The sequence below is a fragment of the Adelges cooleyi genome, unplaced genomic scaffold, assembly GCF_023614345.1.
Source record: "Adelges cooleyi isolate 19-005CV unplaced genomic scaffold, UGA_ACOO_1.1 ACOO_flye_CR_arks_rails_tigmint_CR_PRNA_23, whole genome shotgun sequence".
Taxonomy (NCBI): Eukaryota; Metazoa; Arthropoda; class Insecta; order Hemiptera; family Adelgidae; genus Adelges; species Adelges cooleyi.
In genome coordinates this window covers 17,834,105-17,945,546 of record NW_026095893.1, presented here as the reverse complement: position 1 = coordinate 17,945,546, position 111,442 = coordinate 17,834,105, and the positions used below count along the sequence as shown (strand labels likewise).

The 111,442-nt window shown below is 30.5% G+C and overlaps 12 protein-coding genes across 16 annotated transcripts; 3 read left to right on the top strand and 9 right to left on the bottom strand.

The window, feature by feature from the left end:
* Nucleotides 1-20,309: 20,309 nt before the first annotated feature.
* LOC126835760 (uncharacterized) lies at nt 20,310-22,228 on the bottom strand. Its single transcript, XM_050568555.1, has 2 exons — nt 20,604-22,228; nt 20,310-20,443 (listed from the first exon to the last, which is right to left on the bottom strand). Exons 1-2 carry the CDS (start codon nt 22,210-22,212, stop codon nt 20,382-20,384), a joined length of 1,671 nt encoding a protein of 556 aa, XP_050424512.1. The 5' UTR covers nt 22,213-22,228; the 3' UTR covers nt 20,310-20,381.
* An 8,048-nt stretch (nt 22,229-30,276) lies between these two features.
* Nucleotides 30,277-32,610, bottom strand: LOC126835478 (coiled-coil domain-containing protein 124). Of its 2 annotated transcripts, XM_050568103.1 has the most exons (6): nt 32,358-32,610; nt 32,129-32,298; nt 31,517-31,645; nt 31,298-31,434; nt 30,977-31,209; nt 30,277-30,617 (listed from the first exon to the last, which is right to left on the bottom strand). In XM_050568103.1, exons 2-5 carry the CDS (start codon nt 32,285-32,287, stop codon nt 31,014-31,016), a joined length of 621 nt encoding a protein of 206 aa, XP_050424060.1. In that variant the 5' UTR covers nt 32,288-32,298; nt 32,358-32,610; the 3' UTR covers nt 30,277-30,617; nt 30,977-31,013. The 2 variants fall into 2 exon arrangements, with proteins under 2 accessions (XP_050424060.1, XP_050424059.1); XM_050568102.1 differs by lacking the exon at nt 30,277-30,617 and having other exon boundaries at nt 30,799-31,209.
* A 142-nt stretch (nt 32,611-32,752) lies between these two features.
* Nucleotides 32,753-35,316, top strand: LOC126835477 (electron transfer flavoprotein subunit alpha, mitochondrial). The gene is made up of 6 exons (XM_050568100.1): nt 32,753-32,952; nt 33,042-33,188; nt 33,864-34,128; nt 34,353-34,571; nt 34,650-34,801; nt 34,959-35,316. The coding sequence occupies exons 1-6, from the start codon at nt 32,905-32,907 to the stop codon at nt 35,136-35,138; spliced, it is 1,011 nt and encodes a 336-aa protein (XP_050424057.1). The 5' UTR covers nt 32,753-32,904; the 3' UTR covers nt 35,139-35,316.
* A 1,084-nt stretch (nt 35,317-36,400) lies between these two features.
* Nucleotides 36,401-38,633, bottom strand: LOC126835479 (uncharacterized). The gene is made up of 2 exons (XM_050568104.1): nt 38,499-38,633; nt 36,401-37,074 (listed from the first exon to the last, which is right to left on the bottom strand). Exons 1-2 carry the CDS (start codon nt 38,505-38,507, stop codon nt 36,703-36,705), a joined length of 381 nt encoding a protein of 126 aa, XP_050424061.1. The 5' UTR covers nt 38,508-38,633; the 3' UTR covers nt 36,401-36,702.
* A 3,692-nt stretch (nt 38,634-42,325) lies between these two features.
* On the top strand, nt 42,326-70,074 carry LOC126835784 (kinesin-like protein KIF19). Of its 2 annotated transcripts, none has more exons than XM_050568599.1 (13): nt 42,326-42,553; nt 43,648-43,716; nt 62,904-63,014; nt 64,497-64,694; nt 65,495-65,839; nt 66,503-66,744; nt 66,874-67,098; nt 67,181-67,341; nt 67,702-67,850; nt 68,331-68,544; nt 68,911-69,040; nt 69,106-69,210; nt 69,686-70,074. In XM_050568599.1, the coding sequence occupies exons 1-13, from the start codon at nt 42,431-42,433 to the stop codon at nt 69,834-69,836; spliced, it is 2,223 nt and encodes a 740-aa protein (XP_050424556.1). In that variant the 5' UTR covers nt 42,326-42,430; the 3' UTR covers nt 69,837-70,074. The 2 variants fall into 2 exon arrangements, with proteins under 2 accessions (XP_050424556.1, XP_050424557.1); XM_050568600.1 differs by having other exon boundaries at nt 69,111-69,210; nt 69,686-69,870.
* On the bottom strand, nt 49,200-50,782 carry LOC126835785 (cuticle protein 16.5-like). Its single transcript, XM_050568601.1, has 2 exons — nt 50,694-50,782; nt 49,200-49,732 (listed from the first exon to the last, which is right to left on the bottom strand). Exons 1-2 carry the CDS (start codon nt 50,703-50,705, stop codon nt 49,373-49,375), a joined length of 372 nt encoding a protein of 123 aa, XP_050424558.1. The 5' UTR covers nt 50,706-50,782; the 3' UTR covers nt 49,200-49,372.
* Nucleotides 55,378-56,975, bottom strand: LOC126835786 (cuticle protein 16.5-like). Its single transcript, XM_050568602.1, has 2 exons — nt 56,867-56,975; nt 55,378-55,883 (listed from the first exon to the last, which is right to left on the bottom strand). The coding sequence occupies exons 1-2, from the start codon at nt 56,876-56,878 to the stop codon at nt 55,536-55,538; spliced, it is 360 nt and encodes a 119-aa protein (XP_050424559.1). The 5' UTR covers nt 56,879-56,975; the 3' UTR covers nt 55,378-55,535.
* Nucleotides 70,075-71,141: 1,067 nt separating the features above from the next.
* On the bottom strand, nt 71,142-74,706 carry LOC126835996 (mitochondrial dicarboxylate carrier). 2 transcript variants are annotated; one of them, XM_050568928.1, is made up of 8 exons: nt 74,460-74,706; nt 74,222-74,363; nt 74,005-74,160; nt 73,764-73,930; nt 73,419-73,626; nt 73,262-73,342; nt 72,927-72,983; nt 71,142-72,839 (listed from the first exon to the last, which is right to left on the bottom strand). In XM_050568928.1, exons 2-8 carry the CDS (start codon nt 74,321-74,323, stop codon nt 72,741-72,743), a joined length of 870 nt encoding a protein of 289 aa, XP_050424885.1. In that variant the 5' UTR covers nt 74,324-74,363; nt 74,460-74,706; the 3' UTR covers nt 71,142-72,740. The 2 variants fall into 2 exon arrangements, with proteins under 2 accessions (XP_050424885.1, XP_050424884.1); XM_050568927.1 differs by having other exon boundaries at nt 74,528-74,705.
* A 1,724-nt stretch (nt 74,707-76,430) lies between these two features.
* LOC126835794 (histone H2A, sperm-like) lies at nt 76,431-77,099 on the top strand. Its single transcript, XM_050568615.1, has one exon. It carries the CDS (start codon nt 76,509-76,511, stop codon nt 76,902-76,904), a length of 396 nt encoding a protein of 131 aa, XP_050424572.1. The 5' UTR covers nt 76,431-76,508; the 3' UTR covers nt 76,905-77,099.
* Nucleotides 77,100-79,345: 2,246 nt separating this feature from the next.
* On the bottom strand, nt 79,346-84,572 carry LOC126835408 (uncharacterized). Of its 2 annotated transcripts, XM_050567982.1 has the most exons (11): nt 84,397-84,572; nt 84,011-84,055; nt 83,841-83,885; nt 83,565-83,715; nt 81,750-81,862; nt 81,498-81,645; nt 81,277-81,410; nt 81,067-81,217; nt 79,879-80,003; nt 79,653-79,800; nt 79,346-79,573 (listed from the first exon to the last, which is right to left on the bottom strand). In XM_050567982.1, exons 1-11 carry the CDS (start codon nt 84,475-84,477, stop codon nt 79,419-79,421), a joined length of 1,296 nt encoding a protein of 431 aa, XP_050423939.1. In that variant the 5' UTR covers nt 84,478-84,572; the 3' UTR covers nt 79,346-79,418. The 2 variants fall into 2 exon arrangements, with proteins under 2 accessions (XP_050423939.1, XP_050423940.1); XM_050567983.1 differs by lacking the exon at nt 84,011-84,055.
* Nucleotides 84,573-86,469: 1,897 nt separating this feature from the next.
* On the bottom strand, nt 86,470-89,872 carry LOC126835412 (uncharacterized). Its single transcript, XM_050567988.1, has 5 exons — nt 89,702-89,872; nt 89,187-89,334; nt 88,060-88,190; nt 87,262-87,409; nt 86,470-86,618 (listed from the first exon to the last, which is right to left on the bottom strand). The coding sequence occupies exons 1-5, from the start codon at nt 89,780-89,782 to the stop codon at nt 86,545-86,547; spliced, it is 582 nt and encodes a 193-aa protein (XP_050423945.1). The 5' UTR covers nt 89,783-89,872; the 3' UTR covers nt 86,470-86,544.
* Nucleotides 89,873-92,315: 2,443 nt separating this feature from the next.
* Nucleotides 92,316-95,861, bottom strand: LOC126835411 (uncharacterized). Its single transcript, XM_050567987.1, has 5 exons — nt 95,734-95,861; nt 95,445-95,595; nt 92,953-93,080; nt 92,631-92,778; nt 92,316-92,554 (listed from the first exon to the last, which is right to left on the bottom strand). The coding sequence occupies exons 1-5, from the start codon at nt 95,812-95,814 to the stop codon at nt 92,421-92,423; spliced, it is 642 nt and encodes a 213-aa protein (XP_050423944.1). The 5' UTR covers nt 95,815-95,861; the 3' UTR covers nt 92,316-92,420.
* Nucleotides 95,862-111,442: the final 15,581 nt, after the last annotated feature.

Below are 111,442 nucleotides of genomic sequence, written 5' to 3'. Positions count from 1 at the left end.
ACATAAAAACCGTAGTCCGTCGCATTTTTCAATCATATAATTTTAACCCACTTAAGGTTGTAAATTGTTTGACTATTTTTTTTTAAATATATGATAATAAGTAATTTTAAAATGAAAACGAGTAAATGATTAGGATGATTTTCTTTAAATTTGAAATGGAAAGGGTGAATTTTAAAATTACAATATAATGTCGAATAAGTGTGTAATCCTTTAATTTACTTGCTATAAGAAGAAATCGGTTAAGGTATCGTTTTTAATACAAAAATACATCCTATGTGCCAAATTTACCATCCCAACGGTTTGGGACTACTGGATTTAAAAATATTAATTTTGGTATACTATGTTATATTTCTATGTCCTTTCTCTATTGTTGAATAAATCAAATACTAAAACCTTATATTATTACTTACGATGCGTAACTGAGAAGATTTTGTTTTTAAATGATGGTTTCTTATTTAATGTTTTTATTTATCCAATAAGAATTCGACCACAAACGTCTTTAGTCAGAAATGGAGGTTACAAGTTAAATTGTAGATATAAACTATAATGGTGTCTTATTGAATACATTAGGTACAGTTTTATTTTTTTTTTTTACATTTTTTTGAAGTCTCGCCCCGACCGCGATAGCGCTCACATGCCGCTCTTACAAAACGGTCTCACCGATAATAATAAAAAACAATAAAATTGTCAACACAACCTCTGCGCAATCAAATGCAAGCGATGCCATCTCACCAACTCATTCAGCCGTGATTGATGAGAAAGGATTCCCAACGCCAAAAACTCCACTAAAACGACTTAGAGTATCTTCGCCCAACTCACCTTCGTCGCACCTCCAAGTTAAAAAACCGATGTTTATATCGGTAAATAGATTTAGTAATATTTCTTTAGAAAATAACACTGAAACGAGTAACAATAATGGTAGTAATAATAATAATATTGGTACAAATACTAATAATGATACTAGTAAAAATAACAATAATATAAATCATATGGACAATCGAGTTCAAAATATTCCTAAGCCACCGCCAATATTTGTCCGAGAGGTTGGGAACATCAGTGCAGTGAGAAATGAACTGATCAAAACGATTGGTTCGGAGAACTTCATTTTCAGAGCCTCTCTCAGTAGCCTGAAAATTCAAACACTAACACTAGATTCTTACAGAAAAACCATTAATTTTTTAAAAGAACAAAACGCACAATTTCATACATACCAATTACGCGAGGAAAAAGCTTTTAGAATTGTAATAAAAAACTTACACCCGAATACCTCCGTCAATGAAAATAAAGAATAACTAGAATAAATTGGTTATACTGTCCGTCAAGTAGTAAATTTACTACACAGACAGTCGAAGGCCCCCTTGCCTATATTTTTTGTTGACCTTGAGCATACTTAATAATGATATTTTCTATATTAATCAGTTATTACACATTAGTGTAACAATAGAAGAGCCACATAAATGGCAAGACATTATACAATGTCAGAACTGCCAAGAGTATGGTCACTCAAGAACTTACTGTGCTTATAGTCCTCGCTAACATCACGCATTATCAGAATGTGAAAAACCAAGAGATACTCCCGCTAAATTTGCCTAATGCCAAAACGATCACTCAGCAAACTACAGGGGCTGTAGTATTTACAAGGACCTTCAACGTATCCGGATGTCAAGATCGAATCAAAAGCTTCAACATACAGCTCAACCTTCAAATGGATCTGAGTAAACTTAACTGGTCGCACCGCATTCTTGCCGAAATAATAAGTGTAAGCCAACGTCCTAAAACACTCCAGCCTCTACTCCATAAAAATACCAAAACTAACCTGCACACTAAACTCGTAATATACAAAAGCTTTATCAAACCAATGTGGTCGTATGGTATTGAGCTATGGGGAGCAGCAAAAAAATCAAACATTAAAAAAATTCAAGTTCTCTAATCAAAGTGCCTTGGCTGAATTCTAAACGCCCCACCTTATATTTCAAACGAAACAATTCACAATGATGATTTCTAAAAATGTAATTGTAATTTAGTTTAAGTACTCGTGTCAATAAGAGTTCCGCCACTAGGCGGTCTCTCCACAAGTTATTTTTTGGATCCGGAATAATGTTGACTAGTAGAATGATTATTTTCTAACCTGTAGAGAACTCTTTAAGCAGAGGCCCAAATTTTTGTTTCCAATTATTAGTAAAGTATTAGGTTTGATTTTGTATTCTGAATTTTTGTTTTACGAAATGCGCTTGTATATTATAATAACCGATAACCTGTGTAAACAAAACACAGTTAGTGCTATTTTTTTTGTGCGCCTTATTTACCTTAAATTCGTAACGATGTGAATAACACATGACTAATATCCCACAAAGTACACTTCTTTGAATCGATACACAACTACATAAACAATTGTTCAAGTTTTCAATTTAGCACACAACAATGTGCTGAATAATAATTTGAAATCAGCATGCTTTTCAATTTAAAATACGTAGAATAAATTTTTGTAACCCTTAATTGTCCTTATAAAAAAAATGTTTCAGCCAATCAGGCTATATCAGGTATAGCCAGGATATCTAAATCGATATCTAAATCTTAACACTTTTCTTCAGATGCTGTTTAGTTTCGACTTAAACATTTGTTAGCAATTATCATTCCAGTTCACAAGCCTGGAAAACCAAACAGTTCACCAGAAAGCTATAGACCTATTACTTTATTACCTACCCTCTCCAAACTATTAGAAATGATACCGCTACACAGATTGAAACCATACCTAAAAATTATTCCACTTCACCAATTCGGCTTCAAACCTCACCACTCCACTTGTCATCAACTACAGCGATTCTCAGAAATATTAGTAGATGGATTTGAAAATAAAAAAATACACAACCACTGCCCAACCATCATTGCACAGGCCTTCGACAAGGTCTGGCACCAATGCCTCATGTCCAAATTAACAAAACTAAAACTGCCAACCTATCTATATAATATAATATCATCATTTATCACAAACCGTACGTTTAAAGTAAGAATAGATACTGATACCTCTGAAGAACACCCGATAAAAGCAGGGGTCCCACAGGAGTCTGTCCTTGGCCCCACCTTATTTAATATTTATTGCTATGATATCCCAGTTCCACAAAAATGTCAAATAGCCATGTACGCAGACGATACTATTAAAATAACACAACATAAAAATCTTGAAAACTCTATATCAGATCTACAAATTTCTTTAGACCTAATTTCAGACTGGTTTACAAAATGGAAACTAGCTCTTAACCCAACTAAGAGCGAAGCGAAAATATTTACCTTAAAGAGATATACAAATCCACCTCAATTAAAAATCAAAAATCAGCCTATATTATGGAATAATAAAGATCAATCAATTAAATATCTCGGAGGTTACCTTGATGAAAAATTAACATGGAAAATGCACATAAATAAAAAAATAAACCAAGCCTACACACGATTGAAAATCTTATACCCCCTAATTAATTACAGCTCTACACTTCAGATCAAATGCTCACTTCTAATATACACATCAATAATAAGACCTTTAATAACATATGCATGCCCAATATGGGCAGCCGCATCCCAAACAAAAATTACAAAATTACAAACGATACAAAACAAATTTCTCAGAATAGCTCTTAAAGCCCCATGACATATGCGAAACACACAACTCCACGACGACACTGGAATACCATACCTAACCACATGGATAAATGAACAATTTAAAAAATTTCATTCGAAACTAAACACAATAGAAGGAGCCCTTCACTTCAAAATTGGGAAAAGAACCAAAAACCGCCGACTAAAGCCACGTCTCCCACAAGATATCTTACTACCTCCAGAATCATCATCGTCATCTTCATCGTCGGTATCATCAGATTAATGACCTAATTAAAACAACTCATAATTTATGTACAATTTGCTAAATTAAAGTATTTATAAATTATTTTATTACTCTATTATGCCTACCTAATTATGTAACTTATTAATTAATATATTGTAAAAACAAGATTATGTTGAAACAATTAAAATATAATAAATAATAAAAACATTTGTTGGTAAAAAAATATTTTATACATTTTCAGTCATCGCCCATTAGTGAGCTTTTGAGGGCAATATACGAGCCGGTGAAAATGAAAGTGACTCAAGTTAAATTTTTAAAAAATCCGTAATAACACTAAACAACTTGTTTAATGAGTTATTTCGAACACAATAATATTACTTCTGTTGATATTTAACAATTTTCTGTACATTACAAATGTAAACAAAGTTAAACATAAATATCATCTAGTTGAGGGTGTAAATCGATAGATTCGTGGTAATCAAGTAATTTGGTAGGTAGATATGAAACAGTTCTGACAAAATTGGATCGATATTTGTGTTAAGTACAATTTTTGCCTTTTGAAAAATACCATTAATACAATTTCGGATCACTTGATTTTTAATAAGGCGAAACGTCCATTTGGAACGTTATTTTCCATATAGAATTTTTACTTGATCATTTTCAAGTAAACGAATCTTTTTTTTTTTTATTTTAATAAAAAGAGAACATTTTGTTCAATTTGTCATTAGAGACAAATAATTTGGTTTTGTTTTGAAAAAGTATAATTTATTACCTGAACTATTATTTAAAAAAAAAAAAATATACTATAAAATAGAAATCATTGCCTAAATTGTCATTTAAAAATTTGTTGAAAGAAGTACTAATTGTATTCTCTTTTGGAGACACTATAAATTATAACAAAGCATCATAATATTGCTAGTGTATATATCATAACGTATATACGGAAGATATTATACGGTTCCAAACACTACCTAAAGGATCTATAGGATTTTTGTACATGTAATAGATAATAATGACCGGCGACTGCCGTTATACAACACACATAAACTACCCATTATGAAGAACGGTTCCAAACTTATTAAACAGTATTTGTACAGATAATTATACCGACAACCGCAAACCAACGCGTCATTTGTCTGCAATCACTATCAATGTTGTCATAAATATTATTATCATGTAGCTTAATCGGCCATTAAGGCAGAAGGCTCAACGCTGCCATCACGAGATGGTTTCTTGACGAATTCGCATTACCCACTCGGACAACTCCACCTCCTAATAAAATAATACTGCTGCCAAATAGTATGGCATCATCCATTTTTTGTTTGAAAAATCCTGGTTACCATAAAACGTGACAGGCTCTCAGATTTTGCTTTATAATTTTACATTTTTTATTTATTTTTATGTATTTTTTTCTCTTGCTTCACAGTAGGAACCGCGGTTGAAGCTGAGAAACTTACTACCACGACATCGAGGAACATATCCGTGAAATAACTTTGTGTTATTATTGGATGACTGTAAGACAAATTCTAGCCGATTGACCAGTCTTGCTCACCCTAACTAATTAAATCAAGGGAAAGCACACCTAACCTACCATCTTAGAACGTTAACATAGGATTATGTCATTTTCTTATAAAACAAAGAAAACCAATTTTTCCCGACAACGGTAGAAGCGAGGTGTATAAAGTATGTATGTTCGCTGTCCCCATATACCAGCCAACCTACTCCAACGATTTAAGTAAAATAAAAACTAAAAAAAATTGTAAATTACCAGGAGTGTTCTTAGCTAGGTTTATCCATAGTTAAGTTAACAGTTATGTAAGCAAAAATAGATTCAACCAAATAGATTCTCCGTCTACAATGAGATACAGCCTTAGAATAAAGCCTAATGGTTTCTACAAGCTCGGTTGCCAATAAAAAATAATAGTAAACTATTTTAACTTTTCGCATACCATATATGGATGTCGTCCATCCTCGGCCATTCACGTCATGTATATATTCATCAAATTTACATAACGTACAAACTGTGATACCTTGTAAATTAAAATTAAAATAATTATAAAAACTATTTTATAATGTGCATACATATTTTTCCACTAATATTGTGTTTGTTTTTATTATAATATTTAATCATATTTTAAGTGAACAATAGGTACATTTTTTAAAACATTGTTTTAACTTTTAATCAAGATAGAACATAAAATATAATGCATTAAAATCTATAAGTTTAATTATTGATAAGTTTGATTGTTAGAATTGCAATTTAGTAGATCTCGAGTAATTACAAAATTACAAATAATTTAAAAATAAAGAATGTCAATAATTTTAAGTAAACGCAGTGTCTTATCTTTTAAGAATTTTATATATCATAAAAACATATATACTTGATATGTTATACGACTAATATTTATTTATTGGATATTTACTTCAAACAGGATTTTCCACTTAAGGCATGACATATTTGTATGTTGGACATTTCGACATATACTGTTCAATAAATATCTGAAATATTCAAAAATTTTGGGCGAATATTATTTTCAACGCTGACCAAAATTGTTTGTTGTTAACGAAACCTTTTATCTGGGTCACACGTTTTTTTGGAAACATGTATCGTTTTGATATTTTACAAATAACAAAGACTTTTGCGCTATACATTTATAAAACTTTTTCTATATAGTCTCAATAACATATGCTAAATAATGTGTATTATATTCATCATATTGTTTTGAGAACATTTATGTTTTAAAATGTAGTGATTCTCGTGAATATACATAAATATAAATGGTTCTAAAAAGATAAACTAAAAATGAAAACTTTTTAAGGAAACATACTGTCTTATCCTTAATTACCAAACTGTATATTATATCCTAAAATCATAAACATTTTAAATAATGTATGATTAATTTGTATACCGCCCTTCCGCAGAGTGAACCCGGGTAATCTAATATTTCCGAGTTCTTCATATTTAAAGTAAACCCTAAATTAAGTTTCTTTTTTAAAATATGTACCCACTTTACTGGTTTGGATTTTTCTGGTCTTTACTTTGCTGAATTACTACTACTACTCCTTTGATTCGGAGCTTTTATTTGCGATGAAATCGCTTCAAACATTTTGTTTCAACCAAACTTTTTATTTTGTATTTATCGGTCAAACGCTTAATTGATATTCTATTCAAGAATTTATGTATCAGAAACTATTTTTTTGGCATTGTCGTTGGTAATAGAAACAATACTCCAAGTAATAGCTGTTGTACACAGATTTCCTACCACAAAAATATGAAACCCAAATTATAAATACAATAAAAAATTCATAAAAAAATGTTTAGGAAGTATTTACGTTATGATTTAAACAAAGCCAAATCAAATTATTTCTTTAAGCTCGGTCGCCTAATACAGATTAACCGTAAGCTATTTTAACTTGTCGGATGGCACCAATGGATAATTTCGCTCCTCCACGCATATAATCATTAAATTTACTTATTGTACAAAATATTTATAAATTATAAAAAAAGGTAAAATAATTTTAAAAATTCTATCTTACATGTGCGTATATTCTCTTCCAGTAAGAGTAATTTATTTGTAATAAAGTATTTAAATCATATTTAAAGTGCATAATATGTAAATCTTATAAAACATTGATTGTAACTTTTGGTCAATGTAGAACATAGAATAAAATACACCAATATCAATAATTAATATTAAATATTATCTAAAGAGGTTTGATTGTTAGATGTTTTTCTTCAATCTTGCCTTTAACAACATTATAACCTGAAAAAAAATTTATGTCTTTTATTAATTGCCCATACTTTTTTTCAATTATTTTAATTTTAATTTTTTAAGACAATGTGTACTAAAGCGTATAAAAACAGGTAGTTAAACAGCGGCTATTACGTTTTGCTAAAATTGAATAACGATAACTATTTTTCTAATAGATCCAAAATCGTATGCAGATGCTGGTGCTTTGGTGGATCAGAAGTATAATAAAAAAAAACCCCAATTAAAAACCACATGATACATTTTTAGTATACATGTATAAAATTCAAACGTTTTGGTATTAGCTAAGACGGTTCTACTGAACAACTTACCTAATTCTTGTGTATGTAGTACCTTCGACGATGCTGTTTCATCAAAAGGTTCTCGTTTCCGTGAAAGGTAGTCGAAATTTGTTGAGAATGACCTCCACCATAGTGCATCACTATAACGAGCGTCTTGCATCATCGTCACATGGCCGTAAACAGCGAGTACATTCTTGAATACAGATATGGATCCTACTAGACGTTTAACATAACTATCAAGCTCCATGATTTTGGTATTAGATCTAGTGAGCTTATTTATTATACTGGCATTATCATCAGTATTAAATCCCACGTCAATCGAAAACTTAAGGTTATATGATTTCATTACATTATAATTCGCTTGAATAACGAATTGTATACTCTTGTAAATCTCCACTCCGTCAGGTAAATTAGATTGCAGGTTATGGATACTGATTAAAACCGATTCTAAGTATTGTTGCACTTTCAAAGGAAACAATTTCATATTAATCAACAACTTTAAACTATTTTCTAAGTTCACGGCTAGCTTCATTAATTGGTCCCTATGAACATCATACATTTGATCTCGTTTTCTATCTTCGTCTGGTTTATATACATATAATTTCTTTTGGTTGTTAAACGGCATGTGTTCACTCTTTTCTAATTTTATGGCTTGGTCTCCTAATTTGTCTTTGCCTATGTTATAGGCTGGATGCAATTCCTTTAAGACCAAGAGATATGTACTACAGCAAACACAAACAGGATGTAAAACAGCGGCTATAACATGTTCCTGGAATAAAATAACATTGTTTTGGTGAAACATTGCCCTAACGAAGGTAAATAAGTCGTATATACTCATATCAGGTCCGTTGTTCAAATTATATTTTGTAATTACATTACGCGGTACTAACGAGTTGTACGCAGTATTAAAAAACTCGGAATTGTAATCCAGAAAAGACTCAAACAGTAAGTTACAGGGTTTAAATTGACTATATGTTCTTCTTTCGCTAACCCGGTTCAATTTAAAACGATTTTCCAGTTTTCGTTTGTTTTTATCTAGAGTGGACAAAACTAAATCGGCCTTTTCTAAATTGGTAGTATCTTTTGGCCAATTTAATGGCCACTGATCGGCCAACAAGTTGTTGATTTCCTCCAGCTGTATTCGATAATACCATTTGTCCCGAACTATAGCATCTTTTTTTGAATGACATTCACTATTTTGTATAAACGTTTCAAGCGCTTTTGTCATTGTTGCGTGTAAGATTTCGTATCCCTTTGCATAATTAGGCTTCATGTTTTCACTTTCATTTTCCTCGATGTTTACGCGAGTAGTCCCAGTCACATTGTTTAAGTACAAATTTACTTGCATTAGACCGGCCGGGGGTGTGAAGTCTGGCGTTTTAGTTGTGTGCCTGATTTCGTCGAGCATGAATAAAACGATATCTCCATGAGACCGAAGTTGTTCATCATATAATTCTGCAATACCCGGTTTGTCAAAACTTTCTTTAAATTTATTTTCAAAGACGATATGATTTAATTTTAAATAATATAACATATATCTTGAATACATGCAGGTTAAATTATTTATAGAATTCCTTTGTATTACTTCCTTAATTGCTCCATTAATCCCAAAATGACAACCCGATTTGACAATCGAGTCACTAACCAACAGCAATATAAGAACCACACACCAAGCCATTTTACGTGTATTTTCGATCAACAGACACATTAAACTGGCACATTATTGTACTATGGTTAAGCTTCGATGCGATATCTTGTTTTGTTTAACTTTAAAACCTGTAGTTTGTTTTTTTTTTCACAATAAACATGATTTCAATACAAATTATTTTGTTTTTGTTTACGCGTACCGTGTTTCACCTGGGTAAAACTACGTATTCGGCAAAAAAAACATTATTGTATACCAAAATATATAAACTATAAAATCTAATCAAAATTATGTTAATTCACTATAGATAAATAAAATAAGTAAAAATTGATTGAAAATTCAATAAACGCTTTAATAATATTTCAATACATTTTCCATAAAAATATATTTGACATAAAAACCGTAGTCCGTCGCATTTTTCAATCATATAATTTTAACCCACTTAAGGTTGTAAATTGTTTGACTATTTTTTTTTAAATATATGATAATAAGTAATTTTAAAATGAAAACGAGTAAATGATTAGGATGATTTTCTTTAAATTTGAAATGGAAAGGGTGAATTTTAAAATTATAATATAATGTCGAATAAGTGTGTAATCCTTTAATTTACTTGCTATAAGAAGAAATCGGTTAAGGTATCGTTTTTAATACAAAAATACATCCTATGTGCCAAATTTACCATTCCAACGGTTTGGGACTACTGGATTTAAAAATATTAATTTTGGTATACTATGTTATATTTCTATGTCCTTTCTCCATTGTTGAATAAATCAAATACTAAAACCTTATATTATTACTTACGATGCGTAACTGAGAAGATTTTGTTTTTAAATAATGGTTTCTTATTTAATGTTTTTATTTATCCAATAAGACTTCGACTACAAACGTCTTTAGTCAGAAATGGAGGTTACACGTTAATTTGCAGATATTAACTATAATGGTGTCTTATTGAATACATTAGGTACAGTTTTATTTTATTTTTTTTTACATTTTTTTTTGAAGTCTCGCCCCGACCGCGATAGCACTCACATGCCGCTCTTACAAAACGGTCTCACCGATAATAATAAAAAACAATAAAATTGTCAACACAACCTCTGCGCAATCAAATGCAAGCGATGCCATCTCACCAACTCATTCAGCCGTGATTGATGAGAAAGGATTCCCAACGCCAAAAACTCCACTAAAACGACTTAGAGTATCTTCGCCCAACTCACCTTCGTCGCACCTCCAAGTTAAAAAACCGATGTTTATATCGGTAAATAGATTTAGTAATATTTCTTTAGAAAATAACACTGAAACGAGTAATAATAATGGTAGTAATAATAATAATATTGGTACAAATACTAATAATGATACTAGTAAAAATAACAATGATATAAATCATATGGACAATCGAGTTCAAAATATTCCTAAGCCACCGCCAATATTTGTCCGAGAGGTTGGGAACATCAGTGCAGTGAGAAATGAACTGATCAAAACGATTGGTTCGGAGAACTTCCTTTTCAGAGCCTCTCTCAGTAGCCTGAAAATTCATACACTAACACTAGATTCTTACAGAAAAACCATTCATTTTTTAAAAGAACAAAATACACAATTTCATACATACCAATTACGCGAGGAAAAAGCTTTTAGAATTGTAATAAAAAACTTACACCCGAATACCTCCGTCAATGAAAATAAAGAAGAACTAGAATAAATTGGTTATACTGTCCGTCAAGTAGTAAATTTACTACACAGACAGTCGAAGGCCCCCTTGCCTATATTTTTTGTTGACCTTGAGCATACTTAATAATGATATTTTCTATATTAATCAGTTATTACACACTAGTGTAACAATAGAAGAGCCACATAAATGGCAAGACATTATACAATGTCAGAACTGCCAAGAGTATGGTCACTCAAGAACTTACTGTGCTTATAGTCCTCGCTAACATCACGCATTATCAAAATGTGAAAAACCAAGAGATACTCCCGCTAAATGTGCCTAATGCCAAAACGATCACTCAGCAAACTACAGGGGCTGTAGTATTTACAAGGACCTTCAACGTATCCGGATGTCAAGATCGAATCAAAAGCTTCAACATACAGCTCAACCTTCAAATGGATCTGAGTAAACTTAACTGGTCGCACCGCATTCTTGCCGAAATAATAAGTGTAAGCCAACGTCCTAAAACACTCCAGCCTCTACTCCATAAAAATACCAAAACTAACCTGCACACTAAACTCGTAATATACAAAAGCTTTATCAAACCAATGTGGTCGTATGGTATTGAGCTATGGGGGACAGCAAAAAAATCAAACATTAAAAAAATTCAAGTTCTCTAATCAAAGTGCCTTGGCTGAATTCTAAACGCCCCACCTTATATTTCAAACGAAACAATTCACAATGATGATTTCTAAAAATGTAATTGTAATTTAGTTTAAGTACTCATGTCAATATTCAAGTTATGTATATATTATTTTATCTCGAATACTTATTGTATATTTTTTATAGATTGTATTTTGTAGTTTTGATAAATTTTAGTCTGTCAAAAAAACTTGTTTATTGCTAACGAAATATTTTATTTGGGTCACAGGTTTTTTAGAAACATGTATCGTTTTGCTATTTCACAAATAGTATTATCTTTTGCGTCAGACTTTAATAAAACTGTTTCTATATAGTCTGAATAGCACTTGCCAAATAAAGTACCGGGTAACTCGTTGCTTATGGCCCAGTGAAAAAGTTATTAAAATTTAGCATTTATTCATATGTATATCACATATTCACATATGTAAGTTAGTCCGTTGCAGATGATTGACAGTTAATTGTCGAGGCATTCGGTTGGTTGGTATTTTGGAATCTCTTTGTTCTTCATCGAGTTTTTGACACTTTAATATGTGGTGTTTGACAGTGATTGAGATTCTACATGCGAAGCAAGCCTCTGGCTCTATTTTGTTCATGAGGTTTTCATGGGTGTGCGGTGTGCCAAGCGTTTAAACATGTTAGCAGTACATCTTACTCTCTAGTTTAATTAATCACGTTTAACCGTCCTTTTGTTGTCTGCTTTATTTCTCCCAACCTGTTCTCTCTAAGTGCAAACCATTCGTTGTGCCATTGATTTGAAAGTATTTTTATTTTAAAGTCATTTTTAGAAGGAATGTTTATCCTTTCGACATTATTATTTCTTGTTTGGCAGCTAAATCTACTCTTTTATGATATTATTCGTAATATTATTTATTGTTTTTTTATTTAAAATGCTTTTAAGTGTGCTAATTGAATTTTTCAGTATATTAAATGTATTGTTGGGCATTTCGTTAATTAATTTAATTGCTTTTTCGAAAGCTTAGTTCACCACGGTAAACATGCTATTTATTGATGTACAATACTTGAAAAATAGGTACAAAAAAATAAATTGGGTTTAATTTAACTAATTTTTAGAGAGTTATTAAGGACCGTATTTTTAAGTCAAAAACATTCCTATTTTTCAAAGGAAAGCGATGTTATGCTTTTAGACTTTTGTCTTAATAAAGTACCTTTCAGGTACGATCACTGATTAATGTATTTGCTATATACTGTTTTTTTATAGTTATACAATTATACTATTCACTTTTGAAATTAACCCTAGTTTAAACATATAATCGATTTTAACAATACTAATAATAAAATAGAATATATTTTCGGGTGGTTTAATAATTACTAAACGTGTTTAATTTTAATAATGTAAAACTTTTTGTTTTTTATGTTTTATTTAGGACAATTTAGTATAGTTGTTTTGTATGTAAATGTACAAAATAAGTTCGCTATAATTTATGCAATAATAACGTACTGCTGTGCAAGATAATCAAACAACAAAACAGAATACGTTTTGTACAAAACAAATTTGTTTTGGATAAACAACATACCGTAGAATATGTTCATGATAATAATTGTGTATTTTGTGGGTACGCACTATATAACAAAATAAAAAATGTTGTGTAAAGCTGTGAACATATTTTTTTTTTTGCAAAATATGGCTTCATAAAACTTTAAAATTAAACTTGACGATACTAACGAGTATTTGACTTTTGTTTGCATTGCAACAGTCACTTTGCTAATCACGTATTTAATGTCTGAAAATGTATTGTTAATCATTATACAATACAAAAATTAAAACTATAATGAAAAACTCAAGTTATATACGCATCGTTTTCCTCGATATCGATAGTTGTCTGTTACCACTATAGCGCATTTTCCCCGGTAGGCATCGTTAATTGCTTAAACAATTGTAAATTTTTTAAAAATCCTGGTTACCATAAAGCGTGCCAAGTTTACAGTTTTTTCTTTTTACAATTTAACATTTTTGATTTATTTTCATCTATTTTTTGTCTTGCTTCACAGTAAGCCGCACAGGTTCTACCCTTGAGTTGGACAAATGTTTCGGCGTATTGTAAGCATTAGATTTCCTCGATGGTTCGTCTTCTTACTCCTTCTTCTTTTGGTTCTCCAGTGACCTGTGATCCGACTGTGGATTTGTCTTGTTACACCCAATCCCATTGTCTGTCTCAATCACGGTTGAAGCCGAGAAACGTCCTACCACGACTCTGAGTGTCATTTCCGTGTAATAACTTTGCTTTTTAATTGGTTGATTGTAAGGAAAATTCTAGCCGATTGACTAAACTTGCTCACCCCACCTAATTAAAGCATGGGCAAGCCCACCTAATCTAACATCTTAGTATAGTAACACATGTTTATGTAATTGTGTTACAAAACAAAGAAAACTATTTTGGTAAAATAAAAACTAAATAAAGTTGTAAATTCCCAAGAGTGTTTTAGCTAGGTTTAACCATCGTTAAGTTGACAGTTATGCAAACCAAAACAGATTCAACCGATTAAGCGTGAACGGTTATCAGACGCAATAGAGTTAGAGTACCACATTGTGTTGTACCACATTCTCCTGCAGACTGACCGATTCGCTTCCGTGGGCGAAGGTTATATACCATACCCCCCACCGCATTCTCCGCTTCCTCTTGCCGCTGCCAGCTGTTTTCTATAGCCACGCCCCTTCGCCTTGGCCGGTTATCGCATGACTGATTTCCGCTGTCAATAGTGTCTTGCTGCCAGCTAGAACAACAGCTCTTTACATTATTTTAAGTACACATAAATAAAATATCGTGCTTGTAAAATTTGAATAAAAGATAGAGTAAGTATTTTAATTTATGTATAAATATTTTTAAGGAATTAATTATTTATTAGGATTGTCAGGTAACTTGGCTTTTTTTAATACAGTGGCGGAGACTTGAAATAGTTTATTTAACACTGTCATAACTAGAAAATAATACCTAAAATATGAAAAATATCTACAGAAAACCCATTAAAACCAGATTTGCAAATCATCAATTAACTATGTTCATTAGTCAATCTATACAACTAGAATAGTAAGTTGTGAAATTTTCTATTACGTAAAAATGAAATTTAATGGTTGTCGATATTATTACCTGTACAAATACTGTTGAATAAGTTTGGAACCGTTCTTTATAATGGGTAGTTTATGTTTGTTGTATAACGGCAGTCGCCGGTCATTATTATCTATTACATGTACAAATATCCTATAGAGTATATTAGGTAGTGTTTGGAACCGTATGATATCTTCCGTATACACGTTATGATATACAAAAGCAATATGATTCTTTGTTATGTTTTATGGTGTCTCCAAAAGAGAATACAATTAGTACTTTTTCTAACAAATTTTTAAATGACAATTTAGGCAATGAATTCTATTTTATAGTATATTTTATTTCTTTAAAATAATAGTTCAGGTAATATATTATACTTTTTTCAAAACAAAACCAAATTATTTGTCTCTAATATAGCAATAAATGCTTCATAATAGTGCACTTATTTGAAATTTAAATAGCTATAACTTTTGAACAGTTGAGTATAAAAATTGTAACAGTATAACAGTTTTGTCTTCAAATTATTAATTGCTAACAGAATATTTCGAAAAATATAGGGGTTCCCATTTGAATTTCAAAATTTGATAGTGCGCATATGCAAACTACATAAGGTTTAACTTCAGATGTGGACTTGAAATGTGCGTTAAACTTCACCTAATAACATTCAATAGTCAAAATTTTAAAAAAATCAAAAGCGGCTCTGAAAATCAAGGGGCTCCAAACTTTTTGAACACCCTGTATATACATCTATTTTTTTGGATCCGGAATAATGTTGACTAGTAGAATGATTATTTTCTAACCTGTAGAGAACTCTTTAAGCAGAGGCCCAAATTTTTGTTTTCAATTATTAGTAAAGTATTAGGTTTGATTTTGTATTCTGAATTTTTGTTTTACGAAATGCGCTAGTATATTATAATAACCGATAACCTGTGTAAACAAAACACAGTTAGTGCTATTTTTTTTGTGCGCCTTATTTACCTTAAATTCGTAACGATGTGAATAACACATGACTAATATCCCACAAAGTACACTTCTTTGAATCGATACACAACTACATAAACAATTGTTCAAGTTTTCAATTTAGCACACAACAATATGCTGAAAAATAATTTGAAATCAGCATGCTTTTCAATTTAAAATACGTAGAATAAATTTTTGTAACCCTTAATTGTCCTTATAAAAAAAATGTTTCAGCCAATCAGGCTATATCAGGTATAGCCAGGATATCTAAATCGATATCTAAATCTTAACACTTTTCTTCAGATGCTGTTTAGTTTCGACTTAAACATTTGTTAGCAATTATCATTCCAGTTCACAAGCCTGGAAAACCAAACAGTTCACCAGAAAGCTATAGACCTATTAGTTTATTACCTACCCTCTCCAAACTATTAGAAATGATACTGCTACACAGATTGAAACCATACCTAAAAATTATTCCACTTCACCAATTCGGCTTCAAACCTCACCACTCCACTTGTCATCAACTACAGCGATTCTCAGAAATAAAAGTAGATGGATTTGAAAATAAAAAAATACACAACCACTGCCCAACCATTGCACAGGCCTTCGACAAGGTCTGGCACCAAGGCCTCATGTCCAAATTAACAAAACTAAAACTGCCAAACTATCTATATAATATAATATCATCATTTATCACAAACCGTACATTTAAAGTAAGAATAGATACTGATACCTCTGAAGAACACCCGATAAAAGCAGGGGTCCCACAGGGGTCAGTCCTTGGCCCCACCTTATTTAATATTTATTGCTATGATATCCCAGTTCCACAAAAATGCCAATTAGCCATGTACGCAGACGATACTATTATGATAACACAACATAAAAATCTTGAAAACTCTATATCAGATCTACAAATTTCTTTAGACCTAATTTCAGACTGGTTTACAAAATGGAAACTAGCTCTTAACCCAACTAAGAGCGAAGCGAAAATATTTACCTTAAAGAGATATACAAATCCACCTCAATTAAAAATCAAAAATCAGCCTATATTATGGAATAATAAAGATCAATCAATTAAATATCTCGGAGGTTACCTTGATGAAAAATTAACATGGAAAATGCACATAAATAAAAAAATAAACCAAGCCTACACACGATTGAAAATCTTATACCCCCTAATTAATTACAGCTCTACACTTCAGATCAAATGCTCACTTCTAATATACACATCAATAATAAGACCTTTAAAAACATATGCATGCCCAATATGGGCAGCCGCATCCCAAACAAAAATTACAAAATTACAAACGATACAAAACAAATTTCTCAGAATAGCTCTTAAAGCCCCATGGCATATGCGAAACACACAACTCCACGACGACACTGGAATACCATACCTAACCACATGGATAAATGAACAATTTAAAAAATTTCATTCGAAACTAAACACAATAGAAGGAGCCCATCACTTCAAAATTGGGAAAAGAACCAAAAACCGCCGACTAAAGCCACGTCTCCCACAAGATATCTTACTACCCCCAGAATCATCATCGTCATCTTCATCGTCGGTATCATCAGATTAATGACCTAATTAAAACAACTCATAATTTATGTACAATTTGCTAAATTAAAGTAATTATAAATTATTTTATTACTCTATTATGCCTACCTAATTATGTAACTTATTAATTAATATATTGTAAAAACAAGATTATGTTGAAACAATTAAAATATAATAAATAAAAAAAACATTTGTTGGTAAAAAAATATTTTTTACATTTTCAGTCATCGCCCATTAGTGAGCTTTTGAGGGCAATATACGAGCCGGTGAGAATGAAAGTGACTCAAGTTAAATTTTTAAAAAATCCGTAATATCACTAAACAACTTGTTTAATGAGTTGTTTCGAACACAATAATATTACTTCTGTTGATATTTAACAATTTTCTGTACATTACAAATGTAAACAAAGTTAAACATAAATATCATCTAGTTGAGGGTGTAAATCGATAGATTCGTGGTAATCAAGTAATTTGGTAGGTAGATATGAAACAGTTCTGACAAAATTGGATCGATATTTGTGTTAAGTACAATTTTTGCCTTTTGAAAAATACCATTAATACAATTTCGGATCACTTGATTATCAATAAGGCGAAACGTCCATTTGGAATGTTATTTTCCATATAGAATTTTTACTTGATCATTTTCAAGTAAACGAATCTTTTTTTTTTATTTTAATAAAAAAAAACATTTTGTTCAAAAAATTTTTAAACAACGCATTATTCGTAACTAAATTGCTATTAGAAAATGAATATTTCTAACCGTCATTACAATATATAGAGACATTTAAGAGATTGAGAGAGTCCAACTACAATTTTTGGCGATGACTTTCTATATCTGTTATGATACTGTGTGATTATGTAAATTAATCCAGCAAATTCTGGATTTTCGGTAAACACATACCGAATTTTAAGCATTTTAAGTCATTTTAATTACTTATCTGCGCGAGTGCGTTTTCTTCTGTACCCCGCGAAGAAATTGTTCTTGTTTTTATTCGTGCGCTTTAAATCAAGCTATTCTAAAAAACGTCTAAAAAACGTAGTTTTGAAATCGTTGTATTTTGATCGATTTTATGATGTAGTTTGATTTTGATTTTAGTGTAGTTAGAAAATTTAAACCAATTTTATTTAAATATTGTAATTTTTACATTTTTGGTGCAATAGTTAGGAATCATCGCTTGAATATTATTTGCACTAGCATGGGAAAAACATGTTTTGTTAAACCTTATGTAGTTTGCACATGCGCAATATCAAATTTTAAAATTAAAATGGGAACCCCTATATTTTTCGAAATATTCTATTAGCAATTAATAGTTTGAAGACAAAACTGTTAAAAACAATTTTTTATACTCAACTTTTCAAAAGTTATAGCTATTTAAATTTTAAATCAATGCACCGTTAAGAAGCATTTATTGCTATATTAGAGACAAATAATTTGGTTTTATTTTGAAAAAGTATAATTTATTACCTGAACTATTATTTTAAAGAAATAAAATATACTATAAAATAGAATTCATTGCCTAAATTGTCATTTAAAAATTTGTTAGAAAAAGTACTAATTGTATTCTCTTTTGGAGACACTATAAATTATAACAAAGCATCATAATATTGCTAGTGTATATATCATAACGTATATACGGAAGATATTATACGGTTCCAAACACTACCTAAAGGATCTATAGGATTTTTGTACGTGTAATAGATAATAATGACCGGCGACTGCCGTTATACAACACACATAAACTACCCATTATAAAGAACGGTTCCAAACTTATTCAACAGTATTTGTACAGGTAATAATACCGACAACCGCAAACCAACGCGTCATTTGTCTGCAATCACTATCAATGTTGTCATAAATATTATTATCATGTAGCTTAATCGGCCATTAAGGCAGAAGGCTCAACGCTGCCATCACGAGATGGTTTCTTGACGAATTCGCATTACCCACTCGGACAACTCCACCTCCTAATAAAATAATACTGCTGCCAAATAGTATGGCATCATCCATTTTTTGTTTGAAAAATCCTGGTTACCATAAAACGTGACAGGCTCTCAGATTTTGCTTTATAATTTTACATTTTTTATTTATTTTTATGTATTTTTTTCTCTTGCTTCACAGTAGGAACCGCGGTCGAAGCCGAGAAACTTACTACCACGACATCGGGGAACATATCCGTGAAATAACTTTGTGTTATTATTGGATGACTGTAAGACAAATTCTAGCCGATTGACCAGTCTTGCTCACCCTAACTAATTAAATCAAGGGAAAGCACACCTAACCTACCATCTTAGAACGATAACATAGGATTATGTCATTTTGTTATAAAACAAAGAAAACCAATTTTTCCCGACAACGGTAGAAGCGAGGTGTTTAAAGTATCTAAGTTCGCTGTCCCCATATACCAGCTAACCTACTCCAACGATTTTAGTAAAATAAAAACTAAAAAAAATTGTAAATTACCAGGAGTGTTCTTAGCTAGGTTTATCCATCGTTAAGTTAACAGTTATGTAAGCAAAAATAGATTCAACCAAATTGATTCTCCGTCTACAATGAGATACAGCCTTAGAATAAAGCCTAATGGTTTCTACAAGCTCGGTTGCCAATAAAGAATAATAGTAAACTATTTTAACTTTTCGCATACCATATATGGATGTCGTCCATCCTCGGCCATTCACGTCATGTATATAATCATCAAATTTACATAACGTACAAACTGTGATACCTTGTAAATTAAAATTAAAATAATTTAAAAAAACTATTTTATAATGTGCATACATATTTTTCCACTAATATTGTGTTTGTTTTTATTATAATATTAAATCATATTTTAAGTGAACAGTAGGTACATTTTTTAAAACATTGTTTTAACTTTTAATCAAGATAGAACATAAAATATAATGCATTTAAATCTATAAGTTTAAGTATTGATAAGTTTGATTGTTAGACGTTCGATAATCTCGTTAATAACAACAACATAACCTGAAAAATAAATTCGTTTTTTAGTAAATAAGCCCATTTTTTTAAAAATAATCTGGTAAAAAAACTCAATCCAAAACATCATGATAAATTTCCAATTTATGTACTGTAAATTCAAACGTTTTGGTATCACCTAAGGTTCTGGTTATACTGAACAACTTACCTAATGGACGCGTATTTACTATCCTCGACGAGGAGTATCTTGGACCATCAAACACAGTGTCAGGCATTATCATTTTTGCATGGTCGTAAATTGCGAATGCTTTCTGGAATACATATTCGTATCCTTTTAGATTTTGAACATAATCACAGGCATCATTGATATTTGTATCAAGGTTATCGAGCTCATTTATTATACTGGCATCATCATTAATATCGAATTCAACGTTAATCGAATATTGAAGGTTATATAATTTCATTAGACCATAGATCTTATCATAAATAAAATTTATAAGCGTGTAGAACTCTCCAGGGTTTATATGTTCCCGTTCTTTAAGTGTTTCCAATTGTAGTTCAGCGGTTTTGTTTGAAACCATTTGAAGGTATTCTTGCACGATCGTGGGAAAAAATTTCATATTAATTAACGACTCGAAACTATATCTTAATTTTAAGATTTGATTCGTTAATTTTTCTTTATGCTTATCGTAGCTTTGAAATCCTTCTTCGTCTTCATGTAACTTATTTTCTGGATCTGATTTCTCTTGGTTCTCCAGCGTCTTGAGGTCATTATTTTCTACTTTCATGACTTGGTCACTTAAATTTTCTTCACCTATTTTATAGGCTGGATGCAATTTCTTTAAGACCATGAGATATGTACCATAGTATAAAAAAACAGGATGTAAAACAGCGGCTATTACATGTTCCTGGAATAAAATAACGTAATCTTGATGAAAGATTCCTCGCACGAGTGTCAATAAGTCATATGTACTCGCAAAACCTCTTTGGTATAATTTATAACTTGTCATTACATTACGCGGTATAATCGGTCTGCCCTCCTTAAATTCAATATCGCTTAATTCCATGGGATCGTTTACCAGCAATGGCTTAAATAGTAGATGTTCGGGATTAAAGTCATTATAAGTTACGCCATTCATCGTCGTCTGAAAAAAAATTTCCAATTCTTTTTTATTATGCTCTAGTGTCGACAAAATCTCGCTTAAGACTTCCGTATTTAATGGCCATTGTTTGGCTAACAATAGGTTAATTTTTCTCAATTTTTCCGGCATTTCTGTATTATCCTGAACAATAGGATTTGTTTGATAATAGCATTGACGATTTCGTATAAACGTCGTAAGCGCTTCTGTCATTTTTGTGTAAAAGAACGCGTATCCCCAAGCATAATTAGGTGTGTTGCCGTTTTCTTTGATGTTCACGCAAGTAGTTCCCGACAAATTATTTAAGTACAAATTTACTTGCATTAGAACGTCCGGTGGTTTGAAATTTGGCGCTCCCACTTGTTTTCTGAGGTCATCGAGCATGAACAAAACAATTTTTCCCTGAGAAAGAAGATATTCATCATATAGTTCTGCGAGGCCCAGCGGTATATTAAGTTTCTTGAAATCATAATTCAGATTGTCTAAGCTTACTCCGAATTTCTTTTTAAAAACAATATTGTTTAAGTTGAAATAATATAACATATATCTTGAATACATGCAGAGTGTATTATTCGGAGAATTTCTTGGTTTTATTTGCTTCATTGATGAGCTAGGAAAATTTGATGTGCCAAATGAGTCACTAACCAACAGCAATATAAGAACCACACGCCAAGCCATTTTACGTGTATTTTCAATCAACGGACACATTAAACTAGCACAATAACATAATATGTTTTAGCTTCGATGCGATATTTTGTTATTTGTTGTTTAACTTTACAACCCATGTTTTTTTTTTTGTTGACACAATAAACATGATAATGTACAAAATAGATATTCACTAGAATTAATATAGGTATACTGTCATGCAAAAAAATTGTTCAAACATCTAAAGCCACAAACAACAAAACAAAATACGATTGGATAAATAAAAAACCATATGGGGTTAGTCATTTTTTAGTACACTTTGCACGTACGAAACTCATACCAAATTAATCATAAGAAGTATAATGTTAAACTATGAAAATATTTTTTGCAAAATATGATGACTTTTATAATGTTTGTACTTTACGTTATGAATGTATTTGTAATTTATATACATTTGTAATGGTCATAAGTGACATGCCAAGTCATGTTAAAAAATACTGCATTTAGGTTTTAGGTTTCCTAGCATATAATCATGATGTATCTTAGCTTTGACACGATATGTTGTTATTTTTTGTTTATACCACCCGTGTTTTTTTGTTGACACAATAAACATGAGCTCGAAGTATAATATTCTTTTTTTGTTTACGCTTACCGTGTTTCACTTGAGTAAAACTATGTATTCGATAAAAAAACATTATTGTATACCTCAAAATATATCCTAAAAAATCGAATTTAAATTAAATTTATTCACTTTAAATAAATTAAACCCATAAAAATCGATTTCAAAATCAATAATCGTTTTAATAATATTTCAGTATATTAATTTCAATATATTTTTCAGATTTAAAAATCGTGAAGTCTATCGCATTTTTGTAAATACAATAATTTTAACTTATTTGACTGCTAATTTTTTTAAAGTATACAATTTATTTAGAATGAAAATGGGTAAACGATTAGGGTAATTTTTGTTATTTTGAAAGGGAAAGGGTGACTCTTTAAATTATAATATATTACCATTTAAGTCTGTAACTATAGTTAAGTCATTTCTTGAGACATAATAAATAAAACAACAGAGCCCTACTCGACGGCCCGTCCTCATTCATCTTACTCTCCTTCACCGTCTTCTTATGTAGTCATCCAGCGGCTTGTGGTCATAATTTTCTAATTTTATGACTTGTTATCTTAATTTTTTGTCACCTATATTATCAGCTAGATGCAATTTCTCCAAGACCATGAGATATGTACCGTAGAATGTAAAACAGCGGCTATCACATGTTGCTTGATTAAAAAAAACGATAACATCTTATCCTGTGTACCGAATTACTCGAGTAACCCTTTCAGACCCAAGGTACACTTTTGAACACTTTTTTTTTTTCAAAAGTTGGGTTTGAAAGGGGTACCTTAGTTGACAGTACTTGGTTTGAATTATGCTTGTTTTTGTGTACCTACCTTTAATTGCTGACAGCATAACTTAAAACATTGCTGTTTAAAATAAAAAGATGGCTTTAAAAATCATATATGAATATCCTTTAAAGATTTTTCAAACGGAACTAATGAAATTTTAAGATTAAAAGTTAAATACCAATGAAGTTTTGGTAAGGCTACATTATAAACCCAAAAATGTTATGGTTAACTTTACAATATAAACAAGTTAAAGCAAATATCTGATGATATAACATGTAAAACACCCAATAGTTATTTGATTTTATCGAAAATACATTTTTTTTTTACATTTTCGATACACCCTTATAGCTCATTTATGATAAAAAATTCTCACTTGGAGTACTTGAATATTTTGTAATATTGTTATAATCTTTATTCGCAGTATTGTAAAATATTTAAGTACTTTACGAATTGTAAATACTTGTTAATATTTTTATTAACAATATCAATTTTATACTTTTTCGTTCAGTCTATTTCTCAAAATACAAATAACTCCATAAATATGAGTCAATTTTTTTTGTAACCGGGTATTCATAGTATAATAAATATATTATAAAACAAATAAATATATATTTTTTTTTGTATCTCGAATAATGTTGACGAGTAGAACTATTATTTTCTAAACTGTACTGAACTCTTTAACCAGAGGCACAGATTTGGTTTGAATAACATATGAGTAATATCGCACACAATACACTTCTCTGCATCGATACACAACCACATAAACAATTGTTCAAATTTTCAGTTTAGCACATAACAATGTGCTGAAAAATATTTTGAAAACAGCATGCTTTTCAATTTAAATTACGTAGAATAAATTTTTGTAACCCTGAATTGTCTTTATAAAAAAGTGTTTTAGCTAATCAGGCTATATTAGGTGTATCCAGAATATCTATATCGATTTCTAAATCTTAACACTTTTTTCGGATCCTGTTTAATTTCGACTTAAAAATTTGTTGATAAAAAAGTATTTAATAAATTATCAGTCATCACTCATTTGTGACCTTTCTAGGGCAATATATAATATGTAGTATATAAAACCTTATGTTAACTCTACCTTCTGTATTTTATGAAACACCCTTTAAGTTTAAAAGTCTTGATTTGGAGTTTTTTTTTTGTATAGCTAAAAAATTGTTTTTTTACTATAAGGGTGGCTTCTTAATCAATAGAGCTTCAATAGAAGTTGGAAATCTGAATAAATGTATTGTCGTTATTATCTATATTATATATGAGATGCAAAGCGCCGAAAAGCTTAACCAATAAATCCATTATTTAAAGAAAAATTATCGATTTTTAAGGGATATATGAATTTTTTTTTAATTCTCTTTCAGATGTAGTCTGATTTTGAGTTTAATGTAGTTAGAAAATTTAAACCAATTTTATTTAAATATTATATTTTTGGTGCAATTGTTAGCACCTAGCGCTTGTGGGAAAAACATGTTTTTTAAACCTATGTGTTGCCTAAATTCAACAATAATTCCATACATTTAATATTACTCATATTATTTAGGCCAATAAAAAACGAAGGCACCAGATTTTATTAATAAATTGATTCAAATCTAACCTAACCTTATTATAAGTAGTTAACATTTTTGAAGAGATACCGTCACATAGTCTGTGATTTTCTAATCTAGTGAATTCATTCCTAGTGAAATCAAATACCCCTCCTTGTTTTCCTCGATACTTATAGATGTCTGTCGTTCAATAATTTTTGGTTTTGCAATCCTCTTGTCCGGGATTTCCTCGATGGTTCGTATTCCTTCTTAAGCCAAGTGGTAATATATGTAAGTTCGCTGTTCCCATTTTCCATTTAACCTACTCCAACTATTTTGGTAAAATGAAAACTAAAATAATATTCCCAGGTGTGTTCTTAACTAGGTTTAACTAGCGTTATATTGACATGTATACAAACAAAAAAAGATTCAACCAATAAAGCGTGATCAGTTATCAGATGCAATAGAGTTGTAGTGGCTATGCCAAAATAAATCTATCATCCTCCGTCGACAATGAGATACAGCCTCAGAATAAAGCCTAATCAAATGCTTTCTGTAACCTCTGTCACCTAATATAGATTAACCGTAAGCTATTATAACTTGTCGCATACCATATATGGATGTCTTTCCTCCTCTGCGATTATAGTCGCGTACATAATCGTCAAATTTACTTATTATACAAAAATTGTACATTGTAAACAAATTTAAACAAAAAAAGAATCTATTTTATAATGTGCGTATATTCTCTTTCAGTATTAATACTTTTTGTTTAATTACAATAATAAATCATATTTTAAGTGAATAAAAGGTAAATCTTATAAAACATCGTTGTAACCTATGGTCTAGGTAGAACATAAAATATGCATGGTCGAAATTTATTTAAACCAATTTTTTCTTAAATATTGCCTACACAAAACTCCTTAAAAATGGTCTGTATGGAGCCCCCTTAACCCAAATGGTCAAATGGCGGTGGCAATGCGATTTAAATACAAATCTTGTGATTACAATTTTTTTTTAAATCTCAATAATGTTAGTATTGAATGCTAAAAGTATGGAACAAGTATCTAAGCCAAGATAGGCCACAGTGTTACACTACATACGTCAGCACATACTCTACCTACACCGGTGGATTTCGAATTCGATGCCAAGTATTTGACAAAATATTAGATCCGAAAATGGCTTTAGATTAAAAGTATTATATACGTTTGTTATTATTGAAGTGGAAATACGATAAAGGTATCATAGGACGGTTGTAGATTAGGTGCCCACTAAGCAGAACACATTAACAGGTTAACGTATATAGGAAAGTATATTGGTGATTTTTTCCAGTGAGCAAGTGAGCGATTAATGTATTAAAATGTTATGTAGGCAACGGATTTTTTTTCTGTTTTTTTTTTTTATGTAAGCGAATTGGATTTTAATATTGAAAAAATTGCAAATTTAGTTTGTTTAATTAAAAGAAACTGAAATTTTTAAATGAAAAACGGCTTCCTGCATAACATATAGTAAAGTAGCCAAAGAACTCGAATCTCTTTACAGAATTTTTAATCGGACCATCCTAAGAAGTCGGAATTTCGTCTGGCAAGAAGTCACTTACTTAAGTGTCTACTGAACCGATTTGAAAAAAAATATCGTTTTTTATAAAGTTCAACACCTCTATGGGGCTTAAAGACCGATTGATTTTTATTTCTGTTTGTAAAATGTTATCGCACAAACGTTTATATTTGATACTTTTTATGGTTTTCGATAATAAATCTAACTAGTTTTCCTTTGCCCCTTAATAAATAGCGCTTTTCGTTCACGTGGATCGAACCTACCGGGCAACGTTGTTTCCTGCATCGACAAAACCCAAAACGTGTTGACTACACCCCCAGAAGGGTTGCTCGCCAATTAGAGTGCCTACAGGAGTACCTTGGGTATACTTACCTACCAACGAAAATAGTGTACTGTTACCTTTCGGCGGAATAACATACCCAATATCATATTATACAGACGACGGGATGGAAAACAAACGCTTGAAATTCGTTGCGCCCTCGGATCGACAAAACGTAGCCGGGCGTAAATAATTCCAACCGTCGACACAGTTTATCATAATAATAAATAATATATAAGGTAACATGTGAATTTATTTTCCTAAAGGAAACAATATTGCCTCGGGGTTAGCCGGATAACGCGGGATCAATAGCCAGACCTACACCATTGGTTTGCCATTGGTTTCGATGGGCTGTCTATATTTTAGTGTCACGCCAACGCGACGGCATAACTTATCTCGCACTTAGGAACGTTTTTTTTTTCTTTTAGCTTGGATGCTTCGCAGCTGAGAAGATCATATTAGATTTACAATGATGTGTGTGTGTGTTTTTTTTCCATACATATATACATGACCGTATCATGAAACGTTATTCGTTTCACAATAGGTTCGTCAATATTGACTTGTGCACACCGCACATCTCCGTTGTGGCAACTTTATTCTGTGACAAATGATCAACGCTTAACCCAAACCCCTTTATTTGTAGATAAATGTATATTTAAATGTAAAGCTATAATAACATCTGCAAAGGCGGGTCAATGGTCGTTCGATGGTGTTCGACATAACAGAGTTGTGCATCAACCGAATAATTTTCAAACGTATGATTACTTATACAGTATGTAAGTACTTATTTTTTTAAACTTTATCCTGAATAAATATATCTAAAAAATATACAAGCCTGTATATATTATTAATATTTAATATATTTCGGTAATAATAGGAAAACTATTATCATCGGAATATATTTGTATTCAAGTTTAGGTCGAATACAAACTTGTACAACTCTGAATATGTTGTATACAACACAATATCTGACTTAGCAGGTTGTTGCTTCGGCTTGGATGGTGAAGAAAAAAACACAAAAATCGTTTACCCTACTGTTAAGAGGGCGTCGCATCGCCCATTTTTAAGAAGTAAAGTATAGGCAATTTTTTACAAAATCTTAATTCAAAGGTTAAACTGTGATGTGTAATTATTAGTTCAATAACTAGGACTCTATTTTGGTAGTTAATTTATTTTTTGCACTATCACAGCATCCTTGAAAGCGATTTAAAAATGTTTTTTTCATCTCTACATGTTTTAGCAGACTGAAAATAACTCACTTAATTTTGGTTTTAGAGTAAAAGCCCCATTATAAAATTAAAAGAGAACAATATTCCGGAGGGCAAGACGGTGCGTTTTTTAATTATTCCAAGTATAATGCTCAATACAGAGTTTAGAAATAACGACTATTTTAACATTTTTAAATTACTGTAACTTTTCAAAAAATGATTTTTTTTTTTTAAAAAACGCACTGCCTTGCCCTCCGGAATATTGCTCTCTTTTAATTTTATATTGAGTGCTTTTACTCTAAAACCAAAATTAAGCGTGTTATTTTCAGTTGGCGTAAACATGTTTTTACCACTGAAAATCACCGGTGCGACGCCCTCTCAAGGTAGTGCATGGTTTAAAACCATTTATTTGATGTAAAAAAATAAAATATCAATACCTAAGCTTCAAATTTACATTCCCTGCAAATGACGAAAAAAAAAAATACTTTAGATACAATTTTAATTTCGTACTCCGAGTATCGCGGATAAACCCTCGTTTGTTTATTTTAAGGCTTTGTCAATAGTTTTTTTTTTAGTAATTTTTCAAGTACTTAAAATATAATGTACATAAAGTATATATCCCACGAGGACTTTTTTTTAGGGTGGCAAGCCCTTATATATTTTGTCGGATTCCTAGATTGTGTTTTTCATTGGCTTAAACCGACCAAGTAGGTATGTTTGTTTGAATAAAAAAAGACTGTTTACCGATTTTTTTTCCCTGTACCCACCGTGCAGACTTGTCCCATTTGTTAAGCGAACTAAAAAAAGTTACAATAGTACTTCCATTGCGTTTAAATGTTTATGGACGTTGTTTTTGATCGAATTAAAAAAGATACCATCAGCTCAATTATGTAAAATATTAATTCATACGTGAAGCTGTTCCACTCGAAACAGTTAATACAATTAAATATAATATGTTACCGTGTATATAGGTATACACTTGTCGTTACTTCTAACCCATTTCCTGGTTACATTCAAATTGAAACCCAGTTGAAGCACACCTACTTAATTATGCACGTCCATTTACTGGCTCACCGGTTTCATGTTCACAAAAACGGCCCTGTATAATAATAATATTAATACGACACCGCATTAGCCATGATAATTATCACTTTTCCCTGTACAATAAAAATAATAAAAATAATATTCTTTCTTCGTCAAACCGGGGAACGTTCAACGTGAAATAAAGTTTTTATATGTTCATACGGATTTTACTTTAAAAAAAAAAAAAAGTTTCTGACTTTTTAAGTAGGTCTGCTAATTTAATTAATATAACCACCGATGTCATCAACAGCATTACTGCGTAAAGGAATTATGGGCGTTTGGCAATTTTGACTAAAACACTTTTTTGAGCGGTAAATTAGCATAATATATATATATATATATATATATTACTTCACAGTTTTTTTTTTTTATGATATCTGTCAAAACTCAAAAGTAATCGAGCCAAATAAAAACGAGCTTAATTTAGGCTACACCGTTGTTAGGACTTGAACACAAAGCCTACTGGGCTTGCCAAAATTTCCTTTGGAATTCACTAACAAAAATCACAAAAAAAAAACTTAAATACATATAAATTAAAAACCAAATTGAAATGATAAATATAAAACCTAAAGTAAGCTAGTTTCTTAAACGGTTAAAGGGGTTGAAAGAGGGTTGAAAAATAGGCATTTAAAACAATTTGTTTTAAACTGTTGTACACGGTATAATGTTTTTTGACATATTAATACCAATATATTTATACACTATATTCCAAGAAAACTTTATATAAATTTCCAATCAAAATATGAAAACATAGTTTTGAGAAAAACGCTTTTAAAGTTTCACACTTTAAGTCTAACAAAATGCATTCAACGTTTTTTTTTTTTGGAATAAAATAAATACAATTTTTAAATCCTAAAATAAATATACTTTAAGAAAATGCAAAAAACATTAATCGAATTTTTGAAAACCTGAGTACCCTTAACCTCTTAAGTTTAGGCAAATAAATTGACTCGAGTTTTTCGCAAAAATATCCATTAATTACATTAATATTATTATACCAATTATAGTTTAATATTGTAGCTGTTATTGTAAATTAAAACGTTTACAGAGTTATGATAAATTTGTTGTAATCTATATTAAATTATCGGTTTACTCAAGTAAACTTAGTATGCATACCTGACCAGAACTATTCATGGCTTACACCATAAGCATTCTAGACCCTTTTGAAGTATGCCAAGATAATAAGTCAAGTTAGGCATGTACAATTTTTTGTTTAGTAAAGCATGTCATGGGAGATGATCGTTTGATGAAAAGAACTGAGCAAATGAACATGACGTTCTTGTTAAAAATCACGTATACCTTTTCAAGACTCTTTAGCAAAGAAATAGCATGGCATTCCTTTTAATGTTCAATAACCTCATTAAATTCTAAACTAGTATGTACAAAAACCTTTTTTTTTAATTATATAATTAAAAGAACAACTTACCAAAATATACTTGATAGAAAAGAAAGTACTTTTAATACTTTGGTACTTATTAATCAAACATTAATGTGTTTTACTTATACAACAATATTGCACTATTTTTTCAATAAATTTATTCCACTAATAATAATCAAAATTAACTTAAATTATTTAGTTTTGAACAAAATCGTATAAAACGTAATTAAACTTTTACAATAGAATCACTAATGAGTAAGTGCATATTTTTTAGAGAACATTTTACCAATAACTTGCGTTTACAATGATTATTCTTTACGTAAGAAGATTTTCTTGTTTAGCAAACAAGTTTTTAATTATTGGTTGATATACTTTTGGTTTATAGGATTTGTTGGCGATTTCATCCATTCTCTGTTTAGGAGCTGTTTCACTTGAGATAAACGCATGGATGGATTTTCAGCTCTTAATCGAGGAAGATTTTCGGCTTCGAAAGCCGTGTACGCGGCTTTCAGTCTTTTTTCCGGATGTTTATCCAAAAACTTTTGAGTAGGGCTAAAAAAAACAATAAAAATATAAATATCTATGTAAATTTAATTAAATGTAATACAATTTCTATTTTTATTATTAATTAAGTATGTACTTAAGCATATGAAGGGCTTCATCAACCGTCCTCGCTTCTTCGTCGTGCATGGATAAACGATTGAGATTTTCTTCAATAGGCGTTTCATATTCATCCGTATCGATTGATTTCGGACTCGAAGGCTTCTCAAGCTCTTTCTAAAAATTGATTGTAATTTTATCTATCTGAACTATAAAATCTACTTTTAATTTCCTACACATATTTAGCTTATACTATTACCATAAGTTGATGACGAGTAACTTTTTGATTTTCCTGTTTGGTTTTAATATCTTGAAGTTCTGCCTCTAATATCAATTGTGCTTCACGTTTTTTTTCCATGTGATCAATTTTTTTCTTCTCTTTTTCCTCCTGAAAAATCATACTGTAAAATGTACTTACCAATTGAAATACAAATTAATAATAATTGACAGTGGAAAATTCTATAATCCGCATCCATTTTAAAGGTAATGAAATCAGTTGAGAAAAATTAATTATTGTAACTCAATGGACCCATTGAGTCGGTTGCATTAAAAATATTTTAACTGAAAGGGTAAGTTTTGAAAAATGGATATCGGGTCTGCAGTGTTGATAAATCGAAGAAGAATAAAAATTGATTAAATTGAAAACGATAGGAAGAAAATATTCTGCAAAAGGTTCGGACGGACAAAATTATTAAGTCGGCCGAATTTGTTTGTGTACCGAATGGATAAATCACGAATGACCTGTTCAACAATGAATGTTATAGAACATATTATAGTGATGATAATGATGATGATTACTGTATGTTGCCGTTTAAGTTACAAAAGTTGATAAAGCTCTTAAAAATATAAAAATGTAAATATTTTCTTATACTTTTCTCTTTAGTTTTCTGGCAACATTTTTGTCGTCGTCTTTCCACAGTTCATCTTCGATAGCCTTTTTTCTATTAGCATCGGCTTCTTGTTTCAAAGCGTCTTTCCGAGCTTTGGCTTCCATAGCTTTGGAGTTCATTCCGACGAATTTTTTAGGCATTTTGGGAAAATCTGCGAGATATTCATTACAGTATAACGTCTACGGTAAAATGGTTACAACGTTTACTTACGGTTTATTTATCGATCGATACAATTAACAAATATTTTCTTTATCCTTCCCAAATAACAAAACGATACGAACAACCGGAATTGGATTTTTTAGATTATCTAAAAAAAAAAATTACTAACGTCCTCGTTTTAATTTTTTATTTTATTAGCGGAAATTCGTTTAAGAAAATACAAAAGTTAATACTGGAAATATTTTGTCGTCTCACGTTTGTGAAAAATTAAATAACATTATAATATACAACATTATATTAAAGTGATTGACCGATTGATAAATAAAAAAAAAAGTAACAAAACATGATAACCCATAGATTTATAATTTATGATAACAGGATCATATGATTGTAGTTTGATAACCACCACCACTGCTACTACTATGATAACGTTATCGGTTATACCCTTTGACCAGGTATTTTTAATTTATTATTACTCAATACTCATTACAATTGGTGAAGGCCTATATTCGTTTCCTGGTCGCCAACAACGTCGCAACTGTTAATTGATTTCCTAGTGTAAATCTTTTTATTTCGTCGAAATTTATCGCTTCACAAAATGTTTCTTGGCACCATTTTGAAAAACTCCAGAAACCTTAGCTCTAAGGTAAGTTTTGTGGCAAGTGTTTATTTACATTTAAACATTATCCGAGGGACAACACATACTAATAGTGCACTTATATTTCGTTTAATAAGGTCAATGGACATCGGCTGCAAAGCACGCTAATAATTGCCGAACACGACAATGAAAAACTAGCGGCCGTAACGCGTAACGCTCTCACTGCCGCCAAAAAACTCGGCGGAGACATATCTGTACTTGTCGCCGGTACTAAAATTGTATCGGTATGTATACTTGGGACTGTTTAAACTTGGACGTAAAAAAAATCCTAATGTGTTCGTAAAATTAATATATTCAAGCATATTGTTAAAATGTTGTTGATCAAAATTTATATTTTAGACTTTTGTTTAAGTAATCAATGTTGGTTACGTAATCAGATTGAGCTAATTTCTGTTAGGTTGAATAATATATTTAGCCTGAAAACCGGGCGCAATGTTTTCTTATCAATACCTTATATATGGAAATTTTTTACATTATCAAACAACTTTGTTAATTCCCCTGGTAAAGTATATTTAAAGTAATAAAACAAATATTTATCATTTTTTTGTTCAATAATTAAATGCTATGTAACGACTATGGTTAACAAAATCGTATTAATTCTTAATTGTTTATAATTATATTTTTATTTTTTTATGTTACGAGTTATAAGTAACAAATAGTTCTTTCTTAAATTAGCTATTTATAATAAAAATTATATAAAAATGTTTAACGACATTTCTTCATTAAAGTCCCAAAGACTCAAATTAAATAATTAAAAGATGATATTAAATCTCACAGCAATCTCTCTAAAATGTCTGTATTAATCCCTTAATAATAAACCATATGTGTTTACTATCGTTATTAGAATAAGTTACTCGAATTATCTTGACTAAAATTAGATTTTATATTTCTTTTTAAAGGTAGTAGAGCAAGTCTCCAAGGTGGCAGGTGTGACTAAAGTTTTGAAGGCCGAAAGCGAAGATTTCAAAGGATTTTTACCTGAAAATTTAGCGCCACTAGTATTGGCTACACAAAAAAGAATTAACGCAACACATATCGTAGCGGGTTCCAGTGCACAAAGCAAATCCCTTTTACCCAGAGTAGCTGCACTATTAGACGTCTCTCCTGTGACCGATGTAATCGACATTAAAGCGCCAGATACATTTGTGCGTACCATTTATGCAGGTAAAACATGAAAGATATCAGTTGTATATTATGTTATTAATAAAAACCGTTCGTGGGAGTAAACCTAGGCAAGTAATCGTCAACGTGACAATTACCGTAGCGACGTCTTAATGATATATCCGCCGGAAAACGGGAAATAAATAGTAACGGTTATAGTTCAACAATTATTATAGCGTTTACGTATTTTATTCTCCTATCTACCTGTGTGCTTCTTATTTTTTTAGGAAACGCCATAATGACTTTGAAGTCGTTGGATCCAGTCAAAATAATTACCGTGAGGAGTACTAGTTTCGAAGCGGCTGGCGACGGTGGTTCCGGAAGTGTTGAAGACGCTGTTCCTGCCGGTAGCTATGAAAAAGGCAGTGGCTCAGAATGGATTAGCCAAGAATTAAGTAAATCCGATAGACCCGACTTGGCGTCTGCAAAAATAGTCGTATCTGGAGGTAACGATAATTGTATACTCAATTACCGATAAATTTGTATATATTTAAACATTGTATTTTTTTTTTTTTTTTTTGTAGGCCGAGGTCTCAAGTCTGCCGAAAATTTCAAAATTATTTACGATCTAGCCGACAAAATGGGCGCTGGTGTTGGTGCTTCGAGAGCAGCCGTCGACGCTGGCTTTGTTCCAAACGACATGCAAATCGGTCAAACAGGAAAAATTGTTGCGCCTGTGAGTTAACTGTTCCTAATTGTTCGTTGTTTAATATTAATATTGTGACGGAAGCCCAAAATAAAGTTTTTCGTTAAAGCTATTGTTACAACGCCACGCTCTTTCTCGTTTCGATTTAATTAAATTCTACCTATATGTATATATTTTTTTTTTTCAGGAATTGTACTTAGCAGTGGGCATATCTGGTGCCATTCAACATTTAGCTGGCATGAAAGACTCCAAAACGATTGCCGCCATAAACAAAGACCCCGACGCACCAATCTTTCAAGTAGCCGACTATGGAATAGTGGCCGACCTATTCAAAGCTGTTCCTGAATTAATCGAAAAAGTAAAATAAATAAATTGTACACAGCTACGTTAAAATACAAAACGTATGTTTATTTCGATGAACTGAATCGAGTTCGGTACGACTATTCATATGTTCATAATATCTTAAACGACTGGTGAAATGATCATTTAGTAAAATATTATGTAATGTACAAAAATGTATGAATATATTTTTATTATTATACGTATATATTTTTTTTTTTTGTAAATCAGAATTATATATATATATTAGTTTTTCAATTTTCAATTATTATTTACACAATAAAAAACTTATGATTATAATATTTTTTATCAATCGCCAAATAATTTTGTTCTTCCTATTGAAAAGTTATTAATTAAATTTTTACTTTTTGTACTGTAAAATGTAACTAAAAAACAAATAATAACTAACAACGTATTTATACATACATTTATTTTTTCGATGTTAAATGGCAATACGATTTAGACGCCTAATGTTTGCTAATTGTTCAGCTTATTGCCAATATTTAACAATTTAACAACTTCAAAGATTGTTTTTAACAATTTATATGGGTATTACATTTACACTAATCCTTAAAAACCAACAATTTTACTTAACTAATATTTTTTATGGGCATTGTTTTTTTTTTTACATGAAAGCGATATCAAGTTTTTAATCTGTTCTTAAAATTTAGTAAACCTTTAAATAATGTAGTAGATGAATAATTTTTAATTTTAACTGACATTTTTAACCCTGAGACTAACATGTTGAAATTAAATAAAACTGTTTTAACCAGTCCAACCGTTTCTTGCTAAAGCGAAGAGTCTGTGTTCGTTTTCACCATGTAAACTAAATTCAAACATGCCAAAACGTTTGATTTGGTAATTTGGAACAAATAAGAACTCGGACAGATTATATACAAACATATTATTTAGGTTTAATGAATATTTGCATATGCCAGCAAAACCAAATATTATTATTTCGTGCGATTGCTGTTTACACACAAAACTGAATTTTTTAACAAGGTTGAATATAATGTAGACGCCTGTCGGCTGCTTATTAAGTCGACTATTTCATTATTTTACAGTTCCGACAATGGTCTAATATGAATATACTTAAGTAGGTTTCAAACATGAGATATGTTTTCCCCATCGAGCGAGTGTTAAAAAAAAACATATACATTAAATCAATACCTCAACAGTTGATAATTGCGTTCCCTTACCTGCTTTTTTCCACCAATTAATTCGGGTAGCACTCGATCATTTTTTGGGTTTTTTCTTTCTTTTTTTATAGAATAAAATAGGTCATATGAAGTCATTTATATAAATATATATTTTTCAATTTCAACTGGAGTACAAAAAATTGAACTATTTTCCCAAAAAGGAAAAAAATCTACAAATTATTTTGTCACTTGTACAAGTCATTGTATCATATTAACTTAAAAGTACACATTATAAAGTTATATAATATATTTTAAATTTAAAAATAAATAAATAAGACAATACCTAACATTATTAATAGCGAATTAACATTACCTTATTGTAAACATATTGTGTAAAAATAATATATTATAAGGAATTACAAACAACTAGAATGAACACAGCCGACGAGCGGTTCAATGAGCATAGTAGAGGGTCTTGGCGGGCGCGTACACAGCCGGCAGTGGCACGGGGTGCGCGGCGGCCACCAGCGGCACCGGGGCGACCACCGGTTGCGCCTTGTACGTGATGGCCACGGGCGAGCTGATGTGCTGGATGACGGGGTTGTACGCCGTGTAAGCGTGGCCCTCGACCGTGCTGTAAGCGAAGTTGCCACCCACCCTCTCGGACTGGACCACGGCGCTGTCCAAGCTAGGGGTGCGCACGAGCGTGGGCGCGGGGGCGATGACGGCCGCCGGGGCGGCAGCCAAGTAGGTGGGCGCGTGGTAGGATATCACGCCGGCGTTGGCGACAGCGAGAGCGGCCAGCAAGAGCTTTACGATAACTACCTGTAAATGATATCGCACCGCGTACGTATTAATAAAGTACGCTTATTACAAAAGTAAGCGCAAGAATTTACAGTGATTTATATAAAGCAAATGATAAAAAAAAAAACAGTGTTTTAAAGCGGTATACAATTTCGTACTGGTATTTAACTACTTAATGTAAATTATAGCTGTTATTTTGTTTGAAAACCGCAAAAAAAATCAAAAAAGAGTAGTTTAGCACTAAGTTTTAAGATGATCTCAAGTCAAGAAAATTTTAGCAATAAGTACAAAAGTTGTTTAAAAAAAACGACTTATTTAAAACGGATCGGGTAAAATATGTAAACGAAATTTGTTTTAAATAAAATATTCGACAATTTTCACTTAGAAATAAAATAATTTAGTTATACGATGTTAAATAATATGTATATTTCAATTCCGGTCAACGACCCTTTGTGGTCGAGGCCTTTTCTTTGTAAAATAAAAATATAATATACATGTACAATAGTGTATATATTTTGCTTCATTCGCTTATAGTTACCTACTCATTATGACCCTACATTTTAACAGACAGATGATTGACATTAAATATTTGATGTATATTCGAGGTACTAAGACAGCACCTATTGGTTTTACAATGAATGTACTCATTTTTATTTTAGTCAATATAGATATTAATTAATTTACCTTTCAAATCAATAAAGTAATATTACTCGTATTGTCAAGTGAAATATAAAAAGCATACAAACATCAGCAGCAATATTGGATTCTATTATTTCCTATTATATCCGATTATAAATTAATCAATCAAACCACAAAACAGAATATCGTTTCGCAACAGTTGCAAAATGCAAAACTACTCTCAAAAAGTTGAAACGAACGAAAAACCATCGTCCCTTCTTAGGGTAAAGGGATTAAAATATTGTATTTGTTCATGCAAATTGGTGAGGTACTACTTAAAAAATAGCCCATTCAGATTGGGAACATTTTCCATAAGTTGTAGTATATATGAACCATTTGCTTATAACTAGATACTCCATCTTAATCTACCAATTTGGCCTTATTGTTTTAAGTTGTTATTATGTTAAGTGTACATGAATAATATCTTATGAACGGGTTAGAGCTTTCATGGAATTATATTATGTTGTTTTTTCTAAACATTACAATTTAAATTATAATGACCACATGGCCATAAAGAGCTGTTAACACATTTTTTAATTCTTTCAAACGATAATAATAAAGCTTCTTTTTTAAACAACAAAATTACATTTATTTTTTCTTAAAATGTTAAATTGTCAAATATTTTTAGTTTAAAATATGTTTTAAGTGAAAATATTCAGTAAATGGGTAAATTAATGTTATCAAATAAAATACATTAAATGTAATAATATATTAAGTACACCTTAATTTTTTTGGTCGGTATTTTAATATTGAAAAACATGACTTACCTTCATCATGTTTTGGCGGTTTTTTGTAGTTTTGAGAGTAATTATATTATGAACGAATATAGGTATAGGGAAACGCACTGCAACGACCGTCTGTAAGTCTGTGATGCTGCTGCTCGTCAATCCTTAATGTCTTATATAGACGACCAAAACAATTCCCTCCCTCCCCCCCAAAATCAGGGGTTTGTGCACAGGCAAAATAACTCCGGAGGACTCCACCCATAAGAGACCGCACTCGCATAAGTCGCCTCGACCTTGATTCAAGTCGTCATGACAATAATATATCTTTTAATCTATATCATAGAGTAGGTATATATTGTATATATATATATATATATATATATGTATATTGTACAATATAATATACTCAATGTCTATATCTACGATACGCTTACCACATACTAACAGTATTATAACACAATCAAAATATAAAACATACATTATCCATAACTGCCTACATTCAATTTTGAATTAGTAGGTATGTCGTCAAATACATATTGTACTATAGGTAGCTCCGTTTCAGCTGTTTTATCCTACCTAAGAAATAATTGAAAATTAAATAAACACATAACACTTAATCAGATAAAATAATATTATCATTGTTTTTCACCAATTCAGACCGCAAATGCCAAATACACAAGAGAAAAAACCAAAATATTATTATTCATACAACTTGTAAAAAATAAATCCAAGCTTATCCAATTATTGACAACTCGGTTTTTAATTTTTTGTTTGAAAATATTTAAATAAATGTCGAAAACCACATTTTGTTCCACTTCAAAATACAATAACGATTAATTAACAAAAAAAAAAAAAATTAATTTTATTTAAGCAATGTTATTCATTATTGAACGATAGTTTTATTTTTGTATTAAATTTGTCGATTAATGGCAAAATCTGAGTGTAGACATATTAATACTCATCTTTTTTTCTCGGTTTTCCCTTTTCCAGATAAAAAGACTGAACAGCTCAGTATCGCTTTGTTTTATTTGAGTTCAGCATCTGGTCGATTCGTTGAATTCCATCCCAAGTTGTTTTTCTCCTCCACACCGGTCGTCCATGTTTTGTTGTTTGCTTATTTTTTTTTTTATTATGTTTCTAGACAATAATATTATTATTTTGCTGGCGTCGACACCACAGCAGTATAAGTTATCTCTACATTCCAAGTATATATAAATAAATAATATAAAACATTTAAAACTGTATAATGTAATTTTTTCAACGCGAGAAGGCTGCAATGATGAGGTCTGGACAGGATAATGCAGTTATTTATTTTAGTCTTTTTTGGATTTTTATGAAGACCAAATAGAATAAAAAATTGGGCGACTGATTAAATTTGTATTATAAAAAAAGGTATACATTGTTATTAACGAGGCGGATCGGTACTACATTAACTCAATAGTACTAATACTATTAATTATAGTACCTAGTAAGCAACCAATATTTATTATTATCATTATGGAAAATAAAAAGTAACCGAATTGCCAATTTTTTCTAAAAATAAAATCGTCCATTTTTTAATTAAATAAGAATACTGTTTAGAAAAAACTTACAAACAGAATTAAAAATTGTCAAACCGCCCTGAAAGAAAGTTGTGGATATAGACTGAGAAAAACTTTAAGTAAATATTCCATCACTTTAGTTGACCTTCTAAACTCGACTAACTGACTCCAAATTTGGGTCGACTACACTGACTAATTTTATTGGGCGAAAAAAACAAAATATAGTTTTTCTATTCCAAATTAATTAAAACTGTATAGTTGTTAATATATGATATATTCTAAAGGTTATTGCAGTAAGAAGGGTTAACCGGACTCGCTGGTGTTCCATTGTACAATTTTAACGAATTTTGCAGCTTACCTAACCCTATATTTCCCCTATTAACAATTTGGGAAGTATAAAATTTAAGCAACGGCTTGGGAAATAGGGATAAATACAAATTACTGTTAATAAGTCTGTCCCACTCTCCATAATAATATTATTATTTGAAAAACAATTTACCTTCCGAGTACGCCTGCAACACTGTCGAACGTTTCGACTGCGTTTTTCACGGTTCGTACGTATGCTATGTATAATATTATGTGCACATATTGATGATAGTAATTATGATAATAATAATAATTATTATTATAGTGGTACAATATAAGAATAACATATAGGTATAATGATTGGAAAACACTGGAAGGCGACGGGATACAAACAAAACGGACCCCGGCCGGGTGCGTCGCGGTTGAACGACCGGCAAGCACAATTTCGCCGCCAAAACTTGACCGGAGGCAGCGTTCACCGCGGCGGTTTCTTTCTTCTCGTGTTCTCGTCGGCTAAGAAGTCTTAAATTCACGTGTAGGTACGACGATGAGTGTATGTTTTTTTTTATTTTTATCTTTTTTTTTTCCTTCAAATATATATATATATATATATATATATATATATATATATATATACATACATGTATGTAATATAAGAAAAGCTCTGCGGGCGGACGACGCGACAAAACACAAACCGGTTTTGGGTGGAGACCAGAAGACATTAACCTTGGCGGCGCTCTAAGAAGGTTGTGCATGTTTTTATTTTTTTACAACAACTTGTTGTGTGTACGACCCGAGAAACGCCCGACTTGGTAATAGTATCAGCTGGAACTGCAGTTGTAGGTACACTGTGTCCGTGTAACAAAAATGGATTTGTTTTATTTTGTTGGACATCTTTTGCCAATAGAAAAACTTACACAGTCCAAACGAACCGAGTTTTTGTGTTGGGGTACTTGGACGGCGTCGACTTTGCCTCAAAAAATATTATCATGTTAAAAGTTATAAATTATAACCGTTGACATAATGTATACATTAGGAGACGTATTATTGTGAAGTGTACAAACAATCGCGTTATGCGTTTGACGTTAATTGAAAAACAGCTAAATGGTCTTCGTTGCTGTTGAAAAAAAAAGCCTCGTGCCTTTTCCTTAGTACAAATGTTAACAAGTCAACGTTGCTTGAATTGACACTTATGAACTTACAAGTGCACGGTTTATTTTTGACTAACGAAATGCGAGTCTTAACGAATATTTGACGTTAATTAAATAGGTTGTTTTTTAGTAAACGTGGCAATTTTTTTTAAATGTAATATATAGGTAATGTAATGTAATGTATACTCAGGCAAAGCCAGGCGGGTAGTCGTTCCTCTCCTGACGGTTTCCTATCGCCTCCCTTAACGTTGTTTATGAAATAATAATAAAAAAAATGTTATAATAGTATGTCAAAATAACAACAAAATTAACGTCTCCCGAGTTTTGTATTTAAAGAATGTCCGTCAACATCTGATAAAATATGCAATATTGTATTTTCCAAAAGGGCGGTAGAAGGTTGTATTTAACCAGCTATAGTGTAATTAATTTTTGCTTTGGGGGTGCTCGGCCGATGGCACCCCGTGTGTACTAGCACTGCTACCCCGCCTCGTTAATCAACGCCACTGTCATTGGGCGGTATAGGTATTATTATACTATGCGAATGTCTGAAAAGTACACAATATACCATAGTGTTGCAAATATTGTTATCCTGTCCGAATGAAGACGTCGCATGCATAAGTAATGCAATCTATTCGTCGATTTCATCTACGCCGTCTGTGTAAAAAAGTCTTAAGGTTGAATGGACTCGTCGGACGGACATAACGCGCGAATTATACATAATAATAATAATAATAATAACAAAAACAAAATATCGCAGGCATTATGTGTGGCGCTCAGTTGCCAGTAGCTACGGCCGACGTTGGCGAATATTTCCGGCCTTTGTGGCGGTGGCGGTGGCGGCGACGACGACGGTGGCGTTTCGATATCATAGTTCGGACACTGGCGCAGAGTGCTCAAGTCGATAGATGGAAGGTCGACGGTTTTCGTCCACGGACCGCCGGCGAAGTGCTGATATCCGAAAGGCATTCCCACAGCTATGTCTCCGTCTCTCAACCCGAACCAGGACATGACCGCCTACGGCAGCAACGTGTCTTCCATGCCGGAGTTCGTGACGCGAGACGAGCAACAAGAGTCGACGGCCATCGAAGAAAAACTCATGGTAAAACTAGAAATTACACGTGCGAGGCATATAACACATGGCTATTAGTAATAATTAGGAGACTAGTGGCCAAAAAAAAAAAAAAATCCGGCCCGAAGGACCAAAAACCAACCGTATGCTTTCTCTTAATAACTGTTGGTAAAAAAACGTACAACTATTCGAAACCCCTGTGGGAATATAAGAATCACAAACAAAAGGGTCTAACTGAGATTGGTTATTTTAAAAAAAAATCCGGCCCGAAGGACCAAAATCGGTTTTACGCTTTTTTTCTCAAAAACTATTAAACACGCTTTAACACCACAGCTCACCTTGTAGGGAAAAAGTTTCCTCATAACCCACCTTTGAATATGCGACTGATTTTGTCGGTAATTGTTTTTTTCAGTTATGATAATAATTGAGCCTTATTCTAAAATTTAATGACATTCTGTGGAATATTTTTAAAAATTAATAAGTTAATTCACTGGCTAAATTGTTTAAGTATTTGTATTTTATTATTATTATTATTACAAATTATTAAAACGCATTTCTTTGCTGAATAGGCCACTGTTTGACACCGTAAGCACCTACATACTATTTTGTTTACCTATAAAACCTATAAAGATTGGATTATTCTGTAACGGTATTGGACATTAGATAATGACACAGATCTAAAATATTGACACAAAGGTTTTGTCTATAACCGTCAATAGAATTCTCAGCGGCACTCGTCGGCTTGTATTGTGTTCATATTCTAATGGCAGACAAAACTTTAAAGGTGCTAACGGTAATAATAATGATACATTGAAATTAGATACGAATCATGAAACGGCACAAGTACTGGATGCAGAGTGCATGCCGGATGATGACATTATTTTCATATGCAAATAACACAAAAAGTTTTACTAAACGACTAAGTGCACAACTGTTTAAATTACACAATCTTAATTCGTCCTATCTGCCACAGCTAATCTGCACGTTATAAGTGATACATTATGTCCCGTTAGTTCTTTCTTACAGTTGACGAAGGCGTTAAATACAACATAAAAATTTGACTTTATTGCACCTTCTCGGTATTGCATCTATTTAGGGAATAAAATTATACTTGTGGCTTTTAGGTGGCTGTTAGAATACGACCGTTACCTGCGAACGAAATGGACAGAAGCTTATACGTGGTCGATTCTAAGGTAAGCTTAACACAAAATATCCAACTTTCAACATGAACTTAAATATTAAAATACTAAAGTGTCCGGTAATAATGGCGTGGCACAAAAAAAACTAGAGTGCATTATTAAATTTAAATAATGACGGTTAAATAATTTGCATTGTTTTTTTTTTCACCAAATATTAATTACACTTTTTTTTTCAAACTCGATTGCAAAAAAAAAATAAAAACAATGCAACGATAAAGCATGCATTGTCATTTAAAAAATTTTACCATTTTGGACACGCTATAATATTATGTTACTCGATTGTGCACATCAAACTGAATTGTAGATACAAATCAATAATGGCGGTGCATATTGCATAAACAGTAATTGCAAATATTTAATAAATAGTAAACCATATATTATTATGATCATGACATATCGTGTTGGAACACTTAGAACATATCGATTTAGGTGTTATACATACATATAGTGATACTTGATTGATTTACACAAATTGGTCATGTACCAATAATTATTATCGTACACTAAGGGACACAGAACATAATATTTGTAAATTATTATGTAAATAGACAAAACAATTGATGATAATGAAACACTTACAATAATAATATGTTATTCTGTTTAGGAAAATGGTTGATTTTATCTATATTATTAATCCAATAATAATTTTAGGTTTGATTTAAATAAACCAAACGGTTGCTAGTAGCAAATACATTTGTTATCGATAAAGTATTAAAATAAAACAAATAAAGTTATTTTTAATAATTGCGCCTGGAATCCAATTAAATACCGACTATAATACACCAAATATTCTATTTGTTTGATCCAAGTCCGTTACTGAGAACTAAACAATATGGCACTTACTATCGACACAATAGACAATTTTCAAAACTTATTGTTTTAGTTGTTGCTAAGGTTTGATTGATTTCTTTTTATTATTTAACTAAATAATATTACTTGTTCTCTTATATCATTTTTACATTTTATTTCTCATAAAATAAAGACTGATAGGTAAGTAGTTGATACGTCGTACCTTTTACACGTGATTATAATTATTATGAATATTTAATGCGGATATTCCCTTTTTTTTTTATACAGGTACATTATAATATTGATTAGGTATATTATAATATATATTATGTACATATAACCTTGAATAATAGGGTGGACAAAGTGAAAACATACACAAACTAATATTCAATATCGACAACAGAACGTCAATTATTATGTTGACGGCAATCATTTTCGAAGTGATTAAACAAACAAGTGTTCGGTGGTTCACGGTTGACCGGAAAGAGAGCTCTTTACAAATACCCTCACTCTTCAACATACCTATTATATTATGACCATGTTCATGAAGTATAAAATACTTAAATGATTACAAAATTGATTCCCTTGTGTTTTTACAGGATCGAGTTAAATTATTATAAAAGAATAGCCATTACGAGCCTAATGCTTAAATATATCACGCACATATTCATTGAAACAACTTATTCCTTTTAATTTGTACACAATCTCTATTGTTTATTATGATACAAATTGTGTAATATATACATAGCTATTGTATATGGTTATTATCATGTGTAATAAGACAATTTAACAACAAAATTTACATAACTAAATCATATTATAAACATGAATAATATAATAAGGTGCAATCTTTTATACTTCATTAACAATATATCAACATTTTGAGTTTTTTTGTTTTCAATATTTTATATTGATGAATTGGTACGAAATTCAATGGTCAAATATTTTATTTACAAACTATTTCACAAACAATTTTTGCAATTTTATGTCAAACCTTTTCACAATTTTGCTGCATTATTAAAAGAAAATAATTAAAACGTTGCTTTTTTTACAGTATTTTAATCTAGTAGATACCTACAATATATTAATGCATTATAGTTATTAATACATAGGTATTATAAAAATATTTTCATATAATTTGAAATATTTCCATATTACACAACACTTAAAATTCGAATAGAAATGGACTAAACGTTTTTTTTTTCAAATATACTTGTCAGCTGGTATAAGACCTCGCAATATATACAAAAATTGTACATTCTACCCTTGTCTTGTCAACACTTGACAGCCGTCTATTGTTGTTCTAAACACGTTAATAGTTTTACCCTTTATAAGACCAAGGACACGTCACAAAGGCCAAAAATTATTTACACAGACTTTTAAAACCTAACCTAGATTGGGTAATTTCCGTCTGATTAGTCGAGTAATTATATAAAAACAATATTGATTACACTGAACTAGAAAATTGTCGCTCATTAGATACACTTAAACGATACTTATTGGATAATTTTAATCGATTAACACAAATTACATAAACTTATAACATTCCATTAACGTTTTATGGTATTATTAATAACATTATTCGGAGTTTCGTCAAAAACAAATGGGGGCAATGACAGAAATTCATTGATTATATTTTGATAATTAATTTTATCTAATGTTGGCGACACTGTCATAGTTAAGATACCGTGATTGACCTTAATGATAACCAGGTTTTCAGCGCCCATTTAAATTAATTATATTGATATATCTTACTCGATCTTAAAAATTCGTCTCATCTTTTAAGTTGTAATTACTACAAGTAAGTCAATTTATTTTGATTCATTTAAGTATAATTATTTAGTAAATTTAATCAGGAAGATTATTCGACTCAAGTGTAATTTTTTTATTTGTTATGAATTAAAATCGTTTAATTTATAATAATTATTTAACCATTATTGGCATAATAAACAATTTGAGAAATTTAAATTAATGGTTTAAACGGTTTGTCTAAATTATTTATTTAGTTTTGCATACAAAAAAAAAATACTAATTTGTAATTAAATATTTTGGCGTTTTGGGTTTGCTTATTTATAAACCGCAAATACTCTGGCCCACGTCTAATAGACAGTTAACGCTTTTTAGTTTATTTAATTCGAAATTGAATAGTCGCAGATTTTAGACTAATGTTTAATTTTAATTTCTGTAGAAGCTAAGTATAATATTATAATGTTTCAACCCATTCAAACTTATTATTCTTACTGGAAAAGTTCCAACTTTTAAAAAAATATAAAATATTTTTTTTTATACCTAGGCTTTTGATAATAATTTATGTTTAAATTGTTTTAGGCCAACGTTAACTTAAAATGTTGACTCTACTTGATAGTGTTTTTTAAATGAATTCACATTTTTTTTGATAAATAATATTTAACGAAACGTTTACATTTATGTAACGTACCTACTTTGCTGAAATAGTATATATATATATATATATATATATATTATTTAGAATATAATTAACGGATTTTTTCGGTAAATACAATATGCTAATGTGTTAAATAAAAAGTTTTAAACTAAGAAAATATTATACTGTACTATGGTTCAGCACTACAGTGAGTTGTTTGTGAGGACCGCGTTACACTTAGCATTCAAAAGTAATTTATATTATACAATAAGACCCGCAACTCCTTTGAACCTCTTGTGGTAGGTATTAAATTTCATTCGGACATGCGACCCTTAAGGCTGACCTGGATCCATTTTTATTAGCAGCCAAAGTTAAAGAGTTAATATTACCCGTTATCTTGATCGAAAACACCAAGTGACCTGTTTAATTTTTAGGTAATTTGCATTCTGTGTTATTATAAGCAAAACGTCGCCAGTCACATACATAATAATATTATATCATAATTATTTACAATAACTTTATTGTTCAATTGAAAATACCAGTTGAAAAATGAACCAAGCCGAATATATTAATAATATCATTCAATCAACCGTTTGTATCCACAGAAGCATAAAATTATGTACAACAATTTTAATTGGTATAATAATAAGGTCAAATAATTATAATATATTTCAAGACTTGGTTCATATTATATTTTTAATAACACATTTTTTTTGAGAAATTCAATTATGTTACACTTTATTATCGGAAATGTTTATTGCACAGTTATAAGTTTAAAAAAAAATGTCTTAAAGAGTAATTCCTCATCAAAATGACATTGCCCGACTTAAATGCGATAAATTAATCGTTTGGTGACATTGCTGTGTTAATAAATAGTACTGTTTTACGATTATTACTGTAAACAAAAAGATTAATAGGAAAATTTTAAAAAAAATCCTTTTTATCGTCAATTTTTTTTTTTGTATTTAAATAAGTACTTACAAATACCTACCAAAAACTATTTTATAGTCAGATGTTTATCAACAATTATTGACAAATCGGCTTTAGTGGTTTAATCTGATTACCTCTTTACGAATAATAATAGTACTAGTAATGTTTTAATATTATGAAACATATTATAATGTAGTTAGGGGTACCAAAATTGAGTCATACATTTTTTAACAACCAGAGGTAAAATATTGATTTATTGTCCGGTATATTTCGTCAATGTCATAACACTATGACATTCGTGCCCGTTAAGTAGTGTTTATTGTAAGCTGATATCAAAAAAAAAATGTATATATATAGATATATTATGTGTACTCACGATTAGTATAAGTATACTTTTTTATGGGATGTAAAAATCAAATAGCTGTAATAAATGAATAACCAACTAATATACCACAAAACCTCTTTCTTAAAATGTAATACCTACTATAAACATTAGGTTATGGTTTAGTTCTAAAAAAATCTAGCTGATTTAAATTTAATATTCATTTATTTTTATGCTTACCTATAAAATAAAAGCTGTCATGCGTTTATATTTCAAAATATGAATATATTTGTTTATGAATGATAAGAATAATACATTAATACCGTATTCTCATGACAACCCTCATTTTTTTTGGCATAAAAAACAATTCAAAAGAGAAAAAAACCACTGATTTAATGTACGAATTTACACGACATAATAATAGCTTACTTACCATTACCGTTAAAACTACCACCTCCAATTCTTCACTTGCACATGTTTTTACCGTGTCCGCTTGAAACATCAGATTGAACAATAAATAATATAGTTTTCCGTCAAAACAAAGATTATAATCTCAGATGTGCTGTATTGAATAAAGTACTTGAACTTTACATATAAACACATTTATTCAGAATTAATTAACTTTTATGTTATCTCATGAGTGTAATTTATACCAATTTTCTACTAAGATCTATAACTATCATGGAAAATAAAAAAAATTAATCAAAAGTTTTAACTTTTTATTTTTTTATTTTTGGTTGCAGATTGGTAGGGTTACATTTAAAGAATACCTCAATCCAATTGAAAACCTTTTGGAGTATTTTTTCGAAAAATTACCGCTTATCGTATTTTGTAGTATTTTTGTTACATTTTTATAACACAAAAAGAGTTTAAAGTTTGAATTATACCAAGCCGCATACGACCTATAACTCTACCTTTTCATCGTACCTGTGTATTTATTTTAACATTGTAGTGTTTAATCACAACTGAGAATGAGTACATTTGTATTGTATTAAACAAATTTTACCAATTGTTTCATAAATAATGATAATGAACAAACACACAACATGGAAATACGATAAAATATATCTGTCTATTTATATAATTACACGGCTTGAAAGTATATTTTTACAACACATAAAGAGTTTAAAGTTAGAATTATATTGATTTTGGTGGTGAAGAAATCGGTTTTTCGTACAAATCTTTTGGGCAGACTAAGATGGTCCGGTAATTTTCTATTGCTCCTTTCACGGGTAGTATGCGTACGGAGAAGCGAAAGTCTTGGCTACGTAAGGGTAAGCGCCGTAGGAAGAGACGTAAGAGGCAGTGTAAGGGGAAGCAACGGCCACCGGAGCGGCGGCGTAAGGGGCGGCGGCGTAGGGTGCAGCAACGTAGGGTGCAGCATACGGAGCAGCGTACGGAGCAGCGTATGGAGCTGCGTATGGCGCAGCGTAGGCGGCAGCGTAGGGGGATGCGACCAACGGGGCTGCGAGCAGGCCTCGTTTGCTTCGGTCGGCGGCGGCGGCAGCTGGCTGAGCTGAAGACGGTTTTGCTTCTTCGGCGGCGGCAGCGAAGCACATGGCGATGGCGAGCACAACGAAAGATACCTGAAAAACAAAAACAAGTAATTTTAAAACATTATCATACTTCACATAGGAATTAAAAACCAAAAAAATGTACAAGAAAAACAAATAAATTGAAAAAAAAACCGAAGTTAATCCTGATTTGGAAGCACTTGTTAAATGAACATAATATGACACATAATGTTCTTTTGTATTTGATAGTGTCGTTTTGAACTAACACAATCAAGTATGAGTACATGGATAAACACTTAAGCTAAATACTAGGTATATGTTCGTTTCTAGTACAAACAAAAGATAGTTGAAACGCAAAATTCAACATTGAAATATTTATAACTAATTTAATTTTCCGCATATTTATCAAACGACAGTAAAGAAACACCATACTCTAAGTTTTATAATAGACAAAAATTTAGCTAAGTGATATTGTTGTCTTATTAAATTGACTGCCATCAGATTAAAATGAAAACAATTTTACATAATATCTTATCTGTAATTGTGTAATTGGTCGCACACCAATTTTTAACACCCTAACAATAAAATTATACTACTAAACTTTGGGAAATATTATTAAAACGCTACATGTCTGACTAATAAATGGATATTAAATATTTTTCAACCGTCTTTATCGAAATTTTACCTAACGTCCTTAAAAGAATATAAACATAATATGTTTGATGTAGGTGAAATAACAATTTACCTTATGCAAAAAAAATATGTTATACAATAAATTTAAAAAATATATATGTGGTTGAAATATTGTCAAAATGATTTTTAACATTTAAGATATTATAAACATGAATAGTATTTTTAGGTAAAACCAACTTTAATAAAACGTTACTGGTCGAATATTTTATCTTAATCCGTTGAAAGCATTTAAAACAATCGTTATTATTAAAATTGTTTTCTTAACGAATAATTGGTACCGTATGAATTAAAATGTACCCATATAGACATATCCGGTGAATGGTATAGTTAAAAATCTTACTTGGAATTTCATGTTGATTGGTTTGTTTTGTTGTCTTGGTGTTTGCGACGAATGTAACGATTGTTGACAAGTTGAAGACTGATACTCTCCATCGGTCTCGTGGTGCTTTATATACTGTACATTTGACCATGCAACGCCCAATTATTATTCTGTACACCCTCAACACAATTACAGCATAGGATAGCTGATGCCAAAACGGTAGGTAGTTCATGTAATATACGATACGGTTCAGTAAGTTCCATATTAGCTGTTCCCTTCCCAGACAAAAATAAAATAATTTAAATTAATAAAAATAACAATAACTTAATGTCAATAACAGTTTAAAAAATGTTCAAAATATTTAAAACAACGAAAACACACAAAAAAAACAATAATATCGTAACAAATAATAATATACACACAAACAATGTTAGTTAGAATCATTTATATATTCTTTATGAAAATCAAATTTAGTATATTTATATTCTAATTAGTGTAAACAGTTTGTATCTATTAGTTCTATGAAGGATATAATATATTTCGATTTATAAATGCAGCTCATCGATTCAGCCCAAATCTCCACAACAAGTCAATGTAAACCTAAAAAACTTAAAATATGCAATGCTTTCACAACTTCTTAAACCATCGAAACTATATTAGTCATAGTTTTTAGTTGAAGCTTTTATGTTTAAAAAATGTACTGTTAAAATATTATGGAAAATATGGGTATTTTCAATAAAATAACAAGTAGCAAATCATTATTTTTAAATAATTACTTGCCAGAAATATATTTGTATTTAGTGAACCAAACAATTTATTATTTAAAATACTATTAAATAATATTTAGTTTTTATATTAACTGTATCAAATTATTTCTTTTTACTTGAAATACATTTTAATTTGATTGTTTCAGGTAAACTGTTATATTTAATGATTTTTTAAATAAATATTTAAGTAACTAATATTTAAAACTTTATTTTAGTTTGTTCCACTTCTTACGGACAAAATCATTCCATACATGAAATTATTTCTCTTCGCTAACAATAATTTTGCACTATATTTGTATTGTACATTACTAATAAGTATTAATGAACGCATTCCGACCTAATATGATAATTTTTTTTTATTATTTGTCCCTCTCGTAGCAGTATGTGGTAAAAACACATTTCTTTTTTTTTGTTAATATTTTAATATTTATTTTTAATGGTCGCGAGCAACAGTTTTCAAGAAAATGTCTAAGTTTTAGTTTTAATTTTTTTTAGGAACAAAAAATTAATTTTAAACAAATGTTCAATTTATCAGTAGAAAAATAAAAATGGATTAGTATGTTTTTAATATCAAAAAATGACTTTTGACACGAATTTAGGACTTAGAAAATAAAATTATTGAAACTTATATGTATTAATCCTGAAATACTATCCTTATGTAATTTGTTTAAGGGTTGAACATATTTTAAACTTATTCCTCATTAATTTTCAAAGAAAACTAGGATACTTAAATGATACATTTTTTCTACGTTAGACAAAAACAATTATTTTAAGAACTGACAGAAAAAACAAGATTTTAATAACCTTGACTACATTTTTTACAAATGGTTTTTTTTATTATAGATTTTGTCTTGACTACTCGAAGCAAGTACTGTGTTTGTAAAAAATTCTTCTTGTTTGGTCAAAACAGGGTTGAAGTCTTGGGCTAGGGCAACGCCTCTTTCTGCTAAATCATTGGCAACTATCCAATTGTTAACAATGCCATAAATGTTTAAAACTTGTTTCTTTCTTTATGTCTACCCTAATACATATACATATATACTTATTTATAAGGGTCAAAACGCTAAATACGAGCCAACCCTGCCGCAGGTGCTTCCGTCGAAAAACGGTAAAAAACGACTACATTAATAAAAAATAGTTGAAATAATTATGTGTAAAAATAAATTATTTTTCTGTTTTTCGACTTTTCTATGAAATTTAACCTCTCTTTTTTTTTAAGCGTTTTTGATGGTGAAAATAGATTGATATTTATACTTTTAAATTTCTGAAAAAAATACTCAAATTTTGGGCAACACAAAAAAAACCACTTTTTAAATTATAAACACAATTTTAATGACTTTATGTTACCCGAAAAAATAAATAAATATGTTTAGCTTTAAAAATCTGAGATTATTTTACATTAGAAACTGATTTTTAATCTTTTTTTTTGTTTTTGATGGCCGAAGATACTATAAAAAAACAATAATAAAAATAAGCCTGAAGAAAAATATTAAAAATTCTTCAAACGACCATAGTCAAAACAACATAGGCAGAATAGGTTTTAAAAAAATTCCCCGGGGGGAGGGGGCATGCTCTAAACGTTTCTTTTTATATGGCGTTTTGACCCTTTTACACATAGTATATACTTGCCCTGGAATATTATGTTATGCATATTGATTAATATAACATGGTAACTTTATTAAAAATATCTATTTTAAATTTGATGAAAAATTACAAAGTCCTATTATTAGTAAAATTATGTTATTCTAGCAATTAATATTTGAAAATTTTAAGTAGGTTATAATTTTTTTTTTTTAATGAGACGTTGGTATTAGATAAGTTGAGCCAGTAGTTTCCATGAAAGCATTTGTATAATAGGTTTTTTTTTCTGTTAAAATTTGTGTAGGATGTATTATTTCTATTATTGACAAAATTGTTGTTGACACCTATACTTATATGTTGGCCTTAAGAACGTTTATTTTTATAACGAAAACTATGTAATCAAAAATGTATCAGTGATATATTTTGTGTACACATTTATGAACTATATCGTAGACAATTTTTGTTGAGTATCTGTCACTTATATAATATAATATCGACTAATGCCAATAGCAAAAATATTCATTTCTTATAGTTTTTCTATACTAATATTAAAGTCTAAATTTAGACAAATCATCTCAAACTACATTAACAGATTGTTGTAATTCTATTAAATTGCTTATCTTTTTAATTATAATTGTTTGGCATCCATAATATATCACCTATAAAAGGAATATGCAATACGCTTGACGCAGTCATACTTTTTGAAGAACAGCAGTTGAAGCTTAATAAGTACAAAAATACACATAATATATAAATATTTACAATATTTTATTGCTTCCATTCTTTACGTTTTTTGTTCTGTATTTATAACTTATACATTTTCAAAAACCATGTTTAAATAATTTTAATTTTTCAAAAAAAAAAAATTTTTATTTTAAAAAGTGTATAAATAAGTATTATGTGTTTAAATAATAAGTTCAAACATTTTCTACTAAAAAAAAAAATATTTAAACTCAAATATTAATCTGTTTTAGTGAATATTTACATAAGTAATTTTTAACGCATAGTTAGTCGTTTTGAGAGCATAACTTCCGTGCTTTAAATTCAAGAAGTATTTTTGATAATTTAATCATTTCATTTGTTAATAAATGTACATAGTCAGCAAACAGTCTCGAACGTTGTCATGTACGCTAATCTCATAAATAAAACATAAAAAATCTGGTTTGATATTGTTTTGATTTAAATAAACCCCCTTACTAAAAGTTTCTCCTGCATTCTAATAGACACTAAAATCAAATTAAAATTAGGTAATAATTATTAAATATACACAAAATACTTAGAAACATGACATTTATTTACAGTACTTTTCAAACATATTTTTTTAAATGGTCTTGTTTTCTGTTCATATTATGTATCCACAATTATATTATCAGATTATGGACTTTGCTTGGATCCCAACAATCGTAGTGGTATTAGTGATGGGATTCCAAAAATCCGGATTTAAAAAAAAAAACTATTCAAGCCACTTAACATATTTTAAGTATTAAATATTATTACTACTACAATATAAATGTGTGTACCTAAATAAAATATTTTTGATGAAAATATAAAAAAAAAACACAGAACAAAAAGATAGTTTCCTTTTCAAATTCGGCTTTGTTGAAATCTGAAAATCGAGAATCCGAAATCCAAAAACAATTTATTGTCAAAGATAAGCATTTAAAAAAAATATTTTACTTAATTGCACAGTTTTTTATTGCAATAATATTTAATATTTATAAGATTTTTAAGTAGCTTAAAAAACATTTTTTTTAAAAAATCCGAATTTTCGGATTCCTATTACTAAGTAATATACAGAGTTGTTCAAATTTCATGCTGCAGTAATTTTTTCTATAAAATAATTTTTTTTAACTATAAAAGTTCCACATAAATATATTATTTTATATTTAAATAATAAAAATAATTATAATTTTAAATTTAATTTTAAAATATTGTTTGGGTGGATAATATTAAAGGCTAAATTTTAAAAGTCGAAGAACAACCAATTTATTATATTTACCTATGAAAAGCAGATTTATATAAGGAGAATAATGACTGTTCGATAACCAGTTTTCGATTCATACTTCTCGAGTTATTAGCTTATTATGAACTTAAATGTTCAAAAACTGAGATGAAGTTGATTATAATGAATTTATATAAGCACCCGTACTTCTCTCCATATCTAAACTTTAAATGATAATAACTCAAAAGTATTTATTTATATTAATAGATATTTAAATTATATATATTTTGTTATTTGAATTTTATAAATTGATTTTTAAAAATACATTTATAAAAACAATTTTTTGTATTAAAACAATTTTTGCCAATTGTTTAGTAAATAATAATAATAATGAACAAAACATACAACATCAAAATACGATAAAATATATCTGTCTATTTATATAATTACACGACTTGAAAGTACATTTTTACAACACATAAAGAGATTAAAGTTAGAACTGTATTGGTTTTGGCGGTGAAGAAATCGGTTTTGGGCAGACTAAGATGGTCCGGTTATTTTCTATTGCTCCTTTCACGGGTAGTATGCGTACGGAGAAGCGAAAGTCTTGGCTACGTACGGGTAAGCGCTGTACGAAGAAACGTACGGGGCAGCGTATGGGGAAGCCACTGCGTAAGGGGTGGCGGCGTAAGGGGCGGCGGCGTAGGGTGCAGCAACGTAGGGTGCAGCGTACGGAGCAGCGTATGAAGCTGCGTATGGCGCAGCGTAGGCGGCAGCGTAGGGGGATGCGACCAACGGGGCTGCGAGCAGGCCTCGTTTGCTTCGGTCGGCGGTGGCGGCAGCTGGCTGAGCTGAAGACGGTTTTGCTTCTTCGGCGGCGGCAGCGAAGCACATGGCGATGGCGAGCACAACGAAAGATACCTGAAAAACAAAAAACAAGTCATTTTAAAACATTATCATACTTCACATAGGAATTAAAATCCAAAAAAATGCACACGAAAAACCTAAAGAAAATATAAGTAAATTTCTTAGTTAAAAATAATATTAAACTAACACAACTGGTTTGACAATTTTCAAGTCACAAAAAAATTGGGGAAAAACTATGTCCATTCTGATTTAGAATCACTTGTTAAATGAATATTATGATATATATATATATGTATATATATGACATCATTAGTATGCCTAGTACTACTCGGGATTTAAAGGATAAAAACGTATTAAAAAAAATAGGTTAAGTTTTTAATTTACTAAAAATATCAGACCTATTTGTTAAGGCTACATAATATAATAACAATTAAACAATAATATGTAAGTTACTTATTGTAAGTGCGACATTTCACCTTATGAATTATGTCCGTTTTTTTAAATTATTTGATTAATTTTTAAGTGGAACAAAAATTTAAAAAAAAAACTGAAAACTTTTAACTCAACTATAAATTACCATTTTATCTTTTTTCTAGAAAATTCGACTTTAATTTAATAAAATAGTTTTTTTTTAAAAAACAATGTTTGGCCTTGCTGGCTGATTTTTCATTTCAATACTAACAATGTGTATAAACTATTTTTTAAAGATTGTACAAATATTAAAAAGTTGATACGATTAAAATATTATTTTGTAAAGAGGGTTTTTTTATTTAAATAAAAACCATTTCAACATTTTTTTTAAACATAAAACAAAGTTATAGTTTTCAAATAGAAATAAACTTATTTTAAAATTGTTTTTATTAATTTTTTTTTGGAAGGTATGTTTAGTAATTATTATTTTACATTTAAATGGAGATATATATATATATATATATACATTTTTTTCTTGTGATTTTAAAATGTTTTAAATGCCACAAGATGTTACTAATATATATATTTTATCGACTCTGAAGAAGAACGAAAAAAAAAATACTTACTTGGAATTTCATGGTGATGTTTTTGTTTGTCGATTGAACTGAGATAAACGCTGATGAGACAAGTCTGAATTCAAACAGTGAACTGATACTGACGGTTGGTCTTCCAGCCCTTTATATATCATTCGATTATCCTGGTGGCACCCGTTTGTAATTATTATATTTGGCATACAATGGACACGTTCGATTACAAAACAGGTGGCGATGCCAAAACAATAATAATGAGAGCTTCTCCCAGATTGCTTATACAGCTATATGGGTTTTTTTTTTAATAAAACATGCAAGTTGCGCCTTAACTCAAACGCGGATATGACTTACAATTAAAATAATGAAATTGAACGTTATGTAAATCAATTTGTACGATGTAGAGCTGCTAATATATTAATGGTCTACACTAAATAATATGCAAAAAATAATACCGATTATAATCCAATTTAATTTCTTTGAAATATTATTAATTGATTAAAACGCCTCACTGTCATGAGCTTGTTGTTTTTAGAACTGTTTTATAAAACATTGACGTTAGATACACCTTTTATTTCTTCAAAAGAAACCAAAAAAGTATATATAATATATTATACATTTTAAAGGTTAATTTAGAAAGTTAATTAAGAAAAGTTTATTTAAAAGCTATAGTCGAATAAAAATATAAGACTTTAGAATAGTTTTTAAACGCAAGAGAATATTCAAAAAATTTAAATATTTGATTTGTAAGTCAATAAAAACGTTGGATGCAGCTTTAAAAAAAAAGTGTACTTGTTAAAGAAAATGTTGAGACTCGATTCAGAATAAGAGATCAAATTCATATAGGTTAATACATTTTGGTTTTTGTTCCAAAGAAAAAACGCTTGCCAAGTCGGGGTTGGCAAGTAGGCTTTCTGGATTTTTAATTTTTGGAGGATTATTTAAAATATATTTTTTATAATTATTAAGCAATGAATTCAAAATGTATGAACATTTAGAAGGAAAATGTGTTTTGATGATGTACAACTTTAAACTTTAAGTTCTTTCTCCATAGAGATCAATTTTTAAAACTCTTCACTGCACTTTTACATGCTAAGGTGATTTTAATAAGACCCTAAATAACAAAATCCTTTTATCGGTTTCAGAAATGTGCGTGGCTAAAGAAAAATGTAGCTAAAATGGACAAGTTTTTTAATTGTAAAAAACTTAAATAGTTAATTTGTAATATTTATTATATTATAAGTATGTATTATGTTTATATTTATTAATATTTTTTACCTTCTCGACAAGCTCATTCTGATGAGATTAGAATTAACTTTCTATACCTTATTATAGTTGGAAATTAAGTTTTTATAAGATGTAAAACATAGGCTTTTTTCAAATTCAAATCATTGTACCGCACAGGTATGTTATCCGATCTACCTTATTATTATCTTATACGTATATTAAAGCAAAGACAAATGTCTATCTTTTGGTTTTTAGTGTGAAGCATTTTTTTTTGCTATTCACAACAAACTCTTAAAGATACAGAGTCATTTGGATGTAATTAAAATCAAATTTGTTTAATCAGGTACAAAAGCGAAGTCATTTGTTTTATGTCAAAAAATGAAACAAATGGTTTATATTATGTTTTTTAAATTTTATTATCGCGTTAAAATGTGAGGGTACATTTTAGATATTGATAATATTGTCTACAACTATATTTTCTTACGTTTATTTGGAAAGTTTGTTCGTTTATTTGGATTAAACCTTTGCCTAAAGCCTAAAGTTATGCAATATTTGTTTTACATTTTAATTTGCCTTTCAATAATTTAAATAAAATCTCGAGGTTAATCGACCGCCATCCAACCAGTCCTGTGTTTTTTTATTTATTGAAACCCGAATGCAAAAGTAAAAAATAACTTTATTAGGTTTTTACGTAGGTAAGCTCATATAATTAATGCTTAAACATACAACTAGAGTATGTCAACATTTAATTAAATAACAACTCCCAAACTTTACTTATAACTTTCTCAGGTACACATTGTTATAGGGTAGTAAAGTTGTACAGTAAGTAAAGGCAATCGATCACTTACATAAATTAACTTAAACACTATTAATACACGATTTGTGGGGAAATCCACTATTTCATCTGGTTTGGATAAAAATCAATTAAATACTGATAGTGTCTTATTTCAGCATAGGACTGATACACTTTTATTCAAACTTATGGTCAGACCTCACAGTTTCAAAGTTCTTAACGGCTACTTATGTTCTCATTTTGTTAATTTTGCCAATGTTCAATTCTGTCATAGCCATACATCATTACCGGCCTTAGTCCTTAAGTTGTTTGTAAAAATCTAAAGCCAATGCTATATCAATATTAACTCATTTAGCATGTCTATGTTATAATGTTCCAAACGACCCTTGCAATAACCATTTAACACGACAAGAATAATATACATTAGATTAAAATATCAATAGTTAATACGTGGTTTCTCAATAAGCACCAACAACATTATAATATTTTATTTTATCCACTGTATAATACTTAATATGTAATAGTTCAATAACAATACAATAACTCACTCGAGTTCATCAAGGGAAATCGTCCTTCTTTTATAGGCACGTATGATCCTTCAAGGATGATACTGTAGTCTAGTAAATATGATTTACAAATACAATTAGTTACCATAATATATACTATATATATATATATATATATATATATATATATATATATATTTATTTGTAGAATGGATACTGACATCTTCCTACTAGGTCTTATTTCCATTGAAATATAACTCAAAAACAGAGTTTTAAGGCAAAACAAAACTATTTTTTACATTTCTCAATATTCTACATTAATACAATATTAATATTCACATATTTTATACGTACAACTTTTGTTCGTCATATATTTTTTCTTATCAATAATAAACTCGGTTTGTACATAACGTGCCGTTATCTATCATAGCTATAAACGTCATTCGTAAATTATTTTACACAATTATTATTATTATTATTAATATGATATACTTGGACAGGTGCATCATAGAAGTAGATGTGGTACCACCTATTTGGTAGGTAAACCGGACACCAGGACAATAATTGTGTTGGACAGTTCCAAATTAAAACGATTGCAAGTTGGCTGTGATAACTACGTGTAATATTACTATTACTATTATAATATGGGCGACCTTTCTCGGTTATTGGATATATTTTGTCCTACTAACGAAACGAATTCAATTGCCTAGCCAAACCGAACCGAACAATGGCTCTGTCCGCGGTGTGTGTGTGGGAGGAATAGCACGTAGACGGCACGAAGGGCAAAACCGGCCCGCACGGTCCCCACATAATAATGAAATCGGGCATCTGAAATCCGATTGAGTCACCAAAGCGTTATCTAAGATTAGAAAATAAATCGTAATTTATACATTATTCATTACAAAATGCACGTTGAATCGCAAAGATTACCGAGATCATATTACTATAGCTGTTGTGTTGTACACCGCTATGATAGTAGTACATACTTCAACAGTAGGTACATATTATATGAGTTGGTGGCGAACGGGGAATTAATCAAAAGTCCATTATAAACAAGCCAACAGCGCACGGTAGCCACGGTAGGTTAACGCCTATTGAAATAGTTTGTTATTCAAGGATACAGGATATCTTATGTTGCTTGAATTATGTGTTTACCGCAGTTGTTTTAAGGGTAAACCTTATAATTTACACACAAATCCGCTCAGACTTTGAAAAACCGGCTATTTCCCAGCTTTGATTAAAAAAAAAACAAGTGACAGATTGATCATGTTAGAATACTATATTAAAATGTATAAGTGTATTTTGTATTTATAAATTTTCTTAGCAAAAATAACTGGTGTAATTTTAAATAAATTAATAGTTATACCAAATGAAAAGTGAAAGTGTCAAACGTTCCTAGTGCCAAAGTATAAAAATTGAACTTTATAATTTGATTTGTATTTTATTCATTATCGGAAACACTTTAACATATTTTTGAGTTTTAAATATGATTGTTTTTTTTTTATAAATAACTATCCTTTACTTGAAAAATTTACAAAATTGTTTCCGGTAATGAATAAAATACAAATCAAATTATAAAGTACAATTTTTATACTTTGACACTTGGAACGTTTGACACTTTCACTCTTCAAATATCCACAAATGGGATCTAAAAATGTTAATGTCACACTTAGGTCTTAGGCATACATAGGTTAGACCTTAAGCATGTGGAATTGATTAAACCGCTCATAAAAGCAATATTTTGTTTGGAATCGCGTTTTTTTAGTTTTATCTTTGATATTACAAAACATTTTTGGAAAAACTCTAGGTAAACGTCCTAATTCAAAAACTACCTACTACTTGCCTAACTAACTTACTAGTTTATTTTGTGTAAAGAAACATACCTACATTTATTCGGAGACCAGTTCTGAATTGAGCGAGGGAAATGAAATAAAAAGTTCTATTCGAATAAGACATTCAAAAACTGTATTCAAATAATTTTTGTTTTAATTATACAAAAGTATCAAATCAAAATATAGCTGTAAGTATTTTTTTTTTTTTTATCTTCTTAAATTTTAGAGTTGTGAGGCGTCTAAAATATATAATATTTAGTCACGCACTTTGGCCCGCAATTAATTGCGCTACAGTTGAAAACATGACTAATTTATCGCTGCCCAAACCTTATAAATACCGCAGTAAAGTACCTAAGTATGACCTCTTAAACCCCAGTGAAGGAACTTGACCTAAAAAACAAAAACGTACGTTTTGGGTTTCGCGTTTCACTACCCAAACACTTGATGAAACTTTTATTATGTACCGACCCTTTTTCTTATTTTACCTGAAAACTAAACAAATCACGCAAATAGAACAGGTAATTTTTTTTTCTTGATTTGGCATTTTTAATCTATAACGGACAATAATTGTTGTACACTTTATTTAATTTAATAAAGAATTAAATTGTAATACTGTTTATTATTTTAATTTTTTTTACCTTCCAATTACCAGTTACAATTTTACCAAAAATACACCTCTATGTATATAATTCGTATTTAGGCCACACCATTCGTTACTATACTTTTTAATATGTATACTTAATACTTATGTATATTTTTTAGTTAATTTGTGTATTTCAAATGTCACTTTACTGTTTGAAACACAATTATTATAAAAAGCCGTTTGGCGTATATTACTAAAATAAAATATTTTGTATATTTTATATTAAAATATTGTATTTTTCACTGTGACAAAAATTACACAAATTATAAGCCGTACATAGCCGTATAAGTCGTACGACTCAAAACAATAAAATATTATATTTATTTTTAGCTTCTACGCGTAGGTAAGAAGGTATTGTTTTCACAACGATGTGAATTTATGAATTTTTTTTTCTGTCTGGACACACGGTATCTTCTTAACCGGTTTCTTTGTGTAGCAAATCTATAGATCACAAATCGTACCCCGAAAGGTACTTAATTTGGAAAAGAGTTCACCGCTTCCCATTCAAAACCGTGAAAAACAACGAAAAAATTTATATATTTTTCAACTTAAATATAAGGCGTAAATTTGTGTATAATTCTTAAGCATAGTACTACCCATAAACGTTGACAAACCAAACAAATATCAACAACCATTTCCCCTAGGAAGGTGATGTGTTAGGGATTAAGGTATGAAAAATATATCAAAGGTAAATCTAGAATAGGGCTATAACCAAAAAAAAAAGGGCGAAAAATTACACTTTGATCGTTGTGAATTTCTAGGTTGCCGTGTGTGAGTGAACCATCAGTCAATCAAGATATTTGAAAATATTTTCATTATATTGTTAAATATGGCATTATATGGGCAAGAACGGCAATAAATTATTATAATATTTATTTTCAAGCACATTATTGTCATTAGGTACAATGCTCTTATCGGTATACTTTGTACTTTCCTACCGTTACGGATTCTCATCAAGTGATTTTATCACTTTCAGTCGTAATATTTTGTGTAGCCCTATGACCTCCCACGCCCCAATATGCTCCGTCCACATTATTTAATTATTATTATTATTATTATTACATTTTTGTTTTAGACAATAGTCGTGGAAGAAACGGACAAAGAAAGAGACGACGTACTGCGACAAAAGCGAACTGGCAAAAAACAGTATGTGTTCGACGCTGTTTTCGGCGAAGATTCATCGCAGGTAAAATATAACACCTACCAGCTATATTGTAATATTCATATATTGTCTATATTGTAAATAGTAGATTTGATCCGTATATAGAGAGGATATTATTGTTTAATAAACCACAACCTCACAACTCTGACAGCATTTGTTTGTCAAATGTCGCAATTTGAAATCTTTTTGAATAGACCAAAAACTATAAAGTAAAATTGTAAAAATGGTATAGAAATTTACAGGACTTTGAAAATTTCATGTTACACTTGATTTTTTGATGACATACAATAATTTTGAAAAATGTAAGACATTTTTTATTTTTATCAATCTATAATGAGTTTTTTTTCAGTCAGAAGCTAGAATTAGGGAGGGTAACTTTTGAAACTTTTGTGTGTGTTACGATTTAAGTTCCCTTCTGAATATTTAGCTTCTGACTGAAAACATTCTGTAAATCCCAATTTTATCCAACTGTTAATAAGTGGCTTAATACAAAAAAAAAAACATACTATTGACTTTCCCAGTATTGTCGTTTTATTGCGTTGGCTAAATAAATAAGTAATTGCGAAAATGTTTTCAGAAATTCATCGTCGCGAGCCAACCTAGTCACTCGCTGTGAACTTGCCAATTAAATATCCATTAAAACAATTTACACGTTTCTATTTAGACCTTACGACTGCGGTCCGACCTAAGTCACGTGTATTGTCTTGGGTGGTCTTTCACGGATATCTGTGCTTTTTTTTGATCAATGCATTTTCGTTTTGTTTCTTCTAAATTCCTATCGAAAATATCATTAAAATTCCTAATTTGAAATGTTTAAAAACACACTAACAGTAACGAAGAAAGTATTATTGTAGGACGTACTATACAAATCTAAATAGACAGTTAGGTATACTATGCTGCCTCTTTAAGTGCCAGGAATCCAAATAATATCCAAAAGGCTTCATAATAATGATTTCCTCGAGGGCCTAAAAAGGCAAAAAAGTGTAATTTTCCCCTTTTTTGGGGTCTTTCTTAAAAATATAAAAAATAGTTTGAAAAGTGTCCTATTTTAAATATAGCTCCGGTCTAATTTCCAGGCCTTAAATCTTAAAACTACAAGTGAAGCTAAAAGAAAAGTTCTTACCCACCTTGAGGGAAAGGATTAAATTAATAATGTCTCATGCTATAGGTATCGGTTTTAGGCACTACGATTTACTTTACTACAATTTTAATTTTCCAGTATTCCCATTTATTTTATACGTTAAAAAATAATAACAGAAAAGAATATTAAGTCAACTATATTCTTAGGTACAACGATATGAATGTGTTTATGCTTTCGTGGATTTAAGTTGGATCATTTTCGATGAATGTATCCATTTCTTGTCAATGTGCTGACGTTTCGGGCCCATTGCAGAGTTCATCTCTCTGAAGATGGACTCTGTGTGGATATATCCGAAAACTACCATGTCAACAACGTATAGTACTATATATGTACTTGCTATAGTTTAGTTAACTATTATTGTTTAGGACGACGTGTACGAAAGAACCACTAGAAATTTAGTCAAAGATATTTTGGTCGGGTACAACGCCACTGTGTTTGCGTACGGAGCGACGGGCAGTGGTAAGACCCACACGATGGTCGGACACGGTGGAGAGACGGGTATCATGGTCAGAGCAGTCAGTGATTTATTTGACACGGTGGCCAAAAACGCTTGTCGATATACAGTGAGTAAACGCATAACACATCCTTTGAGCATTATCCAGACATTAGCAGACCACCGCAGTTTGCATCAATCTTGAAGAAAAAAGTATTGCATTCAATTCTCACACAATGCCAAAGTATTGCATTGGTCCCTCGCCTCGATTAAGCACAAGCCCTTACTCAATTTGAGAGGAAGGCGCTAGACGGTTAAAATTTAATACAAGATATTAAACATGCGTATTTGTCCTCAGCCTTCCCCTAGCACGAGTTGGCAAATCTTTCACCCACAGATTAGCTGTCCACTTATCAATCCCAAATGCTTCCAGTCATCTCTTCTCTAGCCATTTTCTGCCTTAATTTCTTATTCACTGGCCGTCAACCTAAATCACCCGTCCTTGTAGCGTTGCCTGATCATCTGATTTCTTTCCCAGTCACTCTCTCCCTTCCCTTCAAGTGCGTTACTCGACTATGAAGTCTATTATAAAGCCATAAACGCCACAATACCTAATCCTCGGTATCCTTTGTAATATCGTCCGTTACGCTTAGTTCTACCGAATTTAAAACCATTTGTCTCTCTATGCATAAGCTATTTGTCGCATAAAAGTATTTTTTAGAAAATCCCTCTGGGTTACAGCTCAATATAAGTCAATATGACTTAAATCTTGATTTTTTTAGGGAAAAGACGTCGCTTTATTGTGATAATGTATGTACAAATTGTTAAATGGTCAAATTTCTTGTCCTGACCTAATTATGAATTAACATTTTAAGAACTTATACTATTATTGTAACATATCTAACTGAAAGTACGTTGTTTTGAAAATAGGTAAAGTTGTCATATTTAGAAATATACAACGAAAACATACGAGACCTTTTGAATCCGTCGTCGGGATTCTTGGAGCTTCGCGAGGACTCGTCTAGAAGCCGCAACATTCAAGTCGCGGGCCTTTCCGAAGTCGTCGTGGAAACCGTCGATGAAGTGATGGGACTGTTGAACCAAGGCAACCGACAGAGGACTGTAGAACCGACGGGAGCCAATAAAACGTCTTCCAGGAGTCACGCTCTTCTCAGCGTGACGGTGAGCAAGTCGTCCAGAGCGTCGACTGCCGTGCGACAAGGCAGATTGTTCATGATAGACTTGGCTGGTTCGGAAAGAGCCAGTCAAACAAAGGTAGGTGACTAACTCGGAGGCCTCTACATTTTTCCTGACACTTCTGACAATAAGCAAACGATACACGAGAACAATGGTAGAGTTGACACGGCGATGCAGAGACTACCGATGGTGTATTTGTGGTCACAGAACCAACCTCGCAATCTATTTAAACTAACCCCTTTATAAATTTATCTCTACCTAACTAAAACATGCAGGGCCTGATTTAAGGGCCCGGACAAGTGCACTGCCTCGAATGTATTGCACATCCTTGTCGCAATTAATTTCATTCCAATGCCTCCCTTGATTAGTCACCAAAGCATAGACACACTGGCCAGTGGAGTTGGGAAACGGCATTTCCTCTGGCCATCACAAAACATGATAAGAATATGAACTGTTGACTTGAATGCAGTGTTTCATGCCCAGTAAATCCCTTATAAGTTCATCCGTTACCAAAGCCAAGTAAGTATGAGCTTAACTCAGACCTCGTTGATGAATTTTCGTTGGCCCTGGGAATAGAACTTGTTCTCACTCCTCCTTAGACATCTTCTATTATTACATTAACCTATTGGCAGAAACTCGAAAAATGTTTGAACCTAAATGAACTCCAACGTGACAAATTGTGCTTATTGTAAAAGTCAGGTTGTACGTTTTCAATTTGTCATGATGAATATTTGACTTTAGAACCGTGGCAAGCGACTCAAAGAAGGAGCGCACATCAACAGATCCCTGTTGGCTCTGGGCAACTGTATAAATGCGTTGAGCGGAGGCACGAACCCGCGATTCGTCAACTACAGAGACAGTAAGCTCACCCGGTTGCTGCGGGAATCGTTAAGCGGCAACTGTCGCACAGTCATGATTGCTCATGTTAATCCGGCCGCTTCGCACAAGGACGAAACGCGAAACACGTTGATTTATGCCGCAAGGTAATCTCGTATACAAGCTCCGGGTTCGATGGGGAAAAAAACCTAGTTACTTTCTTCGCGTGCTATTTCTTGTATCCAGTCAATAACAAATCCGTGTTAAAAGTGTTTCTTCAACGCTGGACGTTACAGGGCCAATGGCATTTCGCACAAAGTGGAACGCAACGTTTTGAACGTGTCTTTCCAAGTCAACCAGTACAGGTCGGTCATAGCGGACCTGCGCAACGAGATATCGAGACTGAGGACCAAGTTGGACGAAGGCCGGACCAAATCGTCGAACGGTCATCCAAGTGATACGCCCGTCAATAAAATCCGAGATCAAATAGTCACTACGTTCCGCGAGCAAATGAAACTCAGGTCGGTATGCGTGTATGCTTGTTAGGTAACGGCAACATAATGTTGCACCAACGATCAACAGACCGACCGTGTAATGTTACAGACGAAAATTAATGGATATCGACGGGCATTTGTTGTCGCTGGGTGTGGAGGCCGAAAGACAGCACCAGATCATCAGCCAGTGGGAATCTAGGAACAACAAACTCTACTGCCGGAGGACGAGCAGTCAACGCAGGCCCGACACGAGAACTTCGAGCAATACATGTGAGTAGAATGCAGTTTAAGTTAATTTACACACAAACATCCATCTCCTTCTGTCTAACCACTACATCTAGCTATCGGCCATCCAAGTGCTGAATCTGATATGATCCATTGCCAATCACCTATAATCATTATTTCGGGGCATTCCTTAACCTCAGATTTATTTCTATTAATTAGCCTTACTGTTTTGTTGTTTTCCTATTCAATCAATTTCATTTTGTTTCCTCTGCCGTTGAAGTCGAGCCAAGCTTTCGTACTCATTCCTCATTCTATACACTCCCTTGTCACACCGCACACCAATATGATATTCTATCCTTCCAGGCCCCTGATATAATAATATAACTAAATAATTTGACACATAAGGTTCCTCGGATAACGATCAGCTGAACATGCATCAAGCGTGGACGGATCTCAGTTACATTGAACACGAACAAGAAAGGTACGTTGCCTTGAGGTCAAAGACGGTGAGCGAGCTCGACGAGGTCCGACAACACGCGGTGGCTTTGGAAAACGTAAGTCTGCTCAAAATAGCCACATGCAAGTTAGATGACTAGCGACCTTATATAAGTTATATAGTGATGGTTGATACTTTGCTAAAATAATACACGTGACCCTAAGGAATTGTCATATTTTTTAAAACTCAGGGAAGCTTTGTGTGAGTCATGAGAATTCCAAAACTGCCATTTCAAAGAACATTCCTAGTATGTTCCTCAAAATCCAACGATTCCTAGTGCTACTACAACGACCCTGATGACGTGTCCCCTCTAAATCTCAGACCAAACTGATTAATTTCATTCGATAACTATTCTCTTAAGCCTTTAAATTGTTCATTTAATCTGTGTGTGTGCCAGTGTCTTTAAATTTAGATTAAAGGGTCGATTCCATGGCACGGTTGGCCAATTTTTGTTTTGTAAATAAACAGACACCTGCGCTGACCTTAACGGGTCATAATCGCCTGCGGTTCTAATTGTTAACCGGTAAACACTTTACAGAACCTTCCCAAGCGACTGGATTCGGAGACGGAGCGGGAGCTATTGTCGCTGATCTGTCGCGTACACGAGTTGGAAGCCGACAAAATGGCTTTGCAAGGAGAACGACTGGTCGAATCGTACGAGCTGCGCCGGAGGGGTGACCTGCTGCACAAGATGCACCGTCAACAGCGCATTACCGACGACATCATAACCAAACAGCGTCAAATCATCGAAGGTTGTACGAAATCTTGTTAATTAATTTTTTTTAAGTCGGATAAGATGCTAAGATGGACGAGTAGTGTGTGACGAGGGAGGATAGAATGAGAAATGAATACACAAGAGGAAGTCTAGGAATTGGGGAAAACGAGAGAATAGTGTTATGTTATGAGAAGAGACGAGGCAGAGGCAGTGAGAGTTGTTATGAAGATGAATGTAAAGGGAAAGAGAGGAACATATGAGCATAACTGGTGTGATTGAACGTGATGGAGCTCTATGGAGGCGTAGGGCTAGGGTGGCCAACACCATAATATAGTTGGGAGTGTAAGGCGAAGATGAAGAAGTAGATAGTTTATTATGTTTTCATGTGCTTATTTTTCGACAGGCGAAAACATGCCACTGCCGTCCGACTTGAAAGAACTGTACAGATCTTACCAACAGGAAATCCACGCCAACTCGTACAACGCCGACGTCAACACCATACCGCTGTCTTCGCTGCAGTCTATCGACAAAAGGTTGGTGGTCATTTTTTACGGCCTTTGCGCCTACCACCACTGACACGGCCCGACCGTTGTTTCAGTTTAGAAAAAACCACCTTGGACGACAAAAGGGTCACGGCGAGAGCAAACCCGTTCGCGACGGTCGACACGTTAACGCCGGAATCGAGACTAGGAACGACGTCGAGGTGAGTAAAACGTTACCCTAGGAACCACCTGATTAGAGTGTTCTTCTTCTCTATCTTCGCCTTACAATACCAACTACACGGTCCTACACCTCCACAGAGCTCGAATATTTTACATCTCAATCGGCCCAGCTGTTCTCATATCACTTACTATTCCGTCTATCCATCTTTTCTCCAGTGTCTTCCTTTTCCTCTACATTCATCTTCATAACACCTCTCACTGCCTCTGCCATCTCGACTTATTCTCTCTCATTTTCCCCACGATAGGTGCAACTCCTAGACTCCTCCTCGTGTAGTCCACTCTACTCATCCGTCTTAGCATTCTTATCTCCGCTACTCATCTCATTCTCTGTTCCAGTTTTCTTGTCTACTGTCTACCGACCCATATAACATTGCTGGTCTCACTAGAGTCCTCCTCATACCCACTATTTTTTTTTTTTTTTTTTTTCTAATTAGTGTCCCATTACTCCTGTTACAGCAACGAAAGCCTGGCCGGTCTGGATTGGGAAAAGGATCCGGGAAGTCTGCCACCGATTAACCCGCCAGCATCATCGCATTACAGGAACGAAGCACCTTCTCCCGTGCCGGCGTCTGTGTTGTTCCCGCCTATTTCCACTAGGTTTCGGTAGAGCCTGTCAAATCAAAACTAAATTGTAAGCAGAGCCGGGGGGGGTCGGGAATTCGACATTTTGAAAATATCCCAAAATTCGAAAAAAAAAAAACGTTCAATCCAAAAGTTCTGTTTAAAAGCGTTTTCGGTTTGGGATTGTACCCGAAGTTGAAGTGAAAATACGGATACCTACTTCGACTCTGATTATATAAGTTTAATCAAATCAAAATATTTTTGTTAACCGTGCCAATTTGCATATAATATATAATAATAATAATATGTTTGTGCGTAACGTCGTGTTGGATCAAATTTAAACAAGTACCTCGCGTTGTGTTTATTACACGTCGTGTCCATTAATTATTTTAATTACAAGTTTTCAATGATATGTTTTAAACAATAGATAATTTATTGGAAAACGTGTCTTATTGATGTTTAAGCATAGTAAGATTACACGCTTCGTAGTAGCCACGCAGTGATAGACTTGAGAAAAAGTAAAACAACAATGTTGTTGACGAAAGCTATTTAAAAGTCTAATAAAATATCAAATCTAAGACAATCAGAAATGGCTAAAATATTGAATACATCTGTATAATAAATATAAGCATAAAATATCATAATACATCATTGATGGACCCAAAATTAAAGGCGTTAACACCAAAACTCGGTCAACGTTTAAACGTTATTTGCAGATGTCTAGTGACAAAATGGAAAACATAACAAATAAAAGAATAGACTTTAAGAAAACAATTTTATACTGTTGACAAAGTTCTATTGAAAATGGAAAAAGTTCAACGAGATAATAAAATAACATTTTGTCCTTAAAGTTCTTCTAAACTGAGTTTCAGAATAAAATACATAGATTCTAATTAATTATTAATATGTCATAATTTATAAGAAAAACTGAAGGCGTATACTACACAGGCCAAAATAGGGTTATTACTAAATTTTATTACAAAACAAAACAGATTTTATTGCACTGGTTTCAAATAACATAAACTATTTGATATAACTTATTTGAATTTTCAAACTACATTCTATTTAAACACAATTTGTTTTTGATAATGCATCTCTAATATTTGAATAGTTCAACTAATTTTGTGTTTCAAACCGTTTTTAATGTATACAAAATTAATTTTTTAAAGAAAAATATTCAACTATTTTTATTATTTGAACTTTTATTTAATAATAATTTTTTTCACTTCAACTAGTCTTTCAATTTTTATGTGAATAAAAACAATTCGTGTTATAAAGGGAAAAAAACATAATATAAAAAATCTTAGTCTTATGACTTCTCGATAACGAAAGAAATTGTTTCGAGTACATCCTTGTTAACTTCTTCGGCCTTTTATTTTTTCACACCAAATATTATTTTACACTACAAAACACTGTCCGTTACAAATTATTTTTTACATTTCTAAATTATACTTACTAAATAAATGTTACGCATACGACAGTACGTCGGATACAAAAACCGTCGATAACATAATATTACCATAACAATTACAAACATCACAGTAAAAAACAAAACATAAATTGGCATAATTTACAAACTGTTACAATAAAAAAAAAAAATTGTTATTGGTGTTCTCGAATGACCGTAATTAAATTTGATTTGTGAATTTTGTAATCGTAAAACTATCAAACGTTTTTCTTTTAATTATTTAACAATGACCGAAAAAATTTAAAAAAACAATTTAATGGATTAGACATTTAAAAGAAAAGATTCATATAAGTTTAACAAGTTTTTATATAAAATATATATTTTTAACTAGTAAATAAAAATAATATGGTTATACAACTATGTTGTTTGATAAAACAAAATAAAAACGGTTTATAACAAAAACAAAAATTGATATTTAACGCGAATAGAGTATATAAAAAAAAATATTTGTTCCGTTACAACCGATCAAAGTTAAAACAAAAAAAAATACACATCCGTTATTACTCGTTATTGCTTCAATAATAATATATTTATTGCACAAATTTTGTTACAAAAAAAAAGAAAAGAATAAAAGATGTCACATAATAATTATATTGGCATGGCACATATAAAAAAAAATGGTTTAAATTTTATTAAAAAACAAATTTAATACATTTTTGCAAAAAAAAAAAATGTCATGGAATGGTACAAATATGTTTTTTTCGCCTTTTCATTGTGAACATTTTTAAGCTTTAAAATCTCAAACAATAATTATAGATTTAGAACCAAACAAATAAGGTTAGGTAACATAGAAATTAAAGATACGCTAGAAAAAAAAGTATAGCATACTATTACGTTCTTTTTTCAAAGACTAGAGTAACACGTCATGCGTTAAACAATTCTAATAATATATAATTTGATTTTTGTCATTTATAGTTTTGGCATCGAGTTTTGAAAGAGAAAACATTGATTTAAATACGTACAAACAAATGCCAACTCGTTGGCTTGTTCGATAAAGAGTACGCTTTTTCTCTTTTGTACGACACATAGTAATAATAACGATAATGATTACGAGTTAATAAATTTGATTATAATACCCATACAACTAAAATAATTGAACACGGCTGTTAAATAACATTTAGTAATATTGCTCATAATAAATGCAATCTAGTTTTGTTTTTCAATAGAGGAAGCTCATAAACGATATTGGAAAAATTTAAATATATAATATATACATAAAAGTCGGTAGTAGGTTGTCCACAGTTAATTTAAATTATAAAACCACCCATAAACCACGATACCGTTTGATTGAACGCTAAATTTATAACTAATAATAATAATATTTTGAAAATTAAAGAATTCGAAGACAACCGATTTTCGTACGTCAAAACATACAAAATTGGGAACGAACCAATAGAAACTATTCATGATCTCATTAATCTTTAAAGCGTTGAGTGGAACAAATTTCCCTGTGACTAGTTTGGTTGCCAAAATGTCATGAACTTAGGTCTTGTTGTAGCCAAAGTTCATTCGCAGTTGTTCGAGGAATACAAATGTCAATATCGTCTGCGGAGCCAACCGGACGAAAGCCGGAACGTAGCCCTGTTGAAAACAAATATTATCAATTACGTACTTTTATCAATATAACGTGGATCGATAAAATAATTGAGTAATCGTAATTTGTCTTACTTTGAAGAATCCCATTGGACCAAGCCTAGCTGTATACCTTACCAAGTCGAGCGTACCCTAAAAACAAAATGAACGTTATCACAAACGTGTAATGACATATAAGAAGGGACATTTTGAACTTTGTGTTTAACAGAACATTTCTATGTAATTAAAAATAAAAGTGTAGTGCTCACAACAATACTTTTTACAGTATTCCAACCAAAACAAATATTAAAATTCCAATTAGTTTTGATTCTGCAAACTTTCATGCGATAAATTCAGTTAACTTAAGTTTAAATTATTAATATTTGTTTTAGCGTTATAACCAATTTACAATGTTTGTCTCGATTACGTACCGAGTATTCTCCGGGCTTGGCGTTCATCGCACGTGTTTTTAACACGTCCAGAGGTTGAGTGAGTGTTGTGGCGACGGCGCCCTGTTGCGATAAACCAAATAATAAAAAAAATGTAAAAATTGAATGGTAAAAGTGTGCAATTTTATACAACACTTACGGCAGTAAGACTCGACAAGAAATGTGTGGTAGAATTGTCACCGAAATAGCCTGAAGCCAACAACATTTGTTTTACTTGATCGTAGAACGATAGTTGACCTACGGTCATGAGAACAGCACGCATGGTGGCGGTCGAAGCGCCCGAAAACAGTCGAGGGAATCCTTCTTCCTTCCATACACGTATGAATCCATCCAGAGCGTGTTTATAGCTAAAAAAAAAAAAATGTTTTCCTTTAATTTTATACCAAGCAATTAATACACGAGTCCAACCACCAAGCAAGATAAGGGAGAGATAAAATTTGACATAACTATTATGTCAATAATTTAAAAACAAAATGTCTATTACTTTCTACGACTCTCTGCCGGCAACTTAACGTCATTCTGCATTCTCACGTTAACCATATCAGCAGGTGTACCGACAAAACCGCCTGCAGCACCCGCTGCGGATGCCAATAGTACAGTTTTGTAGAACGGAACATTTTCGCCCGGTTTTGTCATGGATTGCTTTCCAACCTAAAAAAAAAAAAAGACTTAAAATGAGGAAAAAAGGTTTTTTAAAAATAATTGACTTCATTTATTTAACAAACCTCATAGATTCCAAATCGTACAGTTGAATACGACAATTGGCGACACAACGAGGCCGATATGCCCGTGTACAGCGACAACACTCCTTGGTCTTTGACGATTTTTAAGGCCAAACGACTGACGGACAGTTTTCCTTCTTGTTGCGTTTGCAGATGAACCTGCGTAAGAGGTGTACGATAAATGATAACAACGTTTCGACGCAACAAGGACGTAATTTACCTTTAAAAGGTCTAGCGGATGAGTACAGCATGCCGCACCGGCCGATCCTAGGCCGCCAAAATACCACCTTGCCAACCTTTTGCTCTTGTCGTCAGTCGCCATTTCCCAAAACCGTCTGTCCTTTGTATCGGCCGTTCGTGCCCTGTGAAAACAAGATACGTTGCAGGTTTTTATTCTATTCGGTTAAGAGGTTTTGATGTTATATATTTTTTTAAATTTTATAATGAATTGTTTTTACTTGAAAAGTATAATGAAAACTACTACAGCTAAGTAATAAAATAAAAACTGGTGGTAGGTAATACTCACTGCCTATAGTCGTATCCCGATGTCCTTACATGAACGACTACTGACTCTTCAACATTCCCCTTCCAACATAACGATTAATATACATACATAATACAAGTATGTATAAATTGGCTGGGTTATAAAAAATTTCATTAGAACAACATTATGCGGTTTTTTGAACAGCTAATATTCAAAGCCTGAAGGGCGAATACTGTGATAACACAAGGTCAAAGCAATTAATAATATAACACTGTTATTGATAAGTGATAACAGACTCGGCGGCAGACGGTGTCGACTTGCAATTAAACTATTAATATTTAAGTGTACAAGGAAACTATTATGTGAATATTATACTGAAATATAGAATAATATACTGTTTTAACTTTATAATAATTAACAAGTAAACAACAATCTATATATATATTAAGTACCCATAGAAACTCCGTGTTAGACAATATTATCACTATCATAATTGCCCATTAATTATTATATTATTATTAATAAACCACTAAATCGACGACGGTCAATATACTTAATTTAACGATAAAAATTCGCCGAATTTAATAACAGTGAGTTAATAACAGCATGTCTAACTTGAAATAATATTATGCATATAGTATGTTGTTTATTATTTGTTTTAAACACTAATATTGACTAAACTTAATATTTATAAATTCCATTATCAATATTAATTGGTAAACTATAAATTAATACCAAACAACCTTATAACATTTATGGTTATATTTGGTTAATTTAAAAAAAAAAAATAGTTATAGGTACCTACAAAATATCTTTACAGTTAAAAAAAAAAAATGTAAAACTATATCTGTTTGGCATCTTTGAATTTAAAAATACCAGTAAGGATAATGTTAATGAATTATTCAAAGCGTTGATGTTTACTTTAACAAAACATGATAAATAATAAATTTTTTTTTCTATTTATTACTATAATTATTATATTTTATTAGTAGGTGTGTTGATTTGTATTCACGAACTGACTAAGAATATACCTACTTAATTAATGAGTCGTTTGGATTTATTTGAGAAACATTGAAAATCACAAAAACCTTTTCGCTTTTGCATTGAAAGGTTGGAAATAACACTGCAATGGCAGTTATGGATTTTTGGCAATATTTTTTTTATTTAAGGGGGCTTCATACAGACCATTTTTTCAGCCAAAACACATCATTTTCATTCCATCGCACAGGCCTAACCAGTGATCCGATAAGCAATCTAAAAACAGATTTGAATTCGTCATGAAGTTTACATAGGATCGGTCGAGGTACTTTTTTCAATTTTAAATTTTAACCCTTTTTTAATTTAATTTTAAAATGTTGAAATTTTGTAAAATGTTCAAACGTGTTTTATACATAGTAGGAATAAGATATCAGAAAAGTACGTCGACCGATCTCAAGTAAATTTCATGACGAATTCCAATCTGTTTTCATATTACTTATCGGATCACTGGTTGAGCCCGTGCGATGGAACAAAAAATGTATGTTATATTAACTAAAATGGCTTTTACTCATAGACAAAATGATTTAAATTAAAAATAATACCTTGAAGCTTTTACAAATTAACCGGTAAATTTATTTAAACCAATTTTCTCTTAAATATTGCCTATACAAAACTCCTTAAAAATGGCCTGTACGGAGCCCCCTTAAGAATCATACTTAGGTATGATGACGTGAATGCATTATGATTGTGATCATCATATTATGCATTTGAAACGGGTACAAAAATGTTTAGGCGTTTGTTTTGTCACCGTAGAACATCACCCGCTGCGCGGCGTTCGCAAGGCGCCGCGCGTCGTTTTGCGATGTCCACGCGCGCCGCTGCCGGCCAATCCGGTTGACGGTGGACGCCGCGAAATATCCGATAAATATTCAGCGGCGGCCGCTCGAGCGGTCACATCAACGGCAAGCCGGCGAACGTCCGGCTTCGTTTTCGGGACGACGCACACGAGCCACACGCGACCGCAGCACGTTTGGACGCAGCCGTCATGTCGAGCAGCGGCAAGAGCAAGAAAAACAACAATAACATTATGGAAAAGTCGGCGAACAAGACGCGTTCTTCGCGCGCGGGCTTGCAGTTTCCGGTGGGCCGCATACTGCGGATGCTGAAAAAAGGCAATTACGCGGTCCGGACGGGCCCCGGCGCGTCCGTGTACATGGCGGCCGTGTTGGAGTACCTGGTGGCCGAGATACTCGAGTTGGCCGGCAACGCGGCCCGGGACAACAAGAAGTCCCGGATCACACCCAGGCACGTGCAGTTGGCCGTCCGCAACGACGAGGAGCTCAGCACGCTTTTGGCCGGCGTCACCATCGCCGAGGGCGGCGTGCTGCCCAAAATCGAGAGCGAACTGTTGCCAAAAAAAACCGCAAAACAAAGCAGCTGAGTGGTTTTTGTTTTATTATTATTATTTTTGCCCGAGTTGGTTTTTTTGAAATTTTATCAAGTTAAATAATTTTATTATATTTTAAGTATGTTTTTTTTTTTAATCTAAATCACTAACCGTTTAAGAGTTTTTTTTTTTTTTGAACATTTTTATATAGTAAAAAAACGGTTGTCTTACCTACCTATCGATTGCGATACCTACTAAAACGGCCCTTCTCAGGGCCAACAAAATATTATATACAATATTATCCGCAATCGATAATTATATTATGCGAAAGTCTTACCTACAAAAATAAACACATACTATTTAAACTGTCACATTAGTTTAGTCAACACATTTCTCGTCAATGCGAGATAGCTGCTGTTAATGATATTGCGTTTTGTTTAAAAATACAATAATAATAATAATATTATGATGCGATAGGCGTGTATTTTATGTATTATTTTCTAATAATTTACACCACAAAACGGGTCGGCGTTAAGTGTTTTAGAATGTCAAAAACATATTATTATTATTATTAAGTTTTCCAGTTAATATAAGGGGAAAATGATTAAGGAATTATTAGGTTTATTATTTTTTTAAATATTTTAAAACTACATAAAAACGAATATTAACGGCAAAACCGTAAACACATAGAAAATTATACAGGTATAAATTATATCGAAATGACAATATTTTTAGAGTAATACTTTGCATTAGTACTCTGTGATCAATTTAACAATAGAAAAAGTCCAACGTAAAGTGATTTCTGTAGATAAGACGACCCGTTTGTGAATTTATACCAATCGGTGGGTATTACATAATATTACTATTCATATACAGGGTGAGTTTTTTTTAAAGTGGTCCGCTCAATATCATAGGGTTGTAATTCATTTTTTTTTTTGTAGTGTTTTATCCTACACAGTTTCACAAAAACTCTTTAAACGTTTTGAACCCGAATTAATTATTTAATAATACAACATCCCAACCTTTCCTACCGTCGTAAACTGTATTTTTTAATAACTTTGGTAAATAATAATATGTTCTAATAAGTTGATATAAAAGTAATTAATTTGCGAGGGGTTGTTTAAAAAAATATTAAAATCTGTGCTAATTCGAAACTGTACAATTGTGGTATAATAAAACGCTAAGGAAATAAAAAGTAAATTACTAAATGAACCCTATAAAACATAGAGTGGATCACCCTGTACATTATAGGTATCTATTTTTAGTACCCGTGTGTTTAACCAGAACGGTAGGTCCAACTTGAATGTAAACTTCTGAAAACGGCTATTTATCTGTTGTAAATTTACAATAAAGTTCTCCTTTGTACATTGTGAACATTCGGTAAATCTACTGTTAACACTTGAGAGCTGTTTTGATGGGGAAAAAATTGTAATTTACCATGTAGAAACGACAAAAAGTAGTATTCATGTAGTCTGACAAAAAAAAAAATTGCTATCAATAAAGTATCCTCATTGCTGTATTAATAAGTTACACTTTAGCTGTTCAAGCTCTAAATTAAGATTTCGTGAAAAATTGCCTATACTACTACTCCTTCTACTCCTTAGAAATGGGCTGAGTAATCTCTTAATACCAATATATAGGATAGTAGTCACTAGTATAGAAGTATTGTAAAGGTATTAGGTATAGCCGCTCAATGTAATATACATTTAATTTAAGTGTATAAACGAAATGTCAAATAGTGTTATAAATTAGAATAACCTAGAATTTTACAAGCAACAAGTTTTTATACAGGAAATAAATATATTATTTAATATAATAATTTTTTAATTTTATAGTAATCATTTTTTAAAAGCGAGTAAAATATTTTAATTTTAAACTGGGTTTTAATATATTTTAATATTCCGAATGAGCTGTTTCACTTGTTGAACCCCTTTTGAGTTTTTTTGTTCAAATTTTGGTATCAAATATACTATTAAATGTACATTACTTTTTCATAGCATGTCTACCAATAAAAACAATACTCACCACTATAATTATACATTTGTAGTTAATTATCTAGTCTTTACCGACTATTTGTTTCTACTTCTGATTCGTTTTCTTTCTTTATTTTAAAACGTCTATTGTAATGCGGGTGACCCTATTTTTTTTTAATTTAATCGAATTAAAAAAAAAAATGAAATCCAGATTTAGCCCAACAATTGTTGTAAAATCATATATTCTCAAGTACATATTATACTTGCAGCAGTTCGCTCTATAACTATTATATATTTTAAAGATTGCTAAATTCGAAAATGTATTTGATTATTGGACAAACGATAAAACCATACAAGATTAGAAGCTTGATGAAAAGAAAATTAGATTATAATATAGAGATTGACTTGATATCTAATAAAAAAAAAGTGGAAGAAATAGAAAAACAATTAATTTTATTAGGAAATTCTAAAAAAAAAAAAAAAACGAAGAGCTCAAGTTATTCTTTTAATATTTCAGCTGTATATTTATGAATTATATTTTAGTACAATATGGTCCAGGTTTTAAATTGTAACAAAGCGAAACTATTTATTGGAGCTACAGTTGACTGGATTCGTCAGCTTGTTCTTCAGGCGAAGGACTATTGGATAGTTCATCTTCTAGCTCTTTTTCGAGAACCATTGAGGAAACATCAAAGTTTTTGCAAATCTCCTTCGTAAGCAACATAAACTTTTCCAAATTTATATTATCGTCTGAAAAACAGCGGTAAATTATCAAAAATACTAAGAAAATATCATTAAACGATTAATGGAAAAAATATTTAGTGGTTACCCAGGTTATCTAGTCCAATCGAACTCGCTATCTTTTTAAGTTCCAATACATCAACGACTGCCATAAAATTTGCCATTTCGTACTCAGTAAGACCTCTGTCAATAGCACCGAATTCTTTTCTGGCCAAACAGTATATTTTTACTAAAACCTAAAAGTTTGTTTTACCAAGTTATTGTATTTTAATACACACAAAAAAATGTATCAAAACAATTTTTTAAAGACTTACAAGATCATCAACTAAAGTAGCCATATTGGATGGGCCAGCTATTAGATTTTTTCTGGGACCACTCAATATGGGAACACCTAGCATCTTTTTCATAAGCTTTTTAAATGTCTCCAAATTTATATTGTCTGAAAAACGGCAAAAAAATTATTATAAATTTCAAATCTCAATGTATACCTAATTTTTTAGAATAACAACAGGTATTGGACAGAATTATGAAAAAAAACTTCAATGTTAAAAATTCCTAAAAGTGTTGTTCAAACATCTGATGTCCTTTAGGTTATGTTATTATGATATTATGTTGCTTCTTTCTTGTGCGAAATACATATTTTTCTTTTACTTAATTTTATATAGTTTGTTTCTTTTATATTCATTTACATTTAAAAATACAAAATCATAATAAGTCACTGGACTATTAAAACATTTAGTTTAATATAATTGGTGATAATTATATTTCACGACATCAAGTGAACAGTTAAAAAAATTTTAAAAAATTATTTAATAATGAATAATATATATATATACAAATGGTTACCTATGCTATTTATTGTTTTTTTTAATAATGTTATTGAGCTTATTGGGATGGTCAATAAGTATTATCATATAGTTATAATATAAGAACCTTAAGACATTTTCTTTGAGTTTTATTTGTAAAAGGACCTTTATCAAACGACCATTTGTACATCTAAGCTAAATTTTAAATCTAGTTAAACCTTAAAACCATAAACAATAAGCAATTAATTTCCTAAAAATAGAAAAAAAAACGAATTATTAAACACAATTGTTGTGTGTGTTTAATAAAATCTCACATCTGTCCATAGTTTATAAATAAAAATTAGAGAATACCATAAAGAATGATGTAAATTTTTGTGTTTTAAAAAAATAATGTTGTTGTATTTTGTTACAGCTTAAGTATTTGTGATACTTAAGTTCTGTATGATAAACATAAATATACACTATTATCGTTTTGCAAATATATTTTATGAAATATAAATTTTATTTTTTAGGAATATTCAACAGATTAGAAGCGTTCCAAATACACCTATGTAAAGCTATTGCGCCGAGTCCTCATAAAACAACGTATAAAACAATATTTTTAACTTTGACGATAAAGATTATTATTTATATTAATAAAATATACCTAAAAATTATTATTATATGAAAAATAGAATAATATATGCTAGTGATTACCCAGGCTGTCTATTCCAATCTTATTTGCTATCTCTCTAAGTTCCAATACATCATCGAACCCCGCATAGTTTGCCATTTGGGACTCATTAAGACCACTTCCGTCAGGAACATCATTAGCCATTTTTATGTTATCGAATTCTCGTTCTAAATACTAAGAAAAAAAACTAACAGTCTTTAGAATAACGGTCAAAACCATTTTTAAAAACTTACAACGTCTTCGTCTAAAGTAGGCTTATTGGATAGGTCGTCAGCTTCTGACTCGCTATTGGGATCCAATTCGGCAATATCAGTTTTTTCAAACATCTCTTTCGTTAGCAACTCAAACGTCTCCAAACTTATATCGTCTGACAAACAGTAGTAAATAGTCAATAACATCGAAAAATATTATTAAATAATAAATAAAAAAAAATATATATATATAGTAAATATACCTAGATTTTCTATTCCATGCAAATTCGCTATCTTCTTAAGTTCCAATACATCAATGACTTCCATATATCTTGCCAATTCGTACACGGTAAGACCTCTATCAGTAGCATCGAAATCTCTTTTGGCGAAACTGTATATTGTTTTTAAGACCTAAAAGTTAAAAAAAAAAAGGACTGAGAATGATTAACGATCTAGCAAACAAAAAAAAACTAACAGTTTTAGTGTAACAGTGAAAACAAATTAGCAAGACTTACATTATCATCTTCTAGGCTAGATTCCGTATCTCCTTCGGAACCCAATATGGGAACATTTAGTCTTTTGGTAATCTCTTTCACAAGCGACATGAATATCTCCAAATCTATATTGTCTAAAAAACAGCAATAAAATGATATTCAATTTCAACATTTAGTATACTTATACCTAATTATTTAGAATAACGTCATCAAGTAAACAGTCGCCAATACATTTTAGTTAGGTATTGGACAAAATTATAAAAAAAAAAAAACTTAATTGAATGAAAATTCCTAAAAGTGTTTGATCATTCAATTTCCTTTTAAATACGATATTACAATATGTTGCACATAACTTTCTTGTGTGAATTAGATATTTGTCCGTTACTTGATTTTACATACTTGGTTTCTTCTATATTTTATTTACATTAAAAAATACAAATTTGTAAGTCACCGACTACAAAAACATTGAACTTGATATTTATATTCTATCCCCCTTTTTTTAAAATAATAAAATCGTAGAATATACAATATTTAATGAACAATATATATTTGAATTACATATATTATTATAATATATTATTTAAAAATAATGTTTACAAGCGCATTAGGATAGCCAATATTTGTTATCATATTTTTTTAAAAATTTTTGAATTTCATTAAGTTTTGAAAAAATATTTGAGTTCTTCAAAACATATCTAAGGCATCGGTCGCGGCATAATTTTAAAATTATTTTCAGTTAATTAGTTATTTCAGTTGAAAAAATTAAAAAAATTGCATTTTTTTTTTATATGGAAATAATTAATTAACTGAAAACAGTTTTAAAATTGTGCCACGACCGATGCCTTGAAAATGTTGTGAAGAATTCAAATAGTTTTAAAAACTTAAATCGATGTATTCTTAAAGACAGTACGTTTGAAGTAGAAACATGTGTTTTTGTACAAAAATAGATCCTATATGCGTTATAAAAGTTGAATAAAAGAAATAATTATCAAAATAATTATTTCTTTCCTGTGGTAATATGTATGTTTAAAAATTTTAGCTTAATGTTAAGTTTTAGTGAAAAATTGCCTATACAACGCGCCTTAATAAATGCTAGTGTAGACTGTACAGGCCCCTTGAGAATTTTGGTAGACTAGTCATTTTTTTTTGCTATAAAAATTCTAAAAAAAAATGCTAAGCAATACACTTAAGGTGTTCTGTGTTATTCGAATATCAAACGTACTCTCAAAGTATTTATTACATACTTTGAGAGTACTTAGGTGAACACGAGTTACATATTTTGCCTTTTATTTGAACGGTTTGCTTTAACAAGAAACTTTATCAACAATGATTTTCTGACTTGTGGCTCGGTATAATAGTATATAATGTAATAACATTGGCTTTTGCGTCATACTTTATTAAAAATGTGTCTATACAGTCTAAGAAACACTTGCTAAACAATGAACATTAAGTATATTCATTTACATTTGTTTTTCAAAATATTTAAATTTTTCAAATTTAATTAGCTCTCAAGAAACTACACGAATAAAAATGATAAAAATCATATACATTTAATATATTATACAACATGAGGGTATATCATAAACCGGGTGATTTAATAATAGGTAAAAAAACGATTATTTTGACTGTGACGTTAAGGATTGTTATTAAAACTAATAAAATATACCCAAACATTATTATTATTATTATAATAGTTATTTTTTTAAAATGTTTTTAGTATGTTTTAAATTCCCTAAAATTGCAGACGTTTAAAAAATAATTAGCCAAAATAATTATTTCATTAAAAGCTTACTGACAAATTTAATGATAAATGAAAAAAATATTAGCAGTGGTTACCTAGGTGTTTTATTTCAATTGAATTCGCTATTTTTCTAAGTTCCAGTACATCATCAATTCCTGCATACTTTGCCATTTGGGACTCATCAAGACCTCTATCATTAGGAACATTGAGTTTTATTTTACAGACATTGTAGATTGCTTTCAAAACCTAAAATTTGGTTTTATTAATACTTTTACACTTTATTTCATACGAAAAATGTACAATAACTGATCTGGCAAACAATAAAACTAATAGCTTCAGAATAACAGTGAAAACAAATTTTGAACACTTACATCTTCTTCACTTATTTTGATTGAAACCAATTCAGTTTTCAAAACCTAAAATTTGGTTTTATTAATACTTTTACACTTTATTTCATACGAAAAATGTACAATAACTGATCTGGCAAACAATAAAACTAATAGTTTCAGAATAACAGTGAAAACAAATTGTGAACACTTACATCTTCTTCACTTACTTTGATTGGATCCAATTCAGTTTTCAAAACCTAAAATTATGTTTTATTAATTGTTTTATATTTGATTTCTTACAAAAAATGTATCATGAAATTAAATTTTATATATACCAGGGAACAGTATTGAACGAACACTTATTAATAATAAATAGATAATAAAGATATCATTGAAAGTATTATTTAAATATTTTTATTAGATACGGAATACCGAAAACTTGTTTCGATCATTGTCAAGTCATGACAAAAAATCTATTGCAACTCCTAAAGCTTGAATAAAAAACAATCCAAAAGAAAAAATGGCTGTATTATAAATTATCAAGCAAACAAAAAAACTAATAGTTTTAGAATAACAGTGAAAACAGATGGGGACTTACATCACCTTCATCAGTATCGGTTGGAGCGGTTTTAGCAGATATCAAACAAGTTAGTAGCAAAATTGATATTTTGAAGTACATTATTGCTATTGACTATAAAGTATAAACTGATGCTTTACTGAGTGAGAAAACTAATAACCTCTGTTTGTAAAATATGTAGAATAACCGTACTTTGGGCATATATTATTTCCAATGCTAACCGAAATAGTTTATTGCTAACGAAATATTTTATGTGGTTCACATGTTTTTTAGAAACATGTTTTGTTATTATACAAATAACACGGTAGTCTTTTGCGTCATAATGGTAAATACGCGGCAAAAATGTGTTTTTTGGACACTATATCGTTTAATATAATACACTTGTGCAGTTTATACAGAGATTAAAAAATAAAACCTTATACATTATCCATTGGAAACCCAAACTTGGGCCTCTGCTAAAAAATATCTGTACACCTTTGAAAAAACCCGTCCTACTTGTAAAAATTGTTCCAGATACAAAAAACAAAAAATAATATTATTAATCAAACATTAACACCATTTGGCTAAAACTGTTTTGGTAGATATTTTTCTTATGAGTAGTTTAGGTAGTTAGGAAACGACGATAAATTGAGATCATTTTAAAGGCGTCTTGTAGCTTTGAAAACAAGAAATACTAAATAAAAGCGCTGTGTTAAATTTCAAGTAACATCTTGAAAATGAGAAAAATTGGCCGAGGTTTTGTTAGTTTAGATACGAATCATGTTTATATAAATCATTATAAAACTTCACTAGTATAATAAATCAAAACGTAGGTATGTTTGAGAGTTCATAATGATAAGTTAACCCTTTCAGTTAAATTCTTAGAGGTACACAAATTTCGAAATTTAACTTTTTTTAAAATAAATAACAACAATGTCCATAAAGTAAAAGCAAACAAATATTGTACAGCGAGGCATAAAATCACTTACAAATAAACGATTTGATGCCAATTTGTGGTTATTATTGTGCTGCTTCGGACTGTACTGGTGACCACTCCGTTTTCTGTGTGCCCCAGGCTTGTTGTATTTTTTTTTTTTTAATATAGTGACAAACCATACACCTTATGAATGCCTTATTAAATTCCGTTGAAATGACCGATGATTTTTAGTTACAATCGCTTGTACTCGATAAATATATATTATTCTATTACAATAAACCGTTGTTGTACCCTTAACATAATGTACCACCGTAACAGTCAACTACTGTTTTAAATTGTAAATAATTGAAATTATAAAAGTACAGTTTTTATACACTTTTCACAACAAACGTCAAGTAAGGTATCTGAATCCTCTATAGTACCATACAGTTACTGAATGCGTTATAATAAATATTTTTCTATTAAGGTTGGATCGAGCAGAAATCCAAGAATATTACACTTAAAAGGGTTAAAAAGCGAAAACATTGTGGTGATATATCTTAACGAGGCACTACATTGTTTCATATAGATAAATTGCATACTCTTAACCACGTTTTTTAATCAGAGCGAATGAAATCCACAAAAAAAAAATTGTGGTAAAAATAGAAAAGAGGCCTAGCAAGCTTTTGCAGAAAAGATAGATGGAAACTGTGAAAGATGTGTGAATTAGTAAACCACCTAAGAGGTCAAAAAAAATACTAGATTGCGGTAAACATGAAAGGTGAGACAAACTTTGCGTAGTTAATTAATCAATACTAGTAACACTCAATCTATGGATATAAGTTTAACCACATATCAATCGCTGCGTTTTCGGCTTGTGTTTTTTATGTATAATATATATATATATATATATATATATATATATATATATAAGAGCTGTAAGGAACGACACGCTTTTCGGATACCGATAATAATTCTGAAATTCTATTAATAATTCGATAAACGATAGAAGCTTAATGAAAAGTAAAATTGGATTTTCTAGTAGAGATTTCTTTGACTAACAGCTATTTGAAAAAAATGTCAATAGAATATGTCTAATAAGAAAATTGAGCAAATAAGACAATTCAATTATTTAGGTCATTCTCAAAAAAAAAAAAAAAACAATGAAGGTACTCTTTTAATATTTCAGTTGTATATTTATGAGTTATAATGGATTACAATTCGGTTCAGGGTTTAAATCGTAACAAACCGATAATATTTATGAAGTTTGCGGCTTATTGGATGGGAACTTTATATATTGAGGAAATCTTCTTCGAGATCAATACATAACTCCACAAATCTATATTGTCTAAAAAAAAGCAAAAAAAAAAAAGCAAAAAAAAAAAATTAAAATCTAATTTCAAATTTCAGTGTATAACTAATTTTTGAGAATAGCCATATTAACAAGTAAATAGTCGTCAATAATATTTAATTAGAAATAGACAAAATTATACAGTCAAAAATTAAATATAAAAGAGTGTTATTTAAACATTTCATTTCTTTTAGAATAAGTTATTTTAATAGGTTGCTTCATTCTTGTGCTAATTAGATGATTTTTTTTTTTACTTAAGTTTATATATTTTATTATATTAGCAATTTATACAACATATTTAACAAATTATGTTTACATAATATATTTATGTGTAAATGTAAGATATATTTATAGTTTAATTATTTGTTTGTAAAATTTGTTTGAAAGTCATTAACAATTAGGAATTCATTTCTTAAATAAGATAAAAAACAATTATTTTAACTTTGACGTTGAAGATTGATACCTAAAGTATACCTAAAATCAATTATTATTCATTAATTATCATTTTTTTTATTGTTTTAATTTTAAACTCTATATTAATACAGGTGTTTAAAAAATAATTAGCCGAAATTAATATTTCATTAAAAATTTACCATACTATTTTATATTAAATGATTAATGAAAAATATTTAATGGTTACCTAGGTTGTCTATTGCAATTGAATTTGCTATTTCTGTTAGTTCGGTTACTTTAAGTCCCGTACTGTGTGCCATTTGAGCCGCATTAAGACCTACTCCGGCAGGAACACCGTGATCAGTTTTCGCGATGGCGTAAGCCACTAGTAATACCTAAAAGTTGGTGTTACAAAACTTTTTAATTTATTTCATACCTAATGTTTGGAAAATGGAAGTGGAAAATGGGAATCAGGATTCCATAGGACCTAGTATCATGGAAGAAGAAATTGAGTTCTAACAAAAATAGTTCATAATAGTATAAAAAATAAAATACAGAAAAACTTACCAAAGAAGTAATTTGGGTTAAGGAGGAATAGAGGAACGAGGGAAGCAATCCTTTGTCTTAGACTTATAATAGAAACAATTTTCAGAATTAGTAAATCTATAGATACAGCCTATGTGGCCCTAGAAAAGGCTTTTCAGAATTTAACAAACAATCATTAATAATAAAACTAAATAGAAACAATTTTTTTATTACAGATTTACAGATATCATTACCTAATGAAGCAATCCTTTGTCTTAACCTTATAATAGAAACAATTTTCAGAATTAGTAAATCTATAGATACAGCCTATGTGGCCCTAGAAAAGGCTTTTCAGAATTTAACAAATAATCATTAATAATAAAACTAAATAGAAACAATTTTTTTATTACAGATTTACAGATATCATTACCTAATGATAGTGTTGTTAAAATATTTTTATTATGTAAGACCGATGCTAATAGTGTCAGAATAACTGTCAAAATACATTTTAAAAACTTACTTCAACATCATCTACTATAGGTATATTGGATATATCACCTTCAATCACTCCTTCGGGTGTCCTTATAATAAAATTGTTAATATTGGCAATCTCTTTTGCAAGCGATATAAACCTCTCCAAGTTTATATTGTCTGAAAACCGAAATAAAAATTCAGTGTACACTTAATTTTTTAGAATAACAACATCAAATAAACAGTCGTTAATACTTTTTTAAATATGTATTGCGCTAAGGTATACAAAATAACCCAAGTGTAAAAAATTCCCAAAACGTATTGTTTAAAACATCTAATTTTCTTTGGTATAAGTTATGTTGCTTCTTGCTTGCATTAACTAGATATTTTTCTTTTACTTAATTTTATAAATTTTATTACATTTAAATTTAAATATAGACTTATAAATGAGCCCTATTCAACAAAATCTAAATTCGTTCAGTTAATTATTATGAAATGTGTGTGTCACACACTAATATTGAACCACATTAAAATTATAAAAAAACTTACAATATAAAACATTATCTGATAGATTTATTAGGGACTTTATTGAATAGGGCCCCACGCTTTTCTTTTTGGGATAAAATTTAAGATGTTTAACATTATTTAAAATTGTAGTTAATTTTCGGTTGTTTTCAATGTAATTCATATTTTAAATAAAATGTGCTACAAATTGATTGGTAATTTTTTTCTTGTAGTAAAATTATTTTTTATTTTGTTTTTAAAAAAGGAATTTTGACAGATATAGATAAATGATTTCTACTTCTTGTTAAAATAGGTTGAGTTAAGAAAATTTCATTGACAATAAACAATTAATTTCTTAAAATATATAAAAAAAAATATTTTAACTTTGACGTTAAAAGTTGTTATTAAAATTAACAAAATATACCTAAAAAAAAAAACTATAAATTGAACTTTTATTTAAAAGTTTTAATATTAATTTTCCTAATATAACAGATGTCAATAAAATATCCAAAATTATTATTTTATTAAAAATCCTGCCTCAACAGCACTAAAATCAAAATGGATGCTCTCTTTATGGGTTCCCTTTATGATATAAGCAGGTCTAAGTCATAGCTTTGAAAAAACACTAAAACTTAATATTAAATGATAAATGAAAATTATTTTAGTAGTTACCTAAGTTTCTTATCCCAATTGAAGTCGCTATCTCTCTAAGTTCCGATACCTTTATTTCCATAAAATTTGCCATTTCGGTCTCGTTAAGATCTCTTTCAAAAGGAACTTGGCGATCCAGTCTACAGGCATAGTAGGCTGCTTTTAAAAGCTAAAAGTTTGTTTTTCTAATTATTTTTACATTTTATTTCATACAAAAATTTAACTTTGTACAGACTAGAGAACAATATAAAACTAACAATCATTAATCATAGAATAAAAAAAAACTCTTTTAATTATTACGGGTTTACAGATATCATTAAATAATGATATTTAGTATTAAAATATATTTTTTATGTATTATGAAAATCTTGTTTTGATCATTAATAATTATTAGTTATTACAAAAAACTGTATTGTTGTTCTTTGAGCTTAAATAAAACTATTTTTACAGGAAAAGATGACTATGTTATAAATTGTCTTGCGAACAAAAAGTCTAATAGTTTCCGAATAACAGTGAAAACAAATTATCAGACTTACTTTATTTACACGTTTTGCGGATAGAGTGGTTTCAGCAGATATTAAACAAGTTAGTAGCAAAATTGAGATTTTGAAGTACATAATTATTGCTATCGACTGTAAAGTATAAACTTGTGCTTGTGAGTGCTACTGAGTGACAAAACTAATAATTTCTGTTCGACTAATATCTAGAATAATCGATATTTGGGCATATATTATTTACAATGCTAACTGAAATAGTTTATTGCTAAGGAAATATTTTATCTGGTTCACAGGTTTTTTAGAAACATGTTTTGTTATTATACAAATAACATGGTAGTCTTTTGCGTCATAATGGTAAATACGAGGCAGAAAAATCACCAACTATGTGTTTTTTTGGACACTATAACGTTTATTATAATACACTTGTGCAGTTTATACAGAGATTAAAAAATAAAACCTTATACATTATTCATTGGAAACCCAAACTTGGGCCTCTGCTAAAAAATATCTGTACACCTTTGAAAAAACCCGTCCTACTTGTAAAAATTGTTCCAGATACAAAAAACAAAAAATAATATTATTATTCAAACATTAACACCATTTGGCTAAAACTGTCTTTGGATGATATTTTTCTTATAAGTAGTTTAGGTAGTTAAGAAACGACGATAAATTGAGCTCATTTAAAGAGCGTCTTATAGCTTTGAAAACAAGAAATATTAAAAAAAAAAGTGTCATGTTAAATCTAATGTAACTTCTTGAAATTTAAATTGAGAAAAAAGGCTGAGGTTTTGTTAGTTTGAATCATATAAAGTTAAGCATTGTTATGATACACTTTGATGTTAATCTGTGATTATTACTATGCTGATTTGGACTGTACTGGTTTGAACTTACTATACAAACGAAAATGTTGATACCTTCCGCAGCTGTCTACCTCTTTCTGTTCTGGTACAAGAAAATAGGGAAACTTACTTCTGGGATGACCCTTGTAGTAGGCAGTGAGAAACCATACACATTATGAATGTCTTATTAAGGGTATCTGAATCCTCTATTATACCCAATGGTTACTGAATGCGTTATAATGAATATTTTTCTATCAAGATTGGATCAAGCAGAAATCCAAGAATATTACACTCAACAGAGAAAAATGGAAGCGTTGTAGTGAGGTACCTTAACGATACATTCTTTCATGTAGCTAAATTGCCTACACTCGACCCCGTTTTACTAACCAGAGTTGGGGAAAATCCGGATTTTTAGGGTCGTAACAAGCCTTAGCATAAATAATCCAATTTCCAAAAATGATATCCAGATTTTGGTGGTACCTCTGTATTTGTCATAAGACGGGCTAAAATCTATGTTAATACAATTTTGTTATATTGTTATCATATAGGTAACCAGACAGTGGTTAAGTGTTAAATTTGTTTTATTTAATAATTTTATTATTATAAAATTTTAATATAATAGTTGTATTATACAAGTAAGGTTAAATAAAATGAAAAAGTAGAATAGAATAGAAAATTAGAAATATATTATACATTATATAGATGGTAAATTAAATTGAATAGGTATTTGTATAATAAAAAATATTAATTAAATTTTAATAAACAGTAAATACATAAATAGATTACAAAATTAAAAAAAAAAATCATTTAGGTTGCAACAAAACTAGAAAAAAATGTTTTTGCTGATTATAACTGATGTATTGTACTGAAGTAATAAAATTGTATGTGTATACTAAATGGTCAAACAATACTCATGACTGTCGTATATATATCACCAAATCAACATATACAATCAGTAAAAGACTTTCTCCACTTTGTACTTCTGCCATACACGGAAGAAGGATCAGGATATAATGAATAATAACTATTACATTCTACCCTGGTTAATCAGTGGAGATTTTAACGTCAATTTCAGTGCAGAAGGAGAGACTCTTATAATACATACTTTCACCTCCAGATAAACTAAGTTAGACAAATGAGTACTACACAATCAGGCACAGTCATAGATGCAGTATTCCATCGGAAATTAGACAACCTACAGTCTCATGTTTATGTATCTTATTTTAGTTATCATAAACCGGTAATATTAACTATATCAAAAATATTAATCGTTTCTCAATAAAGCTCTTTTTTTTTAAATTTTATTTTATGTAGAACCCGAAATAAGATGTTTACACATAACTATTGTAAGTACTTTCCACGGCTCAATCGGTTTTTTATTACAAATATTCTCAAGTACATAAAAGTATACTCGCAGATCGCTCTATATCTATCTATCATATAGTTTAGCCAAAGCCATTATAGATAAAAACAAGGAAAAAGTGGTGTGTTTGCGTAATGTTACGTTTGCCCCCCCCCCTCCTTTCCCATGAAAAATAAACCATAAAAATCCTGAAGTTTGGTAAATTGACCAAAAATATTGTTAAATTCAATTACTGTAAGAAAATGTATTTATAATTGTTGGGCAAACGATAGAACCACACAAAATAGAAGCTTAATGAAAAGAAAAATTATATTATATTATAGAGGTTTGCTTGAACATCAGCTATTTGAGAAATAATCATTGAGAAATATCTAATTTAAAAAAGTGGAAAGAATAAAACAATTCAATTTATAAGGTAATTTAAAAAAAAAATCCACTCAAGATACTCTTTTAATATTTCAGTTGTATTATTTATGAATTATATTTTAGTACAATGTGGTCCAGGTTTCAAATTGTAACAAAGCGGTAATATTTATTGAAGTTTCAGTTTACTGGATTAGTCAGGTTGTTCTCCAGGTGGCCTGTTGGATGGGCCAGCTTCTAGCTCTCTTTTGGCACCTATTGTGGAATTATTATATCTTCTGTAAATCTCTTTCATAAGCAATGTAAAATTTTCCCAATTTATATCGTCTGAAAAACAGCAAAAAATAGTAAAAAACATTTAAAAGTATTATTAAGTGATAAGTTAAAATTGTTTGGTGGTTACTCAAGTTTTCTATTAAAAGTGTATTCGCCATCTCTCTTAGTTCCGATACATTAACGATTTCCACATAACTCAGCATTTCGTACTCAGTAAGGCCTCTATCAAAAGCATCGAATCGTCTTTTGGCGGAACAGTATAATTTTAAATAAACCTGAAAGTTTGTTTTACTAATTTTTACATTTTATTTCATACAAAAAATGTCCCATACATTTAATTTTGTACACAATAGAGAACAATACAAAACGAACAATCATTAATAATAGGATTAAATAGAAACTATTTCATTTTCTACAGATTTACAAACATATATTTTTTAAAGACTTACAAGATCATCAAAAATAGGCCTATTGGATGAGCTAGCGTTTAGCTCGTTTTTGGGTTGCAATATGGAAAGACCTAGTCTTCTGGTTATCTCTTTCGAAAGCAATACAAACGTCTTCAAACTTATATTGTCTGAAAAGCAAGCAAATTCATATAATCTCAAATTTCTATGTAAATCTAATTTTTGAAAATAAAGACATCGAGACAAACAGTCGTCAATACATTTTAATTAGGGTATAGGATGAAATTATACAAATAAACCTAATTATTGTAAAAATACCTAAAAAAAAATGTGGTCTAAATATCTAATTTCCTTTAAAATCTTAAAGGAAACATCAATATAATCTTTCTTGTGCGACTTAGATAGTTTTTTTTTACATAATTTACTTTCCTGACTTGAGGCTCTGTATAATTGTATATTTTACATTTCGACTTACGGTGCTCGAAAAATATCTAGAATATTCGAAATATTGGGAAAATAATATTTTCAACGCTAATCATACAGCCTTAAGGGGATTGCATGCGGTTTTTAAGGAGTTTTGTATAGGCAATTTTCTTAGTGCGTTATGCTTACTCGATTGCAATTATTATTGCAGTAAGGTTGCTACTGGTATAATGTTTGGGTCATTAGTCATTGCTTGTTATATTTGATGACATAAATAATAAGGATTTTCTGGTATAATTATTGCTTATTATAATGCATAACTATATTATGCTGTATTATCATGATTCATGATAAATAAATAGGTCTATCTTTATTTCAATAATTATCCAAAAAAAAAAAAAATGTTATACCATATAATTTGAATTACTACTCTTAATGGACTACTAATCTCTATCAAATCTGGAACCAATTCATAGTCCATACCTACCCCTGAAATTTCAGGGTCAAATTTTAAATTTACAGTTTTATTATTTAAATTTATTCTAATTGACAGCTGTTTTTAGTATACGTTTTTACCTATAGTTTTAACAGTAACAACTGTACTCTTTTTCTGTAATGTGACTACATACCCAATTAACAACTAATTGGTTACTGGATATTTGGATTGTTTAAGGGGATTGGATGCGGTCGGTTTTTCCAGTCAAAACACATCATTTTTATTCCATTGCACAGACCGAAGCAGTGACCCGATAAGCAATCTAAAAACAGATTTGAATTCGCCACGAAATTTATTTATGATCGGTCAGGGTACTTTTTTCAATTTTTTTTTTAACCCTTTCCAAATTTAATTTAAAAATTTGACATTTTATATAATGTTCAAACGTGTTTTATACATAGTAGGAATAAGATATCAAAAAAGTACGTCGACCGATCTCAAGTAAACTTCATGGCGAATTCAAATCTATTTTCAGATTACTTATCGCATCACTGGTTCAGCTTGTGCGATGGACAAAAAATGTATGTTATATTGACTAAAATGGTTTTTACTCATAGACAAAATAATTTTAATTAAAAATACTACCATGAAGCTTATACAAATTAACCGGTAAATTAATTGACATGATCGAAATTTATTGAAACCACTTTTTTCTTAAATATTGCCTATACAAAACTCCTTAAAAACCAACCGCATGCAATACCCTTAAAGTTGTGCTATAAATAAAATATAAATATTATATTGATAATAAATAAAGACGTTAGTATTGCTGTCTTTCTAGTTAAATTTTCATAATAATAATAATAATTATAATATTGCCGTTTTATCAGGAACGCCAGACCTTATTGGTAAATGGTAAACCTTTTGGACAGCCATCATTTCTATGGTATATTAGTAGATTACAACGGTCTATTCATAATTAGAATATATCTAAACAATCCGATTTTATATATATATTAGATAAAAATATTATAGTTAATTTTCACAGCGGGTGCCTAATTTTTTCGTTTATCGTTATACCTGTTTGGGGATGGTGTGGCAAGAGGAAAAGGAAAGTGCTCGCACGCGCGTGCACATGTCGCCAAAGCGCTAGCGCGCGGAAAACAAATAAATGTGAACACAAAGTATACATTTTTTGTTCCATCGCACAGGCTGAACCAGTGATCCGATAAGTAATTCGAAAACAGATTTGAATTCGTCATTAAGTTTACTTATGATCGGTCAGAGTACCTTTTTGATATCTCATTCCTACTATGTATAAAACACGTTTAAACATTATATAAAATTTAAAAAATTTAAATCAAATTTGAAAGGGTTAAAATTAAAAATTGAAAAAAGTACCCTGACCGATCATAAATAAACTTCATGGCGAATTCAAATCTGTTTTTAGATTGATTATCGAATTACTGGGTTGGCCTGTACAATGGAATGAAAATGATGTGTTTTGCCTAAAAAAAATCGACCGCTTGCAATCCCCTTAACCGTACCGAAACAAAAAATAGAAGCTTCCGTTGAGTTCCCTTGTCAGTAAGAGAAGGACTAAGTCATAGCTTTGCAAAAAAAAAAACCTAAATAATATTATTAAACGACTAATGAAAAAATATTTAGTGGTTACCTAGGTTTTTTATTTTAATTGACTTCGCTATCTCTCTAAGTTCCATTACATCATCAAATCCTGTGTACATTGTCATTTCATACTCATTAAGACCTCTTTCGTTAGGAACATCGTATGCCTTTTTACAAACATAGTAGAGTGTTTCCAAAACCTAAAATTTTGTTTAACTATTAAAATAATTATATTACATATTATCAAAAACTCGTTTTTATAGTAAATAGTTATGACATAAAATTTGCATGTTAAGCTTAAATAAAAGTAATCGCACAAAAAAAAAACTGGGACTTACACCATCTTCGCCTGTATCAGTTGGAGCGGATTCGGCAAATATTAAACAAGTTAGTAGCAAAATTGAGAATTTGAAGTACATAATTATTGCTATCGACTGTAAAGTAAACTTATGCTTGTGAGTGCTACTTAACGACAGAACTAATAATTTCTGTTCGAAAAATATCTAGAATAATCGAAATTGGGCCATATATTATTTGCAATGCTAACCGATATAGTTTATTGCCAACGAAATATTTTATCTGGTTCACAGGTTTTTTAAAAATGTGTTTTGTTATTTTACAAATAACATAGTTATTTGCGTTCAAATGGTAAATAAGAGGCAAAAAAAAAAATCACCAACTATGTGTTGTTTGGACACTACATTAAACACTAGTGCATTTTATACAGCGAGTAAAAAATAAAACTTTATTCATTATCAATTTAAAACCCAAACTTTGGCCTCTTCTTAAAAAGTTTTGTACACGTTAGAAAAACCCGTCCTACTTGTTAAAATTGTTTCATATTCAAAAAATGATGATAATCAAATACTGACATCAAATGGTTAAAACTGTTTTGGGTGATATTTTTCTTATAAGTAGTTTAGGTAGTTAAGAAACGACGATAAATTGAGCTAATTTTAAAGAGCGTCTTAAAGCTTTGAAAACAAGAAAAATTAAAAAAAAAAAGTGCCATGTTAAATTTCAAGTAACATATTGAAATTGAGAAAAGTTGGCCGAGGTTTTGTTAGTTTAGATACGAATCATTTTTATAAAGTTAATCATTGTTTTTTAAAACTTCTAATGAAATCTCTTTTTTAAGATTAATAACCTCTGTTTGTAAAATATGTAGAATAACCGTACTTTGGGCATATATTATTTCCAATGCTAACCGAAATAGTTTATTGCTAACGAAATATTTTATCTGGTTCACATATTTTTTAGAAACATGTTTTGTTATTATACAAATAACACGGTAGTCTTTTGCGTCATAATGGTAAATACGAGGCAAAAATGTGTTTTTTGGACACTATATCGTTTAATATAATACACTTGTGCAGTTTATACAGAGATTAAAAAATAAAACCTTATACATTATCCATTGGAAACCCAAACTTGGGCCTCTGCTAAAAAATATCTGTACACCTTTGAAAAAACCCGTCCTACTAGTAAAAATTGTTCCAGATACAAAAAACAAAAAATAATATTATTAATCAAACATTAAGAGGACGCCACACACCCAATTTTTTAGCGCTAAAACCTGTCTACGCAGAATGGGTTTTACTCGGCCCATGATGGTTTTAGAGCAAAAACACCAAGTATAAAAAAGAAAGATAATGACATTTCTGAAAGAATAGCATATCCGTTTTTTAAAAAATGTCCAAACAAAAAAGTTATTAATGTTTTAAAAAAGTAAAATTTACACTTTTTTTAACATTAAATATTGATCTATGTACTAAGTATATCAAAAAAAGGATATGCTTATCCCTCTAAAATGTCATTATCTTTCGATTTTATACTTGGTGTTTTTGCTCTAAAACCATCGTAGACCGAGTAAAACCTGTTCTGCGTAGACAAGTTTTTACGCTAGATTTGTAAATTTGTACGTCGTCATGTGCTGCTTCTAACGGGGCGTTCAAGTATTATTTATAATGGACCGTGCGGAGTGCGGGGGTAACGGTCAGCCGCCGTCCATCCGTCGACCGACAGCCGAAAAACGGCAGGGTTGAGGGTTATCGGTAGCGGTGACACCGCAATTATTACCTGAAGAATAAACAGATAATCCATTTTTTAACAATTGATTTTCAATAACACGGACAAATAATAGTTGCTCAGCGATACCGTCATTTAATATTTGCTTTTTTGTGTTCATTATTTTTTAGAGAACTAACTGAATAACCAGGCTTTGCTTGTTTGAAAAAGGTAGAAAGTGTGTTAAATTATGATTTATAAGAATTGTGATTTAAAAAAATATTTGGGGTAAGGGAGGGGGAAGAGTTGATTGCACACTCTGTGAAAAAAAATTTTAAAAATGCTCAAATGCCTCGCCGAAAAAACGAAACATTGTAATACAATGTGCGCCCTCCTCCCCACCCCAGACCAAAGGGTGACACTGTGACTCTAGGGGGAGAGGGAGTATTAGGATACTGTGTGAAAAATAAATAATAACTAAAATAAAAACAATAAAATTATTTAAATGCATCGCCAAAAAACCGGGACATTGAAATACGTGTGTGCCCTCCCCTCTCCTGGTCAAAAATGAGAAAAATTACGGCACACCACAACTTTTTTAAAAATATTCTATTAAGTTCCAAATGTGTATGGAATATTCTTTAGATATAGTACTACCGCTAAACGTTGACAAATAAAAAAATAATATAAATCCTTTCTCCTATGTGTGAGTTAATCACCAGTCAACGGGTATTTAAAAATATTTTCATTCTATTGCCAACTCCGATATACGGGTAACTATGTCATTCAATTGTTATAGACACACGATAAACCCTATTCGTATTAACCCTAACAACAAAACTACTTTTTTAAGCAAGTTAATGCCAATAGGGTACAATGCTTTTTTAAATATTTGTATTTCTACCACTATAGATCAAAACGTTAATTAAAAAATAATTTTATCAATTTCAGTTGTAATGAGTCATATAGACCTGTGACCTCTCCGCCGCAATATGATCCATCCCCACTATGCCCCTACCCCACTGTATTGGCTTTTTAAAATTATTTATACATATCATAATATATTCGTATAATAGTGCATAATTTTGGAAATTATCACATGTCGTTCTTATGCTTTAAAAGTCTTATGCCAAGTGCCGACGGCAGCTAATTACCACCGTAATTCGTGGGATAACAATAGAACTGAATACTGATAATCTAATTTTAACTGAACGTATTATTTTGTAAATATTGAAGAATTAAGAAATATGCCTATACTAATGAAATACTATATTTTTGTTGCACATAAAAGCCGCTATTCTATTTGTCCTATTGTGTTCTGTGTTTTATAGTGAATTTTTTAACAATTTATTATTTTATTCTTACTTGTAATACAATTACAAAACTTTTAATTATAATTCTACAATAATTTTTATAATTGTAAATTTTATAATAATTACCAATATAATTTAATAATAATTGAAATATTAAAAATATCATATTACTTTTCTTGTGTAAATATATGTAATTGGGTTTTAGTTCATGATTTTGTCGGTATTAAAAATATCAGTAACAAAATTATTTGAATTGTTTTATTTATAGTTTGTAAAGTAAAAATGATAAAAACATAATTCAAGCTATGATAGACCATAGAGTTTATATTTTATAAATATATCTATATAATTAGGCAAACAGTAGTTTTTAATCAATAACTAATTCGTGGGTGCGCGCAGATACTATAAATATGTCGGCTGTATACAGCGTATTTAATTTCAAAGTATACGAATCGTCTACCAACGACGTTCATTCATTAATAAAACACGGTCCCGTACGAGAAATTGTCAGACCGGTTACGTCAACAGTAACGTGGTAGGCGGGGCTAAAAACGCGTGCCTGCGCCTCGCTAAAACACCTAACAGCGCGTTCTATCGGTCGTTGCACGCGTTCCACTTTTGGTGTGGCGTCCTCTTAACACCATTTGGCTAAAACTGTTTTGGTAGATATTTTTCTTATGAGTAGTTTAGGTAGTTAGGAAACGACGATAAATTGAGATCATTTTAAAGGCGTCTTATAGCTTTGAAAACAAGAAATACTAAATAAAAGTGCTATGTTAAATTTCAAGTAACATCTTGAAAATGAGAAAAATTGGCCGAGGTTTTGTTAGTTTAGATACGAATCATGTTTATATAAATCATTATAAAACTTCACTATTATAATAAATCAAAACGTAGGTATGTTTGAGAGTTCATAATGATAACTTAACCCTTTCAGTTAAATTCTTAGAGGTACACAAATTTCGAAATTTAACTTTTTTTAAAATAAATAACAACAATGTCCATAAAGTAAAAGCAATCAAATATTGTACAGCAGGGTACAAAATCACTTACAAATAAACGATTTGATGCTAATTCGTAAATACAGCACCTCAACTTAATACTTTCTAACTTTGCTGGTTTATACTGTGCTTGGTTTGGACTTTATTTTGTTTTGACCTCTATTATACTTCTATTTTACTAGATTGACAATTTACAAAACAAAATGCAACTAAAAATACCTTTTCATGGATCCTTAAATTGTAAAAGGGGCAGTGAACGGGCGATTTTCCATTTAAATAAATTGGAAAATTAAAATGAGCACGAAGCAGATTATCTAATATTAAAAAATTTAAACAATCAATCGTGAATCTCTTTAAATGAATAACAGTATAACTATATGCAAAACATAAGTGTTCCTTTAAAAAAATTTTGTAATACGAAATACATTCTGGGGCGGTAGACTGCATAAAAACCAAATAGCAACAGTCCTCTTCATAATTTGCAGGTAGTTTGACCTTATATACTCATAGTTGACTTTCGGTACGGTAATATAACGCGGGACATAAAATAACCAAATAACGACAGTTGTCAGAACGATTAAGTGTCTTAATAAGTACACTGATCGGTTTTTTCCCCAATAAATCATGTATCTACTGTAACCAGTAACACGATTTAGTCGCATGTGATATCATGTAATAAACACAAGATTATGATACCGACCGTTGGGTTCTAACCTAACCTAACCAACTTTTATCCTCCCAAAGTAGAGAGTTGCTACTCGAAGGAATTGGTTCAGTATTATAAAGTTACAGTGTATACAGATAAAAAAAACACACATCAGAGTAAAACCAATTCCTTCGCCGCTCTGCATCGAAGATAAAATGTCATTGGAATATGTCTAATAAGAAAATTGAAAAAATTAAACAATTCAATTAATCAGGTCATTCTCAAAAAAAAAAAAAAAACAATGAAGGTACACTTTTCATATTTTAGTTGTATACTTATGAGTTATAATGGATTACAATTCGGTTCAGGGTTTAAATCGTAACAAACCGATAATATTTATGAGGTTTGCGGCTTATTGGACAGGAACGCCATGAATAAAGGAAATCGCCATCGCGATCAATACATATCTCAACATATCTATATTGTCTAAAAAAAAGCAAAAAAAAAAAAATTAAAATGTAATTTCAAATTTCAGTGTATAACTAATTTTTTAGAATAGCCATATTAACAAGTAAACAATCGTCAATAATATTTGATTAGAAATGGACAAAATTATACAGTCAAAACCTTATTATAAAAAAGTGTTATTTAAACATCTCATTTCTTTTAGAATAAGTTATTATAATAGGTTGCTTCATTCTTGTGCTAATTAGATGATTTTTTTTTTACTTAAGTTCATATATTTTATTATATAAGCAATTTATACAACATATTTAACAAATTATGTTTACAGAATATATTAAAGTGTAAATATAAGATATATTTATAGTTTAATTATTTGTTTGCAAAATTTTTTTAAAAGTCATTAACAATTAGGAATTCATGTCTTAAAAAAGATATAAAACAATTATTTTAACTTTGACGTTGAAGATTGATACCTAAAGTATACATATAACCAATTATTATTAATTAATTTTCATTTTTTTTTATTGTTTTAATTTTAACCTCTATATTAATACGGGTGTTTAAAAAATAATTAGCCGAAATTAATATTTCATTAAAAATTTACCATACTATTTTATACTAAATGATTAGTGAAAAATATTTAATGGTTACCTAGGTTATTTATTCCAACTGAATTTGCTATTTCTGTTAGTTCGGTTACTTTAAGTCCCGTACTGTCTGCCATTTGAGCCCCATTAAGACCTACTCCGTCACGAACTTGATGTTGAATTCTCGCGATGGTGTAAGCCGCTTGTAAAACCTAAAAGTTGGTTTTACAAAAAATTTTAATTTATTTCATACCGATCGTTTGAAAAATGGAAGTGGAAAATGGGAATCAGGATTCCATAGGAATTAGTATCGCGGCAGAAGAAATCGAGTTCTAACAAAAATAGTTCATAAAAGGGTAGAAAATAAAATGCAGAAAAACTTACCAAAAGACCAATTTGGGTTTAGGAGGAATAGAAGAACTAGGGAAGCAATCCTTTGTCTTAGACTTATAATAGAAAAAATTTTCAAAATTAGTAAATCTATAGATATAGCCTATGGGGCTTTAGAAAAGGCTTTTGACAACGTGAGATGGGAGCTTACTCTTTCATATAGTGGAGAAAGTTGGTTTGGATTTCAAAGATAGACGAATAATACATAAGCTATATGTTAATGAAAGAGCTGCAGCTAATGGAGAAAAAGAGGCCGAAATACCAAAAGGCGTCAGACGAGGGTACAATTTATCGCCCACATTGTTTATTTTATACATTGAAGAAGCATTAAAAGAGCTAAGAGATGAAAGTATAGGAGGGATAAAAGTGAACAGAATATTAGTGCAGATGCTACATTTTGCACACGACATTGCAATGATAGCAGATAGCGAACAAAATTTATAAAAGAGGCTACAGGATTAAGGAAAAATCGAAGGGAAACTAGGAAGACGAAGACCAAGCCAGTCTATGTGTCTTTATTAGATTTAGGTAAAGGATCCTATAAGAATTGAAGAAAGTTGCTATGAATAGAGAAGAGTGGAGGAAAATTTCATTAATGGATCAATCTACGGATTGAAAAAAAACCCAACATTTAATTTTGTACAGATTAGAAAACAGCATTTAACGAACAATCATTAATAATAAAACTAAATAGAAACAATTTTTTTATTACAGATTTACAGATATCATTACCTAATGATAGTGTTGTTAAAATATTTTTATTATGTAAGACCGAAGCTAATAGTGTCAGAATAATTGTCAAAATACATTTTAAAAACTTACTTCAACATCATCTACTATAGGTATATTGGATATATCACCTTCAATCACTCCTTTGGGTTCCCTTATAAGAACATTTCTAATATAGGACATCTCTTTTGCAAGCGATATGAACCTCTCCATGTTTATATTGTCTGAAAACCGAAATAAAAATTCAGTGTACACCTTATTTTTTAGAATAACAACATCAAATAAACAGTCGTTAATATATTTTTAAATATGTATTGGACTAAGATAATATACAAAAAAACCTAGTTGTATAAAATTCCTAAAAGGTATTGTTTAAAACATCTAATTTTTTTTGGTATAGTTATGTTGCTTCATTCTTGCGTTAACTAGTTATTTTTCTTTTACTTAATTTTATAAATTTTATTACATTTAAATTTAAATATAGACTTATAAATGAGCCCTATTCAACAAAGTCCAAATTCGTTAAGTTAATTATTATGAAATGTATGTGTCACACACTAATATTGAACCACATTAAAATTACAAAAAAACTTACAATATAAAACATTATCTGAAATGTTATCTGATAGATTTCAGATGTCAAAAAAATATCCAAAATTATTATTTTACTAAAAATGAATTGTAACATACATTTTCTATCATCCTGCCCAAACACTACTAAAATAAAAATGGATGCTCGCGTTGAGTTCCTTTTATGATATGGGCAGGTCTAAGTCATAGCTTTGCAAAAACACTAAAACTTATTATTAAATGATAATTGAAAAATATTTTAGTAGTTACTTAGGTTGTTTATTCCAATTGAATCCGCTATCCTTCTAAGTTCCGGTACGTCGATTTCCAAAAAATTTGCCATTTCAGTCACGTTAAGATCTCTTTCATTAGGAACGTGGCGATCCAGTCTACAGGCATAGTAGGCTGCTTTTAAAAGCTAAAAGTTTGTTTCACTAATTATTTTTACATTTCATTTCATACAAAAATTTAATTTTGTACAGACTAGAGAACAATATAAAATTAACAATCATTGATCATAGAATAAAAAAACACTCTTTTAATTATTACGGGTTTACAGATATCATTAAATAATGATATTTAGTATTAAAATATATTTTTTATGTAGTATGAAAATCTTGTTTTGATCATTAATAGTTAGTAGTTATTACAAAAAATTGTATTGTTGTTCTTTGAGCTTGAATAAAACTATTTTTACAGGAAAAGATGACTTGTTATAAATTATCTTGCGAACAAAAAGTCTAATAGTTTCCGAATAACAGTGAAAACAAATTATCAGACTTACTTTATTTACATATTCCTGACTTGGAGCTGATACCGCTCCAACGGTTGGAGTGGATTCGGCAGATATTAAACAAGTTAGAAGCAAAATTGAGATTTTGAAATGCATTCTGTCTGTCTACTATAAACTGATATTTAGTCAAGGGACAAAATTATTAATTTTCACTCTTGGCAATTAGACGTTGTATGAAGAACTAAACAAAATCGATTTTCAAAAAATCAAATTCAGATTTGGCCGAATTGTGAAAAAGTATTTGAGTATTACTATCACAGGTATTAAGGTAAATACAACGACCAACTGTGATGTTTTCAAAATATTTTAAAAATACGTGTATTAATTTTGAGAAATGTATTGTGTATGGACTCATATGTCATTGGCATCGATACGAAACTAAGAAAAATAAGACGCTAAAATGTATGAAAAATAATTTTTGCAAAAAAATACTTCAAGGAATTTAATATACCAACGCAGGTAACAAAACCCTGGGTATATAGATTATTGTAAAGTATTGTCATGTGTTTATCACTCATATAGCTGTTATCGGTACGAATTTAAAGTAAAGAAAACGCTAAGTAAAATATCGCCAACTTTGAGTTATTTACACACTATGTACATCATTATTATATAGTAGCGCATTTTATTCAACGGAAATTCAGAGTAAAAAATAAAACATAATATATTATCATTTGGAAACCCAAACTTGGGTTAAGCCTCTGCTTAAAAAGATCTGCACACGTTTGAAAAACCCCGTCCTACTTGTTAAAATTGTTCCAGATACAAAAAACAAAAAATAACATTAATCAAACACCAACACCAATTGACTTAAACTCTTTAGGGCGATATTTTTCTTATAAGTAGTTTGGATAGTTAAAAATATGATGGTTTTCCAGTTTAAACACACACACACACACACAACATATTAAAATAACGGACTATAATAGTAAATGTTGAGAGTACATATACTCGACAGTTATCATTAATTATTACAGAATTTTCAAAAATACAATTTGTAAATTACATAAGTATGATCAGATCACATGTGTGAAATATAAAAATATAATTAATGTACAATATAACAAAGTGAAAATAAAATTTTTATTTACAATCAAAAATTGGAATAATAATGCTTCAGGTCTGGTGAACTATTAGAGAAAAAATTAAAGTTAGATAAGTTGCCTTTGGCACAGATCCGATTAAAAGGGTTATGTTGACCGTAATTTGTGCGGTGGGTTTTTATATGAAATGTTGGACAAGATCTGGAATAATACTGAGGTACGTGGAAGGAAATCTGTTCTAACAGTGAGGGACAGGAAACTATTCCGTTTAATAATATGTGTAAAAAAATAGATAACAGCAATTTTGCGACGGGTTAAAAGAGAATCAAGTTTATGATTAATCTAGATACTCTCTATAGAAGGATTACCGAGGGTATTAGTTATGTTTCTTTTGTATCCGATGTAGCGAATGAATCTTCTTTGTATTTTTTTTAGTCTCTCAATATTACTGATAGTATAGAGATTTCATAATATGGATCCATATTCTAGTACTGAACGGACTAGAGAACAATAAAGAACTGTTAGACATTTTTCACTTTGAAAAGATTTGGTGGATAAAAATAGAAACCCCAATGTTTTTATTGCCTTTACAATTATTTGTTCTATATAAGATGTGAAAAGAAGATTAGACTGAAAAGTTACCCCATGGTCTCGTATGGTATCAAGTTCGGGCAGGTGGTTATTTCCTATGTAGTAATCAAATGTGATTTTATTTTTATGACGTAAAAAAGAGATTTTAAAGCACTTTGAAACATTTAGACTAAGACCATTTAAAAAATGTGTTCGATTCATCTGCAAAAAGTTTAAATTTACAGTGAGTAAAGCAATTATCAATATTAATCAGGAATAGTAAGAACAATGCAGGGGATAGATGACCTCCTTGAGGTACTCTAAATTAGTTACGGAAGACTTGGAGTCAGCTTTGTAAATTGGAAATACATAACTAAGTTTCCAAAGGGACGGGTAGTTTCCACTTTTTAGTGACCAGTTAAATAGAATTTGAATTGGAAGAGATAATGCACACTAGCACGATTTCTGGAATCCCATCAGGGCCAGGAATGGGGTGAGAAGTTAATCCGTCAAGTCCTATATATATATGTATAACTAGATGTATATATAAACTAGATGTAAACAATTTCAATCACTCCATACCTAATACAATCGATCTTACTTCTGTAAATCTTATATATCTGATATAAATATATATACATATATATACAGGGTGTCATGTAAAGTTCGACCGAGCTTCAAATGAGACATTCAGGATGCTCTATGGGTACAATGGTATTCATGTTTTTTTAATTTTAAAATTATTTAAAATAGAACTCGTATCTTAATAAAAAATTGTCTTACGAAAAAAAAATGTCAGATTTGAAATAGGGAGAAAAAATCTTGTTGAATTGATATGTGGCATGATTTTTTGGTATCTGGCCACATTTGCGTCCACCAAGTGGCCACTGAGTGGCCGGCATGTGACCGAAACCATCATAATATGGTAAGGGAAACATCATTATCAGTCAGAATTTTATTCTCAATTCAGAGTCGTTAAAATTATTTTATATTAAATTATATGTCGCATGCCATATGTTGGTTTTAGTCACAGGCCGGCCACTCAGTGGCCAGATACCAAAAAATCGTGTTACATATCAATTTAACAAGATTTTTTCTCCCGATTTCAAATCTGACATTATTTTTTTCGTAAGACAATTTTTTAACAAAACGAGATTAAAAAAATGAATACCATTTATTGTACCCATAGAGCATCCTGAATGTCTCATTTCAAGCTCGGTAGAACTTAACATGACACTCTGTATAATATATATATATATATAAGATTTACAGAAGGAAGATCGATTTTTAGGTATGGAGTGATTGAAAGTTTTTACATCTAGGTTATAATTAGTGCTAGTTATATTATTTAATTCCATTACAGCAGGGATATCATTATCTGTCTTAAGGCTTTTAATATATTTCCAAAATAATTTTGAATTATGAGTGAGATTTGTCTGTATTTTATTCATGTAAGATACGTTATTTGATTTTGATTCTAATTTAAAGAGGGCACGTAATCCTGAGAATTTATAATAAAATTTAGGATCATTGATTGTTTAAATAATTTATGGTATTTTTTTTCTCACAAATTATATTTTTTAATTTATTACTGTACCACATAGGGAAAGTGGATTTGATATTATTAAATTTTGGGACTAACTTCGTTAATAGCAACATTGATTAATTTATAAAAGGTTACAACTGCAGTGGTAGGGTAGGGTAGGGTAAGGGTAGGAAAGAATAGTGTTTCAATTTAAAAAACATAGATGATGGTTCGTGGCATGATAATTTCCACGGGAAAAGTTGAATTCAGTTATTTTTTTCGAGGCTGATAAGATTCCTCTCTGATAAGCCGTAAGGTCTTTGGTTATCCAAATATTTCGACTCGTAAAGTAGTTTTTGGTTTTGAGCATTGAAAAGACTGCATCAGATGATTCACTCGATGACCAACTCGACTCGAATAGGCCTTGGTTTATTATTTTGTTTTCATAGTCGACTTACCGAAATTATAGGTAGTCGTATATTTAAGACATTAAGTAATTTATCGACAAGGTCATCTTTAATCGTGATTGATGACTCAGGGTCATTAATTACGATATTTGAATTTTCGTTTTTTAATGTCACGAACGAGGTCTATGGGCAGGGGTCTGATATGGATTAAAAGTTTGCGGTGTAATGTTTGAACGGATATATTCGATTTCTTTACGGAGTTCAGTATTTTCGTTTTTTAGTGCTAGGATGTCAAAAGTAAGATAGTCAGTTTTTCCAAGATCCTGATGAATGTTTATTCTTGTGTAAGAAGTTTTGTTGTAATGGATTGAAGTTCAGTATGTAAACTTTAAGAGAGCTCATAACATCTTTGAGAGAATAATCATCAGATAGTTTAGTCGAGCCAGGTGTTTGTGCTGTTTTGGTTGATGTAGATTCCATATAATACATAATTTTTTTAGTTCATAATATTATATGTCTATTTCTGTTTTATGTCATGTCTACCAATATAATACATAATTACCGAATAAGTAAAATTGTATTTTTATCTAATCTATTCCAACTATTTATTTTTGCTTCTAAGCCATTTCCTTATTGTTCTATCTTTATTAAATGACTGTGCGCACATTTGGGCGACAGGTTCATCGTTTATATTTCTATTAGATAATTCATCTTATGGTTATTATATAGAGATTTTATGTTAAAGGTAACATAACTTAAATGGAGTTCTAATGTCAAGTGACTAAATAAAACAGACTAGAATATATTATAAATATATATATATATAGCCAGTTGTGGAAAAAATATCCAGGCTGGTCAACTACAATGGTGTTGGCAGGGTACGAAACTTAATGCTACATAATATTTTAAATAAAAAAGAATGTCGATTTAAAATATTTTTTTGAACGCATTATTGCGTGCTAGATTCCAAATTTGTAAAATTGTTTATGTGGATGTGTATTGATTTAGAGAAGTGTACTGTGTAGGCTATTACTCATGTTTTGTTATTCGCATTGCTACGAAACTAAAAAAAATTACAATTTACTGTGTTTTTTTCACACAGTATATCCACTTTTATGTCTAACGTACTGAATAGTACAAAAAATTTGAGTACATATACTGTTATTGTAAATTTGTATGTGTAATATTATTATGACTCATATATTATTCCGTATCGATACGATTTTAAGGTAAATAATATGCTTGCGAATTTCATGTAACGAAAGTTCAATGTACCTATAAAATAAAATCTAACACATTATCAATTGGAAACTCAAATTTGGGCCTCTGGTTAAAGAATTCTGTACACGTTGAAAAAAAATCGTTTTAATCGTTAAAATTGCTCTAGATACAAAATAAAAATGTATATTATCAAAAATTTGAATATTTATCATTTGTATCATGCATATCCAGTACAAAGAAAACTATTAATATTTATGGATTGAATTATTAATATGTATCATTATATTATTAACTCATATTTTCAAATACTTATTAGGGGGTAGTGATAGATCGCCCCCTTGTGGTACCCCTTGGGCAACGTTCATCTCCGCAAGACGAACGGCGAAAGATCTACCAACTCGGTGGCCAAACTATCGTTTATAACGTTCTCCTGGCCTGGTTACGTGCAACCAAACAGAACACAATCGAATCGAAAGATTCAACCCAATATTTATTTTTAGGTCTTTATTAAATGGGCATAAACGAACATTTTCTTAAAAAATTTGTATACACGTTTGGCAAACATTATATATGTATATATATATATGATACCTAAACTAATATATATATATGTATAACGTTCACGGTTAGGACGGTTGGCGTCGGCATGTTAAAATGTGTACAATAATTTTAACGTTTTCAACACAATTGTAATGGCGTACAAAGACTGGTTACCTAGCTGATGTCGAAAAAATCGGTATTAGAATTGACCGCACACATTGACACATGGGATTGGAGGTTTTTTTTGCGGGACAAAACAAATTCTTCGCCAACATGTATAACCCGAGCCTTTACACGGTAAATTTACTATCGATAAAGAAAAAAACCTTCCCCCGGAACCTACACAACAATTTTAAACCTACATACCCCAATATTTATTTAGACACGGCAAATAATATTTAGTGTTAGCCAGTTCAGTGAACAGTCAGTGCATTTTTTTAAACTAAAATATTAACAAAAAAATTCCCTTATTTATTTATTTAAAAATAAATACCTCTTAACTTACGGCATAAATCATGTGCGAAAATATTCAAATGCGTTCAAGGATTGGAGTGTCGCGTATTGTTGCAAAAGATTTAACAATTCCGATTATGTTTGTCATGAATACCTTTGTTGGAGCACTTTTATCGGCGTAAAGAGATAGCCCGAATTCGGTCTTAATAAGATGGTCTTACCCCATCAACGATATCGAGGCGTTTTTTGCATTTATGCGTTCGATGCACTGCACAAAATGCAGGCGTCCAGGATACAGATGGTACACACAAGAAAAATCAAAGTCCAGATTAGGTTAGGTTAGGTTGACAAGGACCATGAAAATTTGACCTAGAAAGTAATACGGGGCAGTTAATGTGTCCATTTTTTTAATTTAAAAATAAAACACAGATCAAGTTTTTCACGTTTCTTAGCTAAAGTTTCAAGATTAAGCAACGGCAGGATCGGCTGATAGGAAGAATGAGGATCACGCACAAAACTACATTTAAATTGAACTAAACGCAGGAGGCGATTTTGAACAGCTTCAACGGATGTTATTGCACCAATTGTACGAGGTGACCACACAACAGAGCAATAATCAAATATCGATCTAACAAGTGAACAGTAAAGAACTTTTAATGTATATGGATTATTAAAATCCTTACAGCTACGATTGATAAAGCATAGCAAAGATGACGCTTTGTTTTGAATGTAAATATAATGATCGTTAAACGAAAGAGAGGAATCTAGATGAATCCCTAGATCCTTATTGGTATACCCGTTCCAACGCTATATCATTTAAAAAGTAATTAAGTATAATAGGGTTACGTGACTTAGAAAAAGTCATAATTTTACACTTACCTACATTTAAAAATAGGTTATTAGTACTACATCAATTACTAAGAATCATAAGGTCATTCTGAAATAGGACACCATCAGCAGGCGATTTGATGAACCGAAATATTTTCATGTCATCCGCAAAGAGTAACATATTAGAGTTAACAAATTTTATATCATTAATAAACAAATTAAATAATAATGGACCACAATGGGAACCTTGGGGAACTCCAGAGTTAACTTTATACAAAAAGGATTCATAATTTTTAAGCTTATCAGATAAGAAAGAAACTAGCCAGGAATAAAAGGGGCCACGTATACCTAAAAATGATTTCTTAGAATAGAGAATACTGTGATGATTCTATCAAACGCCTTAGAAAAATCTGTAAAAATGACGTCTACTTGATAACCTGAGCTAAAAGCATCTAAAATATAATGTTGGAAGACAAGTAAATTTGTGGTGGTCGATTTATTCAACATAAAACCATGCTGTTCCTCACCAATTATATTTTTGAATAGAGTATGAACTTTACTATACAGGGTGATTTTTTTATCATGAGCCAGTCAATATCTCACTGAGTTTATATAATTATTGAATTATTTGTTTTCATACTGTTGTTATATAATGTGATCTCAATTTTACCCAAATTATTGTGTTCCTAACCCCCTCCGGAACTAGATTTTTTGAAAGCAACTTTTGAAACCTAAATGATAAGGTAAATATTTTTTAAACTTTTGAATTACGAATATTCTACTAAAAAGTTTGATTGGTTGATAACCAGTTTTGGATAAGTATTTTTGAAGTTATTGAAGTTTCTAGTTTAGGGCAGGAGGAAAGGTGCAGTGTAGTATTATTTTTATCTGCGCGCATTTCCCAACCGCACTTCCCCTTTCGTGCTAACTTTTAAACTCTGGCATGATAAAAAAATCAC

Bases quoted from the DNA above. Each gene is read 5' to 3' on its own strand.
- LOC126835760 (XM_050568555.1), bottom strand. From the start codon at position 22,212: ATGGCTTGGCGTGTGGTTCTTATATTGCTGTTGGTTAGTGACTCATTT. The intron at 20,444-20,603 runs GTAAGTTGTTCA...TTTATTTTTCAG, and splicing joins AGTAAATACGCGTCCATTAG to GTTATGTTGTTGTTATTAAC.
- LOC126835478 (XM_050568103.1), bottom strand. From the start codon at position 32,287: ATGCCTAAAAAATTCGTCGGAATGAACTCCAAAGCTATGGAAGCCAAA. The intron at 31,646-32,128 runs GTATAAGAAAAT...ATGATTTTTCAG, and splicing joins CCAGAAAACTAAAGAGAAAA to GAGGAAAAAGAGAAGAAAAA. The intron at 31,210-31,297 runs GTACATACTTAA...TGTTTTTTTTAG, and splicing joins GAAGCCCTTCATATGCTTAA to CCCTACTCAAAAGTTTTTGG.
- LOC126835477 (XM_050568100.1), top strand. From the start codon at position 32,905: ATGTTTCTTGGCACCATTTTGAAAAACTCCAGAAACCTTAGCTCTAAG. The intron at 33,189-33,863 runs GTATGTATACTT...TTCTTTTTAAAG, and splicing joins CCGGTACTAAAATTGTATCG to GTAGTAGAGCAAGTCTCCAA. The intron at 34,129-34,352 runs GTAAAACATGAA...TTATTTTTTTAG, and splicing joins TGTGCGTACCATTTATGCAG to GAAACGCCATAATGACTTTG.
- LOC126835784 (XM_050568599.1), top strand. From the start codon at position 42,431: ATGTCTCCGTCTCTCAACCCGAACCAGGACATGACCGCCTACGGCAGC. The intron at 43,717-62,903 runs GTAAGCTTAACA...TTTTTGTTTTAG, and splicing joins TATACGTGGTCGATTCTAAG to ACAATAGTCGTGGAAGAAAC. The intron at 67,851-68,330 runs GTAAGTCTGCTC...AACACTTTACAG, and splicing joins ACGCGGTGGCTTTGGAAAAC to AACCTTCCCAAGCGACTGGA.
- LOC126835996 (XM_050568928.1), bottom strand. From the start codon at position 74,323: ATGGCGACTGACGACAAGAGCAAAAGGTTGGCAAGGTGGTATTTTGGC. The intron at 73,627-73,763 runs GTAATAGACATT...TTTTTTTTTTAG, and splicing joins CCGGCAGAGAGTCGTAGAAA to CTATAAACACGCTCTGGATG. The intron at 72,984-73,261 runs GTACGTAATCGA...TTTTGTTTTTAG, and splicing joins CCAAGCCCGGAGAATACTCG to GGTACGCTCGACTTGGTAAG.
- LOC126835794 (XM_050568615.1), top strand. From the start codon at position 76,509: ATGTCGAGCAGCGGCAAGAGCAAGAAAAACAACAATAACATTATGGAA.
- LOC126835408 (XM_050567982.1), bottom strand. From the start codon at position 84,477: ATGTACTTCAAAATATCAATTTTGCTACTAACTTGTTTGATATCTGCT. The intron at 83,716-83,840 runs GTAAGTGTTCAA...ACCAAATTTTAG, and splicing joins TCAAAATAAGTGAAGAAGAT to GTTTTGAAAGCAATCTACAA. The intron at 81,411-81,497 runs GTATATTTACTA...ACTGTTTGTCAG, and splicing joins GCATGGAATAGAAAATCTAG to ACGATATAAGTTTGGAGACG.
- LOC126835412 (XM_050567988.1), bottom strand. From the start codon at position 89,782: ATGTACTTCAAAATCTCAATTTTGCTACTAACTTGTTTAATATCTGCT. The intron at 87,410-88,059 runs GTAAGTTTTTAA...ACCAACTTTTAG, and splicing joins CTATAGTAGATGATGTTGAA to GTATTACTAGTGGCTTACGC. The intron at 86,619-87,261 runs GTAACCATTAAA...GCTTTTTTTTAG, and splicing joins AATTGCAATAGACAACCTAG to ACAATATAGATTTGTGGAGT.
- LOC126835411 (XM_050567987.1), bottom strand. From the start codon at position 95,814: ATGTACTTCAAATTCTCAATTTTGCTACTAACTTGTTTAATATTTGCC. The intron at 93,081-95,444 runs GTAACCACTAAA...CTTGCTTTTCAG, and splicing joins AATTAAAATAAAAAACCTAG to ACAATATAAGTTTGAAGACG. The intron at 92,555-92,630 runs GTAACCACCAAA...GCTGTTTTTCAG, and splicing joins ACTTTTAATAGAAAACTTGA to ACGATATAAATTGGGAAAAT.